Below are 144,179 nucleotides of genomic sequence, written 5' to 3'. Positions count from 1 at the left end.
TCTGTTCTGTGAACCACAGTGTACCTGAAGATTCAAGAGAATTTCATGAGATTTTAATCCTGCAATTTAAATATCTGTGCCAATTCCAAAATTAGCCATCTAACTATTAACGATACTCAGATAACTTACTAATAAAATGTAACTAAAATGAAATGAAATACTCATTGGATTGCATATGTACACAGTACTATTTGAATGAAATACATCTTTGTATCAATCACAATTACTTTTTTCATGTTTAACTATGACTTTGCTACTTACGAGCCATCCTCGTTAGTTTTGTAGAAAGTAAGAAATGGATCCGATTTGCCAAAGAAATCTTTCTTGTCTAGCTTATGTGCACAAAACTGCAATGTCGCTTGTTCCTGACAATACAAACAATATACTGTGATGTACATTTATATGTTTGCATTGACCTATATTTTGTGAACATTTACGACTAACTGATTTAAATTTCAGCAGCTATATAATAAGACACACGCAACTTCTAGGGCAGCTAGTCCGTGAGATGTAAACGCCTACATCGGATTGTCACACCTTACAGTCAGTGAGACACACGCTCCTTAGTCCTGTTATCTCGTGTTACAGTCAGTGAGATATAAACTACCGAGTCCTGTCATTTAATGTTACAGTCAGTGAGATATAAACTACCGAGTCCTGTTATCTCTTGTTACAGTCAGTGAGATATTAACTACCGAGTCATCATCTCATGTTACAGTCAGTGAGATATTAACCATCTCATGTTACAGTCAGTGAGATATTAACTACCGAGTCCTGTTATCTCTTGTTACAGTCAGTGAGATATTAACCATCTCATGTTACAGTCAGTGAGATATTAACCATCTCATGTTACAGTCAGTGAGATATAAACTATCGAGTCCTGTCATTTAATGTTACAGTCAGTGAGATATAAACTACCGAGTCCTGTTATCTCGTGTTACAGTCAGTGAGATATAAACCATCTCATGTTACAGTCAGTGAGATATAAACCATCTCATGTTACAGTCAGTGAGATATAAACTACCGAGTCCTGTTATCTCTTGTTACAGTCAGTGAGATATAAACTACCGAGTCCTGTTATCTCTTGTTACAGTCAGTGAGATATAAACTACCAAGTCCTGTTATCTCTTGTTACAGTCAGTGAGATATAAACTACCAAGTCCTGTCATTTAATGTTACAGTCAGTGAGATATTAACTACCGAGTCCTGTTATCTCATGTTACAGTCAGTGAGATATTAACCATCTCTTGTTACAGTCAGTGAGATATTAACCATCTCTTGTTACAGTCAGTGAGATATTAACCATCTCTTGTTACAGTCAGTGAGATATTAACCATCTCATGTTACAGTCAGTGAGATATAAACTACCGAGTCCTGTTATCTCATGTTACAGTCAACGAGATATTAACCATCTCATGTTACAGTCAGTGAGATATAAACTACCGAGTCCTGTTATCTCTTGTTACAGTCAGTGAGATATAAACTACCGAGTCCTGTCATTTAATGTTACAGTCAGTGAGATATTAACCATCTCATGTTACAGTCAGTGAGATATAAACTACCGAGTCCTGTTATCTCGTGTTACAGTCAGTGAGATATTAACCATCTCATGTTACAGTCAGTGAGATATAAACTACCGAGTCCTGTTATCTCTTGTTACAGTCAGTGAGATATTAACCATCTCATGTTACAGTCAGTGAGATATAAACTACCAAGTCCTGTTATCTCTTGTTACAGTCAGTGAGATATAAACTACCGAGTCCTGTTATCTCTTGTTACAGTCAGTGAGATATAAACTATCGAGTTCTGTTATCTCTTGTTACAGTCAGTGAGATATAAACTACCGAGTCCTGTTATCTCTTGATACAGTCAGTGAGATATAAACTATCGAGTCCTGTTATCTCGTGTTACAGTCAGTGAGATATTAACCATCTCATGTTACAGTCAGTGAGATATTAACCATCTCATGTTACAGTCAGTGAGATATTAACTATCGAGTCCTGTCATTTAATGTTACAGTCAGTGAGATATTAACTACCGAGTCCTGTCATTTAATGTTACAGTCAGTGAGATATAAACTACCGAGTCCTGTTATCTCGTGTTACAGTCAGTGAGATATAAACTACCGAGTCCTGTCATTTAATGTTACAGTCAGTGAGATATAAACTACCGAGTCCTGTTATCTCTTGTTACAGTCAGTGAGATATAAACTACCGAGTCCTGTTATCTCTTGTTACAGTCAGTGAGATATAAACTACCGAGTCCTGTTATCTCTTGTTACAGTCAGTGAGATATAAACTACCGAGTCCTGTTATCTCTTGTTACAGTCAGTGAGATATTAACCATCTCATGTTACAGTCAGTGAGATATTAACCATCTCATGTTACAGTCAGTGAGATATAAACTACCGAGTCCTGTTATCTCTTGTTACAGTCAGTGAGATATTAACCATCTCATGTTACAGTCAGTGAGATATTAACCATCTCATGTTACAGTCAGTGAAATATAAACTACCGAGTCCTGTCATTTAATGTTACAGTCAGTGAGATATAAACTACCGAGTCCTGTTATCTCATGTTACAGTCAGTGAGATATTAACTACCAAGTCCTGTCATTTAATGTTACAGTCATTGAGATATTAACTACTGAGTCCTGTTATCTCTTGTTACAGTCAGTGAGATATTAACTACCAAGTCCTGTTATCTCTTGTTACAGTCAGTGAGATATAAACTACCGAGTCCTGTTATCTCTTGTTACAGTCAGTGAGATATTAACTACCAAGTCCTGTCATCTTGTGCTACAGTCAGTGAGATATTACCTAACGTCCTGTCATCTCACCTTACAACTGCTTTGTTCTTCTGCTCCTACAATTATCGTCCCACTATCTTTCTTTGGTCCACTGTGAGTAAATTAAAGGAAATAATTATATAGAAGAACAATAAAACCTATTACATAATTCACAAAGAGAAAATTTACATATATGGAATATACATGTATATTTTTCAAACAATATCCCAATCGAATGTCAATAAATAGTAAAATTTTAATACATGGTGTCAATTTTACATTTCTCATGAATTAAATCATCACATTGTTACATATGTCATACATGCATTTACCTAACATCTATATACTTCAACTAATGACAGAATATAGTCAATCATCCACGACTTTAGATAGATTGGCGGACTGAAATGTCCACAACTTCAGATAAACTGACACGTCCACGACTTTGGCAGACAGGTGGGTTAACTGAGTACAGGCCCTGGAGACATCAAACTCATAATTATAAGTTGACCTTAAGTATCTCGAATACCATGCCATGGATATGTCAAATGAGTTGGCAGTCCCAACTGCAATTTCTTTTTATATTTTAACCTCAATATCTCGACCCCTTGGATATCTCAAAGTTTTTCTCTCAGCTCTTTAAGTCCGAGATAATGAGGTTTGACTGTATTTCAGCTTAACTTCTATCTCAATTTCAGTTTTCAATTACTACAATAGTAAAATAAGATTAAATAAAAAATAAGCTCCCTTTAGATTAAACTAGCTCCAGTTTGATGCGCCTAAAGTCGGAAAACAGTGTGTTGCTGCTTCACAATGCGACACTTACCTGAGTCTCTTCAAAAATTTACTTCCTGCTGATACGATCTCTCCCAGGGAGCATTCCATTCTTCCGAGAAAATCCTGCCAAATACACATAAAATCCTGTGTAACACACAGTGATTCAAGTGATATATCAGAATAAATTTAAATCATTATACATGTACCTATATATATACTACAGTCAAACCTCATTATCTCAAACTCCAGAGAAAAATTTGAGATATCCAAGGATTCAAGATATCACTTTGACGTATCCATGGTATTCGAGATATCAGTGTTTGAGATACTGAAGTTCAACTGTATTTGAAGTTACAGTTTTTCATGTAAGAAAATGGGAGTTTGTGGACTGGGGGTTGCCTTATCCCCATACTCAAACAAACTGTTACATTACTTGGAGCACTATGTACTGCATTTTGAACAGTGTTATTCAAATTCAGAAATTGATGTTTCATGACATTTTAAAGATTTATGATCATAATTTTCAACAAAGGTTCTTTATAATTATCAATAATGATTAAATTTTTCCACTTGATAATACAAAATAAAGAACATCAACTATTGCTTGTTTTCTGGGAAGATTTGTCCTTAGTATCTAATATATCCTTCAAATACAAAATTCAGTTGAACCTTAGCACTTCAAACATCAATATTTCGAATACCAAGAATATGTTGAATTGAGTTGGAAGTCCAAACTACATTTTCTTGATACACGTATGTATTTTAATCTCATTATCTCAAACCCTTGGATATCTTGAAATTTTTTTCTCGTTCCCATCGAGTTCAAGATGAAGATGTTTGACTGAACAGGTACATAAAAAAAAAATCTATGTATCCATCAGTGGCAGTACTTTCAAATAAAGCTATCTCTCTTTCTCTCTCTCTCTCTCTCTCTCTATATATATATATATATAACTCACATGCTTGGATAAATCTGCACACACACTCTCTTTTTAACTTACATGTATATGCTTTGATAAATTTGCACACAATCTCTCTCTCTCTCTCTAACTTACATGCTTGGATAAATCTGCACTCTTAGAATCCACATCATACCTGTAAACAAAGAGGACAAAATGAAAACATAATCTGTAAAACATTCTGATTCTATAACACTCTCTGATTCTGTAACACTCTCTTATTCTCCAATATTCCTTGGTTTAGTTCAACAAAAAACTGATGTTGAGCTGATAACGACAAAATTACATTTGCATAACAATCTGCCACTCCCACAATCAACAGACTGGTACTATGAAAGGCACTGTATCAAGAAGTGGTTCCACTGCAAGTACAGTTCTACCTGAGGTACATGTAAAACCAAAAAATATCTACAAAAACATTGTTCAAGGTCTGATAAATTGGAAGTGTAAAAATTTGTTGAACTTCTTTTTAATTTTCTTCTACTTGAATGACTTTGCAAGAAATCAAAAATATCATAGGACTAACTTTGATTATAGATGTGTAACTGTATAGAATTTAGATAAAAACAGTGTTCTGGCAGTAACTTGAAGCTCTCATACACCCCCGCAATCCAGCACTCAGTGAATTGATTTGGTTAAAACGTTAAACCTGATAAAATAAAGTTATGCTTACACTTCAAACTTCAGTTTTTGACTTTGTTCAAAATAATAATGCATCACAAATTTCTTGACAAAATCTGGATTTAGGTTGTTCCATATTATTTCTGTTCGTCCAAACTGAAAAGAGAAAAAAAAAATCAGCACACTTACCCCTGCAAGATGATCATAAATAATTCATGAATAATATTCATGAAATATTCATAAAGATGCAATGAACTTATTATTAGACATTTTTGAATTATGAATATTTGTTCATGAAAAGATAGGTGATGAATATCCATGCAAATATATCTTTTTCATGAATAATTCATGAAAAGTCATATTCATGAATATTCATCATTTGAACAACATCATGAATTGTCCAATCATTACCTCTCTCCAGTTTTTGCTTGAATCCTGAGTGAACAGAACACACACTGTAGGAAAAATATACAATGACTTTGATATTAAGTACACAAACACTTCAAACAAAATGTCACAGACTTGGAAATAAGATATGGCCATAATATTCATGGATTCGTTAATATTTTTTGTCAAATTTTTGTATACATCTACATTTTGTCTCAATCTGAAGAATTTCCACGTTTTGCTTTAATTACACAGTTTTTTCTGTAAACCAACTTTTATTAGCGACAACTTTATTTCACACTTTACCAGTAATAAACTAATCCCAGTGACAAATTATCACGACCAAGATAATCTTAAACAATGTGAAGACATTAAAGGAATGTTTCGCGATAAGAAATATTTGCAACGATGAAGTTCTCGTAAACCTCATAAAAATATCTCGCACACAAATAAATAGGATTTTGATAATTTAGAATTTTCTCAAAGCTCCTAAATTTAAGCACTAAACTGTAGGTAAAATGTGAAAAAAGTGTTATCCTTCATTATTTACTCATGTGGGATAGGATATTCCACCTCTGGAACAAGATTCGCTGTCTAAGACTTGGCATAGCCTCGTCTTAGACTGAATCTTGTCCCCTTGGTGGAATTTCCCTATCCCACACGAGTAAATAATGAAGGATTCTATTAATTAGTCTCATAAATTTCGAAAGTTTTCATTATGATATTGGCAGTATGTGATAAAATTTAAAACTAAAAAGAGACTTACATGGGTCTGACTTGGAGAAGACATCGGCATCGATTAGTTTTCTGTAAAATAAGCACCATGTCTTGTTCTTAAAATGAATTTAAAGTATTTGAACAGAGAGGCATAGAGAGGCTGATAAAATGAGAAAGAAAGTTATGTCCCAATCAACGTGACCCACAGAATGTAAATATTCAGATGTAAGAGTTAGTGGAGACCACTAGCGGTGAGGGGATATGTCCCTACTGATATTCTCTCTCTAAAATGTTTTAAACAGGCTGGGAACACTTCCCCTATAGCGAGATGTACTCACTAAAATGCGATTATCCCTCTTTATCGAGAAAGTAAACATTACCATAAACAAGTGTTTTGGTGTCTTTATTGAAAATAATGGCAACACACTCAACATGACACGAACTGTCTCTTACAAAATTGACAACACAGTCAAGAAATTGCATATTAAATTTGCTGCGTAAGAGGGAAGGAGTCTGAAATCCAATGCACATCGTGAGTGTTTTTGTTTTGATTAATATATTATACATTGTATTTGCAGAAGTATCAGACATTTTAGCATATTTTCTTCTTTTCACGTGAAACACGAAGAGATACACACCACAGGTGTTTTTCTTGGTTGTAGGGGATATATTTACTCTCGCTAGAGAGGGATAATCGCGTTTTCACAAGAATATCTCGCTGTAGGGGAAGTGTTCCCAACCTGTTAAAAAGAAAGAACAGGATTTAATTTTTTTATTCAATGTGACGTGTCCTCATAATTTCCCAAGTTAGTGCAGTTGTTTTGCCTTTTATGATAACATGGATGTGTTTATTCTGTCATAGACAATGTGAGGACAATGTCACAAACGAGAGAGAGAGAGAGAGAGAGAGAGAGAGAGAAAGAGAGAATAAATCAAAATAACCACTTCTTGTATTCTGATAAAACTCTACTTTAAAAATCTTTCATACAATGAATACCGTTTCCCTAAAACTCCCCAAAATTAATGCAAATAATGCTTGTCTGTATTGTAAACAACTTCAGAGGAAATTCGAATTGTAATACGCACAACGTAAACAAGCCATAAATTCAATTTGAATCAATATAACCAAATCACTAAAAGATGGCGAGCACTCACCTGCATGACACGGACAGTTCTACCAGGGTAGCGGGAGCCACGCCCGTGCCTGGTTGAAAATCACCACTTGCCATATCGGATCATCCGCTGTTTGAGAATTACTGACCTGAAAACGTACGGGCGGATTTACCCAAGGCTGCGCACGGTGTTATTTCGCAATCCGCGCCTGTTGACGTACGCCAATGCTGTTTTCGTTTATTGCGCATTGTTTTATTTCAAAATGTACATCATTTTTTTATCTGATACATTAATACACATTGTTTTATTTCAAAATGTACGGATCATATAAAGAATTAGAATATTAGAATTAGAATATTTATTCAACCAAAACAGAGAGTTAGCCATCACATCTATATCAATGCATAATAAACACACAAAACACATATTCATATAGTACAAGCATAGTAACTTTATATGTTGCAGTAATCAACTTGCATCTTATACATGCACATAACTATAGTGTACATGCACATAACTATAGTTATAATGAATTATATAAATAAAATCATCCACCAAAACCCGCCTTTTTCGAGGTTTTAAAAAAGGTGTATCATGTGTACATTAAAAAAAGTTTAAAAAACTTTTTTTAATGTACACATGATACACCTTTTTTAAAACCTCGAAAAAGGCGGGTTTTGGTGGATGATTTTATTTATATAATTTATTATTCGGACACAAATCATGCAAAACTTCAATTTATTATTCGGGAACAAATAATACAAAACTTCAATATCTGACAACCGAGCCCCTGTGGTCTATACAAGCTATCTACACTTCACGTGCCCCCAAATAACTAGATCCGCACTCTGTTTTGTGCTTCCGGTTTTGGTTCCGCGAGATTTAGCGAGAAGAAACGTGAATTGCCCTTTTCCTCGTGTCCACCATAATGAAAGCTCGTGGAGATGTAATATATCATATTAAATTTTATGTTTATTGTCTTGTATTCTCTATTTTGATATGATTTGGTGAATAGGATGTATTAATAGGATAGGGATATTTCTAGAATCTGATATTTAATCGTTAGAAAACGAAGATAAATTTAAAAAAAGCCTTCCATATTTGGGAAGGGGGGATGCCATGTGGGAAGTGTTGATTGGAATACGCCGGTGTATACTGTATAAGCGATTCAGACTTAAATCAAAGATTAGACAATCAACTATTGATTATGAATTTATTCAGATTAGTTATAGTATTGAGATGAGAATGGAATATTATGTAAAGATGTCGATGTTGTTTGTAACAGTTGAAGGAGTACCAAGTGGTCGGGCGGATGATGCCCCGTCCCAGGGATCGCATGCCTGCGCTGTATCAGATGAAGATTTTTGCCCCGGACCAGTGTACAGCTAAGTCCAGGTTTTGGTACTTCGTGTCACAGCTGAAGAAAATGAAGAAGACCCAGGGCGAGATCCTGCAGTGTAGAGAGGTAAGGGTGGAATTAATCCGAGATTCCTCTGACTCTTACCCCCGCTTTTATATTTGGCATGTGCGGGGGAGAGTCAGAGCGGACTCCATATTGAAAAGTGGGAATTCAGCGACACCAGCTGGTGTCGCTGCTTTACCTACCTCTTACAACTTTATTTCGCGGACCCATCTTCCAAGACGCGAGGATTCAGTTATCGGAAGATTATTCTACAAATACATCATGATTAATACGATGCTATCGCCGTTTAAACGGCCCTAACACGACAAATAGAGCATCACTTGAATTAGGTCGCCGCCTCGCCATTTGATTTCTTTGCGCATGACGTCAGCACATGTAAACACAAAATTCCATCATTTAAACGTCGATAGCATCGTATTAATCATGATGTATTTGTAGAATAATCTTCCGATAACTGAATCCTCGCGTCTTGGAAGATGGGTCCGCGAAATAAAGTTGTAAGAGGTAGGTAAAGCAGCGACACCAGCTGGTGTCGCTGAATTCCCACTTTTCAATATGGAGTCCGCTCTGACTCTCCCCCGCACATGTCAAATATAAAAGCGGGGGTAAGAGTCAGAGGAATCTCGGATTAGGGTGGAATTTGTGGATGATCAACAAAGTTTTAGAATTCTAATGATGGACACTTTAGTAAATCTATCTCTTTAACATGTTTAGATAATGAAATTCACTGTGACTTCTTACCTGTCCGAAAGAATATTTCACTGAGTGACAAAAACCTTCGGATCAACAGTTTTCTAAAACTGAAGCAGTGAAGACTCGTGAACTTGTTGCTCTCAGATCCTGGTGCACACCCAGTGACTTTTAAAGACCCATTTTAGGTCCGAATATCGGCCCTTTCCCCTCCAAAAAATTCCCAATGTTGAAAATCCATTGACACCCATTGTTTCTAAAACTAGACCTTGTTATCAATGTTCCAGTTATGTGCTAAATTTAAAGATAAACATTGGCGTACACACCACAGACTTGTATTTAGCTCACTGCTTGCTTATAGTTCATTGTAATTTGTTTCATAATGGCAGTTATGTCACAGTATGTTGCCTATAGTAAACATATTAGATGAATTTTCATTTCACCTGCCAAATTAAACTTCAACCACCATGAGATCCCTCGTCCAGCTGTATCTATCGGCTTGAAGAACGAGTATTATGGTGGACATCTGCTGATTTTAGAAGCGTAGATTTATTAAGTAGTACTTGCATGTAGAGTCGGGGTTCAGAAAGATGAGTGAATGAGTAAGAGTTCAGATTGGCTCGTGGTTTGTCGATGTCAGAATGTCGTTGAAAAGTGTACATTTGAAGATTTCTTTATTCAACTTCCAGCTCACTTTTCCTATTTTGAAATAGTTATTATTTGTTTGTAGCATTTGTTAATACATTTTTTGTGGAAGGAATAAAACCCAAGAATGAAAAACATGACACATTTACACAGTTTCGCGAAAAACTTTAGAGCACTGGTTCATAGGGCTTGTAGGAATGGAAGCTTACTAGACCAGAGTTCTTGAAATTTCTTTTGAAGTGTCGGACATTTGGTCTGACACTGTTAGAAATAGTGTCAGCCCAAACAAAATTTTGTCAGTCCAGATAAAAATGCATCGCTTTTGTGGTTTTCATAAATTTTATTTAAAATCAACTACATGTGTAATTGTATTCAATCTCCATCTCAGCCATAAGTTTATAAATTATCTTTTCATACCCTTTCTCATCTTCCCTACACTCTGAATGAATCTTCCTCACTTTCACTATCAGAGTCACTTTCTTGCTCTATTTCTCTCACCCTCCACTTCTCTCTCATCCTCCATTTTTCTCTCTATCCTGTATATTCTTCTCAACCTCTTTCTCATCTTCCTCTGCAATCGTTGTAACAACTTTTTCTCTCACTTTTGCCCGGGTGTAGCTGGTCTTTCGTCAGTTTCGACTTTGAGCAGATTGTGTCACCAAGCAGTAGGTAAAACCGCTGCAAACAAAAGCCATTGTCTCCCAGATTGCCAGGCGGAGATACAGTCAGTTAATCTTCTCGTAGTTCCTCACAACTGATTCCTCACGTTTACGTTTCAATGTGTTGCCAGATTTAGCATCGGTTTGAAAATTTATGAGCCACATGGCCGCCATTTTCCCCGGTAATAAACGGACTTCGATCCCGATCTTATATCGGCCATCAGGACCGACAATTAAGTAACTTGTGTCGGACATTTACTACTTTTATCAGATAATCCGACATTACCAACACTTTTCAAGAACTCTGCTAGACTGAACATAAATTTACTGGTCCAAAGCAAACAATGACATTAATTATTGTTTTCTATCATTGATAATTCATGTATTTCTTCATTTACATGTACTGTTTACTGGTAGCTCTCAATTTCTGTCTGATAAACCCATAACAGCAAATTCTTGGATGAGTGAAAATATCTTTAGAGCCGGCTTACTCTGGACTCCATCCCTTACCCTGTCTGTCAAAATGTTTGAGTATTTTTTCTGCTAGGAAAATTTGTACAGATGCATAATTTCAAGTTTTTGACCTGTAAAGTCTGTTGTCTCATCACATGTAAGTTACTTTCTTGTTATCTTGAATATAATCCCGTGAATTTTTTGCAATGTGCATCACAGAACTTTATGAAAGTTGCTGCTTTTTGTAATTGTGATATGTAAAACCTTTCACAACTCTTTAATAAAAAAAAAGGGGGGGGAGCAGGGCTTAAAATTAACATATGCCCGTCAGTCTGTGACTGGTTACAAGTCTGGCGGACTGACTGATGTTTGTTTTAGTCAGTCCGATGGAACTGGTCAAATTTCTAAATTGTCATTTTGAAAAATAATTATGGAGTCTTAAACACACATTTGGCATTCCTCTGTAGATATCAGACGGACCAGATTAGTAAATAGAAATCTCACATAAGTGTTACAATATTGTCTGAGGCATATCAAGTTAAATTCCGTTATTTTATTTCGAGAACATGAACGAAATGTTTGGTAATTTCTTAAAACCTCTGGTAGACTGGTAAATTTTTCTGCGGACTGGTTGAAATTATACCCTATCAGTCCAGCTGGATTAGTTAGTTTCAAGCCCTGAGGAGTGTGTAGGTTTAAATTGAATTAGAATTGGACATTTCACCGACAAACTTGCAGTCCCTAAGGTTTTGTTCACTGCACCAGGTACAGTAGATGAGATAATTCTCGCAATGTACTAATGCTCTCTTGAGTTACCTCTCTTCTGTTTATATTTCCGCTTAGAAACTTCACTTTTCTTCAGCTTCTTGATTTTAGTGATGGTTGGACGATCAGATTTAGCTGTTTTCTTGATATTAGTGATGGTCGGATGATTAGATCATTTCAAATTGCCGATCATTTCACTAGAAGTGTGCTTCAGAATTTTTTTGAAATTGAGAAGCAATGCACAAGTCCAACGGCCCTGTGGTTTTATATTTTAAGAAAAAGAAAATTTAAAACTTCTACATGCACAGTGCGTGGACTAGGGCGAGTGGTGAGGGTCACTTGGTTGTCTTGCAGGAAATGTGGTGGTCAAGGGATTGTCTTTTTCACCCAAGGAGTGTTTGATACTTAAAGTTTTTCATGGTAGATTGGACAATTCAGTTATTGAATTGTAAATACTAGTGTGCTATGAACAGATATTGAATTGCTATTAGTATGCTATGAACAGTTATTGACTTGTAAGTACTAGTATGCTATGAACTTGTTGGACCTGCTGAATTTTGACCAGTGTAATCAAATTTATGAAATTTCTAATGGAAAATTTTCAGATGTACGAGAAGCACCCCCTAGTGATCAAGAATATTGGCATCTGGTTGAGATATGTGTCTCGTAGTGGCATCCACAACATGTACCGTGAATATCGTGACCTGACTTCTGCCGGCGCTGTCACACAATGCTGTAAGTACATACTACTGTCAGGAGGTCAACCTCTTAGTACACACCATCAGGAGGTCAACCTCTTAGTACACACTGTCAGGAGGTCAACCTCTTAATACATACCGTCAGGAGGTCAACCTCTTAGTACACACTGTCAGGAGGTCAACCTCTTAGTACACACTGTCAGGAGGCCAACCTCTTAGTACACACTGTCAGGAGGTCAACCTCTTAGTATATACTGTCAGGAGGTCAACCTCTTACTGTGAAAAATTCTCCCAGTGATTCAGCTATACTTACATCAAAAATATGGATATTATGGAGTTGAGACACCTGTAAGATTCTGCTCTCCTTTAGATTTTGTAGAATGAGGATTTTCCTCGTTTCCCAGAAAACCTCAGCAGTAAAAATAAACAGATGTACATATCTACTCATCGCATATAAGTATAACATCACAGTTGCTGAGGCAGGTCATCAGGCGGCCCTGTATTTCCTGTAATCCCTGTGTATTTGACAACCCCCTATTTTACTTACATTTTGTCTGAAAATGGCATTTTCTCTTTATTAGCCCTTTAAATTCCAATAAATTTGATGAAAATTGTATCGCTTGGGTTCGAATTTACTATTAAAGAGTAAACGTATAGAACTCTAAATATAAGGTACCCAAGTTCGTCAATGTAAAAACAATAAACCAAATGATATAAAATTCTACTCTGTATTTTAATATATTCATCCATCTACAGTACTTCCAAAGTTCATTCGAAATTCCTTATACTGCCAAAGATATGCAAAAAGTGAATTTGGAAAAATGTCTATTATTTTTTGATCAGATTTTAGCTGGGCCCTGGTACTATATAACTAAACAGAATGTTTGAGCATTATAACAAGCTATAACAGAGAATGTGCAGCATTATATATCATTTTTAAGTTAAATGTCTTACCCCAATTCATAAACTGAAGTCCATAGTAGCTCCAAGTGACTGAAAATTGTAAAATCATCTGCACTTTCACTTATCACAGCCATTTTGATTTGCCAATAAAAGTCATTGTTATGAATGGTCAAACACCTGTGTTAATGTGGTTTGGATAAAACTAGAAATTTGTATGTTTATAAAGACTTGTTATTAGCAATATTTATGTAGTAAAATGAATTAATATTTATAAAAATTATTATTTCAATCTCTAAATCCTTTTTGGGTAATTAGTTTCACCTTAAGGTAGGTCCCTAGTCCTGGACCTACTTGTGATTTCTCAAAAATTTGAGTTTAAATACTTAGATTGTTCATTTGAGGGTATGATAAAAACAAAAAACTGGGGGGTTGTCAGTATAATTAGTAAATTATGGTATTTTTATTACGTGTACCCCCATTTGTCAAACGACAATATCAGAATTCATTGAAGAAGTCCTGGAATATGTCCATAAAATTTTGTTTGAGGTATGATGCTGCAATTTTTTCCCTCAAATATGACATAAATATGTCTAACTAAATAATTAAAAGTGAAATTTTAACAGTTTCATGTTTTTTAATAATGGTGATACGAAATTGAACTCAATACAGGCCCTCGGCAGTCAAAAATACGGCACTGCAACACCACTAATATGAATATTAAAAATTTGACTTGTGATTTTTCCTTCAAAGTCACATATTATGTTCATATATGAATGCTTGTTAAAATACATTTAAAAAATCTGCCCTTTCTCAGCATAATATTTTCCCAGCATTTCAATTTATATTTACATTTTTTGGCCAAAATAGCCATTTTGAAGATGATTTTCACATAATAGAAGATAACAAATATATACCAACATAACAAATATATAACAAGTGCAGAATTGTTTTATTTAATTCCACAAGTGCATTATTGCATATTATGATATTTTTTTTTAAGAACAAGGTACGATTGTATACATGAAAAGGCCCAAAAAATTTCTCTCTATAAAATGTGTCTGGAATTAACCTTAATCAGCGTTTTAAGAAAGTAAAATATATGCCAGGTATACTATGTCAACAAAATCATTATGGTATTCCTAATTGGATGGCATTATGACATCATGAATAAGACATTTCCCGCCTTTTTTTTTTCAAAATAAGCCTGAAAACTGCCAAATATCATACACGTTTATTATTGCTCAGGAAAAGATGTGCGCATTTGTCGAGCAAAATGAAAATGATATATATTGTGTATTATTTTAAGATGAAAAACATACTTGAATATGAATTTGCTCGACGCATGCGCTGTATGTTTTCTGAAAGGAAAACCCCCTGAATTTGTGGCTATTTTTATTGAAAATGGCATTTCTGCAGTTTTATGCCAACTTCTAGCTCTCATCATATGACACAAATCATTTTGCTGATCAAACTGAGCGGATTTTGGGTTTGCTAATCTATTCCTTATTTCAATGTCAGGGTTTAAGCTCCAAGTGAAATCATCGATATTTTGGGCCAAATTACTTTAGAAACTGTACCTACTCCTTTACAGATCTATAATTTTAACATGTAATACCCCTGTATATCAATTTAAAAAATATGTACCTCTGGTTTTATGTGTGAATTAGATGACAAAAAATGGAAAGAAGATTGGAGCCATAGTCTACTCAAATATAAGTGATTGAGTGTCATTGTATTCATTTTACTAAATTAAAAAACATCCAGGTAAATGTAAAAATAACGTTTGATAATGATAGTACGTGAACCAATACCGGAGTTCGATCCGGACATGACGTCACGCTACTAGACCCCTACTTTAAGACTCAAATATTAATTTTGGGTAGTATAAATAATTCAGTATCGTACATAAATTATGCTAATAACAGGTCTTTTATTTGCAATGATATACAGCTATTTATATATCTATTTTCACCCAAATCATGTTAACACCGGTGCTGGACATTTTATGGTAATGAAGTCCATTTGCTTAGTTAGTGGTACCGGTCAAAATGGTTGTGATAAATGCCTACAGGGGTAGAGGTTAAAAGATTGGGGTCAGTATGATAAAAAAAAAAATCATTTCACAACCCTTGGGACTGTTGATGCCTTAGCTAATACTCAGGTGACTGATAAGGCCTCAGGGTCTCTTGTTTAAGGTGGCCTTGAAATGTCCCATTTCCTTGGAACTCTTGCTAAGTTGTCACAGAAACAAGATGGAATAGCAATTATGCTTAACCTTTGTGGGATTGGTATTGTGACATCAACAGCATTGCTTAGTGTGGCATCGTGATGTCATTACGAATTATTGTTAAACAAACCACACCATATTTTTCAGTTTTTGATAGAGAAATTTTGTTGGAATGTTAAAATGATGTCTTTGTGTATTGATGTAATTTTCTGATGTGTTTTGTAGACCGTGACATGGGAGCTCGTCACAGAGCAAGAGCATCAACGATTCAGATCATCAGAGTCGAAGAAGTGGCAGCCTCTAAGACACGCCGACCAAATGTGAAGCAGTTCCACGTAAGTGTTTTATTTGTTAACATGAAGCTGTTCTGTGTTGTGAACTTATCAATTTGAGTTTCTTCAGTTGTCTGTAAAAAAAAAAAAAAAAAAAAAAAAAAAAAAAAAAAAAAAAATTCACTTCTCATCAAGAAGCACATTGGGGTGAGATCAAAAGATCAATGTCGGATAAAAATCTAAATTCAAATAGTTGGGGGGGGGGGGGGGATAAATTATCCGTTAAGTTTCTGACATCTATTACACTTAGTGGAAAAAGAAAAAAAGACAAGCGACTGTTAAAAGCCACATAATATTACGTTTTGATGAAAATTTAATAGTTTTAATGTACACTTTCATTTGTGAATAAACCATAGAAAAGGTATGCAGAGTGTTATTTATAATCGTATGTTTTACTTGTTAATTGATTAGGTTCAATAATCATATTTAGTTTTAAAGGGAGACAAGGGAGGGGGGGGGGGGGGGTCTTGTTCAGAACTATGTGAATTTAGTTTTGATCTCACCCCTTTGCCATTTTCCATCAAACTGCATAAAACATCCTTTCATAAAGCATTTTTTAAGTTGGTTATTTCTCCAACAAGGAGGTGATAAAGAATTTGTGAAAATAGGATGTGGTGTTTTAAATTTTCTCCTCATGAACCACTAAGCAAGGAAAGACAAAACTTCTCTGTATAAGGAAAAATCGAGTTCAAACCACAGCGAGCAGGACAACATCTGGGGTATGAATTAGTGCGTCGTAGGAATTCATAGGAAATGTTGTCGAAATAATATGGAAGGTAGTCTTACTCTGTGTAAAAGTAATCAACTTTGGAGTCAAGGTGGGGGGATGATTTAGTAGAAAATTGTTTGCAAGAACTGCTACGGTCCATTATAGAGGAATAAAGCATCTTAGAAATCTGATATGGAGGGGAAGTGGAGGATAAATGTACCATGATATTTGAAATTAGACTTTTAAATTTTCCTTTTGTTAAAAAATGCAGTTTTAATATAAAGTAATCTGGAAAAAAATTAAAACCTGAGCTCGACTCAACCTTATGATCAACAGATCAACTACAGACATGTAATCCTACTGAGCTAATCCGGATAGGCAATTGTGTTTAAAAAGAAACACATGTATTGCTGATATTTATATTTGCATTCAAGTCGGCCATTGTGACAATGCTATTCCTCCTCAAAAGTTTCCTAGATTGATATAATTGATGTTTAAAAGTCTTGGAAGGATAAGATAGAAATTCTTATTTCTTTTTTCACAATTCTTATTTCTTTTTTCACAATTCTTAAGCTGATGAGGAATCTGTAGATAGAGCTGGTAAAGTAGTCGTGTTTTATTTTTTATTTACAGAACAGCAAGATTCGTTTCCCCCTGACACACAGATTGAACAGGAGACTGCACAAGCCCAGGTTTACAACATCTCGACCCCACTTAACGTTCTAAAGCCGGGATGTTATAGAGACAGTGCTGTACATGTAAATAAAAGGGAAAAAATCCACAAAATATGTTTCCATTATTCATTGGGTTACCATGGTTACTATCTTGTTTTACACAGAAAAAATGCTTTGCTGAAGTTTGAATAAATGCTATCTGGCCATCTAGCCAAAGAAACCAGCAGAGATACATATACACATGTACAGAAGCTGTACAGGGTCTGTCTTATTTCATGGAGAATCCAGATTTAAATAAAGGTTTTCAGTTTGTGAATGAACATACATGTAACTGGTTTTGTCTCTCACTTTTGGGGAAGAGGACGGGGACATTGAATGCTGTAGCCATCTGTTTACCGGTAGTGTGTGGTAGAAAACGACTCTTAATGCTGGAGTCATCCGTTTACCTGTAGTGTGTGGTAGAAAGCGACTCTTAATGCTGGAGTCATCCGTTTACCGGTAGTGTGTGGTAGAAAGCGACTCTTAATGCTGGAGTCATCCGTTTACCGGTAGTGTGTGGTAGAAAGCGACTCTTAATGCTGGAGTCATCCGTTTACCGGTACTGTTTGGTAGAAAACGACTCTTAATGCTGTAGTCATCTGTTTACCGGTAGTTTGTGGTAGAAAACTTGATTTTTCATATAAATTACAGCATAGACAAGTTACATATAGATGAAAACATTTATATATGTGTAATAAAGCTGGTAATGATTGATAGTATAAAATCATCAAAGACAAAAATGAAGTCCCTGTGTAATAAAGCTGAAATGGAGTCTGGGGACTATTAATTGTGGGGGACTATGATTTGGAGAGGTCAGTGTCGTAGTAAGATGAGTTGGGACTATGATTTGGAGAGGTCAATGTAGTAAGATGGAGTTTGGGGACTACTAATTGTGGGGAACTGATTTGGAGAGGTCAATGTCATAGTAAGATGGAGTTTGGGGACTACTAATTGTGGGGGACTGATTTTGAGAGGTCAATGTCAGTAAGATGGAGTCGGGGGACTATGATTTGGAGAGGTCAGTGCCGTAGTAAGATGAGTCTGGGGACTACTAATTGTGGGGGACTATGATATGGAGAGGGTCAGTGTTGTAGTAAGGTGAGGGGGGGGGACTGATTTGGAGCGGTCAATGTCATAGTAAGATGGAGTCTGGGACTACTAATTGTTGGGGACTATGATTTGGAGAGGTCAGTGTCGTAGTAAGATGGGGGGGGGGGGGGGGGGGGCTATGATTTGTAGAGGTCAGTGTCATATTAAAGTGAGTTTGGGAACTACTAATTGTGGGGGACTATGATTTGGAGAGGGTCAGTGTCATATTAAGGTGAGTTTGGGGACTACTAATTGTGGGGGACTGATTTGGTGAGGTCAATGTCATAGTAAGATGGAGTCGGGGGACTACTAATTGTGGGGGACTGATTTGGAGTAGCTGCAATAATGTAGCCCTATCCAATTTTTTTTATTCTGACGTTTTCGGGATAGGGCTACAATTCCATAGGATCTCCGTAATGGTGCAAAATAATTTTATGAATAACCGATAATAAACTCTGTGTATTAGTCCCAAATGTTGTTTACACCGAAAGGAGTACCAACTTTGTGCTCGGGTATGTCTAATAAAGGTGTTTTTCATTAAATATAATGTACAGCATGCAAAATTCTTCGTCTGCTCCGCCATGCTTGTTATCGCGAGATCTCGTAGGTGGATCTAATGAAAGGCCTAAACATTGACAATCAGCGCGAAAATGTAGTTACTCGAGCCACTTCGACAAAGAAAGGAAAATCATATTGTTGCAGAAAGAATTTACACTCTGCTGTTCGGTTTTTAACTTGATATTAAATTCAAACCTTTTCAATACTGACGAAATAGCTTTCGCCTCCATACTTGTCCATTGATGTAAATACTACCTTATATGGCATATGCAAATGACTTGACAACCGGAAGTTGAAACTTCAGTACATCAAACATGGCGCACAAATATGAATCGAGAAATTGGAATTTATCGAAATTGTTGAAAACGGTAGAATAGAGCCTCACAAATCTAAAGTTGCAGGTTGTAAATTTATATATTGACTAAGAAACATAGAATATCATTTTATTTACGTAAAGAAAGTCAGGAAATGTTTAGAATGAGCGCAAATGTTGCGGGAGTGAATCACTCCCGCATTTGCACCATTACGGAGATCCTAAGGAGTTGTAGCCCTCTCCCAAAAAAAAAAAAAAAAAAAAAATCAGAGAGGGCTACATTATTGCAGCTAGATTTGGAGAGGTCAGTGTCGTAGTAAGATAGAGTGGGGGGGGGGGGGGACTACTAATATGTGGGGGACTGATTTGGAGAAGTCAGTGTCATAGTAAGATGGAGTCGGGGGACTACTAATTGTGGGGGACTATGATTTGTAGAGGTCAGTGTCATATTAATTAAAGTGAGTTTGGGAACTACTAATTGTGGGGGACTATGATTTCAGACCTGTTTACTTGTACGTTTTCGCCTTATTTTTTACGGTAAAAGTTATAAAAAAAAATACGTTTTACGGTGATTAGTCGCGAAAATACGGAAAAAAACAATAATCGGTAAAAAAAAAAAAAAAATCGTTTCGTCAAAATTCGATCTAGAAAATTATTAACTTTTAAAGATCAAAGTCATCTAAGCGCTTTATGAAATAGAAACATATTAAAGCATGTAAAAGATCGAGATTAATACAGCATGGTGACAAAGGTTATGACTAGTTGGTATCCCTCAAAAGCAGGTGACCCACGAGTTACTTGCCCCTGATCATAGATAGAAAGATAAGTCGTACGTCGAATAATTTCGTAAAGAAATGTGTTTACGATAAAGAAGGCAAAGAAAATTGTTGGGATTTTTTTTACTAATTAAGATTACTAATTAAACCCTAATTAGCTGAACTATTAAAAATGTAAGAAATAAATAAAGCAATGAACTCAATATGGAGAGAAATACGATTTGATAGAAAGTATACAGAGTATTATTTAATTAACATAATTAATCAAACCCTAATTCTCTCAGATGTTAAAAACAGTAAGAAATTTGATATAAAAAACTGTAAGGGGCGAGATCAACAGATTGATTTCGGATAAAAATCTAAATTCAAATAGTTAGGGGGAGGAGGGTGTGTGTGTGTTAAAACTTCTGTAAGTTTCTCTCATCCGACATCGATTACACATTAGTCGAAAAAGGAGAAAGACAAGTGACTGTTAAAACTACATGACGATATTACATTTTAATGAACATTTGATAGTTTTAATCTACACTTTCATTTGTGAATAAACAGAAGATAGGGTATACAGAGTTATTTATACTCGTTTGTTCTTACTTGTTAATCGATTATAGTTTAAACACTCATCATATCTAGTTTAGGGGGTCGTTGTGGGGGCGGATAGGGGGAGGGGGACGTAAAAACTATGTGAATTTAGTTTTTTTGTCAGACATTGAACTTTCGATCTCGCCCCTAGGAAGTAGATAAAACAGCGAATGCAACATGGAAAAAAATAATATTTAATAAGAAGTCTTATTAAAAGCAAAACTGATGATATCTAGCGGTGGTCAAAGTAACATATCTTTAGAAATTATTTTTGAAAGTACAGAAGGGTATTTTTGATCAAAAGTTAATCATAGAAATTATTTTAATTACCCCCCCCCCCCCCTCATTCAGTACACAAAATCAACTCAAAACTTTCATTCAACATTATAACTCACTAAAAAGACCATTCCTCAAAACCTGCTTTTGGATATCGAGTTAATTATTAAGACCAAACTAACTCAAGATCCAGGGCGATATAAACACCTACTTTTGAGGGATACCAGATAAGCTTTGCCACCCAGCGAGGCCTATGCTAGCCCTGCCTTTCAGGGATACCAAGTTACTTAATAAGGCTCAACTAGCCCAGGTTCCCGGGAGATCTAAACACCTACTTTTGAGGGATACCAGATAAGCTTTGCCACCCAGCGAGCCCTATGCTAGACCTGCCTTTCAGGGATACCGAGTTAATTATCAAGGCTCAACTAGCCCGGGTTCCCGGGCCCTAAAGTCACCTACTTTTGAGAGATACCAGATAAGCTTTACCACCCAGCGAGCCCTATGCTAGACCTGCCTTTCAGGGATACCGAGTTAATTATCAAGGCTCAACTAGCCCAGGTAACCAGGCGATCTACACACCTACTTTTGAGGGATACCAGATAAGCTTTACCACCCTGCGAGCCCTATGCTAGACCTGCCTTTCAGGGATACCGAGTTAATTATCAAGGCTCAACTAGCCCGGGTAACCGGACGATCTAAACACTTACTTTTGAGGGATACCAGATAAGCTTTACCACCCAGCGAGCCCTATGCTAGACCTGCCTTTCAGGGATACCGAGTTAATTATCAAGGCTCAACTAGCCCGGGTAACCAGGCCCTAAAGTCACCTACTTTTGAGGGATACCAGATAAGCTTTACCATCCAGCGAGCCCAATGCTAGACCTGCCTTTCAGGGATACCAAGTTAATTATCAAGGCTCAACTAGCCCGGGTAACCGGGCGATCTAAACACCTACTTTTGAGGGATACCAGATAAGCTTTACCACCCAGCGAGCCCTATGCTAGACCTGCCTTTCAGGGATACCAAGTTAATTATCAAGGCTCAACTAGCCCGGGTAACCGGGCGATCTAAACACCTACTTTTGAGGGATACCAGATAAGCTTTACCACCCAGCGAGACCTATGCTAGACCTGCCTTTCAGGGATACCAAGTTAATTATCAAGGCTCAACTAGCCCGGGTAACCGGGCGATCTAAACACCTACTTTTGAGGGATACCAGATAAGCTTTACCACCCAGCGAGACCTATGCTAGACCTGCCTTTCAGGGATACCAAGTTAATTATCAAGGATCAACTAGCCCGGGTTCCTGAGCCCTAAAATCACCTACTTTAGAGGGATACCAGATAAGCTTTACCACCCAGCGAGCCCTATGCTAGACCTGCCTTTCAGGGATACCGAGTTAATTATCAAGGCTCAACTAGCCCGGGTTCCCGGGCCCTAAAATCACCTACTTTTGAGGGATACCAGATAAGCTTTACCACCCAGCGAGCCCTATGCTAAACCTGCCTTTCAGGGATACCGAGTTAATTATCAAGGCTCAACTAGCCCGGGTTCCCGGGAGATCTAAACACCTACTTTTGAGGGATACCAGATAAGCTTTACCACCCAGCGAGCCCTATCCCAGACCTGCCTTTCAGGGATACTAAGTTCATTAATAGGGCTCAACTAGCCCGGGTTCCTGGGCGATCTAAACACCTACTTTTGAGGGATACCAGATAAGCTTTACCACCCTGCGAGCCCTATGCTAGACCTGCCTTTCAAGGATACCAAGTTAATTATCAAGGGTCAACTAGCCCGGGTTCCTGGGTCCTAAAATCACCTACTTTTGAGGGATACCAGATAAGCTTTACCACCCAGCGAGCCCTATGCTAGACCTGCCTTTCAGGGATTCCGAGTTAATTATCAAGACTCAACTAGCCCGGGTTCCTGAGCCCTAAAATCACCTACTTTTGAGGGATACCAGATAAGCTTTACCACCCAGCGAGCCCTATGCTAGACCTGCCTTTCAGGGATACCGAGTTAATTATCAAGGCTCAACTAGCCCGGGTTCCCGGGCCCTAAAATCACCTACTTTTGAGGGATACCAGATAAGCTTTACCACCCAGCGAGCCCTATGCTAAACCTGCCTTTCAGGGATACCGAGTTAATTATCAAGGCTCAACTAGCCCGGGTTCCCGGGAGATCTAAACACCTACTTTTGAGGGATACCAGATAAGCTTTACCACCCAGCGAGCCCTATCCCAGACCTGCCTTTCAGGGATACTAAGTTCATTAATAGGGCTCAACTAGCCCGGGTTCCTGGGCGATCTAAACACCTACTTTTGAGGGATACCAGATAAGCTTTACCACCCTGCGAGCCCTATGCTAGACCTGCCTTTCAAGGATACCAAGTTAATTATCAAGGGTCAACTAGCCCGGGTTCCTGGGTCCTAAAATCACCTACTTTTGAGGGATACCAGATAAGCTTTACCACCCAGCGAGCCCTATGCTAGACCTGCCTTTCAGGGATTCCGAGTTAATTATCAAGACTCAACTAGCCCGGGTTCCTGAGCCCTAAAATCACCTACTTTTGAGGGATACCAGATAAGCTTTACCACCCAGCGAGCCCTATGCTAGACCTGCCTTTCAGGGATACCGAGTTAATTATCAAGGCTCAACTAGCCCGGGTAACCAGGGGATCTACACACCTACTTTTGAGGGATACCAGATAAGCTTTACCACTCAGCGAGCCCTATCCCAGACCTGCCTTTCAGGGATACTAAGTTCATTAATAGGGCTCAACTAGCCCGGGTTCCCGGGCGATCTAAACACCTACTTTTGAGGGATACCAGATAAGCTTTACCACCCTGCGAGCCCTATGCTAGACCTGCCTTTCAAGGATACCAAGTTAATTATCAAGGCTCAACTAGCCCGGGTTCCTGGGCCCTAAAATCACCTACTTTTGAGGGATACCAGATAAGCTTTACCACCCAGCGAGACCTATGCTAGACCTGCCTTTCAGGGAATCCGAGTTAATTATCAAGACTCAACTAGCCCGGGTTCCTGGGCACCTATTCACAAAATATCTTACGACTAAGATAAAATTTTACAAACACGGTAATTTCCTTATTTTTCATTGCTTGTAGCCTTTCTTAATTAATATGTAAAGTACATCCTTGGTTTATAAAAGTTGAATACATACTTGTGACCTTGGGATCGGTATTTGATTATCAGACAGAATTATGTTTTTCATCTTAGTCGTAAGATATTTTGTGAATATGGGCCCTGAGCCCTAAGATCACCTACTTTTGAGGGATACCAGATAAGCTTTACCACCCAGCGAGCCCTATGCTAGACCTGCCTTTCAGGGATACCGAGTTAATTATCAAGGCTCAACTAGCCCGGGTAACCAGGCGATCTACACACCTACTTTTGAGGGATACCAGATAAGCTTTACCACCCAGCGAGCCCTATGCTAGACCTGCCCTTCAGGGATACCAAGTTAATTATCAAGGCTCAACTAGCCCGGGTAACCGGGCGATCTAAACACCTACTTTTGCGGGATACCAGATAAGCTTTACCACCCAGCGAGCCCTATGCTAGACCTGCCTTTCAGGGATTCCGAGTTAATTATCAAGACTCAACTAGCCCGGGTTCCTGAGCCCTAAAATCACCTACTTTTGAGGGATACCAGATAAGCTTTACCACCCAGCGAGCCCTATGCTAGACCTGCCTTTCAGGGATACCGAGTTAATTATCAAGGCTCAACTAGCCCGGGTTCCCGGGCCCTAAAGTCACCTACTTTTGAGGGATACCAGATAAGCTTTACCACTCAGCGAGCCCTATCCCAGACCTGCCTTTCAGGGATACTAAGTTCATTAATAGGGCTCAACTAGCCCGGGTAACCGGTCGATCTAAACACCTACTTTTGAGGGATACCAGATTAGCTTTACCCTAATTATGGTGTTCTTAAACCTAACCCTAGTTGCCCGCCTAATTAAAATATCAAGTCCCGTGGGTAGAGTAATTAAGGTGTGGGCACGGCGTGGGTGTTAGATCCTGCGGAAATCGCCAAGTTTTAACGTGCCCCAACCCCCGGGACGCTAGGGTTTTTTTTGGACAAAGTTATGGCAAAATCCCTAAAAAGGCGAAAAATGCCCTTAAACTCTGATTTCCCATAAAGGATTAGATAAAACTAACTAGGGGTTGAATAGGGGGTCAAAATTAAGGGCTAACCCTGTGGGAAGGGATAGCCCAGCACCCCTAGAAATATGGCTCCAAGGGACCCAGGAACGAGGATGGTCTGAGGGGTATAACCAACTCACCCTATAATAATGTCTAAGTACAAAAGTACTTCATTTTTTGGGGTTAATAGTATCTTTTTCTTTTTCCTTGGATTTTTACCCTGGTCCGAGGGACAATGGTTGAAAACCTACCCTCCCAAAATTGCAGCCCGATCCCCAACTTGGGGGCTGGGGATGGACTTTGAAGTTTTTTTTTGAAGCCAAGACTGGCCCTAACATCTCATATCGGTGGCCAGTTCGAGCCTTTTTTCAACCCCCACCCCAGGTGCTAAGCGCCCCCTCAGAGATTTTTTCTGGGTGGGGTAATAAAGAGTGGACCCTGCCCTACGGATCTGGCAAGTTTCGCGCCTGAAATCAGCCTGGAAAGGGGATAGGATGATGTTTTACTAAGGTAGCCACTTGCCCTTAAAGTGCAGAGCTCGCTCTAAAAGGGTTTTTTCAGGGTTGTGCCCCTTTAGAAAAGGGGGTTAGACCCCTTCTTTCGACCCCAAAGGACCCCCAACATTTTAGATCGGCTCCTAAAAGAATATTACAGAAGAAGTCAAAGGCGACGGGTGACACTCCAGTTACTTCCCGGAGGCCTTGGGGAGTGGTCTTGGCCCCTAGCCCCTATTTTCAACCATGGGGCAATAGAGTGGGGCCAGGTCATGTTTGGGTGCTAAGGGGTCTTCGGTAGCCCCAAAGACTTGGGCTCAGTGAAGAATCAAAGTCGCCGACTCGCCCCAAAAGGGTGGGGCTAGGGTGGGGGTCAGACAGATCCTTTGCCCTTGACCCAGGCACCTGATTTTTGGGTCCCGAATTGCACAATCCTTTCTATGTTGGCCCTGTAAAGGGCAACAAGATCCCTCAACGGATCTTGGAGATAGCGTCTTTCAAAAATTGCCCATTTTCACCAGTTTGGCCAATGGGGGACTTCAGTCCTGACCCCATATCTCCGCTACCCTGTACGACGCTGTTCTTTTGGGATCTCATAGGGGAGGTTTGGGGTCCCATCTCACGTGAATGTCGATTCCCTAGCACTAAGGCTTCTAGGACTTCCGGCCCTTCAAAAAAGTAAAAAAAAAGTGAAAAAATCGACTTGGGCCCCACTTGACCCCTGATTTCAAGGGGCTAAATTTCCCCCGTGGGAGTCGAGGGCTGTCCCTTAAGAGGTTCCTCGCGAAAATTGGAACCCTCCAACCCCCTCGACCTTAGGGCAACGACTCTTAGAAAAAAGGTCGAAAATGGAAACATGGGGTCCATTGGGGAGTTGTTGTCAACAAACCTTTTGAGGATAGACAATGCCTCTCTAGGATTGGGTAAAACATAGATGGGGCTCAAACGCACTCAAAAATGACCCAAAATTCGAAGGTTACCATATGGGCCCTTCGACCCCAAGGAGCAACAGACCCCATGAGGGGCGACTACCATCCCTATTAAGGGTCCTCCGGTAATTTGAGCTCTCTAGCCCCATCAGTTCCGGACCCGCGAAAAAATGATTTTGAGGTGATGACCGGGAAGGGACAAAATTCCGACTTTTCAAAAAAAAGGGGGCTCACTGGCCCCAGACCTGTTGGGGTCGCGTCCCCGAAGGGCCCTTCAGCTCATACTAGACCCGGAAGCCCAAACACCCCCAAAAAGTTATTCAAAAAGGAATATCACTCGTGCGAACAATGCTTTCATGGGGCAAATTGGCCCCATGGGGTCCGAGAGGCACCCCATGGAAGGGGCCTCGAACCGATTGGGGGCCCATTGCCCCATCCGTTCCAGAGCACCAAACCTTAAAAGAAAAGGAGTACTCCCCATGGGATTCCCGATGACCGGAGGGGCCATGTCACCCCATGAGGATTTCGGATCGCTCCCTTCCGAGGGTCCCTCTGTCGAATTGGGGACCCTTTGCCTCACTTCTGTCAGGTAGCCATTTTGGCCCTAAAACACTTAGACAATTTTCCAGGACCCAGTAGCCATTTCTGCCCTCCAAGTAGCCAAGTAGCCCTATAAAAATCACCCCTCTTTCCAGCAAGCACGGTGACCATACCTCGGGACCTAGGGACCCCATTTTCCGCACAGGAACTCCCAGAAAGGGGCTCTGTTGACCCCTAGAAGGGCAACTCCCAACAAGGGTCGAAAGTGGATTGGGGTCACCCCTTTAGAAGGGTGTGGTCAGGGTGGGTATTTAGCCCTCTAGCCCCAATACGACCCCATGGGGCCACAGAGTGCGACCCCAACATTTCTCGCACAGAAAGGGGTCTGGTTTGGCCCCATCCAGTAGGTCTCAGTCCTGACTATAAAAATGTTGGCCCCATCCCTAATGGCCCCTGACCCCACTGGGGCTCTGGGACCCCACAGGGATCGAGATCGCCCCCTTCCAAGGACCCTTTTCCAAATTGGGGTATCCTAGCCTCATCGACCCCGGACCTACAGGTTTTGCACTAGAGGGTGATCACTCAGGAAAATCCTGCCCCAGGGGGCAAACTGGACCCATGGGGCATCAAGGGGGCCCCATCCAAGGTCCTTGTCCCAATTTCAGTTCCGTAGCCCCTTCCACTCCGGAGCTACAAAATTTGCAAAAAGGGTCCAAAAGAGAAAAAGGGGCTATTTCGGAGGGTTCATATCTCGGTACCCGAAGTACTTGGGGACCCTATTTTTTGCCCCCCCGACCCCTCGAGGGGTTCTCTTACGATCCCTGGAAAGGCAGGTCCCTAAAGGGACCCACAATAGTTTGGGGCCACCCTCTTAAAAGGGTCATGTCAGGTAACATTTATGGCCCTTAGCCCCAAATGGATCCCACGTGGGCACAGAGTTGGGCCCCACTAATCTTCAAAACAAATAGGGTTAGGTCTGACCCCATCATGAGGGGCTTGACCAGTGGTTAAAAAATTCTAGCCCCACCCATGGGGACTGATGACCCCAAGGGGACCCATTTGCCCCACAGGGACCGAGAACGGACCTCTCTTAAGCCCCATCCTAAATTGGGGCCCGCTAGCCCATCGATCCCAGCGCTACACGTCTACCAGTGAAGGGTGACCCATTTTTCAACTCCGGACACAAGGGGCAAACTGGCCCCAGAACCCTCGAAGGTGACCCCTCTCAAGGTCTCTCCCGAACTTTGAGTCTTCTGGCCCCACAAGTTTGGCAGTGACCCCTCTTTTAAAAAGGCTGTTATTCAGGTAGCGAAAATGGCCCTAAAAGGTAGTCAAAATGGCACTTAAACAAAAACGTAAACAATCCCAGAAGTTTGAGAGTGAGCCATTTTTTCAGATTGCGGATCTTCCGGTAGCCAAAACGGCTATTAAAAATCGTTTAAAATCCGCAACTTTCGATTGGTCATATCTCAGGACCGAAAGTACCTAGGAACCCCATTTTTTGGCCCTGGATCCCTCGAAGGGTTCTTGGTTGATCCCCGGAAGAATAGATCCCTAAAGGGGCCGGCAATAGTTTGGGGCCACCCTCTTCAAAGGGTCATGCCGGGATAAGGTTTTTAGCTCTTTGCCCAAACTCGACCCCATGGGGCCATACAGTTGGATCCAATAATATTAGCCCCTTAAAAAATATGGGGCTGACCCCATCAAGTGGGGCTCAGTCAGCAGTCTAAAAATTCTTAACCACCCTTTGGTGACCCCTGACCCCAAGGGGGCAAATTTGCCCCACAAGATTAGGGAACGGACCCCTCTTATCCCCCAGTCCCAAATGGGGTCCTCTAGCCCCATCGACCCCAGAGCTACAAGTCCTCCAGTAAAGGGTGTCATCCACTTTGGCCCCACTGGGGCAAATAAGTTCCATGGGGCTCCAAGGCGCTCATCACGAAGGCCCCTCCCCAAATTTGGGTCCCCTAACCCCACCCATTCTCGAGCCCCAAAACTTGCAAAAAGGGTCGAAATCGGCCAAGGGGGCTCTCTTTGAGGGCTCATATCTCGGTACCGGAAATACCTAGGGACCCCAGTTTTTAATCCTGGACCCCACGAAGGGTCTTCGGACGACCCCTATAAGGGCAGGTTCTTAAATGGTCTCACAATAGTTTGGGGTCACCCTCTTAAAAGGGTCATGTCGGAGTAGGGTTTTTCTTATGTATAGCAACCATTGGTGTAGCACCAATCATCGGGGAACCAGTTTAGGTTGAGACCCAATCGGAATTCCTTGAATGTCTCGCGCACTATCATTCTCTCAACAAAGGGGGCGTTACGCAAGTTTCTCTTACCAGAGGTGGCGTTACGCAAGCGTCGCTTATACCTCTGTCAACGTTTGGAATCACGTGATAATATAATCACATGATATAAACAATTATTCTCGTTTCCTTTCCCTTTAAAAGTAGCGCACAGAACACTGGGTAGAGAATGGCGCACTATGTCGAGTGCACGAGACATTCGAGGCGTTCCGATTGGGTTGGGACCTAGGTAACTGGTACCCTGTTGATCTCGCTTCTCTCGTGTGAAGCACCAATCAGTAGGGAACCAGTTTAGGACCTAAGGTAGTCTCGTGCAACCAGATGCTCGGCTGTCTCCAGAAATCTCCGACGAGCAGAGATTTTCGTTGCAGATTTGCCGAGACAGCCGAGTGTCTGGTTGAACGAGACTAGACCTAGGTCGGGTATGACGTAACAATGGAAGCCGGGAGCGGTATGACGTAGGAATGCAAAAGCGTACAAACTCCCCGTCGAGGCCTCACTGCGTCACCTATGTATAGACATCTCCTATGTGACGCAGTACAATATACAGATTTGTATATTGTGAGTCCGCGATTATCACGCGGGCAAATAACACTAAAGAAGTACTTCGTAGTTAAAGCTTGAAAATATTGACATTAAGAGCATATATATAAAAGTATGGATTTTATTTTAAATATAAAATGATCAAAAGATCATTAAAGAGAAGGGAGACTGTTCAAATTATAGTGTAAAGTAATAAACTTGTTGTTTACGTTCTTGATTTGAACTATTTACGTTTGACATTATGGTTCTTTTTTCGTCATTCTACAGTGACGTCACACAGTATACAATCGCTATCCCATAATGCCTAACTGGAAGAATTTGGTTTGTGAGCAAACGAACTCTGGCGGAAGTTTGAAGAGCGATATGACGTTAAGTCGAGCATGACGTAACAATGGGAGTTATTAGCTTTACGTCGGGAAAATAACGTTAAAAAAATTGAAATAGCAGAGAACACAATGACGTAACAATTGCAGTAATATGTGATATAGGTGTAATGGTATTTTGTAGTATGGGTGGTGGTATGTGGAGTATGGGCAGTGTAATAGTATGTGGTGTATAGGTTGTAGTTGATAGTGTATGGGTGGTATACACCACATACCACCACCCATACAATCACCTATATCACCTCCTATACATACATGGTACCACTGGCACACTTATTATTAACACCTTTAAATACTACGCCGACTTGATCGATTTTTCCCTTGTCATTGCTACGTCATAGCGCTCTTGGCTTTCTCAATTTTTTCTGCGTTATCATTACAACATAGCGCTCCCAACTTCTATTGTTACGTCATATCAGACTTGACGTCACAGGTCTCTTGTATTTTTATATCATACCCTAAACTGGTTCCCCGCTGATTTGCAAGAGAAGCGAGGTCAACAGGGTACCATTTCATATCATACCCGACCTAGTTCATCCCAATCGTAACTACTCGGCTATTTCCGCAACCGCAAATGAACCTCATATCTGGATCGACGCCATCATAGTCTATTACCATGTGTACAGAAATGCAACTATGACGTCACAGGCGTACGTTACAATATGAAACGCGAGCTTTCAAATGCATTTAAGATATCATACATGTCTAAGGTATTCTACCACTATTATTTTTTACTTTTATGTTTATGTATTGGAGTGAATAAGACGTTAATGATACCAAAACTGAATCTCTGGTGAAAATATAAATAATACATTATACAAGGATTCGGTTTTGGCCTTTTAACCTAATCCACAGGCGCGCTTCCGGCGAAGAAATGCATCAATTTGATGCAATTCTTGCGCCGATCCACGTCCGAGTCTTTTTACCGGTTACGGAAAAAGGCGAGCGCGTGATCCGATTGAGTCCATCCTAATCCTACGTCATTGACATTTTACGTTATAGCGCTAATGGCTTATATTGTTACATCATCACTTGACCTTTGACCCACCTATCAATGCTGTTTATACTTACAAGGAATGTGATATTGCAGAAAAGAAGGATCAATTATACGCGTAACTCTCAATTAGATTTTTCACCCAAGATTTATAATAAATCATTTCTTTTTATGGTAATGTTGGTATATCAGTAACAATTCTGATTACATATACATGTAGTTGCAATGTCTCAAGCTCTCTCAATGCAATGATACATGCTTTTGCCCAAAATATGATGATATATCTTGAGTATATATTTGAATACAGATAAAAATATTATTATCTTACCTTCACTCAGTGGACTTATTGATTAAACTGCAAAATCAAAATAAATGAGGAGCCTTTCTTTTATACTGCAGTCGGAGAGAGAGGGGGAGAAAAAGAAAGGGAGAGAGAGAGGGATGAATAGAGAGATAAAGAGGTGAGAATGAGAGAGAGATATAAAGAGGAGAGGGTAGAGAGTGAAGGGAGAGAGGGGAAGGGTGGTACAGAGAGAGGAGGAAGAAGACAGGAGACATGGAGAGAGAGGAGGAGGAAGGGTGGGGAGAGAGAGGGGCAAGAGAGAAAGGGAAAGACAGGCATGGAGGCATTGAGTAGGGAGAGATAGATTAGACCGAGAGTGAGTGAGAGGAAAGGTGGGAGGAGGTAGACAGACAAGAGAGCGAGAGAGAGAAAGACAAGAGAGCGAGAGAAAGAAAAACAGTAACAACTAACACCCAATATAATATGTGCACACATTCATTTACAAACTATCATAGCTGATGAGCTTAATCAGTCTATCAAAAATTAAAATTCCGTACTAAATGTTGTTTTAATTTGATCTAGTCAATGCAACATGGTGATTATTTCATAACGTTTAAGGATGTCCATGGAGATTTTTTTATGATTACAGTGTAGCGTCATTTCCATTACAGTACGAAGTGTTTCTCATTTACTAGTATTATACATCTTAGTTCCATAGTAATAACTATGCTAGGCGCGAAATACGTTATTGTAATAGCTTCATTTGTGCACAATAGTCCCCAAAGGCAGCTTAGCAAAACACCATAGGAATTGGCTTAGCTGTCCAAGGATTACTAACTCCGTATCTCTAAAAGGCAGATCTTATGAATCGATCTTTGTATAGGAAATCAAAAATACTATCCTTAAAAGGCAGATTAGTACCGTAGCCTACAAATCGTACTACACTCGTCGTTATGCGTTGCTGATTAACTCAGTATCCCTGAAAGGCAGATTTGCCATAGGGCTCGCTGGGTGGCAAAGTTTATCTGGTATCCCTCAAAAGTAGGTGTTTAGATCGCCCGGGAACCCGGGCTAGTTAAGCCCTATTAATAAACTTGGTATTCCTGAAAGGCAGGTCTAGCATAGGGCTCGCTGGGTGGTAAAGCTTATCTGGTATCCCTCAAAAGTAGGTGACTGTAGCGCCTGGGAACTTGGGCTAGTTGAGCGTCGATAATTAACTCGGTATCCCTAAATGGCAGGTCTGATATAGGGCTCGTTGGGCGACAAAGCTTATCTGATATCCCTCAAAAGTAGGTGACTTTAGCGCCCGGGAACTTGGGCTAGTTGAGCGTCGATAATTAAATCGGTATCCCTGAAAGGCAGGTCTGATAAAGGGCTCGTTGGGTGGCAAAGCTTATCTGGTATCCCTCAAAGGTAGGTAACTTTAGCGCCTGGGAACTTGGGCTAGTTGAGCATCGATAATTTAGTCGGTATCCCTGAAAGGCAGGTCTGATATAGGGCTCTCTGGGTGGCAAAGCTTATCTGGTATCCCTCAAAAGTAGGTGACTGTAGCGTCTGGGAACTTGGGCTAGTTGAGCGTCGATAATTAACTCGGTATCCCTAAATGGCAGGTCTGATATAGGGCTCGTTGGGCGGCAAAGCTTATCTGATATCCCTCAAAAGTAGGTGACTTTAGCGCCCGGGAACTTGGGCTAGTTGAGCGTCGATAATTAAATCGGTATCCCTGAAAGGCAGGTCTGATAAAGGGCTCGTTGGGTGGCAAAGCTTATCTGGTATCCCTCAAAGGTAGGTAACTTTAGCGCCTGGGAACTTGGGCTAGTTGAGCATCGATAATTTAGTCGGTATCCCTGAAAGGCAGGTCTGATATAGGGCTCGCTGGGTGGCAAAGCTTATCTGGTATCCCTCAAAAGTAGGTGACTGTAGTGTCTGGGAACTTGGGCTAGTTGAGCGTCGATAATTAACTCGGTATCCCTAAATGGCAGGTCTGATATAGGGCTCGTTGGGCGGCAAAGCTTATCTGGTATCCCTCAAAAGTAGGTGTTTAGATCACCCGGGAACCCAGGCTTGTTGAGCCCTATCAATTAACTTGGTATCCCTCAACGGCAGGGTTAGCATAGGTCTCGCTGGGTGGCAAAGCGTATCTGGTATCCCTCAAAAGTAGGTAACTTTAGCGCCTGGGAACTTGGGCTAGTTGAGCGTCGATAATTAACTCGGTATCTCTGAAAGGCAGGTCAGATATAGGGCTCGCTGAGTGACAAAGCTTATCTGGTATCCCTCAAAAGTAGGTGATTTTAGGGCTCAGGAACCCGGGCTAGTTGAGCCTTGATAATTAACTCGGTATCCCCGAAAGGCAGGTCTAGCATAGGGCTCGCAGGGTGGTAAAGCTTATCTGGTATCCCTCAAAAGTAGGTGTTTAGATCGCCCGGTTACCCGGGCTAGTTGAGCCTTGATAATTAACTTGGTATCCATGAAAGGCAGGTCTAGCATAGGGCTCGCTGGGTGGTAAAGCTTATCTGGTATCTCTCAAAAGTAGGTGACTTTAGGGCCCGGGAACCTGGGCTAGTTGAGCCTTGATAATTAACTCGGTATCCCTGAAAGGCAGGTCTAGCATAGGGCTCGCTGGGTGGCAAAGCTTATCTGGTATCCCTCAAAAGTAGGTGTTTAGATCTCCCGGGAACCTGGGCTAGTTGAGCCTTATTAAGTAACTTGGTATCCCTGAAAGGCAGGTCTAGCATAGGGCTCGCTGGGTGGTAAAGCTTATCTGGTATCCCTCAAAAGTAGGTGTTTAGATCGCCCGGTTACCCGGGCTAGTTGAGCCTTGATAATTAACTTGGTATCCCTGAAAGGCAGGTCTAGCATAGGGCTCGCTGGATGGTAAAGCTTATCTGGTATCCCTCAAAAGTAGGTGACTTTAGGGCCTGGTTACCCGGGCTAGTTGAGCCTTGATAATTAACTTGGTATCCCTGAAAGACAGGTCTAGCATAGGGCTCGCTGGGTCGTAAAGCTTATCTGGTATCCCTCAAAAGTAAGTGTTTAGATTGTTCGGTTACCCGGGCTAGTTGAGCCTTGATAATTAACTCGGTATCCCTGAAAGGCAGGTCTAGCATAGGGCTCGCAGGGTGGTAAAGCTTATCTGGTATCCCTCAAAAGTAGGTGTGTAGATCGCCTGGTTACCCGGGCTAGTTGAGCCTTGATAATTAACTCGGTATCCCTGAAAGGCAGGTCTAGCATAGGGCTCGCTGGGTGGTAAAGCTTATCTGGTATCTCTCAAAAGTAGGTGACTTTAGGGCCCGGGAACCCGGGCTAGTTGAGCCTTGATAATTAACTCGGTATCCCTGAAAGGCAGGTCTAAAATAGGGCTCGCTGGGTGGCAAAGCTTATCTGGTATCCCTCAAAAGTAGGTGTTTAGATCTCCCGGGAACCTGGGCTAGTTGAGCCTTATTAAGTAACTTGGTATCCCTGAAAGGCAGGGCTAGCATAGGCCTCGCTGGGTGGCAAAGCTTATCTGGTATCCCTCAAAAGTAGGTGTTTATATCGCCCTGGATCTTGAGTTAGTTTGGTCTTAATAATTAACTCGATATCCAAAAGCAGGTTTTGAGGAATGGTCTTTTTAGTGAGTTATAATGTTGAATGAAAGTTTTGAGTTGATTTTGTGTACTGAATGAGGGGGGGGGGGTAATTAAAATAATTTCTATGATTAACTTTTGATCAAAAATACCCTTCTGTACTTTCAAAAATAATTTCTAAAGATATGTTACTTTGACCACCGCTAGATATCATCAGTTTTGCTTTTAATAAGACTTCTTATTAAATATTATTTTTTTCCATATTGCATTCGCTGTTTTATCTACTTCCTAGGGGCGAGATCGAAAGTTCAATGTCTGACAAAAAAACTAAATTCACATAGTTTTTACGTCCCCCTCCCCCTATCCGCCCCCACAACGACCCCCTAAACTAGATATGATGAGTGTTTAAACTATAATCGATTAACAAGTAAGAACAAACGAGTATAAATAACTCTGTATACCCTATCTTCTGTTTATTCACAAATGAAAGTGTAGATTAAAACTATCAAATGTTCATTAAAATGTAATATCGTCATGTAGTTTTAACAGTCACTTGTCTTTCTCCTTTTTCGACTAATGTGTAATCGATGTCGGATGAGAGAAACTTACAGAAGTTTTAACACACACCCCCCCCCCCTCCTCCCCCTAACTATTTGAATTTAGATTTTTATCCGAAATCAATCTGTTGATCTCGCCCCTTACAGTTTTTTATATCAAATTTCTTACTGTTTTTAACATCTGAGAGAATTAGGGTTTGATTAATTATGTTAATTAAATAATACTCTGTATACTTTCTATCAAATCGTATTTCTCTCCATATTGCGTTCATTGCTTTATTTATTTCTTACATTTTTAATAGTTCAGCTAATTAGGGTTTAATTAGTAATCTTAATTAGTAAAAAAAATCCCAACAATTTTCTTTGCCTTCTTTATCGTAAACACATTTCTTTACGAAATTATTCGACGTACGACTTATCTTTCTATCTATGATCAGGGGCAAGTAACTCGTGGGTCACCTGCTTTTGAGGGATACCATCTAGTCATAACCGGTGACAAACCATGTCAAAACGGGAGTGCGTTCTACCAGATAAAACTCTTTGTTTCCTTACAATATGAAAAGCGATTCTTCCGTTTTAGATACATGTATGTTTTTATAGTGTTTATTACAAGATGGATAGATTAAATTGAGTATTCAAGGAAAGCAAAGTAATTTAAAATGGGGTAATTTGATGAGTCAAGAAAAGTAGACTAGTGCTAATTGATTTGATGTTTAAAAATTAAAAGATATGAGGTAAGTGTCAGAGAAACCGTACTACATATGCATGAAAAATATTAGGGAAATTTACAAGTCGAGAGGTCTCAACAAGGTTTTCAGCATACTTTTAAAAAAATTAAACTAAAATACTTAGTATATTTTCATCTTTATAAACCTCTGAATCTGATTTCAGGAGCTCTCAGATAGCAGGAGATGGCATCTAATTTTTCAAAATTTTCTGGGGGGGGGGGCAGACCCCCCTAGCAGGTTCGTGCCGCTTCACGGCACTCACCGGTGACTTTGTACTGACAGACTACCAAAAATACTGACAATCTTACTGACAGCTTTCATAAGGGGTAAACAGGTCTGTGATTTGGAGAGGGTCAGTGTCATATTAAGGTGAGTTTGGAGACTACTAATTGTGGGGGACTGATTTGGTGAGGTCAATGTCATAGTAAGATGGAGTCGGGGGCTACTAATTGTGGGGGACTATGATTTGGAGAGGTCAGTCTCGTAAGATGGAGTCTGGGGACTACTAATTGTGGGGGACTATGATTTGGAGAGGTCAGTCTCGTAAGATGGAGTCTGGGGACTACTAATTGTGGGGGACTATGATTTGGAGAGGTCAGTCTCGTAAGATGGAGTCTGGGGACTACTAATTGTGGGGGACTATGATTTGGAGAGGTCAATGTCGTAGTAAGATATGGGGGGGGGGGGAGACTACTAATTGTGGGGGACTATGATTTGGAGAGGTCAGAAACGTAGTAAGATGGAGTCGGGGGACTACTAATTGTAGGGGACTATGATTTGTAGAGGTCAGTGTTATATTAAAGTGAGTTTGGGAACTACTAATTGTGGGGGACTATGATTTGGAGAGGTCAGTATGGTAGTAAGATGAGTGGGGACTACTAATTGTGGGGGACTGATTTGGAGAGGTCAGTATGGTAGTAAGATGAGTGGGGACTACTAATTGTGGGGGACTGATTTGGAGAGGTCAATGTCGTAGTAAGATGGGGGGGGGGGACTACTAATTGTGGGGGACTGATTTGGAGAGGTCAGTGTCGTAGTAAGATGGAGTCGGGGACTATGATTTGTAGAGGTCAGTGTCATATTAAGATGAGTGGGGACTACTAATTGTGGGGGACTGATTTGGAGAGGTCAGTATGGTAGTAAGATGAGTGGGGACTACTAATTGTGGGGGACTGATTTGGAGAGGTCAGTGTCATTAAGGTGAGTTTGGGAACTACTAATTGTGGGGGACTATGATTTGGAGAGGGTCAGTGTCATATTAAGGTGAGTTTGGGAACTACTAATTGTGGGGGACTATGATTTGGAGAGGTCAGTGTCGTAGTAAGATGGAGTCGGGGACTATGATTTGTAGAGGTCAGTGTAATATTAAGATGAGTGGGGACTACTAATTGTGGGGGACTGATTTGGAGAGGTCAGTGTCATTAAGGTGAGTTTGGGAACTACTAATTGTGGGGGACTATGATTTGGAGAGGGTCAGTGTCATATTAAGGTGAGTTTGGGAACTACTAATTGTGGGGGACTATGATTTGGAGAGGTCAGTGTCGTAGTAAGATGGAGTCGGGGACTATGATTTGTAGAGGTCAGTGTAATATTAAGATGAGTGGGGACTACTAATTGTGGGGGACTGATTTGGAGAGGTCAGTGTCAAAGTGAGTTTGGGAACTACTAATTGTGGGGGACTATGATTTGGAGAGGGTCAGTGTCATATTAAGGTGAGTTTGGGAACTGCTAATTGTGGGGGACTATGATTTGGAGAGGTCAGTGTCGTTGTAAGATGAGTGGGGGACTATGATTTGGAGAGGTCAGTGTCGTAAGATGAATCGGGGGACTACTAATTGTGGGGGACTGATTTGGGAGGTCAATGGAGTCAGGGGACTACTAATTGTGGGGGACTATGATTTGGAGAGGTCAATGTCATAGTAAGATGGAGTCTGGGGACAACTAATTGTGGTGGACTATGATTTGGAGAGGTCAATGTCATAGTAAGATGGAGTCTGGGGACTACTAATTGTGGGGGACTATGATTTGGAGAGGTCAATTTCATAGTAAGATGGAGTCTGGGGACTACTAATTGTGGGGGACTGATTTGGAGAGGTCAATGGAGTCAGGGGACTACTAATTGTGGGGGACTATGATTTGGAGAGGTCAATATCATAGTAAGATGGAGTCTGGGGACTACTAATTGTGGGGGAGTATAATCTTGTGAGGGTCAATGTCGTAAGATGGAGTCTTGCTATGATTTGGAGAGGTAAATGTAGTAAGATGATATTTTCATTCCAGCTTGGAAACTCTAAAGGGAAGAAAAAAAATATTTTGAGTTTGAAAAATAAAATAACTTAAAATGTTGGTAACCAAAAGTTTTTTTATGTTTACAAATAAACCAGTGAAATGTTAATATTGTAATTAAAAGCAATACACGCTGTAACTGACGGTAAATAAATCGAAAAATGAAAGAAGAATCGGAGTGAAACTGAAGCATCAAATCAGCGGAAAATGTCAATTCATGAATCGTTGTCATCCTGTCAGTAATTCCTGATCGTAACCTTCGATGTACATTGACCTTGGAGGTCATCAGTTCGGAAAAAGCGAAAGAGAGGCACTAAGCACGTGTCTTAATTTGTAAACGATTTAACATGCCAACTTTTATAGCAAATTCAAAATTTCATTTCAGTGGCACATTTGCACTTTCTTACACTTATAGTACTTCCTGTCATTCATGAAACGATGTGATATCTTAAAACAACCGAAACGTCAATTTCCGTCTTTGTATATGAACTCGGTCTCGACAACCCGATTATGTTCGGCAATCATCGTTCCCATGTCTGTGTATACGACGCAATGGCGGTTTATACGAAATGCACATTTTAGGTTTGCTCTCAAACAATATTCCATTGTTTATTTTGCCGAATATTTCTTCAAATCTTGGGGGATCATATTGGTTATACCGATAGGTGTTATTTGGTGCCTAATTATTATCTATTAACAATAATAATTTTCATTCATATGTCGATTCGATATATCTCAGTCAACTGGAAATAAAAGACAACACAGAGTCGTCCACTTCTGCTTCATACTTAGATATTTTATTGAAAGTAGATATTAACGGCAAATCAACAACTCAGCTCTATGACAAACGGGGTGATTTCAGCTTCTCCATTGTCAACTTCCCTTATTTATGTGGCAATATTGAATATTCCATTATCACCTGCATATGGTGTTTATATATCTCAACTGATTCGATACGCAAGAGCTTATTCTGTTCATGGTCAGTTTTTAAGTCGAGGTAGGCTACTGACAAACAAGTTGATGGTGCAGGGGTTCCAACAGTCTCTTTTAAAGTCAGCTTCTCGCAAATTCTATGGTCGTTATAACGATATAGTTTGCCAATACAACCTATCGGGTCAAATGCTGTCTGACGTGTTTCAATCCGATTGTTAGACTGTTCTTGGCACACTGATTTTGACTACGGATAACTCCGTTTACCTGATCAAGATATAGCCTCGCGGCAGGTGTGACCGGTCAACAGGGGATGCTTACTCCTGGGCACCTGACCTGGATTTCTCGAAAAGAACTTCAGTCAAAACTTGGACTTTAGTCTGAGATTTTACTCAAATTTTGGCTGCTCAAATGGAAGAAAACTCAAACTTAAGTTTGAGACATTTTCGAGAAATCCAAGCCTGATCCCACCTCTGGTTTATCCAGGGGTCCGTGTTTGCCCAACTATCTATTTTGTGCTGTGAGATTGATCACTGTTCGTTATCTTCGCCTTTCATAATTGGATAATTGAAAAAATACCGTCAGTTACAGCTTGTACAATCTATAATTAGACTGCAGCTTGTATTTTTTTTAAAGCATCTTGATTTTGTACAGTCACAAATATAACTTTTACCTAAAGTGTACTTGAAGTGTGATAGATATACCCGTCCCGGTAATAAACCAGGATCGATATCCATTCATTTTGAAAACTTCGTAATCAATAACACACCTTAAAATTTGTTTTCAAAACAAACAATAAATTTTCTATAATGTGCTTCTGTCATAATATGTAAACTTATTTTTTGTGAAACCTTTTAAACATATTGGACTATATATTTTGATTATTTAAAGTGAAAAGCAGAAGTTGGAGGAGTCGTGATTCACTCCCTTTAAAAAGTATTGCTGCAAAACTGCTACTTTATTATCGAATGTAGACTGCAGATGGTCAGTGGTGACCATCCGAAAAGAGGATATTACCAGTACTCGATCCACTTTAGATAGACATTTACACTACACGTATGACTTGACTTTATTGACATATCATTTCGCCAATTATATTGAGATGATATTACATGTAATTAGTATCCAAGTACGGATCTAATGATCCGTGAAGTCTTCATGGCTAGTGCCCGTCTCGACAGAGGGGTCTGCGCAGTTTTCGTCACTTCCTTGAATTCATCCAGGCAAATGTTATCACGTGACAAACGTTTGGGAATTTTGTCGACAATTTCGTCCTCAAACTCTACCACTAACTCGTTCATTATCTCCAGGAGCGCTCTCAGACCGTCATTGTCACATGTAGCGGAAAGGCTCGTCACGGTCTTACTGAATTCTGTTTTTATATCACTGAAATTAGAAAATTATTTTATAAACAGAGAGAGAGAGAGAGAGAGACTGCTGGAGACAACAGACACTTGTTCCTAACATTATCTAACTGACAGTAGACATTTATATCCAGAGAGAGAGAGAGAGAGAGAGAGAGACTGCTGGAGACAACAGACACTTGTTCCTAACATTATCTAACTGACAGTAGACATTTATATCCAGAGAGAGAGAGAGAGAGAGGTATGATCAACACTTAACAGTGATTGCTGGTGCTATCAACCTATCAATTATTGATACTATTAGATTGTTTTAAATCACTGGTACTAATAGACTTATTAGACTAATTACGTTACTTTTAAACAATACTTTCTGGTACTGCATGTATAATACCGTAGCGGAAATTGGGTCAGGCATGCGCCAGACTATCTCGCATGATACGTGTTTTTTCACGGCGTCATGTGACCGAGATCTGACCAATTAAATTTCAGCAATTTTGTCTGAGGCGTGATAATATTAATTACTCGTACTATTAATTACATAATTATACTATTTTACTATTAATTACTGACACTATTAGACTATTAACCTGCACACATTGGAGTCCTTTTCTTCCACTGCTTTCATGAAGCTGAAGCCTTTAAACATCAGATCCACGAAAAACATTTTCTGGACACTCCCATCGTTCATACAGTCCACCAATGTGTCCAGTCCTGTAAGTTAATAGACCGTGTAGTGGAGTGAAGAGGGGGAGGGGGCTAGAATGTTCCGCTGATTTGTAAACGCTAATGCCTTTACTTGTGAACAAAATAATTAAAACACTATCGAAATTCCTTCAAAATAACTAAAAAAACAAAAAAAAAACAAAAAACTATCGGATTTCTTTAAAATTAACTGAAACACTACGGAGTTTTCAACAAAATAATTAAAACACTGCCAGGTTTCCTTCAAAATGAAATATGTTGTTGAAAATAATTGGATTTACTCTCATATCAAAGAAACATTTTTTAGTAATTACAGAGCTTAGGTGACTTCTTTTGATTTTGTATTTTATCTATTTCCATTTAACCCAGGAATTGTATTTAGCTAATAGCTGTAGATTTGTCTATTATTATTATTATTATTTTAACAAAATGGACAAAAAATGTTTTAATGCAATCACGAAAATAAATCTGTTTGATTTGTGACCATATCTTTGACATACTTAAAAGATATTTACACTCAACATCGATTGTGTAAACAAAACACAAAAACAGTAAAGAAACACACACACACACACACACAGAGAGAGAGAGAGAGAGAGAGAGAGAGAATAAAAACAAGGATAGGGGTGATAAACGCTCACGAACTAAACTTTTCATGATTCTGTATACTTACACTTGTCTTCTATACACAATCCTATTCACAACACCAATAATATGAACATTTAATGATTCAGTAGAATTACTCTCGTCATCCATACAAACAATCTTGTTCACAGCACCAATAATATGAACATTTAATGATTCAGTAGAATTACGCCCGTCATCCATACAAACAATCCTGTTCACGGCACCAGTAATATGAACATTTAATGATTCAGTAGATTTACGCTCGTCGTCCATAGAAACAACACTATTGACGGCAACCATACTATTGACTTTTTATAATTTAGTAGGTTTACACTCGTTATCCATACAAACAATTCTGTTCACGGCACCCATACTATTAAACTTTTTTAATGATCTAAAGTATATTTACGCTCATCATCCATACAAACAATCCTGTTCACGGCACCTATGATGTTAACAGTTCACGATTCAGAAAACTTACGCTCGTCTTTGGTACATACAATTCTGTCCATGGCACCCATTACAGCTGAAAATTCTTTTTGCTCTTTTTTCGGTACGCATTCATTCAGTTCTGTGGAATTCAACCCACTAATACAAGTCTGGACCATGTCAAACGCACTGAAACGAAAAGGAAAAATAACATAAGGAAATACATGTTTGTGACAAGGATATAACCACCGTGTTTCATTTTTCATTTACAAAAGCATCACAGATTTTTAAATCAAAATATTGTCGTACAGGACACTGCATGATCAGACAAACGTCGAAATGGTACTTAATTATTAAAAGTACTGTATAATGCATGTGTCTTATCAAATTTTAAATGAATTACAACCATATTAAATTAATCTAAATCTTTTAACGGTAGGATTTAAAAACAAAATACGTTAGATTATGACTTTCTTGACTGTGATATTGACCAACAAAAAAAATATGTTTGGAACGGAATCAGTACTACAATTGAATATAATCAAGTACACCTGGATTTTTTATCATTAACGAAATTTGCGACTTAGGCTTCTTATAATGCTATACCCCTGAAGGAGACGTCGGAACCCCGGTTACTCAGTGTCGGCGTCCCGGCTAGACAGCGTCGACGCCCCAGTTATTACAGTGTCGGCGCCCCAGCTAGTGCAGTATCGGGGCCCCGGTTAGTGCAGCGTCGACGCCCCGGTTAGTGCAGTTTTGGCACCCAGTTAGTGAAGTTTCAGCGCCCCGGTTAGTGCAGTATTGGCGCCCCTGTTAGTGCAGCGTCGGCGCCCCAGTTAGTGCAGTGTCGGCGCCCTGGTTAGTGTAGTTGCCGCGCCGTTATAAGTGCTACCTGTTAGTTTACTTGACTTATATTGGAGTCACTTCCATTAAACTACATCAGCATCGGTTTTAGTAGTACGCTTCAGGGTCTGTATTAAAGGGACATGGACACAAACCATTGGAGCTGACATTTTTTTGTTATTATTATTTTTTTTTTCATTTTTAATGTTTAGAATGCCTAATTAAGGTATTTCTGATGGTCAGCAAAAATTCAAATGTTAGTTGTCGAGGTACATGGGGAAATACAGAGCTCACAATTCTTTGTTATGTAAACAAAGTTCGTGCCATGTTGTTGTTTACATAGGTTAAATGTGCTAGTAAAAGTTTCGTTTTTACATGTTAATTCTAAATACAGTTAAATAGTTTCAAGTGTTTGACATACCTCATTTTATTTCAAACATGCTGTTTTCTATTAAGCAATTTATATGTAAACAAAATCATTGCACGAGCCTTGTTTACATAACAAAAAATTGTGAGTACTGTGTCTCACTTATAGCTCAACAACTGATGTTCAAATTAACACTTTAATTAAGCATTGTAGGCAATAAAAATTCAACAACAACAACAACAAAATAATAAAAAAAAATAATTGGGAAATTTTCAACTCAAATCGTGTCCATGCCCTTTAGATTTTGAGTATACATACTCGTACTTTACAAAACAATTTTTATCATTTTTAACTTTTCAATGTAAGTCCGAAAAACCCACATTGCTTCATATAATTATCAATAAACTGCCTTGTGCTTTCGAAAGGAAGACTATTCATACAACCCTTTTCATGGCGGAGTAACATGTTTCAAATAAATATTGAATAGGTAAGCATTTTCAGGTACGAAATCAAATATTTACCACCACTAATGAAAGCGGTCGCGGTATCTCATTGGTAGAGCGTACGCCTCGTAACCGGAAGGCCATGAGCTCGAGCCGCGCCCCTGCCATGGCCTCATCAAACCTAAGACGTTAACATGCATAGGCAGTGATTGCTCCTTCGCCAAACGCTCGGCATTTAAAAGTGAGAATCACGGGTCTTTCGTATTTGACTTTAAAACCGGGGGTTCCGTGTCGCGACAGACGCTGAAACGTTAAAGAGCCTCTACTGTAACGACCCTGGGGAGCATGATTGATTGTATATTGTTTAACGCCCCCCCCCCCCCCCTCGAGAATTTTTCACTCATATGGAGACGTCACCATTACCAGCGAAGGACTGCAAAATTTAGGCCTTTGCTCAGCGCTTAATATGGCATTTGAGCAGGGAGAGATCTTTATCGTTCCACACCTGTTGTGACACGGAACCTTGGTTTTTGCGGTCTCATCTGAAGACCTGTCCCATTTAGTCGCCTCTTACGACAAGCAAGGGGTACTGAGGACCTATTCTAACCCGGATCCCCACGGGATACCCTGTTAAGGATGGGTCAAAATTTGTGGTACCTACAGCTGGTGACGTTTCAATATCAGTGAAATATTCTCGACGAAGAAAAAAAAAACCGTCCTAAAACAAACAAATAATCAAACAAAATTATCCTTCAATAATGTGTCAGAAATAATAATAATAATAATAAAAATAATAACAAACACCCCCGCCGCAACATAAACAACAAAAAACACTGCCAAAAGAGCACCCCCCCCCCCCACCCCCCACCCCCCCATTCTTTCATAGTTAAGATGAATATTCAAAAGATTCATTTAGAAGTAAAACAGGAAACGGAAATTCATAACAAACCAACGTCAAATGAATCATGACAGACTAATTCAAATGATTCATATACGTACGGTATCATCCGTTAGCATTTACAAGTATTGTCCCGGCACAAAAATCATCAAGCGCTGTTAGCATCAACATCACCAAGCGTTGTAAGGATTAAGATCAAGCTTTGCAGAATTGCTAGCATTCCGTCAAAATCAGGGAGCATGTATAACAGCATCAGGTCTTATCTCGTCTTATTTCTTGTACTGGGATCGTTAATTTGTTGGCGATGGACACGCATTACCCCATGCAGCGAACACTTTGACACCTGTGCTAGAGGCAACTACAGCGTATTTCCATTTTATAAACTTAAAACAGAATCAACGTCCATGAGACTTGCTAAAGAAAATTATTTCATTAAACTGTTTTCTCCTAAACTAAACAAACTTTAATCAATGCATATATGAAAAATTCTGATTGTTAAACCTCTTAATTCAGCAACTTTTATCATGTAAATGTTCATGCTTATTTTGTCCAAGTCACCTTTCCCGAACTTTTGTATTATGACGTCATGTATCTATTCCCTCCTCGCAAAGACTATCATGACGTCATGACGTCACAATAGACGTCTCTAAGATAAACAACTTTGTATTCATTATTAATTTTTATTCACCTGCGGATGGATGTTAAAATCCAGAAAGCGCTAGTGATTTAAATATATTTTGGAACTGTATATTTTCCTGCTTTTTTTATTGAATTATTTTGACTGTGTGATATCAACTCTTTCTATTTAGATTATATATATATATGTGGCCGAGTGGACTTACGCACTGGTTTGACAGTCTTGCTAGGCGGTGGGTGCCGCAGGTCGCTGGTTCGACCCCGGGCTGGGGCGAAAATTTTCAGTACCTAGTTGTGATTATTTAGTGCTTTATATATATATATATATTATATATATATATATATAACTCGGGATATTTAGAATACATTATCAACCTGCATAGAAAACTGAAGAGCTTTGGCTTGAAATAAATCCGTATTCCCAGCGAACTACGTGTCACGTTGATTCTGTCTCGAATTTCCTCATCAAAGTCGATCTTCCCTTCCATACAGGAGGTAATTGCACAATCATTTGTAGCCGCTAAAAAAGAAATTATAAGCCACGTATGTTCACATCGTTTGAAATATACTAAATATATTTCATATCAAAATACATGTTTACAAGGTATGACCAAATGTAACTAAATTCATGGATAGTCAGGATTTTTTAGCACCTAATGAAATTTCATTTGGGTTTTGCTATGTTTAGATGATCAACAGAATTGCAGAATATGCATTAACTTAAATAGAACGTCCTTTTATCACTAATTAAATTTACAGATCACGGATGCCAGGGGCGGATCCAGGAATTGTGGTTAGGGGGCTGCACCTTTTATGAGACAGGGGGTCGGGGGAACCTTGGAGCCCCCAGTAGGTCCAGGGCTTTGTTCTAGAGGGGGCCAAGGGGGCGAATCCCTCAGAAGCTCATGGATTTTACAGATTTTATAGGGTTTGAAATATGTCTTCTACGTAGTTATTTTCACTACTTTCTGTCATTTGTAATAAGATGAAATTAATAGATCAAAATGACGCAAATTTTAAGGGTTTTTTTTTTTTTGGGGAGGGGGGGGGATTTAAATTCTCCCAATAAAAGTAATTCAAAAAATCAAAAGATTTTGTAATTTTCTCCGAGAGTGGAATAAATTATTGATTCTTTATCGTTTACATTTTTCTAAACAAGAGACCAGGATTTACCTTTAATTTGAAAATTTTAGGGGGGGGGGGGGGCTTAAATCCGCCACTGATGATGCTGCATGTAATAATGAACTGGTTGGGAGGACACTCGCTTTGAAAACAGTATTGTAGGTTCCAGGTTAATTTTTGATTCTGCCGCCGAATGAAGCCCGAGAATTTAACAGCTAGGTAGAACCAATGCATTCTGCAAGCGTTCATCCTGAGAAGGAAAAGTTACCAATCTTTCAGGTAAAACCGATAGGCACGATAAAAACGAATATTTCCGGTATAACCAATAGGCACAGTAAATACGAATATTTCCGGTATAACCGATAGGCATGGTAAATACGAATATCTCCGGTATTTCAGCGATAGGCACGATAAATACGATTATTTTCGTTTTAACCGATAGTCATGATAAATACGAATTTACCGGTATAACCGATAGGCAAGATAAATACGATTATTTTCGTTTTAACCGATAGTCATGATAAATACGAATATTTCCGTTATAAACGATATGCACGATAAATACGAATTTTTCCGGTATAACCGATAGGCACGATAAGGAACCATCACTGCTGCAGTCATAAACACCGTGTATCGCTCAGAATTTGTAGCACTTCGTCTAATCGTGGGACGTGTCGGTATGAGTGAAAAATCCTCGAATAAGACGCAATGCAACAAACAAACAAAATAAAATAAAACGATAGACCCAATATATACAGGCATATATTGATATAAATCTTTCTCTCGTTCCATAGCACCATTGTTTGGTAAATGTACCAAATTATTTTCGCTAGAGTCTTTCTATATGATAGCATATAAAACTATTGGTAATAAAGGGCATAGTGTTCCAAACATTCATAGCAATACCAGGAGGACTAGAATGTCAGTGTGAAGATAGTCCATTGTTTTACGAGGAGAAACATTCTGTCTTCATAAAGGTAACAGATAGAATATGAAAGGCTTAGATACCAGATATTAGATTTAGATACCAGATATTGAATTTAGGTACCAGATTAGATTTAGATACCAGCTATTAGATTTAGATACCTGATATTGAATTTAGATACCAGATATTAGATTTAGATATCAGATATTAGATTTGGATACCAGATATTGAATTTAGATACCAGATATTAGATTTAGATACCAGATACTAGATTTAGATACCAGCTATTAGATTTAGATACCAGATATTAGATTAGTGATATTAGATTTAGATACCAGATATTAGATTAGTGATATTAGATTTAGATACCAGATATTAGATTTAGATGCCAGATATTAGGTTTAGATACCAGATATTAGGTTTAAATATTAGATTTAGATACCAGATACTAGGTTCATATACCAGATATTAGGTTTAGATATTAGATTTAGATACCAGATATTAGGTTTAGATACCAGATATTAGGTTTAGATATTAGATTTAGATACCAGATATTAGGTTTAGATACCAGATATTAGGTTTAGATACCAGATATTAGGTTTAGATATTAGATTTAGATACCAGATATTAGGTTTAGATACCAGATATTAGATTTAGATACCAGATATTAGATTAGTAGTGACATAACAGATATACATGTATTGTGAAAGGTTTAGATGCCAGATACCTTGTGTGGAGATATTCTCTCTTAAAATCAATGTTTTCTTAACAATTTGAAATCTAGTATTGAATAAACTTTTATAAGTATCCCTACAAATACTGAAGATGATGCATTTTGCTGACTATTTACAATAACAAAAGGATTCTCTCCTAGACATTGTGAAAACGTTCTCTTATCCCCCTCCAAGACACCTGATCCCACCTCTGGTATATCTGACACATTAATTTTGTCTACTAGTTACTCCGATCAAGACATCGGGTTCACGGCGGGTGTGACCGGTCGACAGGGGATGCTTACTTCATCTATGTACCTAATCCCTCCTCTGGTGTGTCCAGGGGTCCGTGTGTTCCGAACTCTCTATTTTTAATTGCTTATAGGAGTTATGAGATTAATCACTGTTCGTTATCTTCACATTTATAGGAGTTATGAGATTGATCACTGTTCGTTATCTTCACCTTTATAGGAGTTATGAGATTGATCACTGTTCGTTATCTTCACCTTTATAGGAGTGATGAGAATGATCACTGATCGTTATCTCCACCTTTATAGGAGTTATTATTATGAGATGGATCACTGTTCGTTATCTTCACCTTTATAGGAGTTATGACATTGATCGCTGTTCGTTACCTTCACCTTTATAGGAATTATGAGATTGATCACTGTTCGTTATCTTCGCCTTTCATCAGGTTTCGCCGCAGAGAGAGAGAGATCGGGGATTCATAAAATCATCATGAGAGACAAACAGAGAGAAATAAATGATATGAGAGAGAGAGAGAGAGAGAGAGAGAGATAGAGAGAGAGAGAGAGAGAGAGAGAGGTACTACTTACATGCTTTGTGACAGCATGCTACTACGGTCAGAACCAGAACCCATCCCGTGGTAACCATGGTGCTATCTAGTGACGTTTTTCCAGAGATTGTCACAGACAGAGCTGAGAGTGTTTATATACATGTATGTACATAGTGTCTGGTTTATCATTGGTATAGAAAATGCGAATTTAAATATCTCATATACAATTTATCACAATTAGTGAAATAAACAACCTACATGTACGCGCTGACTGATGGTATAATGGCTGAGCATCCAGAAAAGGTCAATGTAAAATGTTAAACAATTTTGCCATTAAAGTCAATTTGAAGCATAGAATGAACACATATTTTCTGTATAATCGGGGAGGTGAATATTTGTATTTCTGAACATTATTGGTTACTTGGCCATCTCTACAAAGATAAAACTTGTCATTGGTTATCATGCCTCTTATTTCACTCCCTATAAACGTAATTCTATATATTTTGAGGTTTCCTGAAAATAGTCTAAAATGACTAATGAATTATGGGATTATCTCCCTCATGCATAGCTCTTATCCTTAGACGAATTTGACTCCACTTTTTTTGGCACGCTGTTTATGGCTATAATAGCTCTAAAACTTCATTGTTATTTCGGATTTCAAACATTTCGGTTGAGCATCACTGAAGAGACATTATTTGTCGAAATACGCATCTGGTGCATCAAAATTGGTACCGTATAAGTTTTACATTATGACCCCTGGGTCGAGGCCTCTGCTGGTGGACTGTTAGTCCCCGAGGGTCTCTACAGCCCAGTAGCTAAGTACTTCGTTACTAGCTTGAAAATACGGATGTATATTTAATTGCTGTTATAAAATTTAGAAATTCATTTCAAAATTAAGGATTATCTCCCTCATGCATAGCTCTTATCCTTAGACGAATTTGACTCCACTTTTTTTTGCACGCTGTTTTTGGCTATAATAGCTCTAAAACTTCATTGTTATTTCGGATTTCAAACATTTCGGTTGAGCATCACTGAAGAGACATTATTTGTCGAAATGCGCATCTGGTGCATCAAAATTGGTACCGTATAAGTTTTACAACATGAATCATTTAGAATTTTTTTTTATTGTATTCCAAGTGGAGAACGACTGACTTCGATATCGATTGTTGCATTCTACCATGCTTTGGGTAAGAGTAAACTGTAAAACTGTAAATGAGTAAACTCTTTGTGATTTCTGTCATATATTCCTCAAAATTTATTTTCTGCTAAAGCGCTCAAACTACTTTTCACACTTTGTCCGCCATCTTTGAGCTAGACCGCTAGTACGTGATAGAATAGTTAGTAATTTTCGAATAGTCTCGTTTACTTCCGGCAAACTAAAGCACGTTCGGGTGAACTGTGAGTATAGTTGGCATTCAAACTCCACCCTTCATAAGTTAACTGGTCCTGTATAAGAACCAGTTTACGATAGCAATAGCCAAGAATCATTGCGGTTTAAAGTGTTATCGTATCAACATTCCAAGCGTTATAATGGATTTTATGCTAACACGGTTAAGTATATCATTGAGGAAGTCAGCAAGATTTCAGTTCCCCGAGTGCAAGCCTATTTCCTTCGGCTTCCTCTCGGTAAATACGCTTATTCTTATAGGGAGCGGCTTGGGAAATACATTTGCTATCAGGGAACGCCTCAGGAAATACGCTTGTTTTTAGGGAACGCTTCGGGAAATAGGCTTGCTCTCGGGGACCTCCTCTGGAAATAGCCTTGCTCTTGGGGAACGCCTCGGGAAATAGGCTTGCTCTCGGGGAACGCCCCGGGAACTGGAATTTTACGATATACTTTAACTGTGTACAGTCGTAATCGAATTTGTCCGCACTAAATGAGTTTATATCATATAAGAGTACCAGACACAATACATCTCTCTCTCTCTCTCTCTCTCTCTTTCTCTCTCTCTCTCTCTCCAGTTTCTGTCAATAACTACATGTCTATACCGTATGTCGGTTCTGAATGGTCCTGTGGGGATCCGGGTCAGAATATGACCTCGGTACCACTTGCTTGTCGTAAGATGCGACTAAATGGGGCGGTCTTTCGGATGAGACCGCAAAAACTGAGGCCCTGTGTCACAGCAGGTGTGGCACGATAAAGATCAAGAAAGGCCATAAGCGCCGAACATTTATTACAGGTCTAAATTCTAAATTTTGCAGCCCTTCACCGGCAATGGTCACGTCTCCATATGAGTGAAAAAAATATTGAAGGGAGGGAGGGTAAACAATATACAAGTAACCAACCAACCTACCAATAGTCCTAAATACTAACAGTATATGTCAATGTTTATTCGGCATACTACATGTATATGCAATACGACAACGACATACTATTATGCTAATGTGACATACTACACATGTATGTAAATACTGCATATCATTATTACACCTGTGAGATTGATCACTGTTCGTTATTTTCACCTTTCATTGTTTACAGAGAGGAACATAGCTAACGGTACTAGTATGTAAAATGACAAAGCTTCAGTCATAATGCATGCTATACCTGTGGGTTTTGTTTGTTTGGCTTTTTACAATGATTGACAGTCGACCTCCTATTAATACCGGAAGTCGTAAGTTTTGTGGGCGTTGACCAAAGATAAAAGTCTTTAATCCAAACAATATAAATTATATTCTTTAATATTGAGTCTTTAATTCAACAGGACTTTAAAATACATCTTTATTGCAAAATGTATTCAGCAATGTTGATTTTGGCTATTGCATGCGCGTATTTTCCAACCAACAGCAGACCTTCAAGATCAACTTTTGGCCTTTCTAGGTCACCTGAGTCATCCAAAGAACGATTGCTATTGCTATGCGTCCGGTGTATTCCGTCGTGCGTCGTTCGTTTAACATTTCAATTTCTTGATAACTACCCTTCAAATCAATTTCAAATTTGATACGAAGCGTCTTTTGGACAAGAAGAGAATAACTTGTAAATTTCAGTACTCTTGCATCCCCCGACCTGGTGTCTTAGGGGCGGGGCAAAATTTGCCCAGTTTTGAAAAAAATTCTTCGCTGCAACTGAAGTGCATAGGTAGAGCAGGAAGGCGTCTGCAAAAATTATGAATTGCATGATTCCCGGGATAGTGGTTCTGACTCAAGGGCAGGGCAAAACGTGACGTATAGTGTTTGTGTAAAGCATTTGAATAACACCCTCTTTAGGAATGAGAGTACGAAACCCCTGGATGTATAACCCAGACGCAGTTTACCCAAAATTGAGCGGAAGTGTAAATGTTTAGATGTAGCGCGATTGGCTAATATCAAGAATGAAATTATTTAGAATTTAAAGACAGGTAAAAGAAGTTTAAATTAATAGTCGGGTTGAAAAATTATCCCGCAAACTCGAGAAATGACTGAGGAAATTACCATGGTAGTAGTGTGTTTGAAATGAAGGGTGTCATTTACTGCAGATTGCTATGTGTTATAAAATATTGAAAAAAGCACAAATATGACCAATAAAAACAATAGGACCTTCTATATTTTTTAAAATCATTTTTATTAGCACTTTGAATGAATTTTAAAATCTTGGCGATCATTTGTCTATAATTAATGTATAATTTATTATGTAGTTGTAGAAGTGAAAAGCAATTATTAAATTAAAAAATCCTATAAAACCACAATTTTGAAAACAGCATTAGAATTGGGATTTATAGAAATGTTTCATTAGAACCAGGATTTAGGTTGTTGTTTTACCTCCCGTCGAGAATTTGTCACTCATATTGTGACGTCACCCGCTGTAGGATTTATAGAAATGTCTCAGTAAATCTAGGAGTTGTATAAAAGTCCCATAAGAAATGTGATTTTAAAGAAAAGTCTCATTAAAACTGGGATCTTTATAGAAATGTGTCTTTATAGATATGGAGTTTGTAGAAATGTCCCATTACGGTTACATGTTTTTCCAGCGTTTGAAACTCGTTGTAAAATTAGCTAGACATGCAGTGCTGTCAGCCCTGTCAAAGACTTACTAGCCCCGAGAAAGTAACCGCCATTTTTAAACTTTTATTTAGTGAAAATTTTACCATGTCCGATCGGACGCCTCTACAAAGAAATCTGTTCGCCCCCAGCAAAATGTATGCGTCTCGGGCAGTCGGGCGCACGGTTATTGCAACACTGGTTCTTCTATTATCTATGGATTGATAGATCTATAAATGGGACACCAAATATCACTCGGGATCGATATACCGGTAAAAGTGACACCAAACATCACTCGGGATCGATATACCGGTAAAAGTGACACCGAACATCACTCAGGATTGATATACTGGTAAAAGTGACACCAAACATCACTCGGGATTGATATACTGGTAAAAGTGACACCAAACATCACTCGGGATTGATATACTGGTAAAAGTGACACCAAACATCACTCGGGATTGATATACTGGTAAAAGTGACACCAAACATCACTCGGGATTGATATACCGGTAAAAGTGACATCAAACATCACTAAGGATTGATATACTGGTAAAAGTGACACCAAACATCACTCGGGATCGATGTTCCAGTAAAAGTGACACCAAACATAGCTCGGGATTGGTATACCGGTAAAAGTGACACCAAACATCACTCGGGATTGAATTGTATAGAAATTCTTCACAGTCTGTGCATGAGGTTTAATGTTGGAACAGTATCCAACACACTCATTTCAGACATAGATCTATATTTGGCCCGATTTTATCTTCTCAGTTAAACGAAACTAAAAACTCATTTTTCGACTTCGTGAAGTAAATGGTCGTTAGTTTATGTCTAGTCTAACGCTTAAAGGATTAAGCACTGCCTAATTTACAAAACAGATACTAGTCAGTTGCATTTAATTAGTTTTTCAATTGATGAATCCATTACTGAAACACGAGTAAAATACATGTATATTCAAATTCACATTATCAAAATAGCGCTAATGTTTCGCATCCTCTATCAGAGAGCGCGTGCTACAATGACTATAGAGTATACATAATTTGGTATTTCTATGGAAGAAAGGGGACAGATGGAAGTTTTGAGTTTCTATGGATGGAAGAGGATAGATCGAAGTTTCTTATTTCTATGGGTGAAAGAGGACATATGGAAGTTTCGTATTTCTATAGATGAAAAAAGGACAGATTGAAGTTTCGTATTTCTATGGATGAAAGAGGACAGATGGAAGTTTCGTATTTCTATGGGTGAAAGAGGACAGATGGAAGTTTCATATTTCTCTGAATGAAAGAAGGACAAGTATTGTGCTCCAGTTTCGTATTCAATCATAGTAGAGGACGTGTCGCTTAATTTAATCTCCCCGGAAATTCTCCCAGAAAACTTCAAAACAGAAATAGGTAGATAAAGGCTGATAACTGTACTTAATCTGAAGTTCTTTGGACTGACCTTAAAACAAACACCAGCGGTTAGGATACAGTTTGTACTCACAGATGAACTACTATCACATAACAACCTCTATTTATCGTCTGTAAAACTCCTGATGCAGTCATAATATCTATAGTGAAATAATACAACATTTACAGAGTCGCTAATCGCATGTTTAATGGATGTAATTGCAATTGCTGCAATGGAATTTTGTTTAATTCAGATCTTTAAGGTTCATGGGAAAGCAAATTATTCTGTTAATGGTGACACATTATAAATCTGGCAGGACGTTACCTCGGGCGATTGACCATATAATGTGAATTTTTACAAAATTCCAGATGGAAAATTTTGTTGCCATACTTACCCACCATATATAGCCACCCCCCCCCCCCCAACGAAAACCTAACAGCCCCCCCCCCCCTTACATCTCGCTATCGACCGGTCCTATTTCTGATTTTGATAAAGAGAACGACAATTTGTATATAATAATTAGATGTATAAAGCATAAACAAATATTGTGTACATCGGAATCCTCTAGTTTAAGGCGGTTTAGATATATAGCTGCCATGACTTCAGAATCCAAGAGCAACACAATACACACTACAATATTAACAGTATTCCCCAATACAATACACACGGGCATCTTTTAATCTCATTTGTTCAATATATAATCTATTTAACATAAATGCTTGACAAGCTGTGTGTATCATAAGGAGCAAGGAGAACTCCACCACACTAGTGAAATCCAGGGCCGCTGGACCACGTGTACTCGGTATAGATGTAGGGTCAATCCCCCGTGTTTTTATCTTTTGTATGTACATCGTGATGATAAAGAGAGAAACTGGTGCCAATATTGAGATGTTTATGGTCTCTGGTTCCGGTACTACAACTGTGTTTTCTGACTTATAATGAAATGGTGTCATAACCCGGGCGGAGGTAAGGACAACAATGGTTGCTGCAGAATGTCTCGCATTGTTGTGTTCCTATTTTGTTGTACGTCCCATTCCAGCATGGAGATGATCGGTAGCTGTAGAGCTTTCACTTCGTAACCGGGAGATCGCGGGCCCGATCCCCGCTCGTGTCATGGCCGTGTCAAACATAAGACGTAAACCTAGGTAGCGATTAACGAAGTCTCACTGCTAAGGCCCTGAGCGCTAAGCATAGGTCTGAACTTGTCGTACTGCCACCTACTGCTGGTGACGTCTCAATATGAGTGAAAAATTCTCGATGAAATGTGAAACAAATATTGGAGAGGACACGTCGCAGGCTGTGAATTCCGTTTTTAAGGTCATACCAAAAACAAACAAAAAACAAAAAAAAAAACAAAAAAAACCACTCGAGACGTTCACATTGCCAGGTAAAGAGTCATGGAAACAATATTTGATCGTTTGAAACACATTTTTTGTTATAGAAATAAAGATCTTTTATATAAAAAAAGGTGGATTCAAAATAGTTCTACACAGGATACACTTCGTATTTACATAAAACCCAGCTCCTCAAAACCGATTTGTTTATATATGGAGTGATCGACACAGTTGCGCGCGCATTTCATACGTTTATCATCAGCCAAGAACCATGTGTGGAGATAAGAACACTAGGATTTCTGAACAGTATGTCAAAACCATTCAAAACTTCTACAGAAGTTAATGATCAATTAATCTAGAGTGCGTGAACTCAAAATAAAATTTTCGTTTAAAAGCTGTTATTTACTGCATGAAGTCGTCAACTTTCGCGCCATGTTGATTCAGAATGTAGTTGATTTACGTGACATGTAATCGTGAACAGGCTCGTGTCTTCAAAGTTCAGAGGTTTCATATACGTCTTTGTGTGACTGTCAGTTTTCGAGATTTCTTGCTATGTTTTAAAGGAATCAAATATTTTCATATTAATATTTCAGAGGCATTTCTTGAAAAACAAAATCGTGTTTATACTCTTTAAAAGAATGAAGATTTACTATCAATAACATTAAACTTTTAAGGTTTGACGTGGTGCTGGGATAGAATCTGGTACCTTCCGGTTACGAAGCAAGTACCTTAACCTCTAGACCGGTAAATGCCTCGCAATCGTTTTCAATGGCGGAGTAATATTCCGCAAGTTGAGAGTAACCAAAAACAAAAAATAACAACTGAAAATTAAGATAAAATGAAATGAAACCCCCCCCCCCCCAAAAAAAAAAACTGGAAAAAAAATGTGCACATGTATGTACTATTTAAGTACATGTACAGTGATGAACTTGTGGAAGAAGTTGACTTTTTAATCTTTAAACTCGATAGATGCTGGATTTCTAATTTTATTAGAAAACTAGATTACCCTGTCCAAGTTCATTCGATCTGAAATATCAATTATATAAAACTTTAACTAAAAAAATATGGCACTCAGAGATTTGTTCATGAATGTTTTGTTGCTATATCAGAATCTAAAGAAGTTCACAGCTGGCTTCCACATTCCGACATACGCCGTCCCTGACAATGAAGAGTGCAGAGATCCTCTCATTTTTATTACGTCATCCTGTCTAGATAGATAGCAGCCATCATAAGGTCGAATGCCACACTCGATGCTATTGTTCTGAAGGCATGGAGTCTGTTCCAGCGTGCGATCTTCTCCTTTACCCAGGTGTCACCTAAAACAGCCATGAGTCAGTGTATGAAATAGCTGCAAAACTTTAGCCCTCTAGTCTTTAAGGGGATATTGGGACAGAGCAGAAAGCTGTAGATTTACCGCGCATTTCTTCTGCTTACTAACAAAAATGGTTTACATTGCTGCCTCGATATTTTGATATCAACACATTTCTTGCACACCTCTCAGCTACTGAACTGAAAACTCGCAAATCCAATAAGGTTTTTAAATGTTTACATAGCAATGATAGGTTTACCTTGACATTTAAATTCGGTATCTTTCATACAATACACAGACGTAAATTTTAAAGTTAATTCTTTCTTGAGGCCAATGAAATTTGATCACTTGTGTTTTATGAGAACCTTAAGGTATCTCATTACACTAAACTTTATCTAATGGCTCGTTAAAACACCTTTAATAAAGTATGATTTTATCATCGAAAGAGTGATAGAAGCTCTCAAATATTTTATATGATATTTTTTTGTCGGAATGATAAAAAAAGGTGCTTTGTTTGCAAATAAGATACCCTAGCGCCCAAATTTCGTTATGATTTGGTGCATGATATGAATATCTAACTAAACATACCAGGTACCTACAAGACTCAGATATAAACATTCTAATTTTCTATAGAAAGTAATATTTATAAAAATTGAAAACGTTATTTGTGAGAGCTTGTATCACTCTTTTGAGGGTGAAATCATACTTCATAAGAGGTGTTTTAACGAGTCATTAAATAAAATTTTGGTGTAATGAGCTACCTTAAGTTCAAATTACAATACTGAGAACTTTTCACTAGTAAGTGAGCATTTTTTTCAGCGGAATTAAAACCATGGAACCCCCCTCCCCCCCAAAAAAAAAACAAAAAAAAAAAAAAACCAACAAAACAACTAGAAGTGAGGATAGCCCAGATAGTTTGCAGTGAGGGAGGTGATACGTTAAAAGTCCTTTAATACTGATATTTTGAGGTGGCGATTAATTACTAGTAATCTTGTGTAGTAAATTGGCCTTGCATTAGCTCAACAAAATGATATGTCGATCATTAGGTAAGTATTCTACATCGTCATTTTATAAAAATTACCGTAATGAAAATATAAATATCCGCATATTTGTGTATTCTTTGGTTGCCTAGCTGGATAGCTCATTCAGTTAACTTGTCGACAATAAAAGAGAAAAACAAAGTTAACTTGTCGATGATCGCGGGTTAAATTGCTTATCTGTAGATCGCGGATTCGAGTCCACCAGGGATTTTAAGATTTTCAGTTTAATTAATTTCTTTTAAAATTGCATTTTTAAAAACTGAATAAAGTAAATTTAAATGTTTCCAATTCCAAAATATTCTACATTTCCCCCACTTTTCATCTATGATGTGTTTTTTTCTGGTGTGCTATTCCGCCATGGAAAGATTACAAATTTTGGATATTCAACAAGTTTGTAAACCTCTCCTTTCCAAAACATTCTCCTCTTTGAGTTTCTTGATGTCTGGCATCATGACAAGCCTGGTCCATGGCAGTCCGGAGAGTAGAGACAGCGCTCCGGCCAGCCACAAGCAGCGATACTGCCCGCGGTCAGTCAGGAAATAAACGACCAATCCCGACGCCGTACCCACCACTGCAAAGGTACCCTAAATAAAGAATCACTAACATTACACTTCATCAACAGGGAGCGCTTGAAATATGACCCAAACGTGTGTCTGAGAAAGAAGGGAAAAACCCCTAACAAGGGTCTGTAACTATCAACAAGGGTAGGTTTCTATTGGCCGAGTGTCACTTGAGAATACCCCCCCCCCCCCGAATAAGCCAGAATAAAGTGTTGTATATAATGGTGTAACAAGTACATTATGCTGTAAATCTGTTTTGGGATTACCAGTGATGATCCGATGACTGCTAATTTCACCAGGAAAAGTGGTACTCATTTCATCAACCTTTGTATTGATCGCGGACAAACTTCGCAGTGATTTATTTCGTTTTTAAACTACCACCCCTCCTTTTGAATAGGAAAAAAAAATGCGACATTTTCTTCAAATTGGGAATTAATCATTTATAACAAATTAGAATAGTAACAATGCATAAAGTAATCAAATATAAGGAACAACAAATGTTTTTGTTTGAGGTGTTTTCCCCCCAGATCTGATTTAAAATCAAAAATAATTTATTAACATTGAAGTCATACCTAGTATAAATGATATTTATTTTTTCTTAGAATTAAATTACTTGTCTAATTTCAAAAAATGATTTACCAGCATTTATGAGTAAGTAGTAAATAGTAAACAAGAGGCCCAAGGGCCTAGAATCGCTCTTCTGATAAATTGTACAACCCCACCATTTCTATTCTTAGTCTCTTAGTATTCTAAATCTTTAGTTAAATCCAAAGAATTAAAAAAAAAAGTAGGTCAATGTGACCTACTTTTTGGTTTACACATTTTGAGAACCCAAGAAATATCAACTGACAAAGTTTGATGATTTTAAGCCAATTAGTATCTGAATATTGAAATATAGCTGTCAAATTCCAATCGTAGGTCATGGTGACCTACTTTTTGGTCAGCAAACTCCGAACATGCAAGACCCATCAACTGACAAAGTTTGATGACTGTAGGTCAAATAGTATCTGAAATATATGAATATAGCCGTCAAATTCCAAAAGTAGGTCAAGGTGACCTACTTTTTCGTCAACACCCTTCAAACATGCAAGACCCAACAACTGACAAAGTTTGATGACTGTAGGCCAAATAGTATCTGAATTATATAAATATAGCCGTCCAATTCCAAAAGTAGGTCAAGGTGACCTACTTTTTGGTCAACACCCTTTGAACATGCAAGACTCATCAACTGACAAAGTTTGATAACTGTAGGTCAAATAGTATCTGAAATATATAAATATAGCCGTCCAATTCCAAAAGTAGGTCAAGTTGACCTACTTTTTGGTCGAAACCCTTCAAACATGCAAGACCCAACAACTGACAAAGTTTGATGACTGTAGGTCAAATAGTATCTGAAATATATAAATATAGCCGTCCAATTCCAAAAGTAGGTCAAGGTGACCTACTTTTTGGTCGACACACTCCGTAGACTCAAGATGCATCAACTGTCAAAGTTTGATGATTGTAGGTCAATTAGTGACTGAAATATATAAATATAACTGTCAAATGCCAAAAGTAGGTCACAGTGACCTACTTTTTGGTCGATACACTCCGAAGACTCAAGATGCATCAACTGACAAAGTTTGATGATTGTAGGTCAAATAATGTCTGAAATATAGTAATTTAGCTGTCAAATACCAAAAGTAGGTCACGGTGACCTACTTTTTGGTCGACACAAACGGAAAATTGAAGACGCATCAACTGACAAAGTTTGATGATCCTAGGTTTTACAGTGCCCAAAATATGCATCTAAAATTGAAAATGTGAAAAAGGTCACTGTGACCTACTTTTTTTTATAAATATGTTTCAAGGCCTCAAGATGCATCAACTTACAAGATTTAATGATTCTAAACCTCTCGGTATTTGAAATAACAACTTAAAATATATCTATAAATGATAAGCCATAAAATTCAGAAAGTAGGTCACGGTGACCTATTTTTCAGTTGACGCATTTCAAAGTCCCATGATCCACCAACTGACAAGTTTTGATGATCATAGGCTTCAAAGTGTCCAAGATATGCATCAAAATTAATTTTAAAATAAATACCTGTAAAATTCAAAAAGTAGGTCACCGTGACCTACTTTTGAGACAACTTGACACAAGGTCCTAAGATGCATCAACTGTCAAAATTTGATGATCCTAGTCCTTATAATGACTAAAATATCAAAGATTTAAGGAAATATAAATTTAGGTCAACTTTGAAATGACCTTGAGACCACGCCCTTTGCCCAAGGGTAATGCCTTGAACAATTTTTAATCTACAACATATCCTCATCCTTATGTGTAAGTTTGGTGATAATCTGCCCAGTGGTTCTTGAGAAGAAGATTTTTTAGTAACCACTACTTTTGTTTGTATTTTCCTGATTATCTCCCCTTGTTAAAGGGTCACATCCCTCTATTTAGTATGTATGAAAGCCCTTGGGCCAATGATACCCTGTAACAAATTTGAAAAAAATTGGCCAAGGGGTTCTTGAGTTATAGCCCCTTTTCTAAAAAGTTTATGCACACCGCACACCGCACAAATGGCCATAGCATTAGCTCTTTGAGCCTTCGGCTCAGAAGAGCTAATAAGCAGTAAATGATAATCAGGTTTACAGAACGTCTCTCCTGTTTGTGTTTTCTTCTTCAGATTTTAATGAAACCCTATAGTGTTGACCATTTCCTGTTATTAGCCCGAACCTACATTTAATAATGGCGGTCAAACTAAAATAATAATAATAATTTTTATATGGTATTTAAATTTGGATATACATAATCAACAAATAACATTTGCTATATACTAGCTATTTTACCGACTTGCACGGCTGTTTGTTCTAGGGGGCCTTGTGTCACAAAAAGTGTCGACAACAAGGAACTTGTACATGATGTATATATACTAATAAGTACATTGTATATGATACGTTACATATCTGCTTATATGGATACATCCATTATTTTACACATTCTATACAAAACCCTTTGTATGTGCAAGGAATTTTAGAATAAAATTGAAGAAAGGTTAATGAGACTTAGCGCAGGTTGCACAGGACAGGTGAGGTTATATATGATGGCTGTTTGGTCAGATATTTCTAATGCTCGTCATTACGATGTTGTGATTCGTAGAACTCGCTGTTCATGTCTGTCCTGTCCGTGTATAGTACAGCTATGTCCTATCAGTGTATAGTACAGCTATGTCCTATCAGTGTATAGTACAGCTATGTCCTATCAGTGTATAGTACTGTCCTATCAGTGTATAGTACACCTATGTCCTATCAGTGTATAGTACAGCTATGTCCTATCAGTGTATAGTACAGCTATGTCCTATCAGTGTATAGTACAGCTATGTCCTATCAGTGTATAGTACAGCTATGTCCTATCAGTGTTTAGTACAGCTATGTCCTATCAGTGTATAGTACAGCTATGTCCTATCAGTTTATAGTACAGCTATGTCCTATCAGTGTTTAGTACAGCTATGTCCTATCAGTGTATAGTACAGCTATGTCCTATCAGTGTATAGTACAGCTATGTCCTATCAGTGTATAGTACAGCTATGTCCTATCAGTGTTTAGTACTGTCCTATCAGTGTTTAGTACTGTCCTATCAGTGTATAGTACAGCTATGTCCTATCAGTGTATAGTACAGCTATGTCCTATCAGTGTATAGTACTGTCCTATCAGTGTATAGTACAGCTATGTCCTATCAGTGTTTAGTACAGCTATGTCCTATCAGTGTATAGTACAGCTATGTCCTATCAGTGTATAGTACAGCTATGTCCTATCAGTGTATAGTACAGCTATGTCCTATCAGTGTATAGTACAGCTATGTCCTATCAGTGTTTAGTACTGTCCTATCAGTGTATAGTACAGCTATGTCCTATCAGTGTATAGTACAGCTATGTCCTATCAGTGTTTAGTACAGCTATGTCCTATCAGTGTTTAGTACTGTCCTATCAGTGTATAGTACAGCTATGTCCTATCAGTGTTTAGTACAGCTATGTCCTATCAGTGTTTAGTACTGTCCTATCAGTGTATAGTACAGCTATGTCCTATCAGTGTATAGTACAGCTATGTCCTATCAGTGTATAGTACACCTATGTCCTATCAGTGTATAGTACAGCTATGTCCTATCAGTGTTTAGTACAGCTATGTCCTATCAGTGTATAGTACTGTCCTATCAGTGTATAGTACAGCTATGTTCTATCAGTGTATAGTACAGCTATGTCCTATCAGTGTTTAGTACTGTCCTATCAGTGTATAGTACAGCTATGTCCTATCAGTGTTTAGTACAGCTATGTCCTATCAGTGTTTAGTACTGTCCTATCAGTGTATAGTACAGCTATGTCCTATCAGTGTTTAGTACAGCTATGTCCTATCAGTGTTTAGTACTGTCCTATCAGTGTATAGTACAGTTATGTCCTATCAGTGTATAGTACAGCTATGTCCTATCAGTGTATAGTACAGCTATGTCCTATCAGTGTATAGTACACCTATGTCCTATCAGTGTATAGTACAGCTATGTCCTATCAGTGTATAGTACTGTCCTATCAGTGTATAGTACAGCTATGTCCTATCAGTGTATAGTACAGCTATGTCCTATCAGTGTATAGTACACCTATGTCCTATCAGTGCATAGTACAGTTATGTCCTATCAGTGTATAGTACAGCTATGTCCTATCAGTGTATAGTACAGCTATGTCCTATCAGTGTATAGTACACCTATGTCCTATCAGTGTATAGTACAGCTATGTCCTATCAGTGTATAGTACTGTCCTATCAGTGTATAGTACAGCTATGTCCTATCATTGTATAGTACAGCTATGTCCTATCAGTGTATAGTACAGCAATGTCCTATCAGTGTATAGTACAGCTATGTCCTATCAGTGTATAGTACAGCTATGTCCTATCAGTGTATAGTACAGCTATGTCCTATCAGTGTATAGTACAGCAATGTCCTATCAGTGTATAGTACAGCTATGTCCTATCAGTGTATAGTACAGCTATGTCCTATCAGTGTTTAGTACAGCTATGTCCTATCAGTGTATAGTACAGCAATGTCCTATCAGTGTATAGTACAGCTATGTCCTATCAGTGTATAGTACAGCTATGTCCTATCAGTGTATAGTACACCTATGTCCTATCAGTGTATAGTACAGCTATGTCCTATCAGTGTATAGTACAGCTATGTCCTATCAGTGTTTAGTACAGCAATGTCCTATCAGTGTATAGTACAGCTATGTCCTATCAGTGTATAGTACAGCTATGTCCTATCAGTGTATAGTACAGCTATGTCCTATCAGTGTATAGTACAGCTATATCCTATCAGTGTTTAGTACAGCTATGTCCTATCAGTGTTTAGTACTGTCCTATCAGTGTATAGTACAGCTATGTCCTATCAGTGTATAGTACAGCTATGTCCTATCAGTGTATAGTACAGCTATGTCCTATCAGTGTTTAGTACTGTCCTATCAGTGTATAGTACTGTCCTATCAGTGTATAGTACTGTCCTATCAGTGTACAGTACACCTATGTCCTATCAGTGTATAGTACAGCTATGTCCTATCAGTGTTTAGTACTGTCCTATCAGTGTTTAGTACAGCTATGTCCTATCAGTGTATAGTACAGCAATGTCCTATCAGTGTATAGTACACCTATGTCCTATCAGTGTATAGTACAGCTATGTCCTATCAGTGTATAGTACAGCTATGTCTATCAGTGTATAGTACAGCAATGTCCTATCAGTGTATATTACAGCTATGTCTATCAGTGTATAGTACAGCAATGTCCTATCAGTGTTTACTACAGCTATGTCCTATCAGTGTATAGTACAGCTATGTCCAATCAGTGTTTAGTACTGTCCTATCAGTGTATAGTACTGTCCTATCAGTGTATAGTACTGTCCTATCAGTGTATAGTACACCTATGTCCTATCAGTGTTTAGTACTGTCCTATCAGTGTATAGTACTGTCCTATCAGTGTTTAGTACTATCCTATCAGTGTATAGTACAGCTATGTCCTATCAGTGTTTAGTACTGTCCTATCAGTGTATAGTACAGCTATGTCCTATCAGTGTATAGTACAGCTATGTCCTATCAGTGTATAGTACAGCTATGTCCTATCAGTGTTTAGTACAGCTATGTCCTATCAGTGTATAGTACAGCAATGTCCTATCAGTGTATAGTACAGCTATGTCCTATCAGTGTTTAGTACAGCTATGTCCTATCAGTGTATAGTACAGCTATGTCCTATCAGTGTATAGTAGAGCTATGTCCTATCAGTGTTTAGTACAGCTATGTCCTATCAGTGTATAGTACAGCTATGTCCTATCAGTGTATAGTACAGCTATGTCCTATCAGTGTATAGTACAGCTATGTCCTATCAGTGTATAGTAGAGCTATGTCCTATCAGTGTTTAGTACAGCTATGTCCTATCAGTGTTTAGTACTGTCCTATCAGTGTATAGTACAGCTATGTCCTATCAGTGTTTAGTACTGTCCTATCAGTGTATAGTACAGCTATGTCCTATCAGTGTATAGTACAGCTATGTCCTATCAGTGTTTAGTAAAGCTATGTCCTGTCAGTGTTTAGTACAGCTATGTCCTATCAGTGTTTAGTACTGTCCTATCAGTGTATAGTACAGCTATGTCCTATCAGTGTATAGTACAGCTATGTCCTATCAGTGTTTAGTACAGCTATGGAACAAGTACATGCTTCTGTAGAGGATCGAACAAAGGACCTCGGACACGACAGTCCAGTGCCCTACCGACCGAGCTAAAGGGTTAACCCACCAGTCAGAAGTAGTGGGAAGACCATCCGATATCTAACACTACAACATATGTATTTTCCAAGTTCTTATCTAGGCTGGGGTACACATGATTAAAAACATACACATGTACATGTACCTACCCCCTCCTAAGTTCCGGAACCGGAAACAGGGATTAATCATTCTATAGTCTACACGGATACGCGGGTTTGTGTTTAAGATTTTTTCGTTGTGTTATTAGTTCCGCCCTGGGGTCTCATCCTCTGAACCACAGACAATAAACATTACGATAAACCAAAATTTGAGTTTTAAAGATTATGACAATTTCTTTTCCAGGTTGCGTCCCCGCCATTAGGGGATAGGGAACATGAAATTCATCGTTTTGGTTCCCATTCACCCCGAAATGATCTACGATGTACACTACTTCTTTTTTTTTTTCTTTTTTTTTTGGCAAAGTTTGCCCAATATATAATTACGCTTGAGAAATTACTAATATTCAAAAGTTTACAAATGATAGATTACAATTGATCGCATTCAGGGTGAATCAAGTGAAAGAAAACGATTTGTTTAATGTCATAAACAATTCTTGTCAAGTAATAACACTAAAATACAAATAGATAAATAGCACGATCCGTTCCACAGCCACAAACCTGGATCACCCGGGCACGTGTGTACGTCTCCCTCCATTCACGCAACAGTGTCCTGGTGTCCGGGGCCACGGCAAACATCGTGGGCACCTGGACCCAATTTATGTACAATGAGGCCCCGGAGAAATAGGCGCTGCAGCTCACGGCAGTATACCCGGCCAGATCCAGCCATTTCTGTCGGTCCATAATGCACGTTGATCTCTAGTGGAGCGTTTTAATTTTAAAGTTTGACCTCGATACTTCGTTATCGCTAGTGTATGAAAAGATAACTCTGATGTTTGTACTCGCTTTAATGAAATGAGGGACCCCCAGCCCCAATCTAATTAAAACCAGACCTCCTCTAACCGTTACACTCACCATTGCGTTTGCTGAGAAGAGACAACGTAATTTTGCCCTTAAATTGTCACACTGGACAAAAACTACCATTATAAACACATTTGCAGGAAAAACTGTTTGTTTTGTCTTTGGTCAACTATTCGGCATGGCGGATTACAACTGGATACGTACAAACATTATCTAAATACTGAGAGAGATCATTTATGTTACATATATGAAACATTTATTTTGGAGCTCCATGTAACTTCCTAATAATCAAGTTTTATTTATTGTATATGATATCAATAAATATAGCATAACTAATTAAGGCACGCAATTATTATAAAAAATTGTTAATTCAATTTATGTGCGCAACAATTCAAACACACATTTACCAAAAAGTCCTTCCTCTATGCAGGGGCGTCGGCAAAGGGGCGGCAGGGGCGGTGGTCGCCGACCCAATAATTTTGCAAAAAAATAATAATAAAAAAAATAGAAAAGTAAAGAAAAAGGTGAAGTAGGTTGTCATCGCTCAGTGAAATGCGAAAGGAAGAGTCCTTCAATACTTTATGGGAATCTCTCAACAACAAACTTGACGATCTAGATATCAATGAGCCAAGAAAAATGCCGAAGCGGTTTGAAACAGGAAACGCCCCTCCAGAGTTTGCAGCATCAGACAGCAGTATTTTGAGGTTTTAGATTTAGTAGTCAACTGTGTGAAGGATCGTTTTGACCAGCCGGGCTACCAAGTGTACCGACATTTAGAGGACGTTCTTTTGAAGTATGTACGTGGTGACAAGACATACACAGAAAATCTGGACTTCGTGATAAAATTTTACTGTGATGATTTGGACCAGACATCTCTATCTTCGCAGCTGGAAACATTCACATCATTTGCGAGAAACAACTTGAACAATTCATCAACTAGTGTTGTGTCTATTTCGTATTTGGTAAAGTTAGTGTCTGAAATGCCTCCAGCTACCAAATGTCTGTTCTCGGAGATTGTAACTTTCTTAAGACTCATTTTAGTGATGCCAGCCACTAATGCCACAAGTGAGCTGACATTCTCTACACTGAGCCGAGTCAAGACCTATCTTCGTGCGACTATGACACAGGAGAGGCTTAATCACTTAATCACTTGATGATTCTACACACCCACAGGGAAGCTACGGATAAAATGGACATATCAGAAGTCACTGACGAGTTTGTGTCAGCGCGGGATGGACGAGGACTTATTTTTGGACGTTTCTGAACTGTTCAATGAATCAATGTACATTTATATAATTTGATAAAAATGAGTTTAATGTGTTTAACTTGCATACATCTTCCTTGATATTACTTAAGTTATTAAATGTTTGAATTGAAGACAAATATTGCAATATTTTCAATAGATGGAAAGATATATATTAGGAAAATATGGGGGTGTTGGTGAATATATGTACATACTAGCTAAAATACGTTATCCCCCCTTTTTTAAAAAGAACAAAATCCAGTTCGCCGCCCCAATGTCAAAAACTTGCCGACGCGCCTGCTATGCAATATCATTTAATTGTAATTTCCCGCACTTGCGCGGGGTTTCATAAAGTAATAAATAAAACTGAGGATATAACGAATCACTTTGCAATTATTATGAACGATAAACGAGTACGATTTAGACGAGTTTGAAACGGAAAATTTGAACATGTTATGATATCCTTCCTTAGAAATCAAGCACAAGGGGGGGGGGGGGGGGGGGTGTGTGTCACGATTTGTAAGTTTTGCCATTACCGGTAGGCATTGTTACGCCAAGACTGTGGAAAGATTTGATGTGCAAAAATAATTTTCAAAAATGACCAAATAAGCCGGTATGGGGTTATTTGAGTTTTTTAGTTGAATATACAAAAATCATGACCATGCCAAGAAATCCCGTCCGGCCTTGAATTTGTTGGCTTCAATAGGACCATATTACATGCTGATTAATAGTAGCCGTCGCTTATCTCTTAATTGCGGTCACTGATTTATATCGGTTTTTCTACACCGGAGATTTTGCTAGGAATTTCTCGGCATGAACTTGTATTCAACAAATCATTTCCCAGTTAAAAATATAAAAAGAATATTTAGAGGAATGTGAATGTCCACAACTAGCCAATCAAGACAGAGACATGTGATGAACTCGCAACGGTTTCCTCCACAGGGGCTACCGTAAGCCCGTTTTGGGCCCGAACGGGTGATACCATAAACATAGAAAGGGGTCTAAGTCTGACCCAGATAAAAAAACTAACCACTCGCTTCAAATACCTAAAAAAAAATCTTAAATTAGGTAAGCTATGCGTAATTTGCCGGTCTCCTTGCATATATTAATGTTTTAACTACTTGCATGCCAAATTTCAAGTCACGGGTTCTTAAAATAACAAAGATATACATCATCGCTCTCTCGATTTCACTTGTTTATTTTTACTAGGACATTTACCGGTCCAGGTCACCGAGTCGTTTCTCGCCCATGACAGCAGCGAAATTCAGACTAGTGTGGAAGATTTTGAACCTGTCAATTAAAATTTCACATCAATTATACACTACTTACTTCCTCACACCTTAATACAGTTCTCTATGTTCGCTGTATCTGGGTCGCTTATTTTACAAAACATCAACTCCTGACTCTAACTGCCATTTTGAGGAACGCACTAAAGACCAGAAATATCTAAAACTTTAAAGAAGGGCGAAATGGTTAAAAATAATCTAAATGAAATAAGATAAATAAAAACAAATAATTAAGAAAGCCAACAAATAATGTTCAATTTCCTTCTCTAGGTGCAATATCACAAGAATAATGTTTTGATCAATTGTAGGTATTTGAGATTTTAAGTCTATCGGGTATTTAGTGCTTTCATTAAAATGGCAGATCTTGTCAACAGTTGATGCTGCTGAGGAAAAACAAGTGATGTAACGTCTACAAGAAGAACATTATTAAAGTATGGATTACAGAACACTTGTACTGAGTCTGATGTTACTGCAGATTCACCTTTGTTTTACAACCCTATGATCCATATTAGTAAGAAAATGTATTTCAATAAACATTTATTCGACAATAATATCAGACACATTGATGATATTATTGAGGAAGATGGTACCTTTTTTTTTTAGCTATGAAACTTTTAGTGCTACTTATCCAAATGTAAAAAAAAAAACTTCTTGGAGTATGCAAGTATTATCCATGTTATAAAAACTTGGATTAGGCAGTCAGGTACAGACACTAACTTTAAAAGGTTACCAAATCCTTTTTATTAGAAGAAACATTTACAATGTACTTAAGTGTAAAAAAGCAAAGTTTTTTTTTAATGAATTTTGAAATAAAAATTCTTCAGTGACTGCAGGTACAATAAGATGGAGTCAGCTTTTGGATATTGATAACAGAGAATGGAAAATTTTCTATACACTATCTTTCAAAATAACTAAAAACTGCAAACTCCAATGGTGTCGATACAGAATACCGGGTAATTAACAAAATGTTAGCAACAAATTCGTTTTTATTCAAAATTTAAAAAATGTAAATTGTAAGATGTGTACGTTTTGTCACAGAGCGGAAGAGACAATAGAACATATACTGTGGGAATGTGATTGTGTTCAAGCATACCTAAATGCGTTTCAACTTTACATAGAAGATAAAACAGATTTTCAAATACATGTGTAGTTCTTACCAAAATATATTTTATTTCAGGTATTCCTGGTGAAAAGTTTTGTATGCAAAATGCTCTTATCCTTTGGTTGAAATATTATATTTATAAAGGAAGATGTACTGAGAAAACATTGAACATTCGTTTTGCAAAATCCTACTTAAAACTCTTTTATGAAACGCAGAAATTCCAAAGAACAAGGTACGATTGTATACATAAAAAGGCCCCAAAAATTTCTCTCTATAAAATGTGTCTGGAATTAACCTTAATCAGCGTTTTAAGAAAGTAAAATATATGCCAGGTATACAGTACAGGTATACAGTACAGGTATACAGTACAGGTGTACAGTAAAGGTATACAGTACAGGTATACAGTACAGGTATACAGTACAGGTGTACAGTACAGGTATACAGTACAGGTATACAGTACAGGCATCGCGGTTCCCTCATTTACCGCGTCACCGCGACGGAAAGTTAATCCTTTCTGCATTACACCATCGCGGTTTTTCATAGCGGGGCTTCGCGGGACCACGTTTATACCGCGGCGGAGTAAACTACCTGTATTTGCACAGTTGATAACAGTTCTGAATACTGTATCTTGTCTCCAATGACAGTTACTTCCAATGGATAGAATCATTTGAAAAGTACAATTTAAATTTTATGCATGTATGTTTGTGAATTAAAATTTTCGCAGTATTTCAGAACGAATATATACGTGCATTATCCGTCAATGTAAAACATAATTGACTTCAGAGATTTTGGTTTCGTATTGTCAGTGATGATCACGGGAAAGTTAATCGGTATTTATAAACATCGTTTTAATAGAGGGCGAAGCCCTCTCACGGCCCGAAGGGCCGTGAGAGCGGAGCTCTCCCTATAGGTAGCACCTATATACATGTTTAAAAGGAAAATATAGAAAAACAATGAAAAATTAAACCATACCTATGGAACTTGAAAATTTTGGTACTAATGGCGTCGATTCGAATACTATCGCGTGGACATGTATTTCTCCATTTTGAATCTCGTCTACCATAGTTCACGTCGTTCTGAGATGTTACATAAAATTCGTAAAAGCATGTAAATCTTATTTTCTTAATCATATATAATCACTCCACCATTAACGCCATGTTTGTTGTTGTGGTTCAAACGCTATGTTTGTAAATTTGCTAATTAATAACGACGCTGAATATGACGTCACAATGCACTGTTTACATCAATTGCGTTATATTTCCCGCGTTCAATATATAGGCGGATCAAATATCCAAAATTAGGATGCTTTGATATAGCTCCGTCCTCGTGCTAACTTCGGGTTGTTTTCGTTCTGTTTTGGATATAGATACTAATGCCAAAATTTGTTTGCTTCGCCCTCAAACACGGTCACGCCGTAAAACATATTAGAAATTAATTTGAAACTAGAGTTTAGAAAATATTAGATAACATGTCGAAGAGATCTACATATGTACTATGCCAACAAAATCAGAATGATATTCCTAATTGGATAGCATTATGACATCATGAATAAGACATTTTCCGCCTTTTTTCAAAATAAGCCTGAAAACTGTCAATTGTCATACATATTATTTCTCAGGAAAAGATGTGCGCATTTGCAGAGCAAAATGAAAATTATATATATTGTGTATAATTTTAAGATGAAAAACATACTTGAATAGGAATTTACTCGACGCATGCGCTATTTTTTGTGAAAGGAAAACCACCTGAATTTGTGGATATTTTCTTTGAAAATGGCATTTTTTCAATTTTATCCCAACTTCTAGCTCTCATCATGTGACACAAATCATTTTGCTGATCAAACTGAGCGGATTTTGGGTTTGCTAATCTATTCCTTATTTGAATGCCAGGGTTTGAGCTCCAAGTGAAATCATCGATATTTTGGGCCAAATGACTTTAGAAACTGTACCAAAATGGTGATAACGAAAAATTTGATACCCATAGCAACAGATGGAATCTGATCTTTCGTTAACCTTTTATCTCCCCCCCCCCCCCCTCTATCTCTCACATACGAAAAACCTGTCTATATTCCTACATGATCCTTGGTACGCATATATTGAACATGTATCATGATATATACAGATTGTTTACACAAAAAAAATGAAGCAGGGGGGCATTTGCGAAATTTGTAAATTTCATGATCTTCAGAATAGAGGTTATGACTGCAGGGTGGGATCAAAGTTGGTAGACAGTTTTTATGTGTAAAACGTTTCCATAGCATCTCCTTTAATGCTACTGACACCAAAATTAACACTGAATAGATATTTGAAAGGAGTAGACAACCCTTTATCAAATTGTAAATTTCATGGTCCCAGGGGAAGAGTGTTGGCTCCCGGAACAGATAGGGCCAAAATTATTATTATCACTAAACTGTGTTTACCAACGCCATCTACAGTTTATATTTCAACATAGGAACCAGTCGTTAACATTGCTTCCCGTCCATTTATGTAATTTCCTTATAGAAAATGTATCATTTCATTGTGTGAAAATAAAGAGTAATGCATGAACTTCCTCTCCTGTTGTTTTTCCTTATTAACATTATAGACATATGAAATCAGCTTAGCACTTCTCGGTGATTTCATTTTAGATAAAAGCTGTCTGTATGGATAACGGTAGCTGAATAATTATTTTATACACACTTAAGCCATACAAACATAAGTGTACATCATGCTTAAAGAACTGCGACCAATAGTCTTGTTTCGTCACCTACCTTTTGATCAATTTTTTAAAAACGTTATCAATCTTAACTGATCTTTTAAGTTGATATACATAGTTATATGAAATCATGAAGTTGATTTATTTGACAAAACAAAGAGGTACAACTCTATAATTTTGGGTTAAATTAACATATTTCACTATAGGAATCGCTGGAATGTCAAATATGCCAAACTTTTAGGTATTTACATCGATGAATGTCAACCGTGGTCTTATCACACAGATGCCTTATGTAAAACAAAACCTAGTCAAAAAGTAGGCGTTTTAAGGAGATTGAGTACTTTTCAGTCAAAGGAGGCACTACTCAAAATTTAGAATACTATTGTTTTTCCTCATTTTGATTATTGTTGTACAGTATGACAGGATACAAAGAACAAGACAAATATTGATAGGCTTTTTAAATTACAGAAGAGGACAAAGCAGAATATTTTTAAAGAAGATCTTTTATCATTTCAGAAAGCAATTTAATGGAACTCATTACCAGATTTTACTAGAAAACACACAACTACCACATCTGTTAAATCACCCTATATCAACCATTATTTTGATCTTCAATAATACTCATGTGTTTAAGGTCTCTTTTCATGTAGTTCTTATCAGTATGTATATAACCTGTGATATTTCCATGTTTTGTGATATATGTTTTCAATATGTATATAATAATACCATATTTATATAGCACCCATTTCATACACTATGTACGCTCAAAGGTACTCTTATGTTATAGACCGGATCACAATGTAAACTAGTTTATACAATTGTGCAATCCTGTATAAATAAAGGATATCATTATTTGCTAGAATACATACGTTTTATTTAAGAAGCTATTCACGATATACATTTTTTTTTACAATATCTACAAGAATTTATAATAATTAACCATATACCACAAACATTCATGTGTTCATGAAAACAATGCAGATCGTGTACTACATATTAAATGTTGATTATTTGTCAGAGTTTGATAATCAGTGAGTAGAACTAATCCATGAAATACATGTACATCTCTATCATTCTACATAGATTGCTACTATTCACTACTCAATAAACAATTAGACTGTAAAAATACATGATAATTTCATTCATATTCATGACCCGTCCGTTACTAATCTCTCTACGTCAAAGATAGATGTCTGATATAAATGAATATATCCAGCATATGTTTTTGTCAACTGCTAAACACGGTATATACTGATGTTAAATCTTGGGTCTGATCATCATTGCCGTGTTTTTTAATGCTACATATTTACTTTCCCAATGGTACCAGACAGGGTATTGGGGATGAGACAGAGCAGACTCTGCGTACCGTCCGTTCAGATTGGCGAAGTGACAGCCAAGGTACCACCAGGCTCCGTGATATTGTACTGCACAGTTAGTATCTGTCGCGTCATTATCCTGATCCCAGGTACTGAACTGATGTCCACTGTGGTACTTCAAACTGTTTCCTACAACAGTGTATTGATAACTATTATAAACTTCAACTGTCTTCTACAACAGAGTATTGATAACTGTTATAAACATCAACTGTCTCCTACAACAGCGTGTTGATAACTGTTATAAATTTAAACTGTCTCTTACAACAGATTGTTGATAACTGTTCTACAACAGAGTATTAAAAATATTATAAACACCAACTGTCTCCTACAACCGAGTGTTGATAACTGTTATAAACATCAACTGTGTCCTACCACACAATATTAATAACTGTTATAAACATCAACTGTCTCCTACAACAGAGTATTGATAACTGTTTCAAACATCAACTGTCTCCTACAACAAATTATTAATAACTGTTATAAACATCAACTGTCTCCTACCACAGAGTATTAATAATTGTTATACCCCTATAAAACAGTTCCTATATAACTCCTTACAAAAAAGTCCAACACTTCGACTGTTCTGGCGACTGTTGGGCGGGGAACTGTTAAAATCGACTGTTAAAAAAGACTATTGACCGATGACGTCATGTGGCGCGAACTCGAGTTATCTTTTCATGCCGTTTGGATAAAGAGAAATGGCGGATGCATATTTTGCGACAGAAACGGAAGATGAAATTCAATCAATTCTTCAAAGTAGGGACAGCAAGAACATAAAAAAATATTTGTTCATCATTTTCTAGAATCAATTGTATAAGATGAAGTTTACTTATTTTTATCTTATTCGTGTTAAAGCTGTTATACGCAAATCACATGATTCTAGGTCTGCTGATTTGTTTACGTAATGGCGAGGTTCACGGATTTGACGGATGATGAAATACAGAATTTATTAGATGAAAAGCAGAACAGATGCACGAAAAATATAATTATCAATTCGAAAAATGGGTATGTTTTCTTTTAAACTAGTGGAATCGGTGATAAATGTATGCAATCACATTGTCCCGTTTAATGTCAACAAATCATGTGCACCTAGTAACAACAACCTAAAAATGAAGGCGTATAACAAAACAGTTATTAACTGGGTCCTTGGACAACAGCTGTGTTGTTTGACCTTCGAACGGATCGGTTGCTGTTGTCCTTGAACTCAGTCAATAACTGTATACTGTTATAAACATCAACTGTCTCCTACAACAGAGTATTGATAACTGTTATAAAGATCAACTTTCTCCTAAAACGGAATATTGATAACTGTTATGAATAGCAACTTTCTCCTACAACAGATAAGTGTTATAAACATCATCTCTGTCCTACAACAGAGTATTGATAACTGTTATAAATATCAACTTTCTCCTAAAACAGAGTATCGAAAACTGTTATAAATATCAACTTTCTCCCAAAACGGAGTATTGATAATTGTTATAAATATCAACTTTCTCCTAAAACAGTGTATTGATAACTGTTAAAAATATTAACTGTCTTTTACAACAGAGTATTGATAACTCTTATAAACCTCAACTTTCACCTACTACAGAGTATTGATAACTGTTATAAACATCAACTGTCTCCTACAACAGAGTATTGACAACTATCAAAAACATCAACTGTCTCCTACAACAAGGTATTGATACCCGGTATTTGTTATAAATATAAACTGTCTCCTACAACAGCGTGTTGATAACTGTTATAAATATCAACTTTCTCCTAAAATACAATATTGATAACTGTTATAAATATCAACTTTCTCATAAAACAATGTATTGATAACTGTTATAAACATCAACTGTCTCCTACAACACAATATCGATAACTGTTATAAACATCAACTGTCTCCTGAAACATAGTATTAAAACTGTTATAAGCATCAACTGTCTCCTTCAAAAGAGTATTGATAACTGTTATAAATATTAACTGTCTCCTACCACAGAGTTTTAATAACTGTTATAAACATCAACTGTCTCCTACAACATATTGTTGATAACTGTTATAAACACAAACTGTCTCCTACAACAGAGTATTGATAACTGTTATAAACATCAACTGTCTCCTACAACAGATTATTGATAACTGTTATAAACATCAACTGTCTCCTGAAACATAGTATTAAAACTGTTATGAACATCAACTGTCTCCTACAACAGAGCATTGAAAACAGTTATAAACATCAACTGTCTCCTACAACACAATATTGATAACTGTTATAAACATCAACTGTCTCCTGAAACATAGTATTAAAACTGTTATAAGCATCAACTGTCTCCTTCAAAAGAGTATTGATAACTGTTATAAATATTAACTGTCTCCTACCACAGAGTTTTAATAACTGTTATAAACATCAACTGTCTCCTACAACATATTGTTGATAACCGTTATAAACATCAACTGTCTCGTAATACAGAGTATTAATAACTGTTATAAACACAAACTCTCTCCTACAACAGAGTATTGATAACTGTTATAAACATCAACTGTCTCCTGAAACATAGTATTAAAACTGTTATAAACATCAACAGTCTCCTGAAACAGATGATTGATAACTGTTATAAATTTAAACTGTCTCCTACAAAGAGTATTGATAACTGTTATAAACATCAACTGTCTCCTACAACAGAGTATTGATAACTGTTATAAACATCAACTTTCTCCTACTACAGAGTATTGGTAACTGTTATAAACATCAACTGTCTCCTACAACAGAGTATAGATAACTTATAAACATCAACATTCTCCTACTACAGAGTATTGATAACTGTTATAAAAATCAACTGTATCCTACAACACATTATTGATAACTGTTATGAAAATCAACTGTCTCCTACAACAGAGTATTGATAACTGTTATAAACATCAACTGTCTTCTACAACACATTATTGATTAATGTTATGAACATCAACTGTCTCCTACAACAGAGTATTGATAACTGTTATAAACATCAAATGTCTCCTGCAACATAGTATTAAAACTGTTATAAACATTAACTGTATCCTACAACAAAGTATTGATAACTGTTATAAATATCAACTGTCTCCTACCACAAAGTTTTAATAACTGTTAAAAACATCAACTGTCTCCTACTACAGAGTATTGGTAAATGTTATACACATCAACTGTCTCCTGAAACATAGTATTAAAACTGTTATAAACATCAACAGTCTCCTGCAACAGATGATTGATAACTGTTATAAATTTAAACTGTCTCCTACAACAGAGTATTGATATCTATTAAAAGATCTACTGTCTCATATAACAGAGTATTGGTAATTATTATAGATGTCAACCCTCTCCTACAACACAGCTAATCCACAAGATGTAAGAAAAATGAAACCAAGGTCTTTAAAACATCCACCATGTTTCCATTTACGAGATACAATATCATGGTAAAAAACAAGAGAACTCTCCAGTTTCTTGCCAGTCAATACCAATGCTGATTAAGGTAAAACATGTGACTTTTACAGTCTCGTGAAGTAATGCGGAATTTGATACTAGATAAAGAAATTCCATTTTTTTTCAACAGAAAAAGAGAATCATAAGAAATATAATAATGTGTTTCAAGAAAACTAAAATGGTTTGGTACAAAAGAAATCCTATATAGATTCAGGAATTATATGGTTAAGTGAAGCAAATGAAGTCCTCTACAGGATTAAATACTTTACCATGTTTTCTGTATCTTATTCATTTAAGTTTTATTAAACTGAGTGGAATAAAGTGATATGATATAAAGTGCTTATTTTTGCTTTTCTCATTTACTCGAAGTATTTTTAATTCGCAATTGAAATATTTATGGTATGTTACTGCCAAAAAAAGCGCCAAATTTTAGTTGAATTTCAACATTGAAGAATCCATTAGATATCATAGCCTACATTTTTACGTTGATTGAAACTTGACGGAAACTCTAAAATCGTATACGCGCGGCGGAAATAATACATGAAACTTCAACGTCAGGTTTCCTCAAGGATTCTATCGCTTCAGTTTTGCGGAAACTAGCATTCTCATCCAGTAATTGAAAGTGACAAAGATGTACTAACATTTGACAGTTTTGAAAATTCATTAATTGTATATTGTTTAACGTCCCTCTCGAGAATTTTTCACAGATATAAAGACGTCACCATTCCCGGTAAAGGGCTGCAAAATTTAGGCCTATGCTTGACACTTGCGGCTTTTAAGCACGGAGGGATCTTGAACGTGCCACACCTTCTGTGACCTGGGCGTCGGTTTTTCCGGTCTTATATGAAGTACCGCCCAATATAGTCGCCTCATACGGCACGCAAGGGGTACCGAGAACCTATTCTAACCTGCATTCCCACGGGATACTTTACAAATAAATTTTTTATCATAGACTTATAAATCTTATTTAAAAAAATCCCGTTCACTTAAGTAATAAATTTCACATCAACGAACAAAACATTAGATATCCTGTGTGTAACAGAGTTATACGTCGGAATACAGCGCTTATATGTATATCAGTACACCTGTGTACAGCATCATTTTTCACAGTGAACTTACCTTCACAATTGTTTGGAAATGCATGGCAACTTAAAAGGGTTGTCAAAATCCTACTAAATTATAGGAAGGGTTAGCAAACATTCTTCTTCAATATTATGGATTCATTTCATCACATCAAAATTATATTCTTACATTTCCACTACTGTTCACGACTGTTATAACAAGGGAGGGGATCAGGTAATATGTGTTAATTTACATGTGTAAATAATTAACTTCGTAAAAATGACTGAAAATGTACGTTGTGAAAAATGGACATGCGCTGGATACTGCTATTGAGCACTGTAAAATCCACGATACCTGGGTTCAGGTATCGGGGTGGGGTTTAATTAATGATATCTTGAGAATGCATTCTATTTAAAAAGAATCCCCTTACTCTTAACTAAGCAAACAAACTTTGACAAATCATTTTCCTTAGAAAAATGAATGCATCGGTGAATTACATTCAAATAATTATCTTTTAGAATTCAAATAGGCAGTAGCGTTTACCTGTGATGTGATATAACTTAGTTTCGTATTAATGAATTGTAAATCATGAAAGATGAAAATAACGATCAGTGATCAATTAAATGATCAATTGTGTATGGTTGTTTTACACGTACCAACATATCTGTCATGTAGAGGTAAGTATGAAAATAAAAACGAATAAAAACCCCACACAAGTGATACAGTGATTCCTAAAGACCAAACAATGTGCATATTCAGGTGACCGTTAATGCCCATGTACCTCTTGTATTTTATACATCTTAACTTCTGTATGAAATTTTGTGTGTAATCCGAATGCGTTTTGTTTTGTTACGAGTTTAGATGATAGGTAAACACCCATACCAGCCGTTCATAAATGTCCCGACACTGTAAGTCGGTATTTACTACATACCCGTCGTTCCTAAATATCCTGACAATGTAAGCTGGTATTTTCTACATACCCCCTGAATATCCCGAAACTGTAAGCCGGTATTTACAACATACTCCCTGAATATCACGACAGTGTAGGCCGGTATTTACTACATACCCGCCGTTCCTGAATATTCCGACACTGTAAGCCGGTATTTACTACATACCCGCCGTTCCTCAATATCCTGACACTGTAAGCCGGTATTTACTACATACCCGCCGTTCCTAAATGTCCCGACACTGTAAGTCGGTATTTACTACATACCCACCGATTCTAAATGTCCCGACACTGTAAGCCGGTATTTACTACATACCCGCCGTTCCTAAATATCCCGACAATGTAAGCCGGTATTCACTACATACCCACCGTTTCTAAATATCCCGACAATGTAAGCCGGTATTTACTACATACCCACCCTTCCTGAATATCCCGACACTGTAAGCCGGTATTTACTACATACCTGCCGTTCCTAAATATCCCAACAATGTAAGCCGGTATTTACTACATACCAGCCTTTCCTGAATATCCCAACACTGTAAGCCGGTATTTACTACATACCCCCTGAATATCCTTACAGTGTAGGCCGGTATTTACTACATACCCGCCGTTCCCGAATATCCCGATACTGTAAGCTGGTATTTACTACATACCCGCCGTTCCTCAATATCCTGACACTGTAAGCCGGTATTTACTACATACCCGCCGTTCCTAAATGTCCCGACATTGTAAGTCGGTATTTACTACATACCCACCGTTTCTAAATGTCCCGACACTGTAAGCCGGTATTTACTACATACCCGCCGTTCCTAAATATCCCGACAATGTAAGCCGGTATTCACTACATACCCACAGTTTCTAAATATCCCGACAATGTAAGCCGGTATTTACTACATACCCACCCTTCCTGAATATCCCGACAATGTAAGCCGGTATTTACAACATACTCCCTGAATATCCCGACAGTGTAGGTCGGTATTTCCTACATACCCGCCGTTCCTAAATATCCCGACAATGCAAGCCGGTATTTACCACATACCAACCGTTCCTGAATATCCTGACACTGTAAGCCGGTATTTACTACATACCTGCCGTTCCTAAATATCCCGACAATGTAAGCCGGTATTTACTACATACCAGCCGTTCCTGAATATCCCGACACTGTAAGCCGGTATTTACTACATACCCCCTGAATATCCCGACAGTGTAGGCCGGTATTTACTACATACCCGCCGTTCCTGAATATCCCGATACTGTAAGCTGGTATTTACTGTTCTCATCTCCAATTTTGAACGTTGAATACAGGGCGTACGCTTTCTCACCAGAAAACCTCATCAGCTCCACTCGTAATTCCTGATTTGTCATTGTTAAAAAGTGAATCGCATCGTTTCCTGCATAGTAAGGAATAAAAAAAAAATTTATGCATGGAAGGAAATGAAGGGGTGGACATTTAATGGCGGATCTAGATGGGTCACGGGCGTTGAACTCGCTTTTTGGTTAAATATTCTTAACACATATTCTGTAGGTGTGTTTTACTACCTGGGGATCTTACAACTCAACAGTTTTGGGCGGAAAGGTTAAAAGCGTTGGTTGTACCCCACGTCTTCAGACGTTATGTGGATCCACTACTAGCGCTTACTATATATGTGCCGTATAACAGTTTGCTAATGAGGCATGCAAAAGAAACTTTTACCGAAATTTTTCTAGAATCTGAGCGCATCTTTGATTCCCAATTTACAAAGAGTACCCACTGCAATATACATGTTCGGGAATTGATCATTCGTTAATAATTGTGATGTACAAACAGGTGTTATTGAAAAAGAAATGTTCAACATTGAGTTCTAAGTCAGTGGTTACGAAAAAACTCAGTTACTTTTCACAAAATCACCCCAGGCAAAATATAAAAGAAGTGCATCAGAATTCGCCAATTTTAAGAATATGTCAGAAAGAAACATGAGAAAAAGAGGATTCAAAATTATTCAATTGAAGGGTCATGTCCTCTCTAAAGGAGAGACAATGAGGAATTTGTAAAATATGGCGACATCTTTCATACCTTCTTCTTAAGAAGCACTGGGACAGAAAAAAACATATCGAATGTAAAAGCTTTTTTTAAGAGCGTATATTCCATTTTGTAAAACATTATCTCCCAGGAGAAGAATGGGATTACAGTAAGGGTTCTAACTTCTATATATGGACATAGAGGGAACAATCTTTGAAAATGTATTTCACAAGAACAGGACCTTGAGTGATCATACCAATATGCAAGTATCCTCATGTAATGTAGATTAGAATTTGCTCAAATTATGGGCAGGGGTAAGGTAGGGCCACAATAAGGAATGAAAGTTTTGAATTGCATTGCATAAGGAAAGCTTTAGACGTACATTTTCAACGGTAACAGGGTCATGCTTAGTAATATCATATCCTTGTGAAGTGCAAAGTAAACTTGGTTTGAATTGTTGTTTTAGGAAGTTGGCTCGGGTCACAGTAGGAAATAAAGGATTTACATGGAAACATATACTCTTTGAAAAGTGAATCTAACGACCAATGATCAATTCCTTAAATCCTATAAAGATTTATCGTAAACACGGATTCCTGAGTATGCCGGATGCGTCCCCCTCTAAATCCTCCACTGATTAGGTGCCAAAGAAGATGAAGGACCCCTGTTTCCTGTTCATATATTTTGATCAGTTCAACCGTAGTCAAAATTAGCATGTAAGAACGGCTTAACAATTGGTATGAAACATGATAGGGTCCAACTTAAATTTACAAGACCTGGGGGAGATGCATATTTCTTGATTCATTTTTTTGTATGACACAAAAATACTTGGATTTACATTTTGATCATGATAACATGGTTGGAGACTTTGATCCGAAGATATATTAATGTCAAGCTGTTTTGTATCTCAATCGTTCTACATGTAACATAAATAGTAATCCTACCAAGCCAGTAGTTTGTAGATGGGTCTCCAAATCCTTTCTTGTAATCTGCCCAAGTTTTATAAAAGTCCGTAGAATTATCCTGTCGTTTTTGGATGACCTACAAAAATTTGTCAAATCTCATTTCTGTGAGGTGATCTAATGTATGCAAGGTTCCTTTCGAAGTTTGTCTGTAAAGAAATAATTTCTGTGAGGTAATCTAATGTATACAAGATTAATTTCGGAGTATGTCTGTATCAATTGAAAGAGTAAAATAGCAGCTTATTTCTCATCTTCATAGTATTCTTCAAAATATATAAAGTTAATCACTTAGTACAAATACTAACTAGACTGAGAGGACAATGATCACGTGATTAAAATATACGTCATGATGATGAATGTCTTCTCTTTACTATATATGACAACAAAGCTTATCAAACTTATCACAGTATATAAAGAATAGTTATGAGTCTCTGACTTTTCAACAAAACAGCAAAATTTGAAAATAATGAATTTGACTGCACTATTCAACTTAATTTGAATTGTGTACTATTTATTGTCACATGTGACTAAATAAGATTCTAGATGTACTATATCAAAACGATATTTGGGAGAGATCAATGGCGGTGACGTAATGAACTACTTATTTTGAATCGTATGATTTCAAACACTAGAATTCTCTAAAACCTTGTTTAATCTTTGTACAAATAGACTGTAAATTTTGTGGTGATACACAGTCAATAGAATTACATTAAATATTACATCACTGGATACTTGGCATAATGACAAATTTACGACAGCACTTCAAACAGGCTTATTCTCTTGAGTGAATTCAGCTAGGTGGTAAATCAACATCGGACATTGTTTTATTAAATTTGATTAGGCCTTCTGTATGTTAGTATCCATCCATTGGTATATTTTACTGTAAATACATTTGTATAACTTGTTAGATATTTGAATTGTAATTGATCTTGACTTAGAGGGTAGTCACGACCGATCACAAATTTGTGTTTAACTGTACTAGTGGACGGAATTATAACACATTGTATTTTAATATAAGTCGTAACTGTCTGTAATAAAATAGTGCGTTTTAATTCAAACGATGTTCCCATCTAAGTCCATTTCCCCACACAGTTCCTTTTCGGAAGATTCAAGTTTTCTATTTTCTAAAGATCACCAATGAAATTAGTTGACCACTCTACTGTAGTGTCAGATACCGCCATGTATCTGTGACCTCTCAGACTATTCACGTTCATCTTATTGAAGAAAGGCGAGGATAACGAACAGTGATCAATCTCATAACTCCTTTCGATGTAGCTAAAAGTGGATATACACGAAACTGTCAATTTCATGTTATTCAACTATGTTTAGAATTATTCAATCTTTATTTTCTAACGTAAATTACTCAATATATCGATTTACAAAACGATGGTTTTGAGCAAAAGATTTTTTTATGTTTAAATCAGATACTTGATATATCTAAAAAAGACATGCATATATACATGTAGGACCACATCGATACATGTATCCGCTCTTTTCACCTAAATTCTTAAGGTTTGTGTTTCTGATTTCTATGAAGTTATCGTCCACCCCCACCCACCCCGCCCTCTGTAGTCATGTCACAGTACACTTTCTTTTTGTCAGCAGAGACATATATTGAATACACACTAAGGTTGGATTACTTTTTAAAATCCCAATACAGCTTTATCTTAAAAAAAAAAGAAGACTACATATGATTATATAGCGTTATCTTTACTTTCTATAAAAATTCTTACGCTTTGTGTTTCTGATTTCTATGTACTCACCGTCCAGCCCCCTCCATCTGTAGTCATGTCACAGTACACTTCCTTTACCTGATCATTGACTTTTATCGAATATACCCCATCTTTTCGTTTCACGCCTGGGTCACTTTGTAAAATCCCCATACAGCTTCCATGAATTAATTTCAAACGCACTACAAAAAAGACACAATAAGTGGTTGATATATATTAGTGATATGAGATTAATGCTTGTTAATGCATCTATTAAGGCACGTATGAGGTTAGTACTGATTAATGCACCGACTGATATACGTAATCTTATCCTGTAAAGAGTAAGTTCTGTGGTTGTTTTTGTGATCTAATTTGCAAATACAAGCTGTCATCGGGTCGTCGAATGCTGCCTGGCGTGTTTGGTACAAATTGTTAGGTCGTTCTTTTACAGACTAATTTTTACTACGGATTACCCCCTTTACTTGATGGTTTCAAGGCGTGTGTGACTTGTCAACAGGGGATGTTTACTCCTCCTAGGTACATGATTCCACCCTACTGATGTACGTATTTTCATGCAATTGTCGACTCATTAGAAATATTTTGTACAAATATCAACATGTAAAGGTCTCGTAAGATTTGTCGAGCACCTGAAGAGGTACATAACGTAGGACTTAATAGATAACGTAGGCACATGCCATCGTTTTTTAAAACGAAAGATGCACTTTGAGAAGACGTTGATTTCACAATCGTCTGAAAATTAAAAGAGTACCTATACCCCAACTAACCTAAGTTCTAAAAGAACGCAGGTAAGAAATCATAAACATGGATTCAATAATCAGTTCAAACATCCCACAACCATTTACTATTTAGTCTACCATTCACTACTAACAAGTGAATTTGGGACAAGCATGTTTACCTCAATCATATTGGCCCTGGTGTTCTTCAGCAGATTTCTATAATTTTTTCACCCTTCTAATTCCCCCCGACAAAATAATCATATATCCTCACCTTACCTCCACTGGGTCATGATTTAAAGGATTTTTATCAAGATTGTTGATGTAATAAAATCAGAGTGAGTAGCCTTAATAAAGCACATTTCTGCTGTTTTATTCTTTCATTACTCCCAATAATTGATGCAAACATGCATTTTAACTGGATTCAAAGCTTCCGCTGCACAAATCGTCACTTATGAGCTATCTAGTCACGTGATACGTCATGACGTCATACGTGTCAATGTGCTGCAGCAACTATGTATATGTGTGTGAATAGATTTTATTGAAAGTCATAAATTATACAGAATGAATAGCTAATGTTCCGACATTGATGATATCCCATTAGTATATAACATTCGGTCATACATGTTTGAACTTGCCACTGCGCCAAATCGAAAAGAGATTCCGTCAGCAAATATAAATATTACAACGACATTGACGGACTCGGAAAGTGTGGACCGTTTTTGCAAATATCTATCTTTTCATCGAACGCAAACATTTCGTGTTGCTTGGTAGATCATATTTTCTAAAGCATTAGAGGTCTGTACATGTAGAGTGTAACATGCATTCTAAAATCCTTTAGTGTATGAGAGAGAGAGAAAAAATTCTTGACAATTCTTACCTAGGATTTTTTTCGGCTTTTTTAATCATGGGGGAGGGGTGGTCGTATCATTTATGGTGTCAAAGTTTATAACTTCAAGCATGTGGGTGGGTAGGGGGAGCAGTATACCAATACATGTATATCTTTGCATATGAAATCAAAGGTGCATATATATAAAAAGTGTATGCTACACAGAAATTTCTTTGATTGTCTCAATACAATACCTATAAGAGTTCTCGAAGTCAGTCTCTACGATTATGTCCAATCTGAAGGACAATGAGCCTATTGATTTGTAAACAGAAATGTCGATGAAAGGTGAAAATACAAAATAGATAGTGGGGCAAACACGGACCCCTGGAAACACCAGATGTGGGATCAGGTGCCTAGGAGGAGTACGCATCCCCTGTCGATATAATGAATTAAATGGGTTAGAATGCAATATGCAGGTTCATCATTAAGGTGATTTTCCGAAGGTTTTAAGTAATTCTAAGTTTACTAAGTTTACAAAATTTCCCCGACTTGCCTCGTTGGTAAAAGTAAAGAAACTTTTTTGTGTTGATTATTACAGCTATATACTGTACAACACAATATTATGACACTTGTAACTGTTGAATCTCTCCAAGTTGTACCAATAGCCTGCTGTATGTGCTGTTCACAACTTGTTAAAATGTTTTCATGCTTTCTCGCTTCACCACGATTGACACGTATGACGTCACATACACTGTACTAATGGCGAGAAAATTTCCAATAAGAATATGCGTATCTGGTTTTTGCATTTTCGATACCAAATAATCACTAAAGCACGCTTTATATCGAAAAAAAAAAACCCACCTGCACGATTTTCATATATATTTACAAGGAAAAAAGAATAAAATAAAAATAGTGGTAACAAATCTTTACATTATAACATAATATATCTCAAAACAGTATAGGGATTACTTCTTGTGTTCTGGAGAAGAAGAATTTAAAAAACAAATTAAACACTGGGTTCAAGAGTGAGGCAAGCATACGAAATCAAAATCAAATGTTATCCAGAGATGAACATTGATAAAAAGATCATTAAGGATATTCTGTAGCAACCGAACTAATCAGATGTTGTTTTGTTTATTTGATGGATGTAATTCTAAATGTGTGTATGATGCACTCGCTGTACTGTAAATTTATACTAATTAGTCCCTCAATTAACTTTATTAAAACTGTAGTAATGATATATATGTACCATGCACAATGGAGATAACGGACAGTAATCAAAGTACTGAAATTACTGATGGGAATTGATTTTACGTAGATTTGCAACAGATGTGTCTGGAATTGAGAATTGCATTTATAAAATAGAGGTATACCTCACAGGCCATAACCTTATGTGTTTACCTATGTTGTGTCTACCATTTACTATCATGACAATTCAAAACGCAATTACTTATGTCTACATACATGTAGATTTAGTCATTGGTATGTCAACACCTTGTCTGAATTATATGCTACTATTTCAACATATCGTACTTTAAAAATTGCTTATTTTGTCAAAATAGATCACTGTGTTAATAAATCTTGCACACGAACATTTTTGAAAAACTATATATTAATAATTGTTGGGGTTGTGCTCCTTTATTTCTACAACAAAATGGGAGTGACATTAAACTACATAACCCATTACCTAAAGTACAAGTGCATGTACTTGAATCCCAGACATTCACTCATACTTTATCTTTGAATTTTCCGATGATCTTACTTAAAATGTGAAATTCATTTCTTACAGCTCTATGTAAATCATCTATGATACAGTAGTTTAACGTCCCGCCTGAGAATTTTTCACTCATATGGAGACGTCACCATTGTTGGTGAAGGGTTGCAAGATTTTGGCCTATGCTCGGCGTTGATGACCTTTGAGCAGGGAGGGCTCTTTATCGTATCATCTGAAGGACCACCCCATTTAGTCGCCTCTTACGACAAGCAAGAGGTACTGAGGACCTATCCCTACCGGATACCCACGGGATCAAATCATCTATGAAACTCCCATGTACGTAACTCCAAAGTCTCATCAATTGACTGTGGAATATTTATAATTCATTCATTCTACAAAATATAGTTTTATGGTCTAGAATTTTGCATATGTGAACAGGTGAAGATAGGGAACAGTGATCAATTTTATAACACGTATAAGGAATATAAAATCAAGAGTTGAGCAAACATGGAACCTTTCACATAGGATTTGGGTCAGGTGCCTGGGAGGAGTAAGCATCCCCTGTCGCCGTGTGCCCTATATTTAGATCACATCAACGCAAAGGTGCTTGTATACAAGACTTCCCTATTGGAAAGGTGAAGATAACAAGCAGTGATCAATCTCATAATTCCTAGAAAGAATGTAAATTTAAGAGTTATGCAAACAGGGCAAAGAGGTGGTATCATTTGCTATCATCTCCGTTCGACCGGGTACAAATGCCGTTAGCTCTATATCTCAATCATGTAAACGCACGGGTGCTTTTGGATATGATTCCCCTCCACATTTTGTCAATGCTCAATTCCTTGGGCATGTCGTGTGTATTTTAATATGAAAAGATGAAGATAACGAAAAGTGATCAATCTGATAGTTCTTATAAGGAAAATGAAAAAAAGGAGTTGGGCAGACACGGACCCCTACATATACCAGAGGTGGAATCATGTTCCTAGAAGGAGTGAGCATCTCCTGCGCTAAATATTAACTTTTATTAACTTCTGGGTGTTTTTATTTAAATGGAATATACAAAACGTGCAGTCGTCTTGAAAATTATTTCCACAAAGAAGAAATAAGTCTACACTTATATCGACTAGGTCTACACTTACATAAAGTTATTTTAGTCATATTAGTATATATTATTTTATTATATAGCTAATAAATGGTCTATTATAAAATCTGCGTAAAATCTAGAGAATGTTAGCGTTCAATATCCTGAGGATTTATTGAACGCTAACTTTGTATTGAATAAATTGTATGCGCCCGAAACATTACGAGTATGAGCGTTCAATATTGACGTTACCGTAACGACGTAAACAAGCCAAAATGGCAGACGACGGTCCTCCGAATCTGACAGAGCCGGTATTTGATATTTACTTAAGTGAAATGTTTTACTGTACATAAATTATGATGTCCCAATTTACAAAATCAGTTTGCTTCATGCATTAATGACGGATTAAATATTGAACAGTTCAGAAATGCATGCTGTTATTGCACACCTTCACCTTAGATGCCAATATTGATGAATTCCCGTCTATTTTGGAGTAGTTTGAGTGAAAGGGGATATAATTTAACAACTAAACACTTTAGCTATATAATAAACGGGATATTGAACTTATATAGGTGAATATTGGCACTCGTTGGCTGTCAAAATGCACTCGCAAGCTCGTGCGTTTTCACAGCCAACTCGGGCCAATATTCACCTATATAAGTTCAATAACCCCATAATATAGATATCCTCTATATACCAATATTGATGTATTTACGATTAACTACTTACTGTAATATTTCTTGTTTGTATTCACTTAGGCCAGTAGTTGACTGCTTTGTGAACAAACATTTATAAAATTTTGTTTTATTACTAATACCAAATATTTAATTGTACGCATAGTCATATTTTAGGATGTGTCCACGAGGTCGGGTGAGTATTGTTCATTTCATTATTATATACTTTCAATTTCATCTCTTCTTTTTTCTTTAAATGTTTGCGGGCATATATCACACGATATATGCCCGGAAACATTCCGGGCCGCAAACATTACATCACAATCAAATTTCTACGCCGTTAATTTTCAAATTTTTCGTGTTTTTCATCTTTTACTCAGTTAAACCGACAAAGTTATTGTTAAAAATAAAATTATTGTTAGTTTCTAAATGAAATTGAAAGTATATAATAAAAAGGTTATAGACTTTGTATGGGAAATATGACGACCTCTTTTTTTGTCGCGAACGGACCTCGCAAGCTCGGTCCGTCTACGCGCCAAAAAACTCGGTCGTCATATTTTCCCATACAAAGTCTATAACCTATAATTATTGGACTCTTACCTTTCTCAAATCCTTTTTCGCGCAATATCAATTTGGACGTTTATAATACTTACTGTGACGTCATAGTACTTTCGTGTATGTAGTCGTACGTTACGTTGCTATGAGAGATAAACACGACTGACGAAGACCGGCAACACGGTCGAAATATTTCTACAAAGTGTTAAGAGTTTTTTCTATATTATACTTCCAAAACAGAGACTTTTTTATTACCATTAATATATATTACATGTATATTAATAGCGAGTGCAGCGAGTCAGCGCTCCGCCCTGGCTCGTAATGCGAGCTCTAATGACTAGAGCGCGGGGAATAATCCGAGCTAAATCGCAACCTCTAACAAGAATTTTTATTTGACGCCAATCCCAGAAGTCCCTTGTACAAAATGGCGGATGGTTCGATTCGTAAAATAATAGTAAAAAAAATCTTTGAAGTATTACAAACCTTTCTTATTTGAAAGGAAAGGATGACAATCATATTCTTCCCCCTTTCTTTTTCTTTTTAAAATATTGTCTAAAGAAATGTAAACAGTCACGTCAAACTCCCCGTCGAGGCCTCATTACGTCACAGTGCCTACGAATAGACCTCTCCTATGTGACGCACCACAATATACAGATTTGTATATTGTGAGTCCGCGATTATCACGCAGACAAATTACACTAAAGAAGTAGTTCGCAGTTAAAAGTCTGAAGATATTAATATTAAAAGCATTAATATAAAAGTATGGATTTTATTTTAAACATAAAATGATCAAAAGATCATTAAAAAGTAGGGATACTCTGTTCAAATTATTGTGTAAAGTAATGAATTTGATGTTTACGTTCTTGTTTTGAAAGTTGGTTACGTTTAACGTTATGTTTTTTCGTCATTCTACAGTGACGTCACAGTATACGCGGCCTAAGAAATCGCTATCCCATAATGCCTAAGTGGAAGAGTTTGGTTTGTGAGCAAACGAACTCTGGTGGAAGTTTGACAGTCACGTCACAACTACCAAGCTACGTCACAACACGCTCGTTGCATTTCCCGCTAAACTGGTTCCTACATTGGCGAGAAGAGCAAGACAGTAATCTTGCGTATTGACAGTGAACGAGGTCAGTTTTCCTTGTTTTCAATATAACTTTTTTGAAAATGTATTCAGATATGCTGCGCTCGCCCCAACGGTAACACCGTAATCATATTATATTTCCTCACCGTCACAAAAACTAGACGATTTGAAACTTTTAAAATTCATTCTCAAATATTATTTTCGAAAAATTGAGAATAGGTCTAGCTTACTGAATATGGCGATCGCCCTTTAGTTACATTATTAGTTTTAAAATTTCAGAGAATTGCACAAAAATTTTATATTGTTGTTTTATATTGTTGCAGAGTGTTATTTTTGTTTGATTAAACATGTGCCGTTAATATCAAACTGATTTGATAAGTATTCTTAATTCCTAAAATAAAATATTTATCTGTTTGAAAATATTAATGATAAATGTATCATCGCTTTTGCCGACTTTGAAAATCTTGTAGAATTTATCTCAAATACAAATAGGAATGTTTATCCTCCACGGTTTTGTTTTCATGTTTGCCTCAAAATTGATAAATTCTTTAAACATTCTACATGTAGTACAGTGCAATTAATATTGTATAAGAGATTTACAAATGTATCATGATCAAAATGCATTATATGGTTACACGAATATCGTGAGTCCTTTAGCTGTGATATAGTAAATGACACAAAATCTATTTTTATAATGTTTAGGGTGAAGATCACGAACAGTGAGGAATCTTTTGCCACCATTGGCACAGGGTACATGCACCTATACCGTCCGCAGGGTACCTATACAGTCCGGTGTTTAATACATCTATATTGACCTCTTTTAGGGTGTTTGTTAATTACATTAATTAATCTATGTCAATAAACCTGTAAATTCTGAATATCGCGACCATGTCAATTACTAAATTTTCATTTTTCATTTCTTTTTTCACAGACATTGTATATAACATGCAATTTGCATCAATTGGTATATACCTGTACAGGTATCCGGTATTATATTTCTTAAGACTCCGTTTACCAGATCAAGATATAGGGATTACTCTTCCTGAGCACCAGGTTTCACCTCTGGTTTGTCCAGGGGTCCGTGTTTGCCCACCTCTCTATTTTGTATTACTTATAAGATTTATGAGATTGATCACTGCTCGTTATCTTCACCTTTCACTTTGCAAGCGTATTTACATATTTACTTTTTCTGGGAAACTTTCAATATACACTGGTAATTTCAGCACTACAAAATTCATTTACTGCTTAGATATACTGTAGATAGAATATGATACAAGTACAATGTAAGGAAATACCCTGGAGTAACAAATAAATCGGTCATCTTCGTTCACCATTCGCTTACCATTCAAGAGGGCAGGAAGAACATTTCACGTACTGTAATAAATTATCTATCGAAAACGACCCAGTTCCCTAATGAGTACGACTTCTAGAAAACGCGGGTTATTTCTATGAATATGAAGCATTTTATAATGCTGTGAAAACTGTTACACAAAAGTTGACGATGGATAAGTTAAAGTCATCATGTAAAGCTACGTTGCTAGTTTAACACTTACATGTACGTTCCAAAAAATATTCAGATATGAAGAAGGTATGGAAGACTCTTATTTCCTATTTGATGCGATATATCGATTGAACATATGAATCAAAATAAGTATAATGATTGTTAACAGATAAATCTTTCTCGATATATGTAAATGTCGAGGTGGAAGGTCACAACAGTATTTTTTCTTCTTCTATACATGTAGGAACCTTTCAATAAATTTTTTATCAAAAGAGTACGAATTAGTGTCCTTAAAATTTTCAAAATATTCCGATACATTTCGACTGCAAAAACATATTGATTGCTGATTTGTTGATTTTATATTGTTTAAGGTCCCCCTCGAAAATCTTTCACTAATTTTGAGACGTAATTTCCATGCATATAATCATTGTCAGAATAAAATACATACACTTACCTGATAAAAGCTGTGTAGAAATATTATTGCAGTTGTAGGTCATGATTCTGCAGAGAGTCATTGATCATCTGAAACTGTAGCGTAAAAGCATCGTTGTGTTTGCTTATTGTTTCGTTCATGTCATTCAGGTTTTGTTTGTTTTGCTTGTTGTAAAGAGACAACATTGTCAATCTGTTTAATTCTTGTCTAAGTTTGAGGTTCTCTTCGCCAACTCTTTGGTTTGCTGCACTAAGAATGCTTAACTCTTGTCTAAGTTTGGAGTTCTCTTCGTCAACTCTTTGGTTTGCTGTATTAAGAATCCTTATTTCTTGTCTGAATTTTGAATTCTCATTCTCCATTTTTTCTGCAAGCCTCTGAATGTTTTGCATTGTGAGGTTTTTATCATGATTAATTTCCTCTTTTACGGTGTTTAACTCCTGTTTTAGCTGAGCGTTTTCTTCTTTGATCACCTCGTCCTTTGCTGCAATAGACAGTAGTTCTGTCGTTATGTCGCTTAGCTTTTTCTGCAAAGTCAATCTGTTATTTTTATTGTCTAAGGCATCCATTGCCAAACTCTGGATTTTCTGGACCATTGAAAACCTTAGTACACTCTCCTGGTGTATCATGTCTCTTATCACAGTAGAAAGTTTACAAGAAGTCAAGGAGGAAAATTCAGATTTCTTGTTGGATGTCATCTCCAGATTTGCGTGTACACTAATTACTCCATTCAAGAAAAGCAAACAGGCACCCAATATACACTGCATGATTGTAAATAAAGTATGTGTCTCTCAAGTCTATGTTTCGTCGAACTGTTAAAGACGACCGACTACGTGTATGTATTAATGGAAAGTCAGAGCAATTTATGTTAACCAACCAGCCAAGTGTAAATACTTACGTCAGTTCTGATAAGACACACCTGCCATTCCAATTTCATATAGATTATCTAATATTGTTTGGTATTTTGGGATGATACGAAACATTTGTATTCTGTACATATAAATATCAATTCAATTACTCTGTTTGAGATACTGTTTACATCTACATTATGATATCGGTCGCATATTTACAGTTATAAGATATTAGATCATGGAACAACATACTTTTTTATTGTCATTTGACGTATGTTGGATACGACATGTTAACATAATTCCCAAACGCATAGTGAAACATAATATTCCAGTTAATAGATGTATGCCTGTATAATATTATCTAAGTAACAAAATAGTTTTCTAAGTAACAAATGAAGGGTAAAGATAACGAACAGTGATGAATCTCATAACTCCTACAAGGAATGAAAAATAGACAGTTGGACAAACAAGGACACCTGGATATACCAGAGGTGGGATCAGGTGCTTAGGAGAAGTATGTATCCCCTGTTGACTTGTCACAACCACCGTGAGCCCTATATTTGATTACGTCAACGGAACGGAGTAATCCGTAGTCAAAAATCATTCTGCCTAGAACGGCAAAACATTCGGTATGGCACACCTAAGACAGCATTTGACCTAATGATACGTTGTTTTGGCAAACTAAATCATTATAACGACCATAAAATTTGCAAAGTGCTGATTTTGAACGAGGCCGTTGAAACTGCTATAACATAAACTTGTTTGTCAGTAGCTTGCCTCAATTTAAACAAGAGGTCCATGGGCCACATCGCTCACCTGAGTCAGCTTGGCTCATATTTTTAAAAAAAATTCCTACATATTCGCATGTAAAACTTTGATCCCTATTCTGACCCCAACCTACTCCCGGGGGCCCTGAATATTTTTTCAAAATTGAATCTGGAATAAGTCAGCAAGCTTTCATGTGAATGTAAACTTTTTTGGCCCATTGATTTTTCAGAAGATTTTTAATGATGTTCCCTATATATTTGTATGTAAAATTCTGATCCCCTATTGTCGCCTCATCTTACCCCCGGTGGCCATGATTTTCATAAACTTGAATCTGCACTATGCCAGGAAGATTTCATGTATATTTCAACTTTCCTGACCTAGGAGTTTTTGAGAAGATGTTTAAAGAATTTCCCTATATATTTATAGGTAAATTTTTGATCCCCTATTGTGGCACCATCCTATCCCCGGGGGTCATGATTAAAAAAAAACCTTGAATCTGCACTATGTCAGAAAGCTTTCATGTAAATATCAGCTATTCTGGCTCAGTGGTTCTTGAGAAAAGATTTTAATAGATTTGTCTTATATATTTGTATATAAAACTTTGATACCCTATTGTGGCCCCATCATACCCCTGGAGGTTATGATTTTTACAAACTTGAATGTGCACTATGTCAGGTAAAACTTTGATCCCCTTTATGGCCCCATCCTGCACCCGGGTGGGGGAATGATTTAGAGAAACTTGAATTTGCACTATGTTAGGAAACTTTCATGTAAATTTCAACTTTCCTGGCCTAGTAGTTTTTGAGAAGACGATTTTTAAAGATTTTTCATATTCATTTGTATGTAAAACTTTGATACCCTGTTGTGGCCCCTTCATACCAGCTGGGGCCATGATTTTTACAAACTTGAATTTGCACTATGTCGGGAAGCTTTCATGTAAATATCAGCTATTCTGGCTCAGTGGTTCTTGAGAAAAGATTTTAAAAGCATTTCTTATATATTTGTATACAAAACTTTGATCCCCTTGTTGCCCCATTCTACCCCCGGAAGCCATGATTTTTACAAACTTGAATCTGCACGTTGTCAAAAAACTTTCATGTAAATATCAGCTTTTCTGATTCAGTGGTTCTTAAGAAGAAGACTTTTAAAGATTTTCCCTATATATTTGTATGTAAAACTTTGATCCCCTATTGTGGCCCCATCATACCACCAGGGGCCATTATTTTCACAAACTTTAATCTGCACTATGTCCGTAAGTTTTCAGGTAAGTATCAGCTATTCTGGCTCAGCCGTGGTTCTTTAGAAGATAATTTTAAAAGTTTGTTTCCTATATATTTGTACGTAAAATTTTGATCCCCCATTGTGGCCCATCCTATCCCCGGGGCCATGATTTTAACAAACTTGAATCTGCACTATGTCGGAAAGCTTCCATGTAAATATCATCTTTTCTGACCCAGTGGTTCTTGAGAAGAAGACCTTTAAATGACCCATCCTATTTTTGCAATTTTGTGATTATCTCCCCTTTGGAAGGGACATGGCCCTTCATTTGAACAAACTGGAAAGCTCTTTACCCAAGGATGATTTTTGTCAAGTTTGGTTGAAATTGGCCCAGTGGTTCTGGAGAAAATGTAAAAAGTTTACAGACAGACGGACAGACGACGGACAACAGGCGAACAGAAAAGCTCATTTGAACTTTGAGCTCAGGTGAGATAAAAATAATCATACGCTAAACAAACCCTTGCGTATCGAATCAGTTGAGAGACATAAACACCTTATATACAGGTGATAATGGAATATTGCATAAAGATAAGAGAAGTTGACGATGGAGAAGTTACCATCATCCCATTTGTCATAAAATTGAGTTGTCAAATTGCCGTTAATATCTATTTCCAATAAAATATCTAAGCACGAAGCAGATGAGCTGGACTTTATCTCGAGTTCACGAAGATATATCGAATCAACGTATGAATGAAAATAAATCAATTATTTATTTGTTCATTGATGAAACGTCGTCGATATATCTAAATGTCGAGTTGAAGGCTACAGTAAGCGATCTGATAAGATGTATTCTCAACATGGTAAATGAAAACAGCTTCATACCCCATACCATGCAGAATTATCACAGCGTGCTGTCTATAAATATTATAATTGATCATTTTGAAGACATGCTTGCGTATTACATGACTCATCACGGGCCTGTTATTGTTGAAAAGAAGGTCATGAAATATTTTGCCTATATATTTGCACGTAAAAGTTCGATCCCCTTTTGTGGCCCTACGCTAATCCTTCGGAAAACATGATGTTAACATTCGCATCCAATCTACTCTTTGCTAAGATCCTTTCGTGTAAATTTTAACTGTTCTGGCAAGTCGTTTTTGAAAAGATTTTTTTCAAAACGTTTTCCTATATATTAGCAGGCAAAATTTTGATCTCGTAGTGTAGCCCCACCTAACACCCTTGAACAAGATTTGAACAGATTAGAATCTACTCTATGTCAAGAAGATGTTTTGTAAACTTCAAAGTTTTTACCCCAGTGGATTTGGAGAAAGTGATTTTTCTCAAGATTTCCCCTTTTTATTTGCATGTGAAACGTTCATCCTCTATTGTTGTCTACCTGACTTTCGGAAGCCATGATTTGAACAAACTTAAATCTACTCCATGTCAGGAAACTTTCATGTATGTTTAGCCTTTTCTGGTCCAGTTTTTATTTTCAAGAATATTTTAAAGAAATTTTCTTGTAAATCTAGGCTTACTTATTACGAACTCAAATTACCCCGTGGTGATTTGAACAAACTTGAACCCATGTTATGGCAGAAAGCATACCTGCAAATTTCAACTTGTCGGGCCCAGTGCTTCTTCAGAAGATTTTAAAGATCTACCTATATATTCGTATGTCAAAATTTCACCGTAATTGGAAACACAGTACATATCCGGGGAAATGCAGCAATGTTAAGGCTTCCCGAACTACGTAAAGTTAGTAAAAATGACACTTCACAATCCCGTTATTATGTTGCTGAAACCTATGTCGCTACATGTACATATATGTTTATTAGTAAGACCAAATTAGGAATACTTAATATACCAGATAGGGCCCCTTTTATCATTTTCAGATGAACAGTCACGTGACCCGATATTTATACCGGCATTTTAAAGGTTCTGGAGTACTTTTGCTTCGGCACAGGTGAAAGAAATTCAAAGTAGTTAGAAAGGTAAAGCAAAGTTAGATTTGTTTGGGAAATTCATACATATTCCTATCATCATTATAGGAATCCGAGTTTGTCGTAAGGGGCGACTAAATAGGGCAGTCCTTCGGATGAGACAGCAAAACCCAAGGTCCTTGTCACATAATCTTCGCTAGCCAAGGGTTTACGATCCGCTCCGCTTGTCTACAAACCTTTGACAGATTTAGTCCGATTTTCATAGCTTTGAGTGGCACCCTCTAGCGAATGGAGAAAACAACCCTGTTTGAATTACATCATGCTATCAAATGAAAATGCGTGTTTCAGCTACTGTTTAAAAGTTGTTTAGAAATGGCTGCGCTCAGGGACTAACGCAATGTGTTATGGAAATCATTCAAAATATTAATAATAAATTCAACTATCTCTTAATTGCATACTTGAAAAAGAATTCAGTGAGAATATTATTTAGAAAATAAACAGGTGTGGACCTATGACATCGTTGAGTCTATGTCTAAAAATAACTTCACGTGTGTAAGGTGAATTCCAAATTGAGGAAAATAGCTCTGGTGCAACTGTCTAAATCTAGGGTAGATAGAACATAAAACAACAAGAGATGTTTGATATTAAACTTATGGTATGGCACTGTAGTAAATAAAGTAGTATAGTAGGCACCTGATCCAACCTCTGGTGTGTCCAGGGGTCAGTGTTTGCCCAACTATCTATTTAATATTGCTTATAGGAGTTATGAGATTGAGTTCGTTATCTTCACCTTTCATTTCATACACGGCCGAGTGACAGTTGTGAGTATTTACATTCCTTTATTTTGCACGTGATCTAACGTAACACGTTCTCTGATTGAGCAGTGGACTTTCCCTGCGGCCAATCATATCCTGGAATTTGCGTCTACGAAAAGCAGGTGTGGCCCATAAAGATCATTCTCGACTTATAGGCCACAAGCACCGAGCATAGTCCCAAATTGTTTATCCCTTCACTGGCAGTGGTGACGTATCCATGAGTGAAACATTCTCGAGAGAGACGTTAAACAATATTGAATCAATGAATTGAGCATCGTCTGATTCCAGTGTGTTTTTCTCAAACAATGATCGATTATAATAGCACCAGAATGATTTTTACGTTTTCCAAACAACTTTTATCCTCACCTGGTTTCGTAAAATATGTCAGAAAACAATCCTCATATTTCAGGTGCGTAGCTTCCTATACGCAAGTAGGCAACTGCGTACACATCATGTTAGAGAGAGAGAGAGAGAGAGAGAGAGAGAGAGAGAGAGAGAGAGTTGCCGTTATACTTTTTGTTGCCCAAAAATAACTTAGAGAGAGAGAGAGAGAGAGAGAGAGAGAGAGAGAGAGAGATTTGCCGTTATACTATTTGTTGCCCAAAAATAACTGCATTATATAGTTCCGGTTTCTAATTTGATCAGTACCATGATGTCCATTCAATCAAATTTAAAGTCCTTTTTAAATTTCAAATCATAAACATCATGTCGAATATCACTTTAATATACATCATATATGTACATGTATTATTCTTTGTTGAACATGTATCAGTAACATTCACTATCTATACCAGTCGAAAACAACGAGAGAGAAATCGTAGAACGAACGTAAAGTCAGTCCTAGTACACACGGTAGGCATTATAAAACACTTTAAAGATAATTTTTACTAATTATCTTTGTTACGGAAAATGCCAAGAACCCCTGTATCTACATGTATACACAAAAATTAGTGATTTCATTTGTAAAACTTAAGAGCTTACGGGGTACGAAGTCCTCACCAAGGCAAAGCTCTGGTGGTACTAGGGTCCCCAAGACGGCCCCAGACACCTTGCCATACTTTGCGTACACTTTATTTTCTTACTAACAACACACCTGTCTTTCATGTGTGCCAACCCGATTTGCTTCGTAACCGGGAGGTCGTGAGTTCGAGCCCCGATGATGCCATGATCGGGTCAAACCTAAAACGATATTTATGAACTCAGCCAGAGTACATTGTCAATTTTTTTTTCTACTTTCTTTTTTTCTAGCCTTCGTTTAGTATCAATGTATGTCCGTGTGAATGTGTGAGCGAAAGAGTTAGAATTCTTAAAATCCTGTACCCCCTGGTCAGGTTGGGTTGTAAGGGTTTTGTAAAAGCCTGACTATATACCTGATTAAATGTTGTTAAAAAAATAAAAACGAAATATAGGTAGTGATTTCAACTTTGCCACACACTTGGGAAAGTTGGATTTGTTTGGGAAATTCATAAATAGTCCAATCATCATTATAGAAATCCGAGTTTGTCGTAAGAGGCGACTAAATAGGGCAGTCCTTCGGATGAGACAGCAAAACTTATCATTGAAATTATATTTCACTGTATTTCATTATTAGCGGGATGGAATAATAACTGCATGTGTGTAAAGGTTTTTACAAATGTCCTGATCATGCCAAAATAGATATATACAGGAGGTGGGGTCAGGTATTCAGGAGGAGTATATGTACAATATGAGGCCGTTCTGTACAAAATATGTAAAATAGATATATACAGGAGGTGGGTCAGGTATTCAGGAGGAGTATATGTACAATCTGAGGCCGTTCTGTACAAAATATGTAAAATAGATATATACAGGAGGTGGGGTCAGGTATTCAGGAGGAGTATATGTACAGTCTGAGGCCGTTCTGTACAAAATATGTAAAATAGATATATACAGGAGGTGGGGTCAGGTATTCAGGAGGAGTATATGTACAGTCTGAGGCCGTTCTGTACAAAATATGTAAAATAGATATATACAGGAGGTGGGGTCAGGTATTCAGGAGGAGTATATGTACAGTCTGAGGCCGTTCTGTACAAAATATGTAAAATAGATATATACAGGAGGTGGGGTCAGGTATTCAGGAGGAGTATATGTACAGTCTGAGGCCGTTCTGTACAAAATATGTAAAATAGATATATACAGGAGGTGGGGTCAGGTATTCAGGAGGAGTATATGTACAATATGAGGCCGCTCTGTACAAAATATGTAAAATAGATATATACAGGAGGTGGGGTCAGGTATTCAGGAGGAGTATATGTACAGTCTGAGGCCGTTCTGTACAAAATATGTAAAATAGATATATACAGGAGGTGGGGTCAGGTATTCAGGAGGAGTATATGTACAATATGAGGCCGCTCTGTACAAAATATGTAAAATAGATATATACAGGAGGTGGGGTCAGGTATTCAGGAGGAGTATATGTACAGTCTGAGGCCGTTCTGTACAAAATATGTTGACTGTAGTTACTTCAGTTTACCTGATCAAAATATAGTTCCCACGGTGGGTATGATTGGTCAACAAAGGGTGCCCACTCCTCATAAACACCTGATCCCACCTCTCGCTCTCGTGTGCACAGGGGTCCATGTTTGTCTTACTCTTAAATTGTATTCTTTATAGGAAATATGTGAATGATCACTGTTCATTTTTTGTCAAAAGTTTTGCATTTCTGTGTAACAATCTTGTCGTTTGTGCGCTAGAACCTTCGACTAATATTTTTTATGTATGTCGCTTATAGGGGTTTTGAGATTGGTCCTTGTTCATTAATTTCACCTTTCACACCAGTTTTTACCTGATGCAACATCGCAACAGTGTACCTGATAGAATTTTGCTCTAATCTACTTGTTAGAACTAGACACCATTCGTTACAACTGATACAATTTAGCGGCAGTGTACTAAAGATTTATGTAGAACTTGTCATGAGTGTATCTGAGAAAACTTTACTTGATGGAACATAACCTAATTTTCTTGAAATAACTTAGCTCAAGCATGCCTGACAGAACTTGCACCAGTGCACGTGATAAGATGTATAATATGGACCCCTTGTGCCGGCTAGAATTTAACGCAAGTTTGTCAAATAGAACCTTACACCAATTTATCCAACAGAACTTGAAGTTCGTGTTCCTGATATAACTTGATACCAGTTTACCTGATAGATTTTGGCGTCATTGCGCATGCCTGGTAGAACGTTTTGCAAGGTTTTCTTTTCTTTCTGATAGAACCCAATACAAATTCCTTTCATAGCAATCGATATCACATTACTCCATATAACCTGACACCAGTTATCTGAAAGAACCTGATGCCACTTCACTTGATACAAACTTAGACTAGTTCACTTCAAAGAACCTGATACTAGTTCATTTGATACTAACCTATGCTAGTTAACTTGATGGAAGCTGGCACCAGTTTAAGCAGCAATGTTGAGGCTTCTTGAACTTTAAAAATGACACTTTACAAATGCGATGTGTCGCCAAAATGAATATTTCTACATGTACGTAGACATTCACCACGTAAACGAAATAAGGAATATTTGATATACAAGGGATGGCCCCTTTTTATCATTACATATTTGTAACATTTACGCGGCCCGATATTGATACATTTTAAAGGTCCTGCAATAAATCGCTTTGGCACAAGTAAAAGATCCCGTAGCATTGAAATATACAGTAGTTAGAAAGGTAAACCGTAGTGAAATTTACTTGAAAATTTCTTAGGAAAATTATAAACAATCTTAGCATCATTAATGTTAGTCTAAAATTGTCGAAAATCGTCAAGTTTGAGGGTTTTTTTTATAGCAAACAATGATCGATCGTAACGCTATGTTGACACGATTGACTGTCTTTATTCTAAATGCTTGTGTACATTGGGGCGATTTTAAGGTCAAAATGTAATATCGAAATTTCCGTAGCGCATACTATGTATATAAATAGGAGATTTATATAATATGAAAGAAAAAAATTAAATGTCACTTTCATACACAAATAGCTTTGAACAATTGACAACGCCAATTAATAACGACAAAATATTATGAAATTTTCCTGCGATACAGCTATAAACCTGCACGTCGTGACGTACTTTTCCATTGTAACGTCATATAGTGTGCAATGTACTAAGGTACATATCTGTACAACGTAGTGGGTGGGTTTTTTTTTGGGGGGGGGAAGCCATAACTATTTTGCGTACTTGATACAACTTGACACCAATATACATGCACTTGATATAAGCTAACACCAGTTTACTTAGCTAGAATTCGCATGTGTTTACTTGATAGAACTTGAGACCTGTTTACTTAATAGAATCTGCGACCAGTTTACTTGATAGAGCCTGCCACCTGTTTATTCGATGCAACTTAACACCAGTTTACTTGGTAGAATATGGCAACAGTTCATTTGATAAAAGCTACACTGTAAGACAAATTTACTTGATAGAACATGATTCCAGTTTACTTGATAAAATCTGACACCAGTTTACTTGATAAAATCTGATACCAGTTTACTTTATAGAAACTGACACCAGTTTATTTGTAGGAAGCTGATATCCGTTTACTTGATATAAATTGACGTCAGTGTACTTGATAGAACTTGGCGCCAATTTGCCTAATAGAATGTGGTGCACGTTTTTGATTTAAAGATTGAGCCCGATACCAGTTTACTCGATATAACTTGACACCAGTTTACTTGGTAGAACTTGACACTTGATAAATTCTTGATAGAAGTTGGCACTAGTTTACTTCATTGAATGTGACACTTGATTGATCCTTGCACCTGTTTCTTGATAGAACCTCAAATCAGTTTACATGATAGAACCTCAAACCAGTTTACCTAATACAACGTGACACCAGTTTACTTGATACAATGTGACACCAGCTTGTTTGATAGCGGCTGACATAAGTTTAATTGATAGAATTTAACGTCAGTGTACGTGAGAGAACTTAGCGCCAATGTGTCTGGTAGGGAGTGCTGCAACTTTTTTTGTAAGAACCTTACACCAGTTTACTTAATAGAACGTGGTACCAGTTTACTTGATATAACTTTAAACAAGATTACTTGATAAAACCCAACATCAGTTTACTTGATAACACTTTGCGTCTGTGTACTTGAGTACACTGTACAGAGAACTTTTTAATCATAAGAGCTCGAGGGGATTCGCGTGGCTACGCCCCTTTGTTGCTTTGAAGATTGGTTACACTAAAAGCATATATTTCTTAGAACAAACCATTCACACCGTGTAAACAATTAGCACGAATAAAACTTGTTTTCCTGCTTGATATATGTATTTATGTACAGAATTTGTTTCAGGTATAATACATGTCACTAACATGGACTATTTTCTTACATAACATACTTTTCGGTGAGGAATGATTGATGTAAGAATAATGATCCTCTCACTCTCGCAAACATTTACTAGAAAGTTTTAATCCCATCCGCACTCTACGTTTTTCAACTTCCAAAAATCTAAAAACATCGCTCATATCCCTTCTGAATGTATTCCAGCATCATCAAGGGTCTGAAGAATTTCAAGATAAACGCATCTTCGGATATCTGCCAAAATCATGCATTTGATTTATCTTATCTCTCAGAAAGCTGCAAAAACTACTTGTTTTGTTTTGAAAAGTATGCGACTTGAATACGTGTTTACTGTCAGACATTTCTTCTAATCACAACTATATGGTTTTCTTATCCATAAAATAAATGTATTGTAGGATTCATAAAAACACATCGCATATATCATTACCATCCTAACAACCTTTTACTCAATCACTTACAACTTTATAAATTTCCAGACGGCGTATCAAAAGAAAATCAGTGGGAACAGCGCCATCAGTTTACGTCACGATGTGGAATATTCGGTCGAAATCAGACTCTGATTATATCTTATTTCAGCATCTGCATACAGCTTAATATATGGGCAAGAATATCTACATTGCTATGGAGCATTACGGTGTTATTTTCACAACATGTTCTGCATAAAATCCCCGGTTTAACAATGGAATATTCCCCTAGCTAAAATCATTAAAATTAGTACATGAAAGGTGGAGATAACGAACAGTGATCAACTCCTATAAGCAATACAAAATAAATAGTTGGGCAAACACGGAACCCTAGACACATCAGAGGTGGGATCAGGAGCCTAGGAGAAGACAGCATCCCCTATCGATTCCGATCAGGTAAACTGAGTTATCCGTAGTCAAAATCAGTGTGTCAAGAACGGCCTAACAATTGGTATGAAACACGTCAGACAGCATTTGACCCAATGATAAATTGTATTGACAAACTAGATCGTTATCACGACCATAGTGCATGTAAATTGGGTGACGCATTTTATCAAGACCTATTCAAACACGTAATACCTTGTAGTTCAGACAATGAACACGTCAGGCATTTTATTGAAATTATTTTCATTTAAATCTGGCTTTAAAATTGTATTATTTGAATCACTTTGACTACGATGAAAAGGTGAATATAACGAACAATGTCTCCTATCAGGAATGCAAAATCACGAGTTGAACAAACACGGACCCCTGGACATACCAGAGGTGGGATTAGGTGCCTAGGAGGAGTAAGCATACCATGTTGACCTGCCACACCCGCCTTGTGCCCTTATTTTTCATCAGGTATACTGGGTAATCTGTAGTTAAAATCAGTGTATTTTATTCTTATTTTCTTAATTGCATTACTTGGAAAAAAGTGCCACCCGATAAGCTCACGAAAAATTGAAGTCGTGACAAGCCACAACGAAAGTCTCAATATATATATATAATTCAATAAAAAAAAGCAGGAAAATATACAGTTCCAAAAAATCACTACCGCTTTCTAGATTTTAACATCCATCCTCCCGTGAATACAAATTCATAAATTTATTAATTTGTATTCACCTGAGGATGGATGTTTAAATCCAGAAAGCGCTAGTGATTTAAATAGATTTTGGAACTGTATATTTTACTGCTTTTTTTATTGAATTATTTTGACTATGTGATATCAACTCTTTCTATTTGGATTATATATATATAATTCCTTATATATATATATATATATATATATATATATATATATATATAAGGAATTACTTTCATCCTGGGGCAAGTTATACAAGTATAACCTGGTTTGGGTCAGTTTACGCTTTTTTTTGTAATCCGCGAATTCCTTACAAAAATATGCTACCCTTTGTCTATCAAAATGTACATAAACTCGGTAAAATGCAAGTCAACTGAGCCGTGCAATCATTCACTTAGCAACAAATACACAAAGTGTCTATCTGAAGGTCGCCATCTTTAATCTTAGTTCTACGGAGCCTAGCCATTTATCAAAATATTGTATCGAAGATGAAATTTGTCATGATAGAAAATATGTGTAGACTATGGATGCAATGTGTATTTCGCTGCTCTTTAGAGATAGGCTAGAGATCGACTTTGAAGTTGCTCATCTCCGACAGATGGAGAAAATACGGGAAATCGCATTATTTAGGCCTACCCAAATTAAATCTTTAAATATCAGAAAATGCAAAATTTGTGGCTTTTAACTCTGTGAAAACTTCTACTACATGAAAACTTACCCTTGTATGCAACGTTGGTCAACATTGCTGATACTAAATCCGACTCAAGAAAATATGTAAGCAAGTGACAAATCGCGATCCACATGGCAATGTGTCTGACGTCATGTGATAAAATGTGACGTATGTATTTTTGTTTGCTTCGTTGAAAGACGGATCAAGCAATGAAACAACCCCCCTCCTTTTTTTCCCCAGTGAGAAATGTATTTCAAAATGAACAGGGTAAAGTTTACTTGGGAAATCATTTATTCGAATATAATATCTTTGTTTTAATCTCTTATTCGACGATACATACAGAGAAATATGTTTTACAACAGAGATTTGCGTACAAGTAGATGTTAATATTGACAATGAGAAAACAACATGTGTATCAAACCGAAGAATCTTAATGTACACGTTGACTTTCTAGTCCATAGAGGGCTGAAAACAGTGCTGTGATGTAAATTTAGAGAGAGAGAAAAAAACTTTATATATATTCTGAAAGTGAGACCGTCTGCTTACATTTTGTCCGGTATGCGTCCATTCAGCTCGCCTTAAACTTTTAACATTTTCGACTGTCTCTTCTTCTCGGGAATAATGGAGCCATTATTAATCATATCAATCGGCAAGCATTCCCAGATAGTGCAAATTCAAGTTTATAAAATCGTGATCCCCGTGGGTAGGGTGAGGCCAGAATAAAGAATCAAAGTTTTATATATAGGAAAACTTATCAAACATATCACAACAGGCCATTAGTACCCGTATGAATATGCAAATATTTCTGGATAGTGGTGATTGACGATTCCCGGGTAATGTAGAATGAAGTTTGTAGGAGGGGCCATAATAGGGGATGAATCTCCAGGTAGTGATTATTCAAATTTTTACATGATTTTCCATGATAATACATAGGAAATATCGTTAAAATTATTTTTCTAAAAAACACCAGGGCTATGATTAGTAATATTGATATACAAGTATTCCCGGGTAGTGTAGAATGAAGTCTGATCAAACCATGACACGCATAGGTAGGATGGGGCCACAATAGGGAAAGAAACGTTTATATGGGAATATATAGGGAAACCTTTTAACAAATCTTCTCAAGAATAGTATGGACATGATTAGTCTTTGCAAGCATCGTTATGTAGTGCAAAGTTACATGTACGTTTGTTCAAGTCAGGGGCACAGGACGTAGGGTGGGGCCATAATAGTGGATAAAAGTCTGATGTGGAAACATATACGGAATTAAAACAAATTCAGAATTCTTTTCTTTTCAAGATTACCAGGACCACCCAAAATCATATCAAAATGCAAATGTTCATAACATATGTTGATTAAATGTTTATTCCTCCGTGACTACAGTTTTTTTCCTGTCTGTCTGAAACTTGAACCTTGCTTATAACTTTTGAATGGTGAGTTGCATGTATATAGGATTTTTGAATGTGATATTTGTTATACTTGTGACAAGACCTTTCATTTGGAATCAACGATTTAAGATTGTGACTTTGACCTTTGAGTTTGACTTACTTAGAAGACAACCAAACTTAGGCAATATCTTGGTAATATAGGAATCATGGTTGATCAGCTTACACTTCAATACAAAATCTTCAATCTTTTCAGTTGAATGTATTTTTTGATTTCCTTGGAAAAAGGCATGATCTTATAGTTTGAAAATCACTTGTTCCTTTATTCTCTGGAGGATAACCTCTTTCAATGCATAAAGGAGAATGTACACTAAGGGTCAATTTTGGCCTATTTTCAGAAGTTGTTAATTTTATGCCCTAATACTATATAGGGTGTGTACTTTCTATATATAGTAATTATATCCATGTATTACGTATACTTTTTTGTGATATGAAGGAGCAAACTTCATCAGTCGAACTCCTATTGATATCATTTATTATACTTTCATGTAAAATACTCGAATCTCATTGGTCAAGAAGCATTCGAAAAACATATTGTTACCTTCTGAGAACAGAAAGCACGGGCTCCAGGGTGATAGTATCTAGCAAAGGGTAACAGTACTTGACAACGGGTGATATCATAAAAAAGATTATCACATATGTCAAATTCATGCGCGTACGGTTCGCCATAGACTGTTAAACGACGTCGTTTGAGAGTTTGTAATAAACACGGATACCCGCATCGATATACGAAATATCGAATGACAGTGATTGATCAAATGTTAACATGTGTAAATCTTTCTGCTTTGTTGTTTATATAACATTCAGTATAATAAAACAAACATTGCATGTAGTTCAGGGTAACATCGAAAATTTTCACCCCTCGAGAAACAAGCTCAGCTACGCCCCGGTTGACAATAGTTTTCTCGTGGTGAAAATTATCAATGTTACCCACAACTGCATGCAAGATTTATAAAATGTGTGAGTCCAAACAAGGTATATCTGACAACGATAAAATCACATCGTATCTGTATTCAATTTTAATAGCCTAGTTGGTCAAGTTTCAATGTTAATCTTTACTTCATTTGTCTACTTTCTATATAGACTAATTGTTCAAGTTTTCATGTTAAATTTTTACTTCACGTATCTGCTCTTTATGTAGATTAATTATTCAAGTTTCAATGTTAAATCTTTACTTCATTTGTCTGTTCTCTATAGACACTAATTATTCAAGTTTCCATGTTAATCTTTACTTCACGTCTCTGCTCTCTATATAGACTAACTATTCAAGTTTTCATGTTAAATTTTTACTTCACGTATCTGCTCTTTATGTAGATTAATTATTCAAGTTTCAATGTTAATCTTTACTTCATGTATCTGCTCTCTATATAGACTAATTGTTCAAGTTTTCATGTTAATCTTTACTTCATTTATCTGTTCTCTATAGACACTAATTGTTCAAGTTTTCATGTTAAATCTTTACTTCATTTGTCTGTTCTCTATAGACACTAATTGTTCAAGTTTTCATGTTAAATTTTTACTTCACATATCTGCTCTCTATGTAGATTAATTATTCAAGTTTCAATGTTAATCTTTACTTCGTGGATCTGCTCTCTCTCATACCTAATGTTTCATAACAATATGATAAAGCATCACAGAGAGCAGCTGACAAACATCTTAACAGAGAAAGTTTAAAAGTTTTAAATTATCATTTTGATTTTTCTCAATGTCACTAGTACATGTATCAAGGGTAGCAACGATGTCAGATTTTGTCGCCATATTTCAATGTCGTTCTCTGCTTTACATTCATCCGGGTCAATTTTCCTTTTAACCATATAAACACCAAGAAGCCCATGGGTCACATCGCTCACATGAGCCACATTGGCCCTCCTGTTGTTTAGCTATTTATTATTTTTAAAAAATTTTTTGCAAACTCTTTTTCCATATTCACATAATCATCAGTAATAGTAATGAAGATACATATTAATCATTTTATACATTCTAACACCATCTCACACTCTTTCACACTACTAATTCAGCATTATTGGTTGAATACTTTTTATTGTAGGTTAGAGATCAAAAACACTTTTCCAGTTTTCTCAAAGTCTGTCAAATTTCAAAACTTCACATGATTTAATTGCTACAAATTTTTCAACTTTGTATTAAAAAAAAAAAAAAGATCATGTATCAGCCCAGTAATATGAGGAATTTTGTTTTGTTTTGAACAATTGAAAATATATTGTTTGGTATTACAGAATTATGAAATTTAACAACTTTATTACACAAACTGAGAGGAGTTTCACCAAAAATAACATTAATAACATTAAAACCAATTCTTTTTTATGTTTTTTTTTCTCTGAAAATATGAATGCTAAGATTATTCCAAAGTGATAAAGTATAAGAACAAGATATAAACATCTGTTGCATTTTTTCAACATTTTCTTTACAAAACGAACAACAGTCATCTGAATTTTTTTTTTTTTTTTTTTTTTTTGATTTTCTTGAGGTAATAATTCGTAGGAAGAAGCTTGTAAAGAATTCGGTACTGCAACCATTGAACATGGGTACCAATACTTGTTTTAAAACAAACTTTAAACAACTCTTTGACAGAAATATTGCCTTCTAAATGTATAGATAATTCAGTGTTCCATGTTTGAATTGATTTGAGTATGAGATCATTACTATCTATCATATCATATAACACTTTGGAACATTTATCAATCAACAGTATAAATTCAAAGTAAAAAGGAATAAATGGTGTACAATTTTTTTTAACATCTGATCTCCTAACAGACAATGATTATTTTTGCAATCTTTATTCCCATGATTTTTCGACCGCATATTGTTGCCCATTCCTAGCCCCATAGTGTTTCAATATAGCCATAACAATGTCAAAAGATAAAAACAATCATCGTGTGAAATGTAATTCTTTGTCATAAGGAATTTAAATACAAAATATGAAAACCCCACCTTAAAACAGTTAAGATATTATTGCCTACGGTCAGTTTTGTTAAAAGTAGGTCAAATTTCGAGGTCACGATTACAAAATATAAATAAATTGGTATCAAAAGGAAGAAATTGTCACAAGGAATGCGTACACGAAATATAAAAGATGCATCTCTCACCACCCGAAATTTCAAAGCAAGGTTTAAGATGCAAGGTGAAGATAACGAAAAGTGATCAATCTCCTATCAGCAATACAAAATCGATAGTTGGGCAAACACGAACCCCTGGACACACCAGAGGTGGGACCAGGTGCCTAGGAGGAGTAAGTACCCCCTGTTGACCGGTCACACCCGCCGTGAGCCCTATATCCTCATCAGGTAAACGGAGTTATCCGCAGTCAAAATCATTGTGCCAAGAATGGCTTAACAATCGGTATGAAACACGTCAGACAGCATTTGACCCAATGATAGGTTGTATTGACGAACTAGATCGTTATAACGACCATATAATTTGCGAAATGCTGACTTCAATCGAGACTGTTGAAACCCCTGTACCATCAACTTGTTTGTCAGTAGCTTACCTTGATTTGAAAACTGACTATACGCAGAACAAGCTCTTGCATATCAAATCAGTTGAGATATATAAACACCATATGCAGGTGATAATGGAATATTGCTACATAAATGTGAGAAGTTGACGATGGAGAAGCTGAAATCATCCCGCTTGTCATACAGTTGAGTTGTCAGTTTGCCGTTAATGTCTACTTTCAAAAAATATCTAAATATGAAGCAGAAGTGGACGACTCTGTGGTGTCTTTTATTTCTAGCTCACAGGAATATATCAAATCGACATATGAATGAAATTTATCATTGTTAATAGACAAAAGGTCGTCAATATATCTAAATGTCGAATTGAAGGACAAAGCGAGATATATCTTCTTCTCGTGTATAGGTTTTTGAATAAATTCTGCTTCATATGAATATAGAAACAGGTCAGCTAGCAAAGGACCACAATTCGTGCCCATGGGAGTTTCAGCAGACTGTTGGAAGACCTAATCACCAAAGACCACGAAGATATTGTCAATAAGGAACTCTAGCATATGTTGTATTTCAACTTCAGGGTACTTGTGCTTGGAATCAGAGTGGTGTTTAGCAAAGTAAGTTTTTGGATGACTGAACACTAGATAGGAATATTTCCTTTTTCTATTGAAGCAAATGTTTATGATGTCAAAAATTATAGTCTTTAATTCATCGTGAAGAATGGTCGGGTATAGTGTTGAAAAGTCACAGGGTTTAATGTTATTGATTTGGGAAAAGTTTTGCGATTTCAAGTTTACTAAAAGTTCTTTAGAAACTTTTAGAATCCACATTTGATTAACACCACTTCTGGCATATGTAGTCGCACAGTAAGTTTGAAGTTTCTCCTTCACAGCTGTTGATATTTTCGTGAGGAGCAAAGATAAGGGCTTGGTTAGGCGCTTACTGGATCCAGCAATATATCTTTGTAAGGGTTTTTATGTAGTTTAGGAATCCAGTATAGGTACGGTAACTCATATTCATTCGACCCATTGACAGGGATATTAAATGTGTCTAAAACTGAAGCAGGTTTTTGAAGAATTTCCTGTTTTGAAAGGGAAGTTGGAGCATGAGTACGATTACCAAAAGTGGAATTAATGCCAAGTTCGTTTAAAATACAGTTGTTATAATGAGCCTTACAAACAAAGACAATGATGTTTCTAGCTTTGTCAGCTGGAACCAAAGCATATTCCTCATGCAACTTATTCAATTTTTTTTATCACTTCTGGTTTACTAAACACAGAAGGATAGATGGTACGTACTTTTATTTTAATATGTCTAATGCGCGATGTTAATATTCCTCTCATGCTCTTAACGCATTCTGACAATGTATCAACTTCTTCTTTATCATATTTAGTTCATCGTCTGGCACAATCTTCGACAGAATTCATAATAGATGAAGTTCTGTCGCCAATTAAAAGACCGAGGTTCTCTGTATTCAGGACCTTTTAGAATAAGTGATTTGATGTCCTCATTTTCAACTATATCAATATCACAAGTAATGACATGTCCAGCTCGACTGTAGTTGAAAGAAGATGAAGAACAAGAGCACGTTGGTGGATTACGTATACGATAGTCTATATATAGGCACTGCGAAGTTTGCTTATAATTAAAAAGTTTGGATGCAATAGTAGAAGTATAGCTGTAGGAGAAACTAACATCATCACGTTTGTCATACAGTTGAGGTTTCTGCCACCAGTCAGAACTAATAGGAAGGTCATCCGAAATCTAACACTACAACATATGTATTTCCCAAGTTATTATCTAGGCTGGAGTACACATGATCAAAAAGCATACACATGTATCTACACCCCTCCTAAGCTCCGGAACCGGAAGCAGGGATAATCATTCTAGAATGATACGGATACGGGGGTTTGTGTTTAAGATTTTTATGTTGTGTTATTAGTTCCGCCCTGGGGTCTCATCCTCTAAATCACAGGCAATAAACTTTACGATAAACCAAAAATTGAGTTTTAAAGATTCTGACAATTTCTTTTCCAGGTTGCATCCCTGCCATTAGGGGATAGGAAACATGAAATTCATCGTTTTTGTTCCCATTCACCCTGAAATGATCTACGGTGTACACTACTTTGGGGGGGGGGGGGGGGGGGGAGTTTGCCCTATATATAATTACGCTAGAGAAATGACTAATATTCAAAAGTTTACAAATGATGGATTACAAATGATCGCATTCAGGGTGAATCAAGTGAAAGAAAACGATTTATTTCATTTCACAGACAATACTTGTCTAGTAATAAAACTAAAATACAAATAGATAAATAGCATGATCCGCTCCACAGTCACAAACCTGGATCACCCGGGCACGTGTGTACATCTCCCTCCATTCACGCAGCAGTGTCACTTGTGTCCGGGGCCACGGCAAACATCGTGGGAACCTGGACCCAATTTATGTACAATGAAGCCCCGGAGAAATAGGCGCTGCAGCTCACTGCAGCATACCCGCCAGATCCAGCCATTTCTGTTGGTCCATAATGCACGTTGATATCTAGTGGAGCGTTTTAATTTTAAAGTGTGGCCTCGATACTTCGTTATCGCTAGTGTATGAAAAGATAACTCTAATGTTTGTACTAGCTTTAATGAAATGAGGGACCCCTAATCCCAATCTAATTAAAACCAGACCTCCTCTAACCGTTACACTCACCATTGCGTTTGCTGAGAAGAGACAACGTAATTTTGCCCTTAAATTGTCACACTGGACAAAAACTACCATTATAAACACATTTGCAGGAAAGACCGTTCGTTTTGTCTTTGGTCAACTATTCGGCATGGCGAATTACAAATGCATACGTACAAACATTATCTAAATACTGAAAAAGATCATTTATGTTACATATGGAAAATTTATTTTCGGGCTCCATGTAACTTCCTAATAATCAAGTTTTATTTATCATATATGATATCAATAAATATAGTATAACTAAGGCACGCAATTATTATAAAAAATTGTTCATTCAATTTATGTGCGCAACAATTCAAACACGCATTTACCAAAAAGTCCTTCCTCTATGCAATATCATTTAATTGGACTTTCCCGCGCTTGCGCAGTGTTTCATAAAGTAATAAATAAAACTGAGGATATAACGAATCACTTTGCCATTTCTATGAACGGTAAACGAGTACGATATAGACGAGTTTGAAAGGGAAAATTTGAAAGGGTGGGGTAGTAAAAATAAAAAAAGAGGAACTACTGTATGAATACACATTCAACATACAGAAAGGTATATTTGATATTCTACAAAATAAGCCGGCATCGGGATCGATCGTCTAATGTGTAGAGGTATCGCACCGGTAATTGTCCAATCAAAATGAACCTAGTCAATTGTAGTTAGATATATTTAAAAGAATGATTTTTCCCCCTACGTAATTCTTCTCATTTCCTCTTCTTCTTTTCTCTTAATTTTTGTACCCCTGATTAGGAAATTTTGTGTAATTTTCAGAAATAATCAGCTGTATACAAAGGAACTATTTGATGTTGGTAGCTGAGTCTACTTCCTGGGGTGAACTCAGGGTATTTACATACATGTGAAAAACATGTGGATTTGAGGATAGTCTTAAATTGTTTGCTGGTAAATTCTTTTGAAAATCCTACGTAGGATGTTGTTTTTGCGGTGTCGGCAGACAAGACGGGCAACATTGAGCATTTCTGAATGCGTTATTCGGCATCAGCGCGTTATTTGGCATCAATTTTAACAAGTGATGAATTACAACTTTCTCTAACAATTCATTCCAAAGATGTTATGATATCCTTCCTTAGAGATCAAGTGCAAGGGTGGGGTTGAAGAGGGGGGGGGGGGTCACAATTCATAATTTTTGCCATTATGCATTGTTACGCCAAGACTGTGGAAAGACTTGATGTGCAAAAATAATTTTCAAAAATGACCAATTAAGCCGGTATGGGGTTATTTGAGTTTTTTAGTTGAATATACAAAAATCATGACCATGCCAAAAAATTCCGTCCGGTCTTGAATTCGTTGGCTTCAATAGGACCATATTACATACTGATTAATAGAGCCGTCGCTTATTTCTTAATTGCGGTCACTGATTTATATCGGTTTTTCTACACCGGAGATTTTGCTAGGAATTTCTTGGCATGAACTTGTATTCAACAAATCATGTCCCAGTTGACAACTCAACGGTATGACAAACGGGATGATTTCAGCTTTTCCATCGTCAAATTCCCATATTTTTGTACCAATATTCCACTATCACCTGCATATGGTGTATATATCTCTCAACTGATTCGATACACAAGAGCTTGCTCTGCGTATAGTCAGTTTTTAAATTGAGGCAAGCTACTGACAAACAAATTGATGGTACAGGGGTATTAACAGTCTCGATTGAAGTAAGCATTTCGCAAATTCTATGGTCGTTATAACGATAGAATTTAACTAAGGTCTAAACACATCTTTAATAAATTGATACTTTGTCAATACAACCTAGCATTGGGTCAAATGATGTCTGACGTGTTTCATACCGATTGTTAGGCCGTTCTTGGCACACTGATGTTGACTACGAATAACTCCGTTTACCTGATCAGGATATAGGGCTCACGGCGGTTGTGACCCGTCCACAGGGGATGCTTACTCCTCCTAGGCACTTGATCCACCTCTAGTGTGTACAGGGGTCCGTGTTTGCACGACTATCTATTTTGTATTGCTTATATGAGTTATGAGATTGATCACTGTTCGTTATCTTCGCATTTCATTAGTGAATGAGGTAAACACAAGAACTACAAGACTGAGATCAAATAATTTTATTTATGTTATAAGAGCCAAAACAGAATATTTTAGAAGATCTTTTATCATTTCAGAAGGAGTTTGATGGAACTCATTACCAGATTTTCTTAGAAAATGCACAACTACCACATCTGTTAAATCAGCTTCAAACATTATTTTAATCCTCAATAATACTCATGTGTCTATGGTCTCTTTTCATGTAGTACTTATCTGTATGTATATAAACTGTGATATTTCCATGTTTTGTGATAGGTGTTCTCGATATGTATATACTCGTATGTTATAGACAGGACCACAATGTAAACTAGTTTATATATATAATTGCACAATCCTGTATAAATAAAGGATATCATTATTTGCTAGAATACCTACTTTTTATTTAACCCTTTCTCTACCGTATCGGTCAATATGACCGATAGCGCGTAAAAACAGGGCTACGCAAAAGGAGTGTCTATAAATCTTTGAAACTACGGACGTAATATATATGTTTTATATATCATATTTTTGGAAATTTTCTATATTTTTTAACTATGCAAAAATCAATTGAATAAATAAAGCCATTAAATTTAAAAAAGCATTTAAAATGAAGGATGACTTCGTCTAAATATGACGCAACGCTTTGTCGCAAGGCCATTTCCCCCCTCGCTATGATTTTTTTTATTTTCCCTATGAATGCAATATTTTTTATATTTTTGAGAAGCATATATTCCCTGCTTTCAGTACATATAAAAATTGTTTTTGATGGCTGGCAAAGTTATAAGAAAATAGTAATTTTTTTGCACATATACGTTGTTTTACGATTTTATTTCGCAATGTTTAAACAGATCGGCGTTTTATCTATATTTATATATGGAAATAGTGGAAAGTAAATACATCCTGTAAAAGTAGAGGAAATGTTCTTTTTGATGGACCCTTATTCATATTACAATTCTCGGTAGTTTTTATATTACGATAAAATGAAATTGGGACATGCTGCGCGGTTTTCTTAAAAATTAGCGACAAATCGACGTCGCTAAAAGCAATCGACGCGCGTCGCACAATAAAGTGGTGAAAACTATTTGTATTGTCCTCTTTTAGTAAATTCAGTACCTGTTGATACACTAAAACAACATACATACATGTATGAAATAATCAGCCAGGTATCTCTGCTTTTTTTTTTAAAGCATAAAACCAATATTGGTTTATAACAGTTACACAACCTACATGTAACTTCATAAAACACCTATTGAGAATATTACATCGGCAGATTGAATTTAAAAAAAGATAAATAAAGTACTTCAAATTCAGATATAAACGTTATATTTGTTCGGAATAGAAATAATTTTTTTCTCTGCCAAAGAAAGAAAACAAAGAAGAAGTTCGCCTATATATAACCTGTATACTTTTATTTTTCCGTGATCCGGATCGCGGGCCTCGCGGGGTTTTCTGAAAGTGTGCACGGAGAATGACACGTGTTTCCGTTTCAACGAAAACAACACAGCTTCACCGTGACTGTCACAACCAACGCTTGTATTTTACATCTTTAAAACGACCTAATGTCAGAAGAAGATGCCCTGGATCGCCTGTTGCAGGATGACCCAAACGATCATGCATTCAGTATAAATACGTACATGTAAGTTGATGTAGCCACATAGGCCGACTAAAAAGAAAACAAAAATGTGGTTTTGTCATGTTATGAAAAATTCACGATTAATTAACCGCAATTTGATGCCATGGTTTGTCGTTTCATGAAAGCAAATATTTATATTTTATGATATCTAAAACAAGTGAATAACACCCTGTCCGGGTCCGGCAGTTTGATTACCCCCCCCCCCCCCTTTTTCCCCAGAATTATCTCCTTACGTGACGCGCGAGTGTAAGAAGGGGGTGTATTTAGTGTATAATGGGATGGGGTGGTTTTAATCAGACTGGGCATTCACGACCGCTGGTGAGAAGGCTATTTTCCAAGTTTTTTCCATGTTTATAAAAGAAATTATCTTTCTATGAAAAGAAAACACAATCTGTTAGGAAAACACACTTATGATAGAATTTATTATCATAATTTGAATTATTTTCTTTATTCTGTAACAGAAATAAAAACAAAATGTGTGTTTGGGCCAAAATGGGGGTGGGTTAACATCAATCAAAGTCTGATTATGACAGGCTAATGAAAAATCATATTGATTTCTCTTTTATCCAAATGCATGTATTTTATATACACTTAGTAGCTTATGACCATAAATTAAATGTGATCCATACATGCTGGTACTTGTATGCTATGAGCTGATGGGCATGTGTTCCCTTCTTGCCCACAGGGGCTCGGTTGTCAGATATTGAAGTTTTGTATTATTTGTTCCCGAATAATAAATTGAAGTTTTGCATCATTTGTGTCCGAATAATAAATTATATAAATGCAAGGTGAAGATAACGAACAGTGATCAATCTCATAACTCCTACAAGCAATACAAAATAGATAGTTGGGCAAACACGGACCCCTGGACACACCAGAGGTGGGATCATGTGCCTAGGAGGAGTAAGTATCCCCTGTTGACCGGTCACACCCGCCGTGAGCCCCATATCATGATCAGGTAAACGGAGTTATCCGCAGTCAAATCAGTGTGCCAAGTACTTTAATGTACACATGATACACCTTTTTGAAAACCTCTAAAAAAGCGGATTTTGGTGGATGATTTTATTTATATAATTTATTATTCGGACACAAATCATGCAAAACTTCAATTTATTATTCGGGAACAAATAATACAAAACTTCAATATCTGACAACCGAGCCCCTGTGTTCTTGCCGGTCTCCTCCGTGGCCGAGTGGTTAGAGCATTGCGCTCAAAATCACACGGCCTCTCATCTCTGTAGGCGCGAGTTCGAATCCCATTCGTGCCGGTAAGTGAGAAAGTTTTCCCAGTTTACTTTCGAAAGATCGGTGGTCTCTCCCCAGGTATCTGGGTTCTCTCTTCCACCAATAAAAAAAACTTGGTGCCACCAGATAACTGAAAAATTGTTGAGTTTGGCAGAAAACATCAATCAATCAATCCCCTTCTTGCCTAGCAGAGTACCATACAAGGGGATTTAGACACTGGGTACCTTTAAGAAGCAATTCAATTCAACTTTTATATCTGGGGTCATTCACTTTCCCTCAGAGTTTCAGTATTTTCGCTGGACCCTGTAGGTTTTAACCTGAATTTCTTCAGTATTTGCCCTCGTGTATAATATATGCTAGGCATAATGCAGATACCTACATGATACATTTTTTGTTCATTACCCACTCTGCTACTCTCGCAATGTATAATAAAATATTCGATTCATTTCTAACACATGTATGCAATCCCTTACCATATCTTTAAATAAATTTGAGTAAATAAATTTAAGTGCGAAACTGTTTCATGCTACCGTGAAACTTAGATTTTGCTTTTTAAACATAAACCAACAATTCTTAATTGTGATTTCTTTTCTTTTTTAAAAAGGGTATTGACATCCCAATATTTAGTGGGAAGTTCCCAGGTATCATCCGCTAGCGACAGTCTACTGACAAATCCAGACATGCATTGGAAGGATGCTGATATGGAGGACACATGAACACCTGATCCCAGAACTGTGGCATTTCATTCGGGGTGACAACCTGGCTTTCAGTTGGTATGACTCTTTGAGGTTGAATATAGGGTTAAATCAGTGTAAATTTGATTAACATTCAAATAAATCCAGATAATACATTCACAATTGGAATCATGGCATTATGGTACACTGATATGTGTGTACCATTTTACTGTTTTTTTTTTTTTTTTGTGGGTTTTTTTTTTTTTTTTTTTTTTTTTTGCTGCATAACTAGGGATCGTATACATACAAAATGAGACAAAACAATTTCTAATTAGTTTCTAATTATAAGGTATGACACGTTTTAAGGTATGGTGGCCAATACTGATTTTATTTGCAATTTTCTTTCAGATATGGGACCCTATTATTCGGAGAACTGCAGATTTTATGAAGCTGTCTTTGACAGAAGATTTGGTTTTCTCCATCTGTGTTGCCAACAACCATTATGCTGAGATGGTCACATCTAGGGGGAAGGGTTGCCATATACTTCCCAAGGAAGTTTGCAGCCTCTCACTGAAGAGGAACTGTACAGGTATTACTAGTTTTAAAAACCGATATTGTGGCAGTGACTTCCAGTTTCAAAAGAATAATAAAATGCATAGTAAAAAGATTACCTTTACCAAAATTAATCTGGCTGTGAATGTAACTCATTTATTAAATGTGTACTACAATTACCTCTGATAAAATTTCATAAGTAATTAAATGCATACTTTTCAGAGGGCCTTGATTATCGAAAACATTTACAGAGCCAATTTGAGTATTCAAAAGCTTTGACAATACATTAGTATTTAGGACTAAGTATTAAGAAATACTTTTTTTTCCAGATTTTTGTGCATTATCTTATACACGCCTGCTGTGAAGTTCCAGTCGATAGACAGATATTGGTCAACGCATGTCCCTGTCGGAACAACTCGTTATCAAGAATTATGTCTAGAAATAGGTTTCAAGAGGTTGAATATAAGAACATTTTTGTTAAATATGATGCAAGTACATTTAAATCTAGTGATTGAAAGTAAGTACTTGAACATTCGCTTATGTTGAACTTGGAGAGGAAAAATGGTTAGTACTTTTTGATAACATTTGATAAGGTGTTGTTGCTTAGCAACCAAATATAACTGAATAAAAAATAGATTATTTTAGATTAACAATAATTGAAAGATCTTTGTTTTAATGTTGCAATACTTATTCTATTTAATGGAACATAATGGCAAAACGTCATATTATTAGAAAATGATGGACAAGTATATAAAGTACGAAGTTTCCATTTGATGACCTTTGACCTTAATTCTCTTCATACATTTTTTGTTAAAAACCTTTTAAAATGATTAAGATCTATTTAAAGATTATATTTTAAGATAATGTGACATTTACTAATCATCATGGATTGTAATTACGTTTAAATTGTGTCGAATGGATGCAGAAAGGCAAATTATGGTCAAAATTGTACTATGAGTGTTGTTACTTAGCAACCAAAAATATTTGTTTGTCAATAAAATTGATTAGTTTGATTTTGTTCTTTTTGTAGTATATTAAAAGGCACATTAGCTCATACATTTAGAATTTCCTATTTTTGACTCTAATCTAGTGAGAGGGGTCGTAATATATATATTTCAGAGAAAAAAGATTGCAAAAATGTGCACTTATATGACCTTTGACCCCGTAGACCTATATGAGGTCATGGGATACATTGACAAATTTTATAAGAAATTGTTCCCTGTCCAATTCCTAACAAAATTACATGTCATATGCCTACCCCAAATCGTGATCCATGCAGATTTAAATCGATTTTAAAATACTGTCATTTAGTCTCTAAAAACCTCTAAAATGTGCCGGTAGAGAAAGGGTTAAGAAGCTATTCACGATATACATTTTGTACAATATATGCAAGCATTTATATTGATAATTAACCATATACCATAAACATCCATGTGTTGCTGAAAACAATACAGATCATGTACTACATAGTAAATGTTGATTATTTTTCAGAGTTTGATAATCAGTGACTAGAACTAATCCATGGAATACATGTACAACACTATCTTTCTACAGAGATTGCTAGTATTCACTACTCAATAAACAGTTAGATTGTGAAAATACATGATAATTTCATTCATATTCCTGACCCGTCCGTTACTAATCTCTCTACGTCACAGATAGATGTCTGATGTAAAATGAATATATCCAGCATATGTTTTTGTGAACTGCTAAACACGGTATATATTAATGTTAAGTCTTGGGTCTGATCATCATTGCTGTGGTTTTTAATGCTACATATTTACTTTCCCAATGGTACCAGACAGAGTATTGGGGACCAGACAGAGCAGACTCCGCATACCGTCCATTCAGATTGGAGTAGTGACAGCCAAGGTACCACCAGGCTCCGTGATATTGTACTGCACAGTTATTACCGTCATTATCCTGATCCCAGGTACTGAACTTATGTCCATTGTGGTACTTCAAACTGTCTCCTACAACAGGGTATTGATAACTGTTATAAACATCAACTGTCTCATACAACAGTGTTGATAACTGTTATAAACATCAACTGTCTCATACAACAGAGTATTGATAACTGTTATAAACATCAACTGTCTCCTACAACAGAGTATTGATAACTGTTATAAACATTAACTATCTCCTACAACAGAGTATTGATAACTTTTATAAACATCAACTGTCTCCTACAACAGAGTATTGATAACTGTTATAAACATTAACTATCTCCTACAACAGAGTATTGATAACTGTTATAAACATCAACTGTCTCCTACAACAGAGTATCGATAACTATTATAAACATCAACTGTCTCCTACAACAGAGTATTGAATACTGTTATACACATCAACTGTCTCCTACAACAGAGTATTGATAACTGTTATAAACATTAACTATCTCCTACAACAGAGTATTGATAACTGTTATAAACATCAACTGTCTTCTACAACAGAGTATCGATAACTATTATAAACATCAACTGTCTCCTACAACAGAGTATTGAATACTGTTACACACATCAACTGTCTCCTACAACAGAGTATTGATAACTGTTATAAACATCAACTGCCTCCTGCAACAGAGGATTAAAACTGTTATAAACATCAACTGTCTCCTACTACAGAGTATTGATAACTATTAAAATATCTACTGTTTCATACAAAAAAGTATATTATTATAGATATCAACCCTCTCCTACAACACAGATAATCCACGAGATGTAAGAAAAATGAAACCAGGGTCTTAAAAACACCCACCAAGTTTCCATTTAAGATGTACAATATCATGGTACAAAACAAGATAACTCTCCAGTTTCTTGCCAGTCAATACCAATGCTGGTTGAGGTAAAACGTGTGACTTTTACAGTCTCGTGAAGTAATGGGGAATTTGATACTAAATAAAGAATTTCCATTTTCCAACAGAAAAAGAGAATCATAAGAAATATAATAATTCGTTTCAAGAAAACTAAAATGGTTTGATACAAAGGAAATCCTATATAGATTCAGGAATTATATGGTTAAGTGAAGCAAATGAAGTCCTTTACAGGACAAAATACTTTACCATGTTTTCTGTTTCTCATTCATTTCAGTTTTATTAAACCGAATGAATTCTAATAGTGATATGATATAATGTGCTTACACTGTATTTTTGCTTTTCTCATTTACTCTAAGCATTTTTAATTCGCAATTGAAATATTTATGGTATGTTACTGCCGAAAAAAGCGCCGAATTTTAGTTGAATTTCAATATTGGAGAATCCATTACGAATCATAGCCTACATTTTTACGTTGATTGAAACTTGACGGAAATTATAAAATCGTATACGCGCGGCGGAAATAATACAGGTTTCCTCAAGGATTTTAGCGCTTCAGTGATTGGAAGTGACAAATATCTACTAACATTTGACAATTTTGAAAGTTGATTAATTGTATATTGTTTAACGTGCCTCTCGAGAATTTTTCACATGTATAAATACGTCACCATTGCCGGTAAAGGGCTGCAAAATTTAGGCCTATGCTTGACACTTGCGGCCTTTGAGCACGGAGGGACCTTGAACGTCGGTTTGTCCGGTCTTATATGAAGGACCGCCCCATATAGTCGCCTCATACAACAATCAAAGGGTACTGAGAACCAATTCTAACCAGGATTCCCACAGGATACTTTGCAATATTTTATTATCATAAAATAGTATTATTAGCACTTGTTAATTTCATAAAACAAATCCCGTTCACTCAATTAATAAATTTCACATCAACGAACAAAACATTGGATATCCACTGTGTAACAGAATTATACATCGGAATACATCGCTTATATGTATGTCAGTACACCTGTGTACAGCATCATTTTTCACAGTGAAGGTACCTTCACAACTGTTAGGAAATTATTATATTATGCTATTGAATTATAGGAAGAGTTAGCAAACATTCTTCTTCAATATTATGGATTCATTTCTTCGCTTCAAAATTATATTCTTACATTTCCGCTACTGTTCACGACTACTATAATAAGAAAGGGGGATCAGGTGATATGTCTTACTTTACACGTGTAAATAATTAACTTTGTATGTACAAATGACTGAAAATGTACGTTGTGAAAAAATGGACATCCGCTGGATACCGCTACTGAACACTGTAAAATTCGTGACACCTGGGTTCAGGTATCAGGGTGGGGTTTAATTAATCATATCTTGAGAATGCAATGATTTGTATACATTTAAAAAGAATTTCCTTACCTTTGGAAACTAAGCAAACAAACTTTAAAAAATCATCTTCGTTAGAAAAATGAATGCATCGGTGAGTTACATTCCAATAATGATCTTTAGAATTCAAATAGGCAGTAGCGTTTACCTGTGATGTGATAAAACTTAGTTTCGTATTAATGAATTGTAAATAATGAAAAATGAAGATAACGATCAGTGATCAATTAAATGATCAATTGTGAATGGTCGTTATACATGTACAACATCTCTGTCATGTAGGGGTAAGTATAAAAATGAAATCGCAAAAAAAAAAAATCACACAAGTGATACAGTGATTCCCAAAGACCAAAACAATGTGCATATTCAGGTGACCGCCAAGGTCCATGGACTTCTTGTATTTGATACATCTTAACTTCTGTGTGATATTTTCTGTGCAATTCGAATGCGTTTTGTTTTGTTGCGAGTTTGGATGATATGTAAAACACTCGTACCCAGCGTTCTTGAATACCCCGACACTTTAAGCCGGTATTTACTACATACCCGCCGTTCCTGAATATACCGACATTGTAAGCCGGTATTTACTACATACCCGCCGTTCCTAAATATCCCGAGAGTGTAGGGCGGTATTTACTGCATACCCACTGAATATCCCGAGACTGTAAACCGATATTTACTACATACCCGCCGTTCCTGAATATCTTGACACTGTAAGCCGGTATTTACTACATACCTGCCGTTCCTGAATATCCCGATACTGTAAGCTGGTATTTACTGCTCCCATCTCCAACTTTGAATGTTGAATACAGGGCGTACGCTTTCTCACCAGAAAAACTCATCAGCTCCACTCGTAATTCCTGATTTGTCATTGTTAAAAAGTGAATCGCATCGTTTCCTGCATAGTAAGAAATACAAAAAGAATATTTATGCATGGAAGGAAATGAAGGGGTGGACATTTAGTGGCGGATCTAGATGGGTCACGGGCGTTGAACTCGCTTTTTGGTTAAATATTCTTAACACATATTCTGTAGGTGTATTTTACTACCTGGGGATCTTACAACTCAACAGTTTTGGGCGGTAAGAATAAAAGCGTTGGTTGTACCCCACGTCTTCAGACGTTATGTGGATCCACTACTAGCGCTTACTATATATGTGCCGTATAACAGTTTGCTAATGAGGCATGCAAAAGAAACTTTTACCGAAATTTTTTTAGAATTTGGGCGCATATTTGATTCCCAATTTACAAAGAGTACCCACTGAAATGTACATGATCGGGTATTGAACATTCGTTAATAATTGTGATGTGCAAACAGGCGTTATTGAAAAAGAAATATTCAACATTGAGTTCTAAGTCAGAGGTTACGAAAGAACTCAGTTACTTTTCACAAAATCACCATAGGCAAAATATAAAAGAAGTGTATCAGAATTCGCCAATTTTAAGAATATGTCAGAAAGAAACATGAGTTAAAGAGGATTCAAAATTGTTCATTTGAAGGGCCATGTCCTCTATAAAGGCGAGACAATGAGGAATTTGTAAAATATGGCGACATCTTTCATACCTTCTTAAGAAGCACTGGGACAGAAAAAAACCCATATCGTATGTGAAAGCTTTTCTTTAGAGTGTAGATTCAATTTTATAAAACAATATCCCCCAGGAGAAGAATGGGACTACAGTAATTAAGGGTTCTAACTTCTATATATGGACATAGAGGGAACAATCTTTGAAAATGTATTTCACAAGAACAGTACCTTGAGTGATCAAACCAATATGCAAGTATTCTCAGGTAATGTAGATTAGAATTTGCTCAAATTATGGGGAGGGGTAAGGTGGGGAGACAATAAGGAATCAAAGTTTTCAATTGCTCTGTATAAGGAAAACATTAGACGTACATTTTCAACGGTAACAGGGTCATGCTTAGTAATATTATATCCTCGTGAAGTACAGAGTAAACTTGGTTTGAATTGTTGTTTTAGGAAGATAGCTCGGGTCACAATAGGAAATAAAGGATTTACATGGATACATATACTCTTTGAAAAGTGAATATAACGAACAATGATCAATCCCTTAAATCCTATAAAGATTTATGGTAAACACGGATCCCTGGGTACACCGGAAACTTGATTAGCAAGGGCGGATCCAGGAATTGCTGTTACGGGTGGGGGACACTTTACGAAGATTTTACAGATTTTATGGGGCTTGAAATATTTCTCCTATTTAGTCATTTGTAGTATTTTCTATTATTTTAATATGGTGAAATTAATAAAATGACCTAAATTTTAAGTTTTTCTTTGAAAAATGAAGTAAAAATGAAGTTCTCCCAATAAAGTAATTTAAGAAATCAAAAGATTTTGTCAATTATTTCTCCGGGAGTGGAAGAAATTATTGCTTCTTTTATCGTTTAGTATATTTTCCCAAAACAAGATACCGCGATTTACCTTAAATTTGACAATTTAGGGGGGGGGGGGGGTCGCCGCCTGCGCCCCCTCTAAATCCGCCACTGATTAGGTGCCAAAGAAGATTAAGGACCCCTGTTTCCTCTTCTTATGCGCGGTGAACATATATTTTGATTAGTTCAACCGTAGTCAAAATTAGTATGTAAAGAACGGCTTAACAATTGGTATTAAACATTATAGAGTCCAACTTAAATTTACAAGACCTGGGGGAGATGCATATTTTTTTACTCACTTTTTTGTATGTCACAGCAATACTTAGATTTACATTTTGATCATGATAACATTGTTGAATACCTTGGCCCAATAATATATCAATGTCAATCTGTTTTTCTGTATCAGTATTTCTACATGTAACCTGAATAGAAATCCTACCAAGCCAGTAGTTTTTGGATGGGTCTCCAAATCCTTTCTTGTAATCTGCCCAAGTCTTATAAAAGTCGGTGGAACCATCCTGTCGTTTTTGGATGATCTACAAAAAAATGTCAAATCTCATTTCTGTGAGGTAATCTAATGTATACAAGATTAATTTCGGGGTATGTCTGTACCAATTTAAGGAGTAAAATAGCAGTTTATTTTTTATTTTCATAGTATTCTTGAAAATAGTTAATCACTTAGTACAAATACTAACTAGACTGAGAGGGCAATGATCACGTGATTAAAATGTACGTCATGATGATGACTGTCTTCTCTTTACTAGCTACGACAGCAAAGCTCATCAAACTTATCACAGTACATAAAGAATTGTTACGGGTCTCTGACACTTCACACAACCTGAACATATCCTGTTTATCTGTGCGTCCAGCAAAATATGAAAATAATGAATTCAACTTAATTTGAATCGTGTACTAGATATTGAGACATGTGACTAAATAAGATTCTAGATGTACTATATCAAAACGATATTTGGGAGAAATCAATTGCGGTGACGTATTGAATGTTTTGTTTTGAATTGTATAATTTCAAAAAGTAGAATTCTCTAAAACCTTGTTTAATTTGTGTACAAATAGACTGTAAATTTTGTGGTGATACGCACTCAATAGCATAGCATTAGCTATTACATCACGAGACACTGGACTTAATGACAAATTTACGACAACGCTTCAAACAGGCTTATTCTCGTGTGTGAATTCAGCCAAGTGGTAAATCAACATCGGACATTGTTTTATTAAATTTGATTAGGCCTTCTGTGTTGTTAGTATTCATCCATTGGTTTATTTTACTGTAAATACTTTTGTATAACTTGTTAGATATTTGAATTGTGTGTAATTGATCTTGACTTAGAGGGTAGTCACGACCGATAAGAATTTTGTGTTTAACTTTACTAGTTGACGGAATTATAACACATTGTATTTTAATATAAGTCGTAACTGTCTGTAATAAAATAGTGCGTGTTAATACAAACGAATTTCCCATCTAAGTCCACTTCCCCAAACAGTTCCTTTTCGGAAGATTCAAGCTTTCTAATTTCTAAAGATCACCAACCAATGAAATAAGTTGACCACTCTACTATAGTGTCAGCTACCGCCATGTATCTGTGACCTCTCCGACTGTTCGCGTTCATTTTATTGAAGAAAGGCGAGGATAACAAACAATGATCAATCTCTTAACTCCTATCGATGTAACTAAAAGTGGATATGCACAAAACTGTCAATTTCATGTTATTTAACTATGTTTAGAATTATTCAATCTTTATTTTCTAATGTAAATTACTCAATATATCGAATTCCAAACAATGATATTGAGCAAAATATTTCTTATGTTCAAATCAGATACTTGATATATGTAAAACTCATACGGTACCAATTTTGATGCACCAGATGCGCATTTCGACAAATAATGTCTCTTCAGTGATGCTCAACCGAAATGTTTGAAATCCGAAATAACTATGAAGTTTTAGAGCTAAATATAGCCAAAAACAGCGTGCCAAAAATGTGGAGCCAAATTCGTCCATATATCTAACAAAGACATGCGTATATACATGTAGGACCACATCGATACATGTATCCGTTCTTTTCACCTAAATTATTAAGGTTTGTGTTTCTGATTTCTATGAAGTCATCGTCCACCCCCACCCACCCCCGTCCTCTGTAGTCATGTCACAGTACACTTTCTTTTTGTCAGCAGAGACATATATTGAATACACACTAAGGTTGGATTACTTTTTAAAATCCCAATACAGCTTTATCTAAAAAAAAAAAAAAAAAAGACTACATAGGACCATCTAGCGTTATCTTTACTTTTCATAAAATTTCTTACGCTTTGTGTTTCTGATTTTTATATACTCACCGTCCAACCCCCTCCATCTGTAGTCATGTCACAGTACACTTCCTTTACCTGATCATTGACTTTTATCGAATATACCCCATCTTTTCGTTTCACGCCTGGGTCACTTTGTAAAATCCTCATACAGCTTCCATGAATTAATTTCAAACGCACTACAAAAAAGACACAATAAGTGGTTGATATATATTAGTGATATGAGATTAATGCTTGTTAATGCATCTATTAAGGCACGTATGAGGTAAGTACTGATTAATGCACCGACTGATATACGTAATCTTATCCTGTAAAGAGTAAGTTCTGTGGTCGTTTTTTGTGATCTAATTTGCAAATACAAGCTATCATCGGGTCGTCGAATGCTGCCTGGCGTGTTTGGTACAAATTGTTAGGTCGTTCTTTGCAGTCTAATTTTTACTACGGATTACCTCCTTTACTTGATGGTTTCAAGGCCTGTGTGACTTGTCAACAGGGGATGTTTACTCCTCCTATGATTCTACCCATCTGATGTACGTATTTTCATGCAATTGTCGACTCATTAGAAATACTTTGTACAACATATCAACATGTAAAGGTCTCTCAAGATTTGTCGAGCACCTGAAGAGGTACATAACGTAGGTCTTGATAGATAACGTAGTCACATGCCATCGTTTTTTAAAACGAAAGATGCACTTTAAGAAGACGTTGATTTCACAATCGTCTGAAATTAAAAGAGTACCTCTACCCAAACTAACCTAAGTTCCAAAAGAACGCAGGTAAGAAATCATAAACATGGGTCCAATTATCGGTTCAAACATTCCCACAACCATTTACTATTTAGTCTACCATTGGTTACGCCTACTAACAAGTGGATTTGGGACAAGCATGTTCACCTGAGTCACATTGGCCATGGTGTTCTTCAGCAGATTTCTAGAATTTTTTCACCCTCTTAATTCCCCCGACAAAATAATCATATATCCCCACCTTACCTCCACTGGGTCATGATTTAAAGGATTTTATCAAGATTGTTCATGTAATAAAATCAGAGTGAGTAGCCTTAATAAAGCACGTTTCTGCTGTTATATTGTTTCATTATTTCCAATAATTAATACAAACATGCATTTTATCTGGATATATTCAAACCTTCCGCTACACAAATCGTAACTTATGAGTTATCTAGTCACGTGATGTGTCATGATGTCATACGTGTCAATATGCTGCAGCAGCTATGTATGTGTGTGGGAATAAATTCTATTGAAAGTCATAAATTATACAGAATGAATAGCTAATGGATAGTTAATGTTCCGACATTGATGATATCCCGTTAGTATTTAAGATTCAACCATACATGTTTGAACTTGCCACTGCGCCAAATCGAAGAAAAATTCTGTCAGCAAGTATAAATATTACAGCGATATTGACGGACTCGGACGGAGATCCCGGCCACAGAAAGTGTAGACCGTTTTGGTAAATATCTATCTTTTCATAGAATGACACATTTCGAGCGCAAACATTTCATGTTACCTTGTAGATCATTTTTTCGAAAGCATTAGAGGTTTGTACATGTAGAGTGTAACATGCATTAGCCAATCTAAGAGAAGATATGATTTTGATTAGATTCATTCATTAACCTACAACATGTCGAAGGAAATAGTCGATTTTTCCAATATCGATTTGATTTACGATTTTTTTTCAAACGGGGGTGGGGGTGGGGTGGGCTACCGGATTTTAGAATTCCTGACACCAATCTGAAAATATATCGACTTCTGGAATCGTTTAGTGTATAAGAGAGAGAGAGAGAGAGAGAGAGAGAGAGAGAGAGAGAGGTGAGACTTGTCATTTGATACATGGGGCCAAATAGTCATAAATTCTACCTTATAATCGTCCATTCACTACTTTAAAAAGAATAATGGGGGGCAGCCACCCATTATATAGTTGCATGATTTACTACGTTGGCACGCAGCATCATTTTAAATAAGGCCGCCGTATTTTAAAAATTTCAAAATTCTTGACAATTTTTACCTAGGATTTTATTCCGGCTTCTTTTATTCATGGAGGGAGTGGGTGGTCATATCATTTATGGTGTAAAAGTTCATAACTTCAAGCATGTGCGTGGGTAGGGGGAGCAGTAAACCAATACATGTATATCTTTGCATATGAAATCAAAGGTGCATATATATAAAAAGTGTATGCTACACAGAAATCTCTGTGATTACCAGACCCGCGGCGACTTTGATTGCCTCAATACAATACCTGATAGGCTATAAGCGTTCTCGAAGTCAGTCTCTGATTATGTAAAATCTGAAGAACAAGGAGCCTATTGATTTGTAAACAGAACTGTCGATACTTTGAATTAAATGGGTTAGAATGCAATATGTAGGTTCGTCATTGAAGATGGTTTTCCGGTGGTTTGAAGTAGTTCTAAGTTTACTAAGTTTACAAAATTTCTCCGACTTGCCTCGTTGGTAAAAGTAAAGAAACTTTTTTGTGTTGATTATTACAGCTATATAATGTACAACACAATATAATGGGACTTGTAACTGTTGAATCTCTCCAATTTGTATAAATAGCCTGCTGTATGTGCTGTTCACAACTTGTTTAGATGTTTTCGTGCTTTCTCGCTTCACGACCATTGACACGTATGACGTTACATACACTATACTAATGGCGAGAAAATTTCCAATAAGAATATGCATATCTGGTTTTTGCAATTTCGTTACCACATAATCACTAAAGCACGCTTTATATCGAAAAAAAACAAAAAAACAACCAATCTGCAGTATTAAAAACATCACATTTTCATATATATTTACAAGCAATAAAAATAGTGGTAACAAACCTTTACATTGTAACATAATATAAATCAAAACAGTATAGGGATATATCTGCAACAGAATTACTAACACGACCTTTCTCTTGTGTTCTGGAGAAGAAGAATTTAAAAACAAATTAAACACTGGGTTCAAGAGTGAGGCAAGCATACGAAATCAAAATCAAATAGTATCCAGAGATGAACATTGATAAAAAGATCCTTAAGGATATTCTGTAGTAACCGAACTTATCAGATATTGTTTTGTTTATTTGATGGATGTCATTCTAAATATGTGTATGATGCACTCGCTGTACTGTAAATGTATGCTAATTAGTCCCTCAACTTCATTAACTTTATTAAAACTATAGTAATGATATATATGCACCATGCATAGTGGAGATAACGGACAGTGATCAAAGTACTGAAAAAACTGATGGGAGTTGATTTTACGTAAATTTGCAGCAGATGTGTCTGGAATTGAGAATTGCATTTATAAAATAGAGGAATACCTCACAGGCCGTAACCTTATGTGTTTACTTATGTTGTGTCTACCATTTACTATCATGACAATTCAAAACGCAATTACGTATGTCTACATACATGTAGATTTAGTCATTGGTATGTCAACACCTTGTCTGAATCATATGCTACTATTTCAACATATCGTACTTTAAAAATTGCTTATTTTGTCAAAATATATCACTGTATTAATAAATCTTGCACACGAACATTTTTGAAAAACTATATATTAATAATTGTTGGGTTTGTGCTCCTTTGTTTCTACAACTCTGTACAAAATGGGAGTGACATTAAACTACATAACCCATTACCTAAAGTGCATGTACTTAAACCCCAGACATTCACTCATACTTTGTCTTTGAATTTTCCGATGATCTTACTTAAAATTTGAAATTCATTTCTTACAGCTCTATGTAAATCATCTATGATACAGTAGTTTAACGTCCCGCCTGAGAAATTTTCACTCATATGGAGACGTCACCATTGTTGGTGAAGGGTTGCAAGATTTTGGCCAATGCTCGGCGTTGATGACCTTTGAGCAGGGAGGGCTCTTTATCGTGTCACGCTTGTTGTGACACGAGCCCTCGGTGTTACGGTCTCATCTGAAGGACCACCCCATTTAGTCACCTCTTACGACAAGCAAGAGGTACTGAGGACCTATCCCTACCTGATACCCACGGGATCAAATCATCTATAAAACTCCCATGTACGTAACTCTAAAGTCTCATCAATTGACTGTGGAATTTTTACAATTCATTCATTCTACAAAATATAGTTTTATGGTCTAGAAGTTTGCATATGTGCACAGGTGAAGATAGGGAACAGTGATCAATTTTATAACACGTATAAGGAATATAAAATCAAGAGTTAAGCAAACATGGAACCTTGCACATAGGATTTGGGTCAGGTGCCTGGGAGGAGTAAGCATCCCCTGTCGCCGTGTGCCCTCTATTTAGATCACATCAACGCAAAGATGCTTGTATACAAGACTTCCCTATTGGAAAGGTGAAGATAACAAGCAGTGATCAATCTCATAATTCCTACAAGGAATGTAGATTTAAGAGTTATGCAAACAGGACAAAGAGGTGGTATCATTTGCTATCATCTCCGTTCGACCGCGTACAAATGCCATTAGCTCTATATCTCAATCATGTAAACGCACGGGTGCTTTTGGATATGATTCCCCTCCACATTTTGTCAATGTTCAATTCCTTGGGTATGTCGTGTGTATTTTAATATGAAAAGATGAAGATAACGAAAAGTGATCAATCTCATAGTTCTTATAAGGAAAATGAAAAAAAGGAGTTGGGCAGACACGGACCCCTACATATACCAGAGGTGGAATCATGTGCCTAGAAGGAGTAAGCATCCTCTGCGCTAAATATTAACTTTTATTAACTTCTGGGTGTTTTTATTTAAATCGAATATACAAAACGTGCAGTCGTGTTGAACATTATTTCCACAAAGAAGAAATAAGTCTACACTTATATCGACTAGGTCTACACTTACATAAAGTTATTTCAGTTATATTAGTATATATTATTTTATTATATAGCTAATAAATAGTCTATTATAAAATCTGCGTAAAATCTAGAGAATGTTAGCGTTCAATATCCTGAGAATTTATTGAACGCTAACTTTGTATTGAGTAAATTGTATGCGCCCGAAACATTCCGAGTATGAGCGTTCAATATTGACGTTACCGTAACGACGCCAACAAGCCAAAATGACAGACGACGGTCCTCTGAATCTGACAGAGCCGGTATTTGATATTTACTTAAGCGAAATGTTTTACTGTACATAAATTATGATGTCCCCAATTACAAAATTAGTTTGCGTCATGCATTAATGACGGATTAAATATTGAACAATTAAGAAATGCATGCTGTTATTGCACAGTAGGCCAGTAGTTGACTGCTTTGGGAAAAAACATTTATAAAATTCTGTTTTATTACTAATACCAAATATTTAATTGTACTCATAGTCATACTTTAGGATGTATCCACGAGGTCGGGTGAGTATTGTTCATTTTATTATTGGACTCTTACCTTTCTGAAATGTTTTTCGCGCAATATCAATTTTGACGTTTATAATACTTACTGTGACATCATAGTACTTTCGTGTATGTAGTCGTACGTTACGTTGCAATGAGAGATAAACACGACTGACGAAGACCGGCAACACGGTCGAAATATTTCTACAAAGTGTTAAGAGTTTTTTCTATATTTTACTTCCAAAACAGAGAATTTTTTATTACCATTAATATATATTATATTAAAATATTTCCTCACCGTCACAAAAACTAGACGATTTGAAACTTTTAAAATTCATTCTCAAATATTATTTTCGGAAAATTGAGAATAGGTCTAACTTACTGAATATGACGATCGCCCTTTAGTTACATTATTAGTTTTAAAATTTCAAAGAATTGCACAAACATTTTATATTGTTGTTTTATATTGTTGCAGAGTGTTATTTTTGTTTGATTAAACATGTGCCGTTAATGTCATACTGATTTGATAAGTATTCCTAATTTCCAAAGTGAAATATCTATCTGTTTGAAAATATTAATGATAAATGTATCAACGCTTTTGCCGACTTTGAAAATCTTGTAGAATTTATCTCAAATGCAAATATGAATGTTTATCCTCCACGGTTTTGTTTTCATGTTCGCCTCAAAATTGATAAATTCTTTAAACATTCTACATGTAGTACAGTGCAATTAATATTGTATAAGAGATTTATAAATGTATCATGATCAAAATGCATTATATGGTTACACGAATATCGTGGGTCCTGTAGCTGTGATATAGTAAATGACACAAAATCTATTTTTATTATGTTTAGGGTGAAGATCACGAACAGTGAGGAGTCTTTTGCCACTATTGACGCAGGGTACATGTACCTATACCGTCCTCAAGGTACCTATACCGTCCGGTGTTTAATACATCTATATTGACCTCTTTCAGGGTGTTTGTTAATTACATTAATCAATATATGTCAATAAACCTGTACATTCTGAATATCACTATCTTATCAATTACTAAATTTTCATTTTTCATTTCTTTTTTCACAGACATTGTATATAAAATGCAATTTGCATCAATTGGTATATACCTGTACAAGTATCCGGTATAATATTTCTTAAGACTCCGTTTACCAGATCAAGATATAGGGATTACTCTTCCTGAGCACCAGGTCCCACCTCTGGTTTGTCCAGGGGTCCGTGTTTGCCCACCTCTCTATTTTGTATTACTTATAAGATTTATGAGATTGATCACTGCTCGTTATCTTCACCTTTCACTTTGCAAGCGTATTTACATATTTACTTTTCCTGGGAAGCTTTCAATATACACTGGTAATTTCAGCACTACAAAATTCGTTTACTGCTTAGATATACTTTAGATAGAATATGATACAAGTACAATGTAAGGAAATACTCTGGAGTTACCAAATAAATCGGTCATCTTCGTTCACCATTCGCTTACCATTCAAGAGGGCAAGAAGAACATTTCACGTACTGTAATAAATTATCTATTGAAAACGATCCAATTCCCTAATGAGTATGACTTCTAGAAAACGCAGGTTATTTCTATGAATATGAAGCATTTTATAATGCTGTGAAAACTGTTGTGACATTAACTTGTTGTCAGTAGCCTGGCCTGATTGAAAAATCAATCATACGCAGAGTAGAATCGCAGTATTTGTGAACCATAGACATAATAAGCAAGTGATAATAGAATAATGTTACACAAAAGTTGACGATGGATAAGTTGAAGTCATCCTCTTTGCTGTAAAGCTACGTTGCTAGTTTCACACCTACATGTACGTTCCATAAAATATTCAGATATGAAGAAGGTATGGAAGACTCTTATTTCCTATTTGATGCGATATATCGATTCAACATATGAATCAACATAAGTATAATGATTGTTAACAGATAAATCGTTCTCGAAATATGTAAATGTCGAGCTGGAAGGTCACAACAATATTTTTTCTTCCTCTATACCTGTAGGAACCTTCAAATGAATAAATTCTTTATCAAAAGAGTACAAATTAGTGTCCTTAAAAAATCCAATATAATCCGATACATTTCGACTGCAAAAACATATTAATTGATTGATTTTATATTGTTTAAGGTCTCCCTCGAGTATCTTTCACTAATTTGGAGCCGTACTTTTCATGCATATAATTATTGTCAGAATAAAACGACATACACTTACCTGATGAAAGTTGTGTAGAAATATTTTGCAGTTGTAAGTCATGATTCTGCAGAGAACCATTGATCATCTGGAACTGTAGCGTAAACTCATCGTTGTGTTTGTGTATTGTTTTGGTCATGTTATTAATGTTTTGAACATTTTGCTTGTTGTCAAGAGACATCATTTTCAAGTTGTTTAACTCGTGTCTGAGTTTGAAGTTCTCTTCGTCAACTCTTTGGTTTGTTTCGTTAAGAATCTTTATTTCCTGTCTGAGTTTCGAATTCTCATCCTCCATTTTTTCTGCCAGACTCTGAATTTGTTGCATTATGAGGTTTTTATCAGAATTAATTGCCTCCTTAACGGTGTTGAACTCCTGTTTTGTGAGGTTTTTATCATGGTTGATTGCCTCCTTAACGGTGTTTAACTCCTGTTTCAGCTGAGCGTTTTCTTCCTTCATCACTTGGTCTTTTGCTCCAATAGACTGTAATTCTGTCGTTATGTCGCTTAGCTTTTTCTTCAAAGTCAAACTGTTATTTCTATTGTCTAAGGCATCCATCACCAAACCCTGGATTTTCTGGGTCATGGAGAATCTTAATAGACTTTCTTGGTTCAGCAGGTCTCGAAATGAATTCGAGATTTTTGAAGAAGTTAAGGAGGATAATTCCGATTTATTGTCGGAGTTCATCTCCAGATGCGACAATACACCAACTACTCCAATCAAACAAAGCAAACCGGCAAACAAGACACGCTGCATGATTGTAAATCAAGGCTGTGGCTCTCAACAATTTGTTTGGTCGAACTGTTAAAGACGACCGATTATATAAGAATGGAAAAGCAGAGCAATTTATGTTAACCAAGCAGTCAAGTCAAAATGCTTACGTCAATTCTGATAAGATAAACCAAGCCTCCCCATTCCTTATAACTATCTGATATTCTTTGGTATATTGGGATGATAAAAACATTTTTTTATATGTGTTATATAATACAGGATTTCTGAATCCTTGATATGAACACAAGTACGCGCCCTTTGTCACACACCCTGTATCAGCACCCTTAATTTTACTCTTTATCTCACCTTTTATTGTACGTTTCTGTAACACCTGTAGTTTTCATTCGGAGCCCTTGGACTTTTTCCGCTTGAGAAGCAGACGGTATGATTTTGTAAACAAATGAAGAGAGACTACTGGAATGGTTAGCGAGGAGAATTGAAGAACTCGAGGAATTGATCGAGTTGGTCAAGATGTAACAATAATTTTTAGCAAATAGTAATATCAAACTATAACGAATTGAAGCAATTTATCTAAACTGCTATCTTATGTTACATATATCGGTACATGTATTCATTGAATATCTTAAATCATTCAAAAACTGTAATCGTTGTATTTAACTTTTATCCGTTAATCAGCCCTTAAAATTCACCATCTTCAAATATATAATAAAAATAACAATAAATGGGCAATGCTGTATCACACTCCCTATCAGCCCTTGACCATTATCAGCCCTTGTCTCTACAGTCCTCGGGCTGATATTGGAGTCTCGGGTTGATAAGAAGTTTGATACAGATTTTGCCATGTATTATTCTCTATGTATTTTGTATTAAAAATACGTGAATTCAATCAATCTGTTTGCAAAACTAATATCTTACATTTCCATTTTGATATTGGTCACATATTTATAGGTATAATATTTTAGATCAGGAAATAACGTACCTTGTACGTCATTTAACGTATATTGAATGAGACATGTTACAATAATGATATACCCACTGTGCTATCAAGTTATAGGATAAAGGTACACATCTATAAAACATATACCCACTGTGATGTCAAGATATTGGATAAAGGTACACATCTAGAACATATACACACTGTGATATGAAGATATAGTATAAATGTACACATATAGAACATATACACACTGTGATATCAAGATATAGTATAAAGGTACACATATAGAACATATACACACTGTGATATCAAGATATAGTATAAAGGTACACATATAGAACATATACACACTGTGATATCAATATATAGGATAAAGGTACACATCTAGAACATATACACACTGTGATATCAAGATATAGTATAAATGTACACATATACATACTGTGATATCGAGATTCAGGATAAAGGTACACATCTAGAACACATAACCACTGTGATATCAAGATATATTATAAAGGTACACATATAGAACATATGCACACTCTGATATCAAGATATAGTATAAAGGTACACATATAGAACATATACACACTGTGATATCAAGATATAGTATAAAGGTACATATATACACACGGAGCATATGGAATGTTACTACAACACACTTCAACTTCACTATGTTGGTGCATTTGGGAGGTGTTGGAGGGTGAGGCTGGATCGCATTGAGATGGATAGTATTATGGCAGATAATACAGTCACCAATCGGTTAACGATATATAGTTAACCAATCCTACGAATATCAAACAAACAAAACATATACATATTGTGATATCGAGATTCAGGATAAAGGTACATATTTAGAACATATACCCACTGTGATATCAAGATATAGAATACAGGTACTCATATAGAACATATAACCACTGTGATATCAAGATATGGGATAAAGGTACACATATAAAATATATACACACTGTGATATCAAGATATAGAATAAAGGTACAAATATAGAACATATACCCATTGCAGCAATATGTTGGCAGTACTAAGAAGTTTAGCTAGATACATACACTCTCGAGAATTTGATTCATACGCCTGTATATTTACAATGTAGTATATTTTGCAACTTTTTATCTTTATTTTATTACAGCAAAATCTTCAGAAGTTGAGATGACGAGAGTATTACATTCGTTTCAAATAAAACTCTTTATGTCAGCGATTAGTGACAATGCAAACAAACCTTACTTTGTCATTTATTCTATACTTGATCAGTGTCTCATATTGTTTTTGGACATATATTTAATTAGCATATGAACAGAGCTCATTAACAAAATTGGTCTTGTTTTCACATTTCACATGGAGTTGCAGTTCATTTAGTTGGTCCCTTACCCCCTGTAACAGACAAAGGTAACAGATATATTCTTACTCCAGTAGAGTATTCAAGTCTCCATTCAGACGCCATAGCATCGCCAAGTATAGAGACAGAAAGAGTCAAAGAGGCGCTAATGGAAACCTTTTTCCAAGGTAGGTATACCAAGAGAAATGTTGACTGACATAGGAGCCCAGTTCACCTCGTCTTTCATGAAGGTGATTCGTCTTATTTCTCTAAATCAGTGCACAACCACACCTTACCTCCCATCCTGCAGTAGTTAGTTGAACTCATTTATGGCTCTTTAAATCAAATCCTTTACATATTTTGCATAGAAAAACCTAAAGATCAAGGTAAATACAGTGATCTCCGTTATAACGCCAACATTTGTATCTCGGCAATTTTGGCATTATAACGGGGTGGCATTATATCGGGGGAGGGGGGTGTGTGTACAGCTGTCAAATGAACCAAATTTTATCTACTACATCGTGTTTTGAATGCCTGGATAATCCCGGCGTCCAGTGGTCGTAAATGACTAGTAGTGGTAGGGGTATTTAATGATTTCCAGTTTTTGTTCTATGTCCAACACGCTTAGACTTCAGTGTATCTGCAATACGCAGTTGATTATAAGTTACATAACTTATTATCTGCTCCAAACTTTGATACCTTGAGGACTAATAGCGGATAATTGTCTAAGCCTGCTCACTGAAAGTGTCCTGCCGTTGATTGGTGATAATTAGCGGGGGTGATTATAATGGTAATTGACCAAATCGTACCTGTAAATAGGTTGGTGGATGGCGGTATGTGGGGTATAGCAATATAACGGGGTTTTATATAGCGAGGAAAACGGGACTTTGAACTTTTTTGGCGATATGCGGGGTTGGCATTATAATGGGGGTGGGGGGGGGGGGTGGGGGGGTATACCGGGGGATCACTGTATATACATGCAGTTATTTTATGCTTATAGGGAGTTACCACAGGCAAGCTTGGGGTTTTCTTTCGTCGAATTAGTCTATGAAAGGTTAGTCTAATGACCTATGTCTATTTTAAAGAACTATGTACCAATGAAATAGAAGGTCCAAACGTGCGAACAACATATCAGTATGTGTTAGATCTAAAAGACAGATTACAGACAATTGCTCACCTGTGAAATATGCTTCCAGGTACAAGACACACTACGACAGGAAACTAGAAACATAGCTTTAAAGGTAGGTGGTAAAGCCTTTATTTCAATGCCTACAGACAACAAAAAGTTGTTTCTCCCATGAAAGGGACCATATGAGGTTTTGAAGAAAGTGAATCGTGTTGAAAATGGAAGGAAAGCTAAAGACTTTTCTCAGATATCTTCTCAAGGAATATGTTGAAAGGTAACAATCTGGGAGTATTTATATTGTAACTTATGATTGTGAATTGGTATAATGAATGTTATGACTGTGGCCTGTGTGACAGATACAAAACAGAGAAAATGGTTAGAGGGCTGTATTGACTTAGAACCCTACCAATATTGTTTCAATATTGTATCAGAGTATGTTGACGTTCTACAAGGCAAACTAGGAATTACTAATGTTTTAGAACATGACATTCAAATGGTAAGCGAAAAGACAATACATATAAAAAATTACTCTCTTCCCTTTACTTTGGAAGAAACAGTTAACAAAGAGATGGGTGCTATGTTAAAATTGAAAATCATCGAACCGTCTGAGGATCTTTTTATTCAACAATAGTTATTGTTCCAAAGGGAGATAATACCAATCGATTTTGTATTGACTTTCGCTTACTCAACAGACAAACATTTGTTTTCACTTGGAGCCGATACCAGGCGCAAACGAAATATATGCAAAATTTACATGGGATACATACGTCTAGAAACTGGACTTATCAAAGGGGTATCAGCAAATAAAACTGACAAACATCAAATCCTAAAACAGCTTTCAGAACAAGTAAAGGATTATTCAAATTTAGGCTTGTATACTTTGGTTTGGGTAAAGCGGCAGCTACTTTTTCCCAATTAATGCGAAGATGTTCGTTTGAAATGGAATATGCTGACAAATTTATTGACGACATAATAATTTTCACAAGGACATTTGAACAGCACTGTAAAATGCTTTAAGACCTTTTCCAGTGTCTCCTTAGCTCAGGTTTAACAACTACACCTGGTAAATTCTCATTTATTGATCCAATTTTGAATTGTTTAGGTCATGTATTCGGTAATGAACAATTGAGACCAATGAAAGATTGGACAAAGTCAACGTTATATAAGATGCATGAAGATCAGAAACAAAGAAGCAACTGAGATCGTTCCTTCAATTACGTGGGTTCTATTGTAAGTTTGTCCCAATGCAAGCAGTGCATTGTCTTTGACAAATTTGGCTAGGAAAGGGTATCCAACGAAACTGGTGTGGGAGATATGTAATGAACGTGCAGTTCAGGCTTTGAAGTTTTCATTAAATTAACTAGGTAGGAAATTGAGAGCGTGTAAAAGTGCATACGCAACAGCAGAGAGAGTTTATTAGGTGATACAAATGTAGTTTGGGTTGTTCAGAAATTTAAAATACAAGTATAGATTCGGTCAAGTGTTTGTTCTAGAGACTGATCATGGTACGCATGGCCATTGGACGTAAGATTGAATAATCGGAAAATTTTCATAATCGACAATCGATCAAAAAATGAAGAATTGCATCGATTAATTATCTATATAATCAGTATTAACAATAATAAATGTTAATAAATGTTTCTTATTTTGGGGTTATTTCGTTTTAGGTTTATGGATGTGTGCAATATACACACATCTATTAGTCTAATAATGAGGAATGATATAGGTGTTTTTCTTGCCAGATTAGGTAGAGTTAAGAAACCCTAAAAATCCCAGACGTCTGACGTGGTAGGGATATGTAGCACGCTAGCAACTAATCGGATGTTCCTATAACTCTTACCCTCGCCTTTATATTGTGACATGTGTACGGGAGAGTACAGCGGACTCCATATAGAAAAGTGGGAATTCAGCGACACATTTTACAACTTTATTTCGCGGGTTTACCTTCCAAGACGCGAGGATTCAATTAACGGATGATAATTCTACAAGTAAACCATGACCAAAACGATACTATTGCTGTGTAAAAATTCTAATACCGACAAATAAAGCATCACTTTCGCCTCCTCGCCATTCGATTTCATTGTGCATGACGTCAGCACACAAAATTCCAATTAGCGTCAAAGTAGCCAGGATTAACTTGACGAATATCCACCCGATCACTGAATCATATCTAGATTCGCGAAATAAAGGTGTAAACGGTAAGCATAGCTTAGACACTTACCAGCTGATGTCGCTAAATTCCCACTTTTCAATATAGAGTCTGTTCTGACTAACCTCCTGCACATTTCAAAATATAAAAGTGGGGCAAGGGTAAGACGAATCTCGGATTAGTTATCAACTTCATGATTATTGAGTTGATTTCAATATCCATGATGATGATATCGGAAGCCTTCTTCCTTTTCAAATGTATTAATTAATGCATGCGTAGTTGATTCGTCTATTGTGGGTTTGTGTTTGGGCGGCAATCGATTATAAAAAATGGAATCGTTAATCGGAATCGACAAGCCAAAAAGATCGACAACCGATTGTCGGCGACAATCGTTTTATCACTAATTGGAAGTAGTCACAATTCACGAATCCTAGACTAATATGCTAGATACGCAGCCCTATCGCTTTTGAATTCAAGCCATGAAGGATAATGTAGAAACCAATAACCTAAGTTGGTTATAAATTTAGAAATAACTTTCATCTTGTAAAGTTTCAGTTTGTTATTTCAGAGATTTTCATAAAATTTAACTACTGCGAACATTAAATATATATCTATCTATAAAAATATTCGTAACCAAGCACACAAGCAAATTGTATTCACCTGTGGTGGGCCTCCGTTTTTCACCGGGTGCATTTAGACCTTTTTAATGATTCAAATCACTGGACATTTAGAAGGAAGTTGAATGTAAGGAATAGTGATCAATCTCATAACTCCTATAAAGAATACAAAAGAGAGAGATGGCACCAAAGGTGGGATCAGGTACCCAGCAGGAGGAGGAGGAGTAAGTATTTCCTGTCAACCGGTAACACCAGCTGTGAGCCCTCTATTTTGATAAGGTAAACGGAGTATTCCGCTTTCAAAATTAGAGTGCCAAGAACAGCCTAACAATCGGTATGAAACACGCCATACAGCATTTGACTCACTGACAGGTTGTATTGGTAAACTAGATCGTTAAATTTGCGAAACTGTTGAAGCCCCTGTGACATCAACTTGTTTGTTAGTAGCCTGCCTCCATCCAAAGCTGATCATACGCAGAACAGGCTCTTG

The 144,179-nt window shown here is 36.8% G+C and overlaps 5 protein-coding genes and 1 long non-coding RNA gene across 14 annotated transcripts in view; 2 read left to right on the top strand and 4 right to left on the bottom strand.

The window, feature by feature from the left end:
• LOC125654736 (copine-8-like) overlaps window positions 1-7,553 on the bottom strand; it is a 21,562-nt gene extending 14,009 nt beyond the window's left edge. The window contains exons 1-9 of one of the 3 annotated variants that reach the window (XR_008797353.1): window positions 7,404-7,533; window positions 6,298-6,338; window positions 5,556-5,599; window positions 5,197-5,300; window positions 4,620-4,659; window positions 3,614-3,687; window positions 2,839-2,899; window positions 262-365; window positions 1-24 (exon numbers count right to left, since the gene is read on the bottom strand). The exon at window positions 1-24 is cut by the window's left edge and continues 81 nt beyond it. Coding sequence is in view for 2 of the 3 variants with exons in the window: in XM_056145478.1 (XP_056001453.1) it covers window positions 1-24; window positions 262-365; window positions 2,839-2,899; window positions 3,614-3,687; window positions 4,620-4,659; window positions 5,197-5,300; window positions 5,556-5,599; window positions 6,298-6,338; window positions 7,404-7,477 (566 nt within the window). In the remaining variant the exon portion in view is untranslated. Of the gene's footprint in view, window positions 25-261; window positions 366-2,838; window positions 2,900-3,613; window positions 3,688-4,523; window positions 4,540-4,619; window positions 4,660-5,196; window positions 5,301-5,555; window positions 5,600-6,297; window positions 6,339-7,403 lie in introns of those variants that run through there. The other 2 variants (XM_056145478.1, XM_056145479.1) reach the window with 2 other exon arrangements.
• A 655-nt stretch (window positions 7,554-8,208) lies between these two features.
• LOC125654743 (60S ribosomal protein L18a-like) lies at window positions 8,209-17,651 on the top strand. Its single transcript, XM_048884783.2, has 5 exons — window positions 8,209-8,307; window positions 8,647-8,826; window positions 12,602-12,731; window positions 16,050-16,159; window positions 17,499-17,651. The coding sequence occupies exons 1-5, from the start codon at window positions 8,290-8,292 to the stop codon at window positions 17,589-17,591; spliced, it is 531 nt and encodes a 176-aa protein (XP_048740740.1). The 5' UTR covers window positions 8,209-8,289; the 3' UTR covers window positions 17,592-17,651.
• A 23,266-nt stretch (window positions 17,652-40,917) lies between these two features.
• LOC125654741 (uncharacterized) lies at window positions 40,918-49,927 on the bottom strand. Its single transcript, XM_048884782.2, has 5 exons — window positions 49,772-49,927; window positions 46,551-46,695; window positions 43,041-43,177; window positions 41,818-41,941; window positions 40,918-41,252 (listed from the first exon to the last, which is right to left on the bottom strand). The coding sequence occupies exons 1-5, from the start codon at window positions 49,827-49,829 to the stop codon at window positions 40,985-40,987; spliced, it is 732 nt and encodes a 243-aa protein (XP_048740739.2). The 5' UTR covers window positions 49,830-49,927; the 3' UTR covers window positions 40,918-40,984.
• A 7,454-nt stretch (window positions 49,928-57,381) lies between these two features.
• On the bottom strand, window positions 57,382-68,542 carry LOC125654744 (uncharacterized). The gene is made up of 3 exons (XM_048884784.2): window positions 66,748-68,542; window positions 59,161-59,344; window positions 57,382-57,727 (listed from the first exon to the last, which is right to left on the bottom strand). The coding sequence occupies exons 1-3, from the start codon at window positions 66,928-66,930 to the stop codon at window positions 57,606-57,608; spliced, it is 489 nt and encodes a 162-aa protein (XP_048740741.1). The 5' UTR covers window positions 66,931-68,542; the 3' UTR covers window positions 57,382-57,605.
• Window positions 68,543-69,474: 932 nt separating this feature from the next.
• LOC125657063 (fibrinogen-like protein 1) lies at window positions 69,475-137,683 on the bottom strand. 7 transcript variants are annotated; one of them, XM_056145485.1, is made up of 6 exons: window positions 136,813-137,635; window positions 84,920-85,068; window positions 83,139-83,235; window positions 81,428-81,589; window positions 74,739-74,877; window positions 69,475-69,580 (listed from the first exon to the last, which is right to left on the bottom strand). In XM_056145485.1, exons 1-6 carry the CDS (start codon window positions 137,549-137,551, stop codon window positions 69,505-69,507), a joined length of 1,362 nt encoding a protein of 453 aa, XP_056001460.1. In that variant the 5' UTR covers window positions 137,552-137,635; the 3' UTR covers window positions 69,475-69,504. The 7 variants fall into 7 exon arrangements, with proteins under 7 accessions (XP_056001460.1, XP_056001457.1, XP_056001456.1 ...); XM_056145482.1 differs by lacking the exons at window positions 69,475-69,580; window positions 84,920-85,068 and adding an exon at window positions 129,295-129,443 and having other exon boundaries at window positions 74,225-74,877; window positions 136,819-137,683; XM_056145481.1 differs by lacking the exons at window positions 69,475-69,580; window positions 84,920-85,068 and adding an exon at window positions 129,295-129,443 and having other exon boundaries at window positions 74,225-74,877; window positions 136,813-137,630.
• On the top strand, window positions 109,687-121,369 carry LOC130048578 (uncharacterized). Its single transcript, XR_008797359.1, has 2 exons — window positions 109,687-120,393; window positions 120,686-121,369. It is a non-coding gene; the product is annotated as an uncharacterized LOC130048578 (long non-coding RNA).
• Window positions 137,684-144,179: the final 6,496 nt, after the last annotated feature.

Source organism: Ostrea edulis, chromosome 7 (genome assembly GCF_947568905.1).
Source record: "Ostrea edulis chromosome 7, xbOstEdul1.1, whole genome shotgun sequence".
Lineage (NCBI taxonomy): Eukaryota > Metazoa > Mollusca > Bivalvia > Ostreida > Ostreidae > Ostrea > Ostrea edulis.
This window is presented reverse-complemented; position numbering and strand designations above follow the sequence as displayed.

Coding starts and splice junctions, on each gene's coding strand:
- LOC125654744 (XM_048884784.2), bottom strand. CDS start 66,930: ATGGACCGACAGAAATGGCTGGATCTGGCCGGGTATACTGCCGTGAGC. Junction 59,345..66,747: donor CACGTGCCCGGGTGATCCAG/GTTTGTGGCTGT, acceptor TTCTTTATTTAG/GGTACCTTTGCAGTGGTGGG. Junction 57,728..59,160: donor GAATGTTTTGGAAAGGAGAG/GTTTACAAACTT, acceptor TGGCTGTTTTAG/GTGACACCTGGGTAAAGGAG.
- LOC125657063 (XM_056145481.1), bottom strand. CDS start 137,551: ATGCAGCGTGTCTTGTTTGCCGGTTTGCTTTGTTTGATTGGAGTAGTT. Junction 129,444..136,812: donor ACAACTTTCATCAGGTAAGT/GTATGTCGTTTT, acceptor TCTTTTTTGTAG/TGCGTTTGAAATTAATTCAT. Junction 81,590..83,138: donor ATCTACAAACTACTGGCTTG/GTAGGATTACTA, acceptor CTTACTATGCAG/GAAACGATGCGATTCACTTT.
- LOC125654743 (XM_048884783.2), top strand. Junction 8,827..12,601: donor AGATCCTGCAGTGTAGAGAG/GTAAGGGTGGAA, acceptor GAAAATTTTCAG/ATGTACGAGAAGCACCCCCT. Junction 16,160..17,498: donor CAAATGTGAAGCAGTTCCAC/GTAAGTGTTTTA, acceptor TTTTATTTACAG/AACAGCAAGATTCGTTTCCC.
- LOC125654741 (XM_048884782.2), bottom strand. CDS start 49,829: ATGGTTACCACGGGATGGGTTCTGGTTCTGACCGTAGTAGCATGCTGT. Junction 46,696..49,771: donor AGCATGCTGTCACAAAGCAT/GTAAGTAGTACC, acceptor TTTCTTTTTTAG/CGGCTACAAATGATTGTGCA. Junction 41,942..43,040: donor TGTATGTACCAAAGACGAGC/GTAAGTTTTCTG, acceptor ATTAACTTACAG/GACTGGACACATTGGTGGAC.